Here is a 140,760-nt window from a genome sequence, read left to right as displayed (position 1 = left end):
TCAGCTGTTTACAGCGAGGTTGTTTTCCTCCTGGACCATATGGACGATCAAGATAAGGCCTCTATTGCCCTTCAGATTGTCAAGATAGCTGAGACCAAACTGGCTGTCGTTGTGACTGTTCTGCTAGAAAAACTTCAGCAGGATGAGGTAGGGCAGTTTCATCAAATCACATCTGTTTTCCATGTTTCCACTCCAAATTCTGTTTGACTTCATGGAAGTAATTCAATACAGAACTTGGCTCAGCCCACCTTCAGTGTAATCAGTATTTACCCTTCTGTCTTCATGCAAAACTCATCATGCAAAATTCTGTTACAGATCAGGATGATATAATAAAGAGACACTCAGAGGAGCACTGTCCTTTTGTACACACTGGAGTACATGGGCTGTAGATTATAAAAGTGCACTGTAGGGGTATCTATAATCTCTTATAGCAGTAGTTTGTCCTCCTTTAGCATCTTCATCCAAAAACCTCAAAGCACTTACCTACTTACGCATGAATTAGGTTTTACAGCACCTTTGGGAGAGTGATAAACATCCCCATTTACTGATGGGCTGTGTCATGGGGAATTAAATAACTTGCTCAACACCACATAGTGAGTTAGTAGAAGAATGGTGAATAAAACCCATGTGAACTGACTCTCTGCTCTAAACCCAAGACAACACTTCTTAATTATAATGACATATGATTGGGATATAGCTCTGAAGGGTTCTTAAATAATCCAAACCCCTTTTTCTTTTATTAATACTCGCATCCAGCAAAGTCCATTTCTCTATTAAGGGTCAACACAGAAGGCATTTTAGTTTCAAGTACCAGGAAGCCAAGACAAGCAGTTCATTTCTGGCTCGCTTGAATAGTGTGGGGCGCTTGTATTCATAAGTTATCAATTATGATTTTCAATTAAAAATCCTCCTTACATTTAAAAATGAATGGAAAGAGGCAGAGCCTCTCCCCACTAGAGCAGTAATAATAGCAGTTTGCAGCAGCATCCTTTAAAAGCACAACCACTGGAATGTGTAGCCAACCATTGGCTTTGAACATTCCAAAGTGCTTTATGACCTTAGCAGGCAGTTCACACCTTCAGCTGCCTGAATTCAGAGTTATAGACTCACAGGAGACAGATGTGAAAGGCTTGTTGGATCATCCAATTTCCCAGCAGTGCCTTTTTCATTTTTTTGGGCCAAACCAATTTTAAAAGCTCCTAGTGACTGGGTTTCCACCACTTTCCAATGAAGACGATGTAATAACCTGATAGATGTCTTATAGCTGGGGCATTTTTCCTGATGTTAAAGTCTAAATTTTATGTCTCTGATACTGCCCCCTGCTGTGCAATGTACGTGCTGCAGGGTAAGAAACACTGCCTCCTAAGCATCCTCACTCCACAGTGCATGCTATGCAGCAAGGAGGTGGTGGCTGGCTGGAGTAGGCAGTCACGGTTGTGCTGACTCTGTGGAGGAGAGCTGACCTGATCTGAGCCCAGGGGAGTCCAGTTGTTTTCCCACTGTGATGTGATACGATTTATTTTAGATCCAAGAGAAACCAGGACACTCCAGGGATACTTAACCACTTTCTTATTTATTGCAAGCTTTAAGCAGTTATGACAGTTGTTTAAGTTTTACAAGCCTTAAAAACAATTACTACACAATTTAAACCTTAAATGCCATACATTCTAAAGCAATAAGATAGTGCAAAGCAATGCAAAAGCAATTAATAAAAGAGCTACTATAATACAATAAGAAAGACTAGTTCACTTACACTTCACCCGTATGCTACCTACAGTAGCAGGCAGGAGGCCAGGGTTCCTTTTCTTCCCATGCATTGGAACACCATGCACTGGATCACCGGTGTGAAGGGCCTATTTACTTCTAGTTACATCGAGCAGTACCTGTGGGTCAATCCTGCTCATTCCCTCCCACGGATTGTTCTTACTAAGCCCATTTTATAGCAAAGCGAGACTTGGTTGTTCTAATAATATTTACCAATTGATTACGTATTGTGTAGGATATGGAACATGCCCAATACCCTATCTGGAGTACATCCTGTCACTCAGGATGTTGCTGCTATGTGCATAGTTGACAGCTGTATGGCTGCATCTGTAATTTGTGGTTATCAGAAACAGAAGTACCTGTACAAGATTGCTTGCCATGTGTTCTTGACATAGTCTCACGTACCATGCTTCATCTGCATTGTTATGCAAAACATTCCTTCCTCTCACAGCTTCTCCCATGACCTTGCCTGCATGCTTATGTGCACCAGACTTGAGACAGGCCTGGGTTTTGCTTGTTAGAGATCCGCACGTGTTAAAGGGAGACGTGGCCATTTATTGTCAAGGCAGGCTCCCCTACACCCACCCAACCTCACCCTGATGCATGAGGTCAGATCCCATAGAGGTTGCAGGTCTCTATTTAAAAGTCAGTTCTGCTGGCCTCCCTGCACTTTTTAAATTTTTCTCCTGAATTACTTCCAAGCTGTTGATCTTTTCTGGGGAATGTGGTGCCAAAAAAGTGAAATAAGCCAGAAGCAGTCACACCTCAGATGAATAATGAGAAACTGTTGTCTTCCTGCTTTATGACAAGATTCCTGTATGTAACAAACCCAACCCAGATGGCTGACTTTTTTTTTCACTGTCACTCCAGGTCACTTGTTGTTTCCCACTTTTCTCCCTCTCATTATGTCAGTTATATTGACCCCCTCTCTAGGTGCGCTAGTTTGCAGTTCTCTGAAATCAGTCTTGTTCTGCTCAGGTTTCTAATTTCTCTGTGCCCCTCTTTATTATTTCTCTGTCACAACTCATACCTTCAACTCCTCCATATTTAGTATCATCTGTGAATTTGAACTTTGATGGACCCCATAAAAGAGACCTTCAAGTGTGCTACTGTCAATGTAGAGGTAACTCCTGAGCTAATTTTCCCTAAAAGCTGCAGAAGATTTACTGCAGGAGTTGGGTATTTTATCATTGTATTTACAAATTCTGTCTGGAGTGGATAAAAAAAGGCATGATGCTAATAATAACAATAACAACAATAACAATAATAATAATAATAACAACAATAATAATAATAAACGAAATTAGATAAGGGGGCAGTGCAGGGCCCTTATTCTGATTAAAAATTTGTAAATTGCTCAGCTTCTTCTGAAATGCTGCTAGCTGGGGTGATTGTGGAGGGCATAGCAAGTTTTATACAAATGAAGACTAGGGGTTACTTGAGTGAGTATGCAGGCTGTGGAATCAGTGTGGTCTAGTGGAGAGGACTCCAGATAGTGAATCAGAAGACCTGAATTATTTTCCTGGCTATTGATCTGCTCTTTTAGCCTGGGCTAGTTGTTTCATGTTTAGATTGTAAACTCTTTTGGGCAGAAGCTTATTAGCGTAAGTGTTACTATATTGCGTTACTATATTAGCTTATAGCATTACTATATTGTCATCAAGGAAACATTTCCCCCAATTGTTCTTTTATGTTTTGTCCCCAGAAAAACAGAGTAGACATTTACTGTATCCTGGAGAAAGTATTACAGCAGGATGCCCAGGTCCTAAAGAGAAGGCTACTGAGCAAAATAATAACACTTGCCTCAAAGCACATGAGAGAGACTCAGGTAAGTTAGATTAAGGGAAGTGTTGGAGCATAAGCTTTTGTGGTCAAAGACCCACTTCGCTGCTTTTGCAGATTCAGACTAACACGGCTACCCCTCTGATACTCAGGTAAGTTAGTTTTCCCTATATGCTAATGACAGGAATGAAAGCTTAAACTAATTAAAACATTTTTTGTAAACTATATACTGAAACTCCAGGATTAATGACTGCTAGGGGCCCACAGATCCCCACACCGTCCTCCAGAAATCCCAGGTCCTAAGCAGCATGTGACTAGTTTCATCTTGTTCAAGTTACACGTGTGCTTAAGTGCTTTGTAAGGTCAGGATATTGTGACATATATCAGATGCAGAGAGGCCTACCGTTTCTTAACAAGCAAGTATTTTGTGAAGTCTCCTAGGGATTTCATTATTGATACTGATTTTGTGTGGAAGGTGCTCTGATACTATGGTGTTAAGCAGCAGGATGAAACCTTTAAACAGAATCTGAGCTGTTTCCAAAAGAAGCAGTATTTGGATTTAGGGTATAGTTTATTCAGGAAAATTCTCTGAATATCTTGAAGCTGCCCACCTCCTCTGAGGGAAAAATATCATGTCACTATGATAGCCAATCATCCACCACAAATAGCTAATAGCGAATAGTCTAAGCAGCTTGCAAACAACTGAAAGGCTGACAAGTGTTTAGGCAAACGATTCAATGATTATTTATGACTCATGATTCTGTTCTCAGAAAGTTGGGTGGAAAACAGAAATAAGAACTTGATTCATTTGAGCAGCATTGGCTGGTGTAGTTGGCTTTAATCACTTCAGTCTCTCTCTTTTTGTATTTTTTAAGGAAGCAACAAATGAACTAAAAGTGGCAGCGAGCAACACATTAGTGGCTCTGGCACGCTGCTATTTCGGTGAGGTGATGTATGAGCTTCAATGTCATCTGAATCCACTGAAGCTGTCTGACGTGTTCACTTTGATTACGCTGGGCAACCTATCATCAGCCTATCGTAGGTCAACTTCCATCTTTTGTTTCAAAGTTATTGTCTTCCATTTAAGGACAGAGGTTCACGCTCTGTACAGCTACACAGAGTGCTATTTGGGGGGCATGAGATGAACTGCTGTGGCTGGTTCCAGTTGCTAGACCATGAGCTATCCACACCAAGGTGCAAGCTCTTATGCCCCATTTGAAGTTCTTAAAGGACAGGATTGAGGAAAATCAGGTCTAGTGGAGCTCTTCTCCATTCCATTTCTCATCCCTCCCCAGTGCTCTCTCTCCTACTCTGGGAGAGGATTGGGCATCTGGCACAGCTGCACATTGGTGGAGAATGCTCCTCCTCAGGGTAAATCCCCCACTGATTTTTTACTTCTGCCTTATCATTTGTGTACGCAGCACAAAATGACCTAGGAGCCCATAGCATCCGACCCAGCGGTGTTTCTAAATGCGATAGTAAGAAGGCAGATAACAGTCAATTGTCTGTCTTCCTTTTCTTCTGGTCCTTCTTTTCAGCACTCAAGTGCATTCCTTTTGTGGGAATGACCCTGTACGGCATGAGCTCCATGCGGATGTTAGACGACGAGAGCAGGCTGATGCAACAATTTTGTGGTGGTAAGTGCCAGCACTTATTGTAGATGTCCAAAATGGATATTTAGGGGCCTTGGTACAGAGTTAAGTGACTGATCGTTTACAAACAGGCTCTGAACTGGATTGTACCAGGGGCTGAGTCCTCATGCTCCTGTGGCACTCAGTGGAGTTGAGAGTACTCCTTACTTTGCTGGAGGTGCTGAGCATTTGTAAGTTCAGGCCCTTTATGACTTGTGGCTATTTTAAAAATAAACAAAAGCTGATGCTGCCCATGTGCCAGGAAACTCCTGGGGGAGAATGTGCAGGCAACAGACTGAATTACATTTAAAAATTTCCCGTTTTCCACCCCTCCACCCATTCCTCCTCTTTAGTTGCTTAATTATCATCTCCTTTCACCCTCTTTCTCTGTCCTCTGGTCTTCTCCACTTCTCTCTTCCTTTGCTTTTTAGTTGATGCTCAAGTAAGGCCACGTCTACACTATGCAGAAGATCAATGCTGCTGCAGTTGATCACCAGGGTCCAAATTAGCAGGTCTAGTGAAGACCCACTAATTCGAACTGAGTGGGTGCTCCCGTTGGCACCGGTAGTCCTGCTTCTCATGAGGAATAACACTCCTGTCAACCTTCCACTGTGTGGACAGTCTGAAAACACGATTTAAGATACATCAACTCCAGCTACATAATTAACATAGCTGGAGTTGCGTACCTTAAGTCAACTTTCCCCTTTAGTGTAGATCAGGCCTAAGGGATTAATCCTACACCTTTGAGATAAATGGGAATTTTGCCATTAGCTTCATAGAACATAGGATTGAGCCTTAATTTTCCTTTCAAGGGCAGCGGGTGCATCTAATTTTAGGGCAAAATGCTGTCAAATCTCAGTATAGCTAATAGGAGTTAGGGGCACTGAACATCTTTCAGACAAACTGTAACCCAACAGGAAATCATACAGTTTTAGGGCTAAATAAGCAATAACTGCAGAGGACATGAATCATTCAGAAAACAGCTGGTCAAAATATTTTGGTTTTGTATTACATTTTTCATATTTTTTTCCAAGTTGATGGAATATTAAACTGAAAAAATGTCAATGACAGTTTTAATCAGGATGTGTTCAGTGTTTTTGTGCAGCTAAAAAGGTGGCTGAAATTTGTTGATTTTTGAAACATGTGAATGATCTTTGTAATTTGAAATTTTGAAAAAAACAAGAGTAAACACTTTTAATTTAATTTCAACTACCTTTACAATCAGCTCTAATTAAGAGGTAACAAGGGAGAAAAAAATATGTTTTCAAATGATGGGAATTAAAAAGAGATGGAGAGAGACAAAAGAGAAGAAAGCCTTTTGAGAAACAAGAAACGGAAAGGAGGGAAGAGAAATCATTCAAAACTGTTATTGGATTTCATCAGCTGTTCCTGAATTGGGAATGGAATTGTAATAAACTACAAGCCTGGGTGTGTCCACTGATAAAACAACGTATCCTTATTACTAGTGCATCCTTTTCATATTGCCTGTCTTTTTTCCTTCCATGCAGTTCTGGAAAAATGGTCAAGGGCAGTAAATGTATATTTTAGTAACTGGGAAAAGTGGCCATTTCCCAAAATGGGTAAATCTCAGTTCTGTGATGAAATTCTTCCCCTCTATCGTCATGTGACAAGCAAATGGACCACATGTGAAGATTTGGAGGTGAGAATTGTAGGCTTTCTAAACCTTTATGAGAAATTGTATTGTTAAATTCTCTGTGTATGGCACTCTTTGTGATGATGGAGTTCAATGGCAGGTTCTTTGGGATAGAACGGAGTATGATGTAAAACATTTAAAAAAGATTATAATGTCACAATCTCATGGAAATTCTGTCTGTACATAGTGTACATAGATTCCAGTTTTGTCACCTGACATGCAGATGAATATAGGAGAATGGGCTAAATTCATTCCTGGCAGATGTCTATTCAGTTCCAGTAGAGTTACAGCAGGAATGAGTTGGTTTAGTGTGCATACTAATCTGGGGAAATATCCCACTTGGGAAAGTTGTGAGGTGCAGTAGAATATAATTCTGAAACCAACACCATAGCTGTGTCTAGACTGGAAAAACTTGCCAGCTGTCTACACTGGCTGCTTGAATTTCCGGAAAAGCACTGACGATCTCATGTAAGATCGTCACTGCTTTTCCGGAAATACTATGCTGCTCCCGTTCAGGCAAAAGTCCTTTTCCGAAAGACTTTTGCGCAAAAGGGCCAGTGTAGACAGCACAGTAGTGTTTTCTGCAAAAAAGCCCCGATCGCGAAAATGGCAATTGGGGCTTTTTTGCGGAAAAGCGTGTCTAGATTGGCCACGGACGCTTTTCCGCAAAAAGTGCTTGCCAATCTAGACGTGCTTTTCCGAAAATGCTTTTAACGGAAAACTTTTCCGTTAAAAGCATTTTCGGAAAATCATGCCAGTGTAGACGAAGCCATGCATGAGTCTTAACTCTTTACCAGGAAATATTGAGATAGGGCTGTTTCAACAGTGGAAAAGGGAAATTGCACTCGTCAGAAGTAGAAAAGATGGGCCCATTGCATGATATTGAATGAATTTGTAGGAACATAAATTCTGTGTCTCTATGTAGCTCAAGCAGGCCATTATCAAAGCCCTTGGTACTATGATGAGCCTCCTCCTGCATAAAGAAGAGCATCAAGATAAGGTGTTCGAACAGATCCCATGGCTTCTTGAGCAATATAAAGAGGATGTTAATGTTTTTCATGTCACCAAGGTGAGATACTTATTAAAATAACTATCAATGTGTGCGCATAGGTGAACTGCACTAGCTGCTACCAGTGGCGTTTCCTGGTCTACATAGTGACTTGTTAGATAATAGATAAACACACAAGTCTTGATTTTATAGACATGGTGACCCAGGTGACAAGTTTTGTAGGTAAAAGCCTCTCATGAAAAGTATCTTCTGTTTCTGGAGATGATAAGGAGGTAAGAAACAAAACACCTTTTCCCTCCCCCCCCCCCCCCCCCGCCCCATAAGATACTCCCTCCTTGTGATTTACTGGTACATCCTATCAACTCTGTGTCTCTCTTTTAGATTATAAATAAACTCCTCAGAGCAGGGGCTGCTGTGTGTTGTCTCTGGGCAGTATTAAGTAAACTGCCAGTAGCTGAAAATTAATACTAAGAAGGCCTGAATTGCATTGCTTTAGATTCTATAACTAGATAGATATAAAATCACTGTCTATTTCATCTACCGTTGTGTACAGGGCTGTTGTAGCTGTGTTGGTTCAAGGACATTAGAGAGACAAGGTGGGTGAGATAATATAATTAAAGATATTATTTCACCCACCTTGTCTCTCTTATTTCATCTACCCTCAGTATCACATGACCAAGGTAACTCTTGTCTGCTGATAGTGAGAGGATGGAGTGAGGGCAGTTGGCTTCAGTAGTATGATTGAGCATGCTCAGTCTCTGTGAGCTGGCTCAGTACAAGCCAAGCAGCAAATCCAGGGCCACAACCCTGCTGCCCTTCCCCCCTCCCCACTTCCTCCATGGTTTACTCCCAATCTATGTTGGCTTTCTGGTCCAGAATATGTGGTTGCTTTTGGGATTGGAATGCCCGTGACTTTGAGGGAATCAATGTCTCATGGACTTGACTAAAAGTATCAAAGGACTACACAAGAGCCTAAATGTAGTAAAATATGTAGATTTCATCAGAGATATCCTGGAAGCTTCAAGCAGCAAAGAAGAAAAGTGTGTAGGTACAGGAAGGAGTTAGACTGTCATCTCATTATCAATAGCCTGGAAGAGAACATAAAATCATCATTGATAAAATTGGCAGATGAAATAAAAATTGGGGAGTGGTAAATAATGGAAAGGACAACTCACTGATTCAGAGTGATATAGATCATTTGGTAAACTGGGTGCTAACAATAAATGTGCATTTAAATATGGCTGAATGTAAATAGATGCATCTAGGAACAAAACAATGTAGGTGATACATACATGTTGAGGGATGCTTCCTGAGAAACAGTAACTCTGAAAAATATTTTGGGAAACTTGGTGAATACTCAGCTGAACATGACCTACAAATGCAATGCTGTGGCCAAAAAAGCTGAAGTGATACTGGGATGCATACATGGGGAAATCTCAAGGAGGAATACAGTGGGAAATGCAAAGTTCATTTCCACACTAGAACTGACCAACAGATATTGGTAGATACCCCTGATACCGGCTTCCTGTGAGAAGAGTGCCTTTCACACCCTGCTTGGCTTATAGCAATTCAGCAGGATGCCATTTGGGCTGCACAGAGCCTCAGCCACTTTTCAGCAGCTCATGAACCAAATATTGCAAACATATATGCAATATACAGCCGTGTGCATTAAGAATATTGTCATCCACAGCACCAGCTGGGGGAAACACCTCTGACATCTTAGCAAGGTATTGTAAGCCCCAATAGATGCAGGACTCACTGTGAATCCAGCCAAGTGCCATCTTAGTGAACACAGTAGGAAGGGGAAAACTATAGCTCCTTGATAAATAAGGTCTAAGGCTTGTGTGACTGCCCCACCTCCCTGACAAAGAAACAGGTGCCACAATACTTCAGACACAGTGGCTGCTTAGTACTCAACTTCATCACACTGGGCACCCTATTATTGGACCTGATGAAGAACACCCAATCACAGAAAGTCCAGTAATCAGAAGACTGTGAGGAAGCCTTCCAGGCCCTGTGAAAACAGCTGAACCAAGAGCTGGTCCTATCCCATCCAACTTCACAAAGCCTTCTATCCTTCAAATGGAGGTCTCGGAGGTAGGACCAGGAGTGGTACTATCTCAAGAAATAGGTGGGAAGGAGCACCAGATCCTTTATCTCAGCTGCAAGCTGTTCTCCTGAGAGACCTGCCGCCCTACTATAGCAAGGGAGGCCCTGGCCATCAAGTGGGTGATCTACACCCTGGGGGTATGTCTACACTACAAAGTTAATTCGAACTAACATCCGAATTAACTTTGATAGGTGCTACACTAGCGCTCCGCTAGTTCGAACTTAATTCGAACTAGTGGTGTGCTTAGTTCGAACTAGGTAAACCTCATTGAACGAGGACTAAGCCTAGTTCGAACTTACTAGTTCGAATTAAGGGGTGTGTAGCCCCTTAATTCAAACTAGTGGGAGGCTAGCCCTCCCCAGCTTTCCCTGGTGGCCACTCTGGCCAACACCAGGGAAACTCGTCTGCCCCCCTTCCGGCCCCGGACCTCTTAAAGGGGCACAGGCTGGCCAGCACCCAGCTAACAAACCCTGCACCTGGCACGGCTCGAGCCAGCCACCCGCTGCCACCCAGCCATCCCCCTCTTCCCGGGACCAGGCTGGCGGCTCTCGGGAGCCTGCCCAGGACCGCACCCGCCTGGTTTAGTGCGGACATCATGGACCTCGTCCACGACCTCCGCACTAGGCACAGGAAAGTGGCCGTCTAGGGCAGGAGAGCTGCCAGCCTGGCCACCTAGGAGCAGGTGTGCATGAAAATGAAGGTGGTCCACTGAGACCCCCAACCCTGAGCCCTGAGCTTACAATGGGCGTATTGGGTCATACCAAAGGTCCATCTAGCCCAGTAGCCTGTCTGCCGACAGTGGCCAACCCTAGGGATCCTGGAGGGGGTGGACCGAAGACAGTGATCAAGCCATTTGTCTCGTGCCATCCCTCTCCAGTCTTCCACAAACTTTGGGCAAGGACACCACTCCTACCCCCTGGCTAATACCACTCCATGGACCCAACTTCCATCACTTTATCTCACTTCTCTTTAAACTCTGTTCTAGTTCTAGCCGTCACAACCTCCTGCAGCAAGGAGTTCCACAGGTTGAATCTTTGCTTTGTGAAGAGCACCTTTCTGTTAGTAGTTTGAAGCCTGCTACCCATCCTTTTCCTTTGGTGTCCTCTAGTCCTTCTATTATGGGGACTAATGGAGAACTTTTCTTAATGCACCCTCTCCACCCCACTCATGCTTTTATGGACTTCTATCCTATCCCCCCTCAGTCTCCTCTTTTCTAAGCTGAGAAGTCCCAGTCTCTTTAGCCTCTCTTTATATGGGACCTGTTCCAAACCTCTGATCATTGTAGTTGCCCTCCCCTCTCCCACCCTCTCTCTTCCCCTCTCCCACCTCCTTTTCCCAGTCTCCCCGAGTTTTGTTCAATAAAGAGAGATTCTATTTTTGACCACACGTTTTCTTTGTTTTGTACATCAGGAAGGGGGGCTAGGGAAGGGTAAGTGGAAGGAGGTGACGGAGGAATGGGGTACGAGCCCCCGATGGGGAGGACTGGGCTGGCTCTGCGTGCTTCTGGGGGTGGAAGCTCTCCTGCAGCCCCCCAATTGCTCCTTCTCCCCAGATGGCAGCCTGCGGTAAGTACAGCCAGGCTGATGGCCGAGTGCTGTGATGTGCCCAGTGTGGGCACTCAGAGCACTCCAAGCCAGGACTGCTTTGCAAGAGGGGCACCTCTGAGAACTGTCTGTCCGGGGTGGGGGTCGGGTCCCTTTAAGCACAGCCCTCGGCTAGCCTGAGGCAGCAGCTCCACGCTCTAAGTCCTCATGTGATGCCCTGCCGGCACTGCTTCCGGCTATCCTTAACCCCGGTTCAGGGTCCACTTAATGTGGACATGCTAGTTCGAATTAGCAAAACGCTAATTCGAACTAGTTTTTTTAGTCTGGATGCATTAGTTCGAATTAGCTTAGTTCGAATTAGCGCTGTAGTGTAGACATACCCTGGGATATTCTGTACTGGGGAAGCCCTTTCAACTGGTCACCAACCATGCACCCCTCAGATGGATTAATAACATGAAGGACACCAGTGCCTGAATCATGAGGTAGTACTTCCCGCTCCAACCCTATGACTTCTGTATGTTACGCTGGGCCAGGGAAGGCTCATGCAAACACAGACTTCTCCCAAGTGGAAGGAGACGATGAAGAGGAAGGTCCACCAATGGACACCCTCTTAAGGGGGAGTGTTTGTGACAGAGGATACCCCCCATGCATGGTTCAGCGGGGGCTAATCATGATCTGTGGGCTATGCCCCTTCATACTTGCTGGGAATGCTCCAACTGGAACCAGGATATAAAAGGGAGCAGCTCAGTTCTGTCTAGGCTGACAGCTGAAGGGAGCAGAGGTGCATTGCAGGCTTTTGTGGAGGGACTGCCAGTGCCCTAGGATGCAGAAACCAGGCAGCCTGTGGTTCCAGTTGACCCCCCCACAACCATCCAATGCTACAGATGGAGAAGAGACCACGGAGTTACTGAGATGACCTGCTGCAGAAGAATGGTGGGAAGCAATCTATGTGAACTAAGCATTATTGAGTTGAGGTATTAGTCTTTGACTCTGCATGTTTTGGAAGAAACCCCATTGAGCTGCAAGACAAGGCCCTGGGCTGGGACCCTGTGGAGTAGGTAGAGCCTGGTGGAGAAGGGCTGGCCACTAGGCAACACTGGTTTGCCCCAAAGGGTGGTTGAGCACTAGGTTGCACGGTCGTACCTAGAAGGGCTTGGGTCATTGAGCTGAAGAGCCTCATTAAAGGGCTGCTGCACTGATCCTGACTATTAGGCAATGCTGCTCTAAGAACCAGGCCTGCTATGGTGGTTGGGGAGACTAGGTCACTTGGGCTGCCTTAGTTCTTTAACTCCTCCACAACCTGATACCATCCAAACAGGGTGGACCTACCCTGTGACAGGTGACTTACTTACAGTCTATAATATCTGCATGGGGAAATATATGTAATGACCTAGCAGAGAAAGGCATGACATGATCCAGTGGCTACAAACTGAAACAGGAGACATTCAGATGGGAAATAAGGTCTACCTTTTCAGTGGTGGGATATTAGCCATTCAAACCATTTACCAAGAGTCAAGGGGATCATTTTAAAATCAAGATTGGATTTTTTTCTGAAAGTTCTGCTTTAGGAATTATTTTGGCAATTTCTAAGGCCTGTGTCATACAGAAGGCCTGACTAGTTGATGACAATCATCCCTTTTGGCCTTGGAATCTATGAATTCCATGAACCTGCTTCAGTCATTGCATATTGCTCCTTTGTATGCCCACCTTCTAACTTTCACCCTCTGTTGTAGAGTCTGAGGCAGCTCTTGGAAGTCTCTGGTGAATATAAGATCCTTCTACCTGAAGGGAAATTTCAAGCCATCTGCAGTGCTCTGCACGACCGGGTGAGGGGAACTTGTTCTTGTATCACTTGAGCTTAAGCACAGCAGATCTGAAGCATATTAAGAATAAACACCTTTTGAATGCTAGTGAAGAGCCCGGAGACCTTCTCATGCCTTATTGGTTTCTGCTGGCTTAAGAATAAGCAGATAGTGGTCTCATTTTATTAGCTAAAATCCAGCTCAGTTTGTAAAGCAATTTTAGCATAAGCCAGTTATTAGAGGGAGTTAGAGTTAGATAGTAAAAACTGATCCCATCCAAATGGGGAGGACCTATCCTGTGACAGGGTGACTTAATTGCAGTCTATAATATCTATGTGGGGAAACATATGTAATAATCTAGCAGAGAAAGGCATAACGTGAGCCAATAACTAGAAAATGAAGCTGGACAAATTCAGACTGCAAATAAGGCCTACATTTTTATGGTGGAATAATTAACCATTTGAACCAGTTACCAAGGGTCAAGTCTTGATTCAATTAGCTCTGCTGCTAAAAACACTTTGAAAGCATGAACTTCTGTTATCCAGTGTCTCGGTCATTGTTTCTGATTCTTGTTGTGCAGTCAGTACCATTTATTTTGGCTTCAGAGCTCTATTTGGAAAGGTAGGAAGTGAGTGCTTAGAAATTAATTGAGCCTCTTCTTTTCAGTTGCTTGTTCTGATTAGTTTTCCTTTGATCACTTCTCTTCTTCCCACAGATCTGTTCTCCAACTCAGCAGCTCATCATGGAAAATCAAATGGAGCTGTGCTATTGTATCCTACTGCTAGGTAGGGGAAGAGACTCCAAATTACACAGTAGTTTCCTTGTAACTTCCTTCTTTTGTAGGTGTGGTAAGAATGAGCTTTCAGTTGTTAGTGAGGATGTGATTTCTTCCTTTGCAGCCCGTTCTTCTCCTGATGACCTCATAGCATTTCTGCACTCGCAGCTGAAGATTGAGAATGAGACTGTTCGTGTGGCAACCCTGAATCTGCTCACAGCTATTATTGGTGCTGACTGTAAGTAACACAGGAGTAACTGTGACTGCTGCGATCATCGCCATCGTGCTGGGGGTTGAGTTGGGGACATCCAGAGCTAAAAGCATGAGCTGCTATAGGTTGATCTAAAGAACCAAGGCTTTGCAGGCATGGTAGGGCTATAACATACTCATCATCTCTGCAAATGGGGCACAGAGGATCTGTAACACAGGGGCGGATATAGGGCAGGGCGAGCGGGGTGGCCGCCCCGGGTCCCGCGCTTCAAAAAGCCCCGCGCACGCGCCGTGGTGCCACCGCGCATGAGCATGGCATCACTGTGCATGCGCCGTGGCAAAGGGGGGCCCCGCGGAATTATGCTGCCCGGGGCCCCGCAAAACGGTCATCTGCCCCTGCTGCAACACATAGAGTCATATAGTCATAGATTATTAGAACTGGAAGGGACCTTGAGAGGTCATCAAGTCCAGTCCCCTGCCCTCATGGCAGGACCAAGCACTGTCTAGATCATCCCTGATAGGTGTCTATCCAATCTGCTCTTAAATATCTCCAGTGGTGGAGATTCCACAACTTCCCTGGGCAATTTTTCACAGTGTTTAACCAACCTAACAGTTGGGACGTTTTTCCTAATGTCCAACCTAAACCTCCCTTGCTGCAATTTAAGCCCATTGTTTCTTGTCCTATCATCAGAGGCCAAAGAGAACAATTTTTCTCCCTTCTCCTTGCGACACCCTTTTAGATGCATGCTCACCAGAGGGTTGGAAATTCACTAAAGGGACCCAGTGCTGCTCTAAGTTACTCCCATGTGGTCACACAGAAATCAACAGGGTTAATTAAGTGCTGAATGTAGCCTAAAATATTTTCAAGGTACAAATACAAATGTAATCTTGTGGCGGATGCATGTTAATAATAATGAGATAAAAACAAAATAGTACTCCTGACTGAATAAGTATTAGACACTCTAGAATAGATTCCGAATTCTGCTATACTGGTGGTAAACACAGACTAACTTCACTGACCTCCATTTGTCTAACTCTCTTACAATATTTCCATCAGGATAGTATGATGGTGCTATTTACAGAAGTGGAAATACTTCAGACTTAGACTGGTGTAACTGAGATCAGAGTCTGGTCCTATATTTTCCCCGCTGATTCTGTATATGAGTGAAGCTTGGTAGTACTCTTAAATAGGGCACAGGACACATTCTAATGTGGAGCATGAGTGTTTGGAACAAAGATATACTTATTGCACACTTCTCCTTATCTTTCAGTGCCTGAGACAAGAGTTAGAAAGTTTCTGATTGTGAAGGCAGTGAAATCTGCTCTCAGTGATCAGAGTGCTAAGGTAAGATTGTGTGTGGAATAGTGGTATTGCTGTTAATATCTGGGAAGTATTTCACTCAGTGGAGAGTCTGGCAACGAGACACATTTTTAGGCTGAGATTATTAATAGGGTTTCAATTAATCACAGTTAACTAAAAATTAATGCGATTAAAAATTGAAATTTATTACATATTTTTGTGGTTTTTTACATTTTCAAATATATTGATTTCAATTACAACACAATGACAAGTGTGTACTATGCACTTTATATTATTTTTATAACAAACATTTGCATTGTAAAAATGACAAAAGAAATAATATTTTTCAATTCATCTCATAGAAGTGATGTAGAGCAATCTCTTTAGCGTGAAAATGCAACTTACAAATGTAGATATTTTTTGTTAACTGTAATGAAAGAATGTAAAACTTTAGAGTCTACAAGTCCATTCAGACCTACTTCTTGTTCAGCCAGACACTAAGACAAACAAGTTTGTTTCCATTTATAGGAGAAAATGCTGCCTTTTTCCTAATTACAGTGTCACCTGAAAGTGAAAACTGGCATTTGCATGGTACTTCTGTAGCCAGTGTTGCAAGGAATTTACATAACAGATGTGTTAATCATTTGTACTTCAGCCACTATTCCAAAGAGATAAAAGAAAAAGCAAAGGACTCTCATATCCTGTCTCATATTGCATGCAGAAGAGATAATAATAACTCGTGCATAATCTCTACCCTTGCAGGTGAGGATGGCAGCTCTCCATTTTGTCCTGAAGCTGCTCAGTTCAGGAAGTGTGGAGAATTGTGCAGCAGGGGATATGGTCGCCTATGTATTCGGAGAGTTCGATGTGTCCACCAGAAATCTGGTAAGGAGAGTTCTTAACACTTAGGACTCAGTTCTGCCATTCTGGCATGCTGATTGTTCCCCTTGACTTCAGTGGGAGCTTTGGATGCTCAAGGATGCAGCTGGACTGAAGGATTAGAGCTAGAATCTGATCAGTGATATTCGTGTAAAACCAGGGTAATGCCCCTGACTTCAGTGGCATTATTTTGGATTTACACAAGTGTAACAGAGACCAGAATCTGATTCTGGATATTTATATCTGACAGTGCGACCTACATTACTTAGACCTCGGGCAAGTCAGTGAAAATTCTGACAACACAATCTTTCAGTGAAATGCTCTTGTATAAGGAAGCACATCTTTTTTATAAATAGACTCTCCAAAGAACACAATGGTGCCCAATCCTGTGGCTGCTGAAGCATACATAAACTATTAGCAAAACACTGAAGTTATGCAGCCTACATCAAGATGTCTAGAACCTGGAAAAGTTTGCTGCACACGTCATTCTCTGTTCTATGTGTACTAGTTCAAAATCTTTTCAATGGGTATTTCCAGCTATGGGCAGAGTCATGGACTCCAGACACAGAGTTCCATGATGGGATCCATGATATACATTAACTTTACAGTAAGTTGTTGAGGATCTTAGCTCTGCCTGGCCCTTTAGCTACCAAGTGGGAGCTTATGGCAGTACTCACCAACTGCCTCTTTTTCATCCTACCCATCTCAAAGAAAGTAGGAGGCAACTCTTTCTCATCAGGCCACATTTGCTCTTATTTAAACTGAAATCAGTAGAGCTGATCAATATTTAGTTTGGTGTAAGGAAGAACAGAATTTAGCCTATAGATAGACTCACATTCACTATGCACAGAATGATCAAGCTGCTTGGGGCATCAGAACAAACAGAATGGCTCCCTCTAGGTTCTGCATATTTATTTCCACTGGGCAGAGTCTGAGTGGCTCTCCTCAGAGATAAAAAGAAGAAATGTTCTTTTTTGAAAATTTTTTTGAAAAGAGTTCAGGGAACTCTTTTATAGAATCATAGAACGATAGGGCTTGAAGAGAATTCAGGAAGTCATCGAGTCCAACCCCCTGCTAAAAGCAGAACCAATTCCAACTAAATCATCTCAGCCAGGGCTTTGTCAAGCTGGGACTGAAAAACCTCTAGGGATGGAGATCTCACCACCTCCCTCAGTAACCCATTCCAGTGCTTCACCACCCTCCTCGTGAAATCGTTTTCCTAAGATCCACCCCCCCACACACAACTTGAGACCACTGCTTCTTGTTCTGTCATCTGTCACTACTGAGAACAGCCTCTCTCCATCTTCTTTGTGTCCCCTTGTGCTGGGGTTTTCCTAAGCCTGGGTTCTGACCCACCAGTTAGGTGTTTCTGTTATTCTCTTCCCTTAAGAATCTCCATCATTCGAGGTTTTTAATGCCAGGCTTGGCAAAGCCATGGCTGGAATAATTTAGTTGGGGCTGGCCCTGCTTTGAGCAGGGGGTTGGACTATATGACCTCCTGAGGTCCCTTCCATCCTTAATCCATGATTTTATGATTTGTGCACTCCTAATGCAATGGAAAAGCTCTCCTAGGTCAATATTCAGAAAGGCTTTGTAAGAAATAGACACCGATTCTACAGCCAGTGTTTTCCCACTAGCTAGTAAATGCTATGTATCTATCTCATAGCAGGGGACATTTTATGCCAGTGGTGGACTGAGATCTAGTTTTTCCAGTATAGTTAACACTACATGGACAGGAAAGAAAATCATCAGCGCAGTAACCAAATTCAAGAGGACCAGTGAGAACTGATCACCTCTCGTAAAAGGAATGAATTAGTATTGAGTTAAGCTCTGTGTATGGAAACTCATTCACCAAAGACTTCCTGCTCTTCAGACATAAACAGAATAGTTTGAAGAGCTGAGGGGAGGGGAGTTAGGTGCAACGTTGGTATGAAAATAAAGTTATAAAAGGAGCTGGGCTGGGGAGACTTCTCTGCTCTAAATAAAAAGAAATGCTCCTCTCTGTCATTTGCCACTCAGCATGGGAGAAGCTGTCCAGGAAAGAGAACACAGCACCGGACCCCAAACTGCATGCAATGTGCTAGACAGCTGCCATCAGACAGTCTACAGAAGCCCTCACATACACAGAGCCAGACTCATCTCTCATGTAACTCCTTTGGCTTTGATGGAGTTACGTACACCAGAGGTGAATCTGGTCCCTGGGACTTGTATCTACAAGGGTCTCTTTTTGGAGACATATAAATCTTTTGCTATATGGAAGTTAAATGCTTTGGAGAGGGATTTTAGTGACAATCAAACCTATTTAAAAGAAACGTTTGGGAGGGATTTTCTGGTACTAACTTTGTCCATTCTCCTGCTTTGCCAACAGCTACTAGAGACCTGGCTCAGTTCAGGGCAGGAGTGGGAGAGAGAAAGGGCCTTGCAGGCCAGTGTCTGGCTGCTAACTGCCTATCAGGAGATAGTTAATAGCACAGTGAGTATAGTTCTACTCTTCCTTGAGCTGACTTCCCAACTTCTATCAAATCTGACATTCAACGTGAATGCATGAGAAATTCTACTAGGCCTGCAGCTGGGGCCTCAAAGTGAGTAAGATCCCTCTGCTTCCATAAGAGAAAGGTTTCCATAATAGTGCTGTGACAGCACTCAGGCCAGACTGTAAGAAACAGGGCAGGCAGTTCCCCAGACTAGTGATTTTATAATTAGATTCACCAAACCAGTAAGAAAAGAGCTTCTACTCTGGTTAACAAAATACCAAACAATAGTACCCTTTAGGCATTCCAGACCTTGGTTCCCATCTAGACAACTAAGTCTAATATAATCACCAATCACAAAGGACTAGACACTTATCCTTAGGTTAATATGAATCACAGGTCTTCCCTAAATATCAGCCAATCCTTAATAACGGAATATCAGATTTGTTGTTAAAAGGAAAAAGAAGAGAGTTACAAATGGTTAAGTGATAGATATTTGTTAAAATGACTTTCACTTTTCATAGTTCAGGATCACAACCATGGTGGAATAAACGGCTGGCTTGTAAAAGTCTCTCTGGAATCATGCTAACCGGTCAACATCCAAAGCCAGTTTAGATGCAAAGGCTGTTAGTTTTTCCATGCATTTCCCAGACTATTCCAAATAATTATTTGGAAGATCTATGTCCTATGGCTTACACGTCCCCTGTTCAAAGTTTAAGCAGACTGGAGAGAGAAGATCAGTCCCATAACTTGTCTTTTATAGCTATTCTAGCCGGTTGGCAAGCCTCCTCACAGAAATTGTCGAAGCAGGATCTCTCCCTGAGAAAGAATAGGTCATGCAGATCTCCTGTCGTACTTTGTTTTGAAGTTAATTTTCTATTTCCTACGCATACACTGGTAAATGGGTGATAGTCATTCACATAAAGTAATTAGCCGATCGTAGTCTTCCATTACAACACAGATAGTTAAGCTGAAGGCAATGTACAAACTATTTCCTTGTACTATCTTATATCTTTGATCTTAAGGTTAACTGAAGACAGTTGCATATAATTAAGGCAATTAAGACATGAAAAGGAATTGGAATCTACAAGCTAATTTGGTTATGTTAAACTTCTAGCAAGATATAAATACAGACAATAATACATAACATCTACCTTTCATATCTATTACCAAAATGCATAATGTTGGTGATCGCTAGTCTAGGACTTTTCTTTGGGTACGTCTAGACTACAGGGTTTTGTCGACAGAAGTTTTGTCGACAGTATCTGTCGACAAAACTTCTGTCGACAAAGAGCGTCTAGACACATTCAGTTCTGTCGACTAAACAAGCTGCTTTGTCGACAAAACCCTGTAGTCTAGACACAACCCTACATGCAATAACACCTTCTGTCGACAGAACTCTGTCGACAGAAGGTGTTATGCCTCGTAAAATGAGGTTTACCAGCATCGACAAAACTGCTGAGTTCTGTCGACGTTATGTTGACAGAACTCAGCGGTAGTGTAGACGCAGGTATAGTTTTGTCGACAAAAGTCCACTTTTGTCGACAAAACTCAGTAGTCTAGACACACCCTTTGAAATAACATAGAAGTGACTTGTCTTGATACAATTGCAGTGCCGCTTGTTAAGTTATTGTGGTCACACATAGGTTGGCTGTGTCAGTGTCATAGATGCATTCCTATACTCTCAGGCTGTTAAAGTTGAAGCAAAATGCAGGACAATGTAGCACTTTAAAGACTAACAAGATGGTTTATTAGATGATGAGCTTTCGTGGGCCAGACCCACTTCCTGATCTGAGGACGTGGGTCTGGCCCACGAAAGCTCATCATCTACTAAACCATCTTAAAAAATAAATAAATAAATAAATAAATAAATCTTGTTAGTCTTTAAAGTGCAACATTGTCCTGCATTTGCTTCAGCTACTCCAGACTAACACAGCTACATTTCTATCGCTGTTAAAGTTGAATTTCTATTTCTATTTAATCGGATAAGAACATAAAACATGAATGGCCATTCTGGATCCCCCAGACAAATGGTTCATGTAGCCTGTCTTCTGACAGTGGTGGGTGTTATATGCATCAGAGGGAACAAACAGAACAAGGCAATTGTTGAGTGATCTCTCCCCTGTTGTCCAGTCCCAGCCCCAGGCAGTCAGAGATATAGGGACACCCATATCATGCATCTCTGATCATCTTATATGGCTCTATCAAACCCCCCTGTAAGCATCTCTTTTCTAAGATGAATGGTCCCAGTCCTTTTAACTTCTCCTTGTATGACTTGTCCCATATCCCATATCATTTTTGTTGCTTTTCTCTGAACTTTTTCCAATTATAACCTAACTTTATTTAAGTTGGAGGACTACAATTGCTTGCAATATTCAAGGTGTGGGTGTACCATGGATTTGAAACAGTGGCATGATGATATTTATCATATTATTATTCATCCCTTTTCCTAGTGGTTCCTAACATACCATTAGCATTTTTAACTGCAGCTGCATGTTGAACAGATGTTTTTAGAGGACTATCCACAATGACTCTGAGATTTTTCTTGAGTGCTACAGCTAATTTAGACCCCATCAATTTGCATGTACAACAAGGATTATGTTTTCCAATGTGCCGTACCCAGGTACAGTAATGGAGTTCACAATAAGGAAGGCAAATAATGTCCAGTATAGCCGGAGAACTTTCATTCTTCATTCTTTTAAAATTAGCCTCAGGAAACTTTTGATCAGTTTGGATCGCTGATTGGGCTGTTAGCACCATATACCTGTGCTTCACTTACGACATCGCGTCAGTGGGTGGTTGACTGTATCAACTGTCTTCTCAATATACAAGGTGAGGAGACCATGAGCAGGTGTAAGTAACTCTTCACTTTCTTTCATTGTTGTAATGACCATTTTTTCCATCTGTAATTCTTTCTGTCTTGTTAGCGACACTTATATAACAGAACGATTGGGGCCTTGTAAGTACATTGCTGGAAGAGAACTGCACAAATAATAAATAATCTGCAAATATTAGAGGGTGGACAAAATATAGCACACAGGCCAGATCTGCCCTTCTCCCCAGAATTTCTGTCTGGAGCGCTCAGCTGATTAGCAAGCATGCCAGCAGCATGTGTTCAGCTGCCCCTCTCCGACCTTGCTCCATCCTATCTGCTGCTAGTGGTGTGTGGAGGGGAGGTGAGCAGGGAGACATGCAGAAATCAGGGTGACCCTTTTGCCCCTGTCATCATCTCTGCAGAGCAGAGTTTGGGGAGAGGGACACATACAATAGTGCTGCTCCAGTCTGAAGTATGGTGAGTAACGGAGTGCCTATCTAAAGAGGCACTGTTTCTAAGATTTCTCTGGCAGCCAGCATGTCCCTCTCTCTCTCTCTCTCTCACACACACACACACACACATTGTCTCACACACACTCTCTCCCCCGCCATATGCCCATATGCCCCCGCTCTGCAGAGTGGGGTGGGGAGAGGGAGATGACAGAGCAGGACAGCTTTCCCTTAAAGAGACAGTTCATGATTTAGAAGTGAGCGAAGAGCCTGGGTTTCCTACCTAAGCTTTTGGTCAGCCCCATCTCTTTTACAATGAGAGTTCAGTGGAGGGATTCTCCTCCAAATCAGAACCTCAGATCAATCTACATGAGTTGTGCTTGACTATGAGATTAGATTTAAATACTGAGAGCAGAGTGGCTACTGAAACCAGATATACAGAGAAAGATGCTCCACACAGAATACAGTGCCTGTTTAATCCTGTATGAATCACAATGAATCACATGCCATTACCGTTAACTTTCAGACATAGGGGCTACGTCTAGACTACATCCCTTTTTCGGAGGGATAAGGGATCTTTCGGAAAAGGCTTAATTTTCCGCAAGATCAGCATCTAGACTGGCGCTTTTCTCCGGCAAAGCTCCGTGCCGAAAAAAGCTGCAGCCATTTTTATGCTAATGAAGCAGGGGAGATTTAAATCCCCGCTTCATTAGCAATTGCGATACGTCTAATTTACATCCCTTTTCCGAAAAAGGGATGTAGTCTAGACATAGCCTGACGGTAAAATTCTGACTCCGTTAAAGTCAACAAGAATTTCGTCATTGGCTTTAGTGGGGCCAAAATTTCACACACAGCTGGTAATAACATACCCCATAGATCCTCCTGTATGATTATCTATGGATCAGAGGTTCAGTTTTATTAAATGTTGCCATACTTTTTCTCCTTTTCTCTATCCTAGGTCAGTGCACTAACCTGGGGTCAGCAGAGGAGGAGCTGAGTTGTCTCCGTGAGGCACTAACAACTCCAGACCCTGAGGCTCTGTTTCAAGCATCTTCCAAAATGGCTAAGGTAACAAACACTAGGTGACTGTCCTAGTGGCTGTGCACCATTCATTTTCCCTTGTCCAGAGGACTGGAAAAGGGCAAATCTAGTGCCCATCTATAAAAAGGGAAATAAGAACAACCCAGGAAACTACAGACCAGTTAGTTTAACTTCTGTGCCTGGGAAGATAATGGAGCAAGTAATTAAGGAAATCGTCTGTAAACACTTGGAAAGTGGCAAGGTGATAGGGAACAGCCAGCCTGGATTTGTAAAGAACAAATCATGTCAAACCAATCTGATAGTTTTCTTTGATAGGCTAACGAGTCTTGTGGATAAGGGAGAAGGGGTGGATGTGGTATACCTAGACTTTAGTAAGGCATTTGATACAGTCTCGCATGATATTCTTATCAATAAACCAGGTAAAGACAACTTAGATGGGGCTACTATAAGGTGGGTGCATAACTGGCTGGATAACCATACTCAGAGAGTAGTTATTAATGGTTCACAATCCTGCTGGAAAGGCATAACAAGTGGGGTTCCACAGGGGTCTGTTTTGGAACCGGCTTTGTTCAATATCTTCATCAACGATTTAGATATTGATATAGAAAGTACGCTTATTAAGTTTGCAGATGATACCAAGCTGGGAGGGGTTGCGACTAATCTGCAGGATAGGGTCACTAATTCAAAATGACTTGGACAAATTGGAGAAATGGTCTGAGGTAAATAGGATGAAGTTTAAGACAAATGCCAAGTTCTCCACTTAGGAAGGAACAATCAGTTTCATACATACAGAATGGGAAGCGACTGTCTGGGAAGGAGTACGGCAGAAAGGGATTTAGGGGTTATAGTGGACCACAAGTTGAATATGAGTCAGCAGTGTGATGCCGTTGCAAAGAAAGCAAACATAATTCTGAGATGCATTAACGGGTGTTGTGAGCAAGACACGAGAAGTCATTCTTCCGCTCTACTCTGCGCTGGTTAGGCCTCAATTGGAGTATTGTGTTCAGTTCTGAGCACCGCATTTCAAGAAAGATGTGGAGAAATTGGAGAGGGTCCAGAGAAGAGCAACGAGAATGATGAAAGGTCTAGAGAACATGACCTATGAGGGAAGGCTGAAGGAATTAGGTTTGTTTAGTTTAGAAAAGAGAAGATCGAGGGGGAACATGAGAGCAGTTTTCAGATATCTAAAAGGGTGCCATAAGGAGGAGGGAGAAAACTTGTTCATCTTGGCCTATGGGGATAGAACAAGAAGCAATGGGCTTAAACTGCAGCAAGGGAGATTTAGGTTGGACATTAGGAAAAAGTTCCTAATTGTCAGGGTAGTCAAACACTGGAATAAATTGCCCAGGGAGGTTGTGGAATCTCCATTTCTGGAGATATTTAAGAGTAGGTTAGATAAATGTCTATCAGGGATGGTCTAGACAGTATTTGATCCTGCCATGAGGGCAGGGGATTGGACTCGATGAACTCTCAAGGTCCCTTCCAGTCCTAGTATTCTATGATTCTATGATTGTTTTATGCTTTTGTGATGTCTTTCCACACTTGGAGCGAGCTATGGGAGTGAGGCATTCATGGGTAATCAGTAACATGCTTTTCATAGGTATATGCTATGAATGCCATGTAAAAAACAAACAGATTCCAGACAGTTGCATGAACATGCCCATGCATGTGCGCGCGCACATCCATCCATCCATCCATCCATCCATCCAGGGTAAAATATGTGAGCGGGACATCAAGCTGAGAAACCAGTCTTGGCACCTTGTGTGTTTACCTGAACCTATATTTGTGTGCATGCATCTCTTTGCATATTTTTATATTTTGTGAAAAGATGTCATGTACATAATAGAATATAAACTGGAAATTTACATCCTGTTTGTCCCATACAATGTTGTGCTAACTGTACAACCTAAGATCTAACCTGATATTATTAGTGTAGAATAGAGATGTGGTAGCTAGAAAGATTACAGAGAAAATTTTAATTGCAACTGCCTTGCCAGATAGGAGCCCAATTAGCAATTTGCTGATGAATACATTATTTTCCAATACAGCTCTTAGGCCTCCTTTCTTAAAAGTACTGGAGCCGACTATCATTGCAATCTTTCCTGTTTTTGATCTGTCCACAGGTGGTTAGTAAGTACTTTCCCTCTGAACAAGCCACAGATTTTATTGAGGCCATACTGGATGGTATGCGGTCTGCTAGCCCCTCCTGTGCCACAGCAGCCGGTCTGTGGATGAAGATCATCCTGAAGGAGTGTGGAGGTGCCATGCTGGATGAGGTAAAATAGAAGCTGGAGAGGTTTTTCTGGCTAACCTGCAGGCTTTCAGGTCTTTGCCATCATTTGCAGTGAACACAAGTCTTGCTGTTTCTCCCCCTGGGATTGGAAGTTAATTCCATCTGTGTTCCTATCCTGAGTCAGGCAATGGGGGAATCAACAGCAGAAGACAGAGATAATCTAACGGTACATCTGCACTAGCTCGTTAGTTCGAGCTCGGTAGGGTAATGAGGGCAAGCGGAGTTGCAAATGAAGCCCGAGATTTAAATATCCCGGGCTTCATTTGCATGTTCCCTGGCGCCACCATTTTTAAATCCCCCTTACTCCAAACTCCGTGCCCGCGGCTACATGCGGCATGGACTAGGTAGTTCAAATTAAAGATCCTAATTCGAACTACCGTTACTCCTCATGGAATTAGGATCTTTAATTAGAACTACCTACTCCGTGCCGCGTGTAGCCGCGGGCACGGAGTTCAGATTAAGGAGGATTTTAAAATGGCAGCACCCGGGAACATGCAAATGAAGCCTGGGATATTTAAATCCTGGGCTTCATTTGCAACTCTGCTTGCCCTCATTACCCTACCTAGCTCGAACTAACGAGCTAGTGTAGCCGTACCCCAAGGGAAAAGGAAGATGCTTGATTAGTTGTCTATCTTGTTGTCACAGTTTCCAGCCATGAAAGGCTTGGAAAAATTAGACTCCGAGTAAAATGCAAAAAGAGAATATCCGGCCCCAAGAGACAAGCTAAGTGAACTACATCTTCGGGCCTCAGATAATGAGGGGTCTCTAAAAATACCCCCAAATTACTAGTTTTTACTTGCCTCTTTGCCTATGTATAGATAGATAGATAGATAGATAGATAGATAGATAGATAGATAACTTTATTATTTCTCTTTTCATTGTCCTTTCTGTTAGAATAATACATGTTTTTTTGGAAATGCAATGAGGCCTCTTTAACTTGACATAGCTTAGGGCCTCAGCATGTCTTAACCCGGTGTTGCAGCCAGGTATGGGCAGAGATATGCATAATTTTTGTGGATTAAATCTATGCAGCCATGTCTAAATACTTGTTTTTTGAAGGGAGGAATTTCTACAAGAACAGCAAATTGCTAAACGACTAAATAAAGGTTTTGGCTCTGCAGAATGAATGCAGAGAATGGAAAAGGGACATTTTTTCTGGTTTTATTCTGTCCAGGTGCCAGCTATCCTGAGGAGAATATACATTCATATGCCTACCATCAAGCAGGGTAGCTTGAGGCAGTTCCTGGTGGAGGCAGTGTCCATTCTAGCCCACCATCACCTAGAGGCAGTGATCTTCAGCCTCCTCACCAAACGTCTGCCGATGGACAGGTATATAGTGCTCCTTACAGTGTTCATTTTGGTAACCATGGATCCCACAGCTTCACTGGAAGATGTAAGGCTTCATTTAAGCCACAGACAGGTTGAGATAATTCCTAAAGGTTAATAGCTTGGGTCTTTCTGCAGAAAGGTCCAAGACCATGTCAAGGTGGGTGCAGGGAGAAATTAAGTTTCATTCTGTTTCCATTAATTAATAGTTGCTTTGGCATCCTAAAGACTTCCCTTTACTGGCATCACTGGAGTGGACTTTTGCCTCTCCAGACCCCTGAACTAACATCACCCTGGAAATTGCCAGTGACTGTTCGTTTTCTGGTAGCATGAAAGCTTCAAATCCAAATTCCTGGCTGATTAGCAAGGATAGGGCACCAGGCTTTTGGTATCAGGAAGGGTATGGCTGCTGGAATGGAGTTGTCATTCTTGGTACTTAAAGACAGGGCGGTAAGCATATCTATCATTTCATTCAAACATCCCTAGCTGAATTATCAGTCATCTGTGCTGGAATCTAAGAACATAAGAACGGCTGTAGTGGGTCAGACCAAATGTCCATCTAGCCCAGGATCCTGTCTTCAGACAGTGGCCAATGCCAGGTGCCCCATAGGGAGTGAACAGAACATGCCCATTCTGGCAAATAGAGGCCAGGGAATGCCATTTGTAAAGAGGTCATGGGCTAGCCACAAATATTTGTTCTCATAGTTGTACATCCAGTTAGTAGGAAGATCATTTTTCTTTCTTCAACTTGTCTCCCAGGCCCTAGATCTTTGGGCATCATATGCTCATGATTCCATATCTACTGAGAAGTAGGAAAACAGGAACTGTGATTAGAGCTCTGTGTCCTTTCCTTCTGAAGTCTAGCATTAATGGTTATGGTGCAGTAAGGCTAGGGTTGTGTCTATACAGCACCCTAAACTTGAAATAAGATGCACAATTTGCACTCCGCAAATTGCCTATCATATTTTGCATAGCCTATTTTGAAATGTGGCGCTTCTACACAGCACCAAATGTCGAAATAATGTGCTATTTCAAGCCATCCCTTATCCCTCATGCAACAAAGTTTATTGGGATGGCAAAATAGTGTGCCCATTATTTTGAAAAATATTTCAAAATAACGGGCTGCTTCTGTAAATGTGGGGTAGGTATTTCGGGATACCTCCAGGATCCCAAAATAGTCATGCACTGTAGAAATGTAACCTGAAATGTAACTTAACTTAGTTCTGTAACTAGAAACTCAATATGTAAAACATGAGGACCATATAAGGAGGACAGCACTCTGAACTTGCTCATCATAGGCAGGGCTTGACAAATAATACAATCTACTCATCCATGGCGTGTAGATTGTAACCTGGAAGAGCCGGGTTCGGGCGATCTGTGCATGCGCAGATCGCCGGACAGCGCGGCTGGTGAGCCCTGATCATAGTCAAGGAGAAAATGTGTTCTTTACTTGAATATGATGCATATAGTCAGAGCCACAAAAGTCTCCAGGGGTCACATATAACCTATGTTAAATTGCAGTAACACCACTGAGCTGTGGAGATCTCTGGGGACAGATCCCTTGCTCGCCCCTCAAGTCCTGAAGGTCCTAAGAGAAAGAATAAAGACTCCAACAAGCCAAGAAGGAAGCATGACCTCAGAGACAGAAACTGACCTGCATTTAGCAGCTGCTGCACCTCTCACAGTAAGTTAGACGACAGACATGTATTTCTCTGCTTTGTGACAAACATGCTGATGGAAAGCTAGATGAGTGGTATAATATTGTCATCTGGGCACTTCTTTTCTGAAGTACTGTTTCCTGGATTCCAGCTGTGCTTTCTGTGGCAGATTTAGAGTATGTGGCTGATTCACTTAATAATATCTGGCAATTAGAAAGTCTTTGAATCAGATTTCTTACAGTGCTTTGCAAATGTTTTGTGCAACTCATAACATGCCTTGATAGGTCCTACACATTTTTACAGCTATGGGACGCTAAGGCACACATGGAGTGAATTGCTCTCGGTCATTCATCAAGTTAGTGACAGGAGTGAGAATTTAGTCCAGCAGGTATCAGAAGGGGAGAGCGTGTGATAGTGTTAGGAAGAGACCTCTTCTTTTACCATGCTCTCCTTTCAGGCAACATGTGCCATCTTTGAAGTGGTGTCAGCATTGCAGTTGAGCAAAACTGTGCAGGAGCTGTTCCCGGAGTTGTTCACTGTTCTTCTGCAGCAGATCAGCCAAACCCTAGGACAAAAGATGCCTTTGCCCAGGATGAGATGCCGAAGGAGGTTATTTAGAAAAGGACAACAACTATGTGAGGGCAACCCTTGCAGGTAATTAGAAGAAAGGGAGCAAAACAAAGAGAATCCCAGTCCATTTGTGTGACACTCCCCAGGAGTTCTCAGGGTTATGAGGCACCTTACCATCACCTGCTTTTAATATGAGAAAGTCTTGTTTGTGCTTGCTATAGGTCAGTTCCCTGAAACCACCAAGCTCTGGCAATACAAACACTACTATCTAGGCCTCCTCAGGCCTCAGTCTCTTTGTCCTCTCTTTCTGACTACAGCTTAGAGAATCTCTATCAACAGATTCTCCTCTAAGAGAAGTCTCCCTGCGATTTACGTGCATCTCCAAACCAATCGGCTTTCCCCCATCTCTTAGTTTAAAAACTGCTCTACAGCCTTTTAAATGTTTAGTGCCAGTAGTCTGGTTCCACCCTGGTTTAGGTGGAGCCCATCCTTCCTGTATAGGCTCCCCCTCTCCCAAAAGTGTCCCCAGTTCTTGATAAATCCAAACCCCTCTTCCCTACACCATCGTCTCATCCACGCATTGAGACTCTGAAGCTTTGCCTGCCTACCTGGTCCTGCGCATGGAACTGGAAGCATTTCCAAGAATGCCACCATAGAGGTCCTGGATTTCAGTCTCTTTCCTAGCAACCTAAATTTGGCCTCCAGGACATCTCTCCTACCCTTCCCTATGTCATTGAGACCTACATGTACCATGACCACCGGCTCCTCCCCAGCACTACACATAAGTCTATCTAGATGCCTCTAGCATTTTGTCTCTTTTGCTCTCTGTTTCCCTCAAACACTGCTGTGGATGTCCCTTTAGGCAGATTCCTTATTCATGGGAGAATAGGTTTGTTGATTCTATAGCCCCACTCTAGCCAGGCAATCAGGTACATTTCTATCCAATTAGGCTTTCTCTGGGGAAGCTAATTAGTACTAGTAGTTACCAGAGTGCTGACCCCAAGTACAAGCTCTCAGCACCCTGTCACATCTCGCTGGACATAGGGCCCCAAAATATCCATTAGTGATCACTAATCTCTCTGTGTCCCAGCTTTTGGGGTCTGATTGTGAATTTTTTCCATATTACTGTACTGTGCTAGTGCCCATACACCTTGCAGATAGGAGAAAGTGACTGCAAAATGTTGTCCATAGCAACACTAGTAATATGAGATGTATGAGACTGAAATACCTCCTGGGAATTAAGTCCTTCCAAAAACAGTGGTCCCCAGGATACTGTCAATGGATGAACTGTCAATGAACAACAGACCTGACAAGTAACTGGGGTTTCCTGACTGCTTAGGCTGTGCCTTTCTATTGGTTACTACAGTTCTGTGCCTCTTTTCCCCCAGGCTTTCTATTGAAGCATTAGAGGCTGTGCTTCTCAAGGCTATGAATGAGAAGCTGATACGAACTCTCTGGAAGCAGAGAACTTGGATGCTTCTTGAAAATCCGCAGACTCACCACGAGGGGGTGTGTTTGCTGGTGAGGTAAGAGATCTAGGAGACAGCACTTCATCCTCAGGGATCGGCAACAAATAGAGTGACTGACAGGGAACTTTCAGGTATAGCTTTGTGCGGGGTGCCCTGGGTGAGAAACACAGAGCTTCCATGCGTAGGTTTTAGAGTTGTATGGTCATAGCAGCTAAGCTTTTGAAGTGCACAGTCTGCCCCATAAGTGGTTCCTTTTGTCTTCCAGGGTTCTGCAAAGATCTGGACTAATAACAGTGGAGATCATACAGAGCCTCCTTCCCTGGGTAAATTCCCCATCAGAAAACCAGCGAGTCACCAGCACAGCTTTCTTTGCTCAGGTATGAGCAGTTCCACCATTAGGCTGTTATCTGTTGTTTACCTTTCTCTGAGGAATTGTACAGTTCAGTTCATAGGAATTCATTTTAGATAGTAGAATGTGTCCTTTATAAGGAAATCTCATAAGGAACTTCATTACACCTTTCTTAATCATTTTCTCATTGTTATTTTTGGGGCCTATACTAGCCTAGCCTAGCTGCCTATTCTAGTTGCTGGTTAAGAGAGAGTGAGCAAGATATAGATAGGCTACGTCTACATTGGCAAGATTTTGCGCAAATAGGGTATGTCTACACTACAGCACTAATTCGAATTAACTTAATTCAAATTAGTTAATTTGAAATAAGCTAATTCAAATGAGTGCATTTAGACCTAAAAACTAATTCGAATGAGCATTTTGCTAATTCGAAATAGCATGTCCACATTGAGTGGACCCTGAACCGAAGTTAAGGCTGGCCAGAACCAGTGCCGTCAGGGCATCAGGTTAGGACTTAAGGTGTGGAGCTGCTTCCTCAGGCTAGCCGAGGGCTGTGCTTAAAAAGACCTGACCCCCACCCCGGACAGACAGTTCTCAGGATTCCCCGCTTGCATGTCTAACTCGATGGGGACATCAAAGCAGTCCTGTCTTGGAGTGCCCTGAATGCCCACACTCGGCACATTTCAGCACTCGACCATCAGCCCGGCTGCACTTGCCGCAGGCTGCCATCTGGGGGAGGTCAATCAGGGGGCTATCAGGATCCAGGAGGCCCTACAGGAAAGCTTCCACCCCGAGGAGCCCGCAGAGCCACCCCAGTCCTCCCCATCGGGGGCTCGTGCCCCATTCCTCCCTCACCTCCTTCCACTTACCCTTCCCGAGCCCCCTCTTCCTGATGTAAAAAATAAAGGACATGTGTTCAAAAATAGAAACTCTCTTTATTTAACAAAACTGGGGGCGGAGGGGATTAACCTCTGGGGGACTGGGAAAAGGAGGTGGGAGAGGGGAAGAAAGAGGGTGGGAGAGGGGAGGTGGAAACCTGGGAGGAGGGAGCTGGAAGGGGGAAGCCAGGGGAAGAAGGAGGAGGGGAAGTATCAAACTATGGTACGCCATATCTTCAGAACTGTGTACAGATGTGGTCTTCTCACCTCAAAAACGATATGGCCTTGGAAAGGGTTCAGAAAAGGGCAAGTACAATGATTAGGGGTTTGGAACAGGTCCCATATGAAGAGAGGCTAAAGAGATTGCGACTTTTCAGCTTAGAAAAGAGGAGACTGAGGGGGGATATGATAGAGGTCTATAAAATCATGAGTGGTGTGGAGAGGGTGCATAAAGAAAAGTTCTTCATTAGTTCCCATAATAGAAGGACTAGAGGACACCAAATGAAATGAATGGACATCAGGTTTAAAACTAATAAAAGAAAGTTCTTCTTCACACAAAGTTCTTCTTATAGTCAACCTGTGGAACTCCTTGCCACAGGAGGCTTTGAAGCCTAGTACTATAACAGAGTTTAAAGAGAAGTTAGATAAATTCATGGAGGTTGGGTCCGTGGAGTGCTATTAGCCAGGGGGTAGGAATGGTGTCCCTGGCCTCTGTTTGTGGAAGGCTGAAGATGGATGGCACGAGACAAATGGCTTGGTCATTGTCTTCGGTCCATCCCCTCTGGGGTACCTGGTGTTGGCCGCTGTCGGCACACAGGCTACTGGACTAGATGGACCTTTGGTCTGACCCAGTACGGCCATTCTTATGTTCTTATGTACTAAGCGCAGGGCTCAGGGTCGGGGGTCTCACTGGAACAACTTGATTTTCATGCAAATCTGCTCCTGGGTTTGGATGTGGCCTTTGGTGGCCAGGCTGGCAGCTATCCTGCCCTAGACGGCTGCATTCCTGTGCCTAGTGTGGAGGTCGTGGACGCTGGAGGCCTCCCCCCAAACCTCGATAATGTCCACGATCTCTGCACTAGACCAGGCAGGCGCCTGCCTCTTGTGGCCCTGGGCAGGCTCCTAGGAGCCGCCAGCCTGGTCCTGGGAAGAGGCGGAGGGCTGGGTGGCAGCAGGTGGCTGGCTCATGCCATGCCAGGTGCAGGGTCTGCTGGCTGGGTCCTGGCAGGCTTGCCGCTGGCACAGGCACTGTAGCCAGACCATGCCCCTTTAAGGGCTCTGGGGCTGGGAGAGGGGCAGAAAAGTTTCCCTGGTTTGGCCCAGAGTGGCCATCAGGGCAACCTGATTAGGGTTAGCCTCCAACTAGTTCGAATTAAGTGGCTACACAGCCCTTAATTTGAACTACACAATTCGAACGAGGCGTTACTCCTCGTAGAATGAGGTTTACCTAGTTCGAATTAAGCGCTCCGCTAGTTCGATTTAAATTCGAACTAGCAGTTTGTATGTATAGCCGCTATTAAAGTTCATTCGAACTAACGGCTGTTAGTTTGAATCAACTTTGTACTGTAGACATACCCATACTTTTAACGCAAGAGTTTTTGCGTTAGAATATTTGCGCAAGAGAGCGTCTACACTGGCATGTGCTGTTGCGCTAAGAGGCGCTTTTCTGCAAAATCATCCGTGCCAGAATAGACGCTCTCTTGCGAAAGAAAGCTCCGATGGCCATTTTAGCCATTGGGCTTTCTTGCACAAGAAATTAATGTGGCCTGTCTACACTGGCCTCTTGCGCAAGAACAGTTGCACAGGAGGGCTTTTTCCTGAGCGGGAGCATCATAGGTTTTGCGCAAGAAGCACTGATTTTAGACATTAGAATGTCAGTGTTCTTGTGCAAGAACTCCCCACCAGTGTAGACAGGCAGCTGCTTTTGCGCAAAATCATGCCAATGTAGATGTAGCCATAGAATTTGAATTACTAGACCTTTTCTGACAATTCCTAGGGCTAATACTGACCAACAGCTCCTGATTTTGGTCTAGCTCAGCAAATCTTCTAAATGAATCTAGTGTCCTAATACTATAAAATAAGCAACATACAAATACATTAACATCTATCTTAGATTCTCATGAATGTAGAATAATAGATTCATAGATCATTAGAACTGGAAGGGATCTTGAGAGGTCTTCGAGTCCAATCCCCAGCCATCACGGCAGGACCAAGCACAGTCTAGATCATCCCTGACAGGTGTTTGTCTAACCTGCTCTTAAATATTTCTAGTGATGCAAATTCCACAACCTCCTGAGGCAATTTATTGCAGGGTTTAACCACCCTGACAGGCAGGACGTTTTTCCTGCTGTCCAACCTAAACTTCCCCTGATGTAATTTAAGCTCATGGCTTCTTATCCTATCCTTAGAGGCCAAGGAGAACAATTTTTCTCCATCTTCCTTAAAACATCCTTTTAGAAACTTGTATTATCTGAGTACTTCAAAATGAGAATGTAGTATCTGAGTGCCTCAAAACTCTTTAAAAGTATGTATCCCTACAACACCCCTGTGAGGCAGGGAAACACTATTAGTCCCATTTTGCAAACAGGAAACTGATGCACAGAAGGCCTAAGTGACTTGCCCAACATCATCTAGGAAGTCTTTGAGGGTGCAGGAAATTGAACTGGAACCTCCTAAGTCCTAGGCTGCTGACCACTGGAGCATCCTCCCTCTCCACAGCCTTGCTATAACGTCTGTGTCATATTTCACATTTACGCTAAGTCGCTATTTTAGAGGCTCATCTGGTGGTTCTAGGAATCTGTTTGTGCCCCCAAATCTTTCTACACCCCACCTAGGAAAGGAGTCACAAACGTGGGTTTTCAAGGTCTGCCTAGAGAGGCCTCATGAAAGCTGCCAATCAGAGCCCAGCTGGCTCAGATATATGGAGCTACAGGGTTTTATTAGGTCAGTTCCTTTCAGGAAGTGGAGGGCCAAGAAAGGATGCTATTCTCTGGCCAAACCAATTCACAGGGGTTTATTTCAGGCAGCATTTTCTGAAGCTGAATTTGCAGAGAGAGAGTCCTTACGAGCCTTCAACATATAATTAGAGGGAGAAACTGAAAGTGGCCCCATAGGAAGAACCCAAGGAAAAAGTAGCAATAAACTGAAATGAAGCAATGACTCGCTGCTATTTCTAGGTTGGAACCAAGAGTAGTGGGCAGGCCCAGGTTCCCCAGTGGCATAAACCCGATGAAGGGGACAAGGCTTATGGAGAGGTTGAACAAAGAACAGAATATAAAGGGTCCAGAGTTGGGGCTGAAGACCCTAGTGAGGGCAACAGGACCTAAAAGGCATTTGTTTGGACTTTGGGACTTGGCCAGAGGGCTGAGCCATGGAAGACTCACTAAGATCGACTGGCAGGATGCACCTGGGCGAGAAAAGGACTGTGGTATCAAATGCAGTCACTGAGAGGCTTTCAAGGGATGAGCAATCCCCCATTATAGTGCCTAAAAGGAAAAAATCCATGTTTTTAACACAGTACTCATTCATATAGAATAATAAATTACAGTGTATTACGTGTCTCCTCAAATTATATTCGCTATCTTAATGAACATATTAGAGCTAATGGACATGTTGATTTTATTTCAGCTAATGACTGATCCCATACTCAGGGAGAAGAAGATCCTTAAGTCTGTGTTACATATATTAGAAGAAAGGTCACGGGACAATAACAGCATTGTCCGTCAAATGGCTGTAAGAGGCCTAGGCAATTTAGTCTATGGGGCACCTGAGAAGGTAAGATAGAATACTGAATACAATGCAGCATAACTAGAGAAACTAAAGGAAACAATTGCTCAGGATTTACAGAGGCCATGCACAATGCACTAGGCCAACTTCTGCTCTCTCATACCCCTGTAACCTCTTTGCAGTCAATACACAGCAGGTTTGTTCCCTTGGTAAGCTGGGCATAAGGAAACAATATGGACTTAATATGATCATATGTAAATGTATACTCCCAGGAATGAAGAGTGTAGGCTTTATTTCCAAGATGAGAGATTCTATTCCAGGAAACAGAGACACTAAAAAACTCAAATCATGATAGATAATCAGCTGAACGTAAGCGCCCAGTACAAAGCTGTGACCAAAAGAGCTGAGGTGATCCTCGGAGGCATAGACAGAGGGATTCTGAATAAGAATAAAGAAGTTATTTTACCTCTGCTTATGGCACTGGTGTGAGAACTGCTAGAATACTATGTCAGGATCATGCCTGCAATTCAAGAAGGATGCTGATAAATTGGAGAAGAGTCACAAGAATTTTCAAAGGGCTAGAAAATGTGCCTTTAGATTCAATGGGGGGGGGGGGGGGCGGGGAATGAAGCTAAACTAATTCAGACTGCTAGTAAGGCATACATTTTAATGGTAATTTTAATCATTGGAACCATTTACCAAGGGTTGTGGTGGGGTCTCTATCAGTAGCAACTTTAAAAACAAGATGGGCTGTTTTTCTAAAAGAGGTGCTCTAGTCAAACAGACATTATTTTGGGGAGGTTCTGTGTTGTGAAGGAGGTCAGACTGAATGATCACAATGGTCCCTTTTGGCCTTCAAATCTAAGTAATTAGAAATCTAATAGGATTACATAGGCGTAATATGGCACAGAGTTTGGCTTATTGTAGCTAGTACCTGATGTAAAATATAGCTATAGGTCACTAGGGGGGCAGATGAAATTCCCACTGCTTCATAATTGCTAAAAAAAACATATTAGAAATGTGGTTAGTGGAAAGTGTTTTTTAATGTCATACGTCTGAACAGGTGAAAAAGTACAAGAAGTTTCTTCTGGAGGCACTGATCAGGACTTTAGAAGACACTTTCAGTTCTGAAGTCGTCGAAAGCATGAAGGCACTGGCCAAAGTCCTTAAGGAGCTGAAAGGGAAGGACATAGGTTCTTCCTTCAGAGACCTCACCACACAGATCCGGAAGTACTTCGATAATGTACGTGAACAGAAGCCTTCAACCCCAGTTCAGCTGACATTGATGAGGCTCCATTTACAATGCATGATGTGTCCTCACTGGGCATTGTTCATGTCAGAATGAAGTGATTTTAGGCCTTAGGGAAGAGATGTGTTTTATGGAGGAGCAGAGAATTAAGAAAATGAGGATGCCATCCCTGCTCCTTCAGTCTCACCCTTCTGTTCATCTTTATTTCCAATGAGAATGGCAAAGGAAGTATGAATACTAGATTAGGTAGCTGCATAACAAGGAAAATGGGCATACAGGGTGTAATAGACTGTTTTGGGCCTGCTCCATACGATTTTTATGTCAGATGGTTGAAATTATTCCATTTTGCAGAGAAGTTTGAGATTTCAAATTTTGGTTTTGTTCCTATTTGGGGGACACACCCCCCAGCCCAAATTTCAAAACTCTTTGTGAAACAGTAATACTATTCTCAACCCAGCTCTACTGGGAGCCTTGCCTGAGGGCAGTCTACTGGCAGACTATGCTGGAGACAGGGAACCTGGAAACACTGGGAATTAGAGGTGCCAGGGTGCACATTTCCTGGCTCCTTGTCAGCCTGCCAGACAGGCTGTTCTGAAGGTGAGGGCCAGGAAGCCCAAGATCCCAGTCAGCCTGCTAGATGGGTCACCAAGAAGCTGACCAAGTACCCCTACTTGGCTTCTGGAAGAATTTTGTCAAAATTGAACTGTCTTCAAAGTATTTTGATGAATCAACACATTTGGCCCAAACTTGATTAATTCCAGTTCTTTTAAACTTCTGTCGTTGGAATCACTCTACCCTAATGTAGAAGAGACAGCTGTGCTAGATACATGATGTGGTTATTTCTTCGTTACCAACCTGTGTGGCTTTCTTGGCTATAGGAGGACAACACTCTTCGTGCATTGGCCTTTGTCCTGTTTGGTATCCTGGCCGGCTCTGCAAAGAGAAAATGGAAGGACTATTTTGCCAAGCAGGTTAGACAGAGCTGGGTCACGCTTCTTATGCACCTGCAAGATCCAAGCCCTGAGGTTTCAATGGTAAGAATGACAGTGACTTAATTACTAAGCAAAAAGAATCTTCCTCCTGATGCCAGGGGAGCTCTGCTATTCCTTCCCGCAGTGGAGACCTAAATTCTTCCCTCAGTTCATTGCCCTCCTTTTGAGTTAATCCCAGACAGGCTGGTCCTTAGCAGCCAGGGTTGTCTCACTGGAGTTCAGGATAGGTCATGGGTCTGATCCCAAGAGTTCATTCCTGCCTATCTCTGCACCCCACGTTCCTGCCTCCCCACAACAGAGGAAAGACCACAGCTATGCCTAGTGAAGCAGCTTTCATAGCTACATCCGTTCTGAAAAAACATTGCTGCTATCTCCAGTTTTCAGTATTATAAAATCATAGAACCATAGGTTTGGAGGAGACCTCAGGAGGTCACTGAGTCCAACCTCCTGCCCAAAACAGGACCAGCCTCAACTAAACAATCCCAGCCAGGGCTTTGTCAAGCTAGGACTTGAAAACTCTAGATTTAGAGGTTCCGTTGCCTCCCTAGGTAACCCATTCCAGTGCTTCACCACCTTCCTAGTAAAATAGTTTTTCCGAATATCCAACCTAGACCTCCCCCACTGTAACTTGAGACCATTGCTCCTCATTCAGTCATCTAGTACCACTGAGAACAGCCTCTCTCCATCCTCTTTGAAATCCCCCTTCAGGTAGTTAAAGCCTTCTATCAAAGCTCCCCTCACTCTTCTCTTCTGAAGACTAAATAATCCCAAATCCCTCAGCCTCTCCTTGTAAATCATGTGTTCCAGCCTCCTAATCATTTTTGTTGCCCTCCGTTGGACTTTCTCCAATGTATCAACATTTTTTAAGTAATGGGGTGCCCAGAATTGGATGCAATACTCCAGAAGTAGAATCCCTTTCCCCCTATTAAAGTCATGCTGGCATATTTTCTGTCTATTACTTCAGGGGAATCCCTTTTATTCTTCGGGTAGATGAGCAGTCAAGGACATGAGTTCCATTTGAATGAGCACAATACGTGTTATGGAACAATTCAATGGTGCAACCCTCTTTTTCAGGAGTGCAGAGCTACATTTCATCTCTGTGCCCCATTTTTGGGACTGAAGAGGCTCCAAACTATACTTAATGAGCATCTTAGTTGGAGAACCGAGCTGAACCCTGAGGAGCTCCAGATGGATATCTGCAGACACCTTGTGAGTGACCTATAGAATTATATGAGATTATTGACAGCATAGGCTTGTGGTGTAGAAGCAGGGGGAATGTGTGATGGGCAATGGAAGTATCTATGGGTATGTCTACGCTACAAAGTTAGTTTGAACTAACGGACGTTAGTTCGAACTAACTTTCATAGGCGCTACACTAGCGCTCCGTTAGTTTGAATTTAATTCGAACTAACGGAGCGCTTAGTTCGAACTAGGTAATCCTCATTCCACGAGGATTAAGCCTAGTTCAAACTTACTAGTTCGAATTAAGGGCTGTGTAGCCCCTTAATGCGAACTAGTGGGAGGCTAGCCCCCCCCAGGTTTCCCTGGTGGCCACTCCGGCCAACACCAGGGAAACTCGTATGCCCCCCTCCCGGCCCCGGACCCCTTAAAGGGGCACGGGATGGCTACGGTGCCCATGCCAGGTGCAAGCCTGCCAGCACCCAGCAGGCAGACCCTGCACCTGGTGCGGATCGAGCCACCCACCCGATGCCCCCCAGTCCTCCCCCTCTTCCCGGGACCAGGCTGGCGGGTCCTGGGAGCTTGCCCGGGACCGCAAAAGGCGGGCTCCCTCCTGGGCTAGTGCGGACATCGTGGACCTCGTCCACGATCTCCGCACTAGGCACAGGAAGGTCGCCGGCTAGGGCAGGAGAGCTGCCAGCCTGGCCACCCAGGAGCAGGAGTGCATGAAAATCAAGGTGGTCCACTGAGACCCCCGACCCTGAGCCCTGAGCTTACAATGGCCATCCTGGGTCAGAACAAAGGTTCATCTATCCCAGTAGCCTGTCTGCCGACAGCGGCCAACCCTAGGGACCCTGGAGGGGATGGACCGAAGCCAGTGACCAAGCCATTTGTCTCGTGCCATCCCTCTCCAGCCTTCCACAAACTTTGGGCAGGGACACCACTCCTACCCCCTGGCTAATACCACTCCATGGACCCAACCTCCATGGCTTGATCTCACTTCCCTTTAAACTCTGTTCTAGTTGTAGCCTTCACAGCCTCCTGCAGCAAGGAGTTCCACAGGTTGACTCTGTGCTTTGTGAAGAACAACTTTCTGTTACTAGTTTGAAGCCTGTTACCCATTCCTTTCCTTTGGTGTCCTCTAGTCCTTCTTTATGGGAACTAATGAAGAACTTTTCTGTATGCACCCTCTCCACCCAACTCCTGGTTTTAGAGACCTCTATCCTGTCCCCCCTCCGTCTCCTCTTTTCTAAGCTGAAAAGTCCCAGTCTCTTTAGCCTCTCTTCATATGAGACCTGTTCCCAACCCCTGATCATTTTAGTTGCCCTCCCCTCTGCCACCCTCTCTCTTCCCCTCTCCCACCCCCTTTTCCCAGTCTCCCCCAGTTTTGTTCAATAAAGACAGATTCCATTTTTGAACACAATTGTCCTTTATTTTGTACATCAAGAAGAGGGGCTAGGGAAGGGTAAGTGGAAGGAGTTGAGGGCGGAATGGGGTACGCGCCCCCGATGGGGAGGACTGGGCTGGCTCTGCGGGCTTTTGTGGTGGAAGCTCTCCTGCAGCCCCCCAATTGCCCCATCTCCCCAGATGGCAGGCTGCGGCAAGTGCAGCCGGTCTGATGGCCAAGTGCTGTGATGTGCCCAGTGTGGGCACTCCGGGCACTCCAAGCCAAGACTGCTTTGCAAGCGGGGCACCCCTGAGAACTGTCTGTCCGGCGTGGGGGTTGGGACCCTTTAAGCACAGCCCTCGGCTAGCCTGAGACAGCATCTCCACGCTCTTAGTCCTCCTCTGATGTCCTGCCGGCACTGCTTCCGGCCATCCTTAAGCCCGGTTCAGGGTCCACTTAATGTGGACATGCTAGTTCGAATTAGTAAAACGCTAATTCGAGCTAGTTTTTTAGTCTAGATCCGTTAGTTTTAATTAGCTTAGTTCGAATTAAGTAATTCGAACTAAGTTAGTTCGAATTAACGTTGTAGTGTAGACGTACCCTATTAGAGTGGGATACAGGACTGAGGGTGAGAGGAATGTAAATCTGCCATAGATTCCCACTTTCCCCACTTCTACACAGCCTCCTGTCCTTTCTTTTATTTACTTGTTTAAATTAAAAAAAAAGTCTGAGTGAGTCCAATAACTGACAGCAGTGGCAAGAGGAACACAGACTGTTTACTTGTGGTTTGTAAAGGCATGTGTTGGCAGTCAAAGGGCATTTCTAGCCAGAGAGAGCTCATGTGTCCCTGATTTTCTCTAGGCCAAAGAGAAGGCTGAGCTACTGGAGAACTTTTACAAAAGCACCATCACATACTTCTGCAGCAGCTGGGAAGAGATCCGGGCAGTTGCAGCCAAGTTAGCTGGTGAGAGAAAGTGTGCCGTGTCCCTTTTGGTATTCCCTTTGAGGTAGACAGAAAAAGTCCCTGTGTGCAGCACTGAGCTACTATTAATCTCTCCGTGCTGTGACTTCTCATGCATAAATGGAGATGTTAATGTTCTCCTACTTCTCCAGTGTGGTGTTAGGAGGAATTTGTAATTTGCAATAGAATGCTTTGAGATGGCGCAGTCATTTAGTAGCAGAGGCTGGCACACTGTCACGTAGGGTATGTTTATTCTCCGATCAAACTAGTGTGCTAAAAATAGAGTAGCTGTGGCAGGAGTAGCAGGAGGGGTTAACTATTCCAAGGATGATCCCATCCAAACCCAAAAGTCTGTTCTCAAGGTGGCTAGCTCCTCCGACTGCTTCTGTCATCTGACCTGCACTCTATTTTTAGTAGTCCGAGTTAGTGTGGACTCAAACTATAGACCTAAGCTCAGTGTTGTTGACTGTTCCTTACTGGTGCTTCATCACTGGGAGGTAGGCAGGCCACCGCCACACAGTGCCTGCTGTTGCAGGTTCCTGATTGCCTTGCCCAGGAAGCACTAGATTCCTCCCCTTTGGCCCTGTGCCATCCTTTCCTTAGCACACCCATGCAAGCCAGGCAAGCATTGTGGCCTAATTAATTTATCCATGTGAGATCCTTGCTTAGTACGCACTTATTCCTGGCCCCAGCCCTTTGTTCACACCACTAGATTAATACACTATCCTAGTATATCTCCACTAACTGACAGCAGTGGCAAGAGGAACATAGATTGTTTAAAGCAAATGAGGTTTTATGTAAACATTCTTAATTTTTTTCTCTTCAGTGTGGACGCTAAACTTTTCTAGTATTTTCTTGCCTACAGCTCACCTTAGACCCACAATAGAAGCCAAAGGGCCAATGTTATCACCTTGCACTTAACAAGAGAAGGTTTTTTATTGATGTTTATTTTACACTGCTTATTTAGGCATCATCCTGGAACATACGGACACCAAGAATATGAAATGGCTGGACATGGAACATCTGTTGACCTGTAAGTAACAAATACAGGTGAAATCCTATTCATTAGTGAGTTATAAAGAAATTTAGCTGACAAGCAAGCAGTAACTGATACCACAGGTGTGAAGTGCATCAGCCACACATCAAAGGACAGATTCAGCTTTAGTCTGCTCTGAAAGAGGTACGTCTACACTACAGCGTTAATTCAAGTTAACTTAATTCGAAATAGTTAATTTGAATTAAGCTAATTCGAATTATGCATCTATACACAAAACCTATTTCAAAATAGCATTTTGTTCTTTTGAAATAGCGCGTCCACACTGAGTGGACCCTGAACCGAAGTTCAGGCTGGCCGGAACCAGTGCTGGCAGGGCATCAGGTTAGGACATAGTGTGTGGGGCTGCTGCCTCAGGCTAACTGAGCTCCGTGCTTCACGGGACCCTACCCCCACCCCGAACAGACAGTTCTCAGGGTTCCCCGCTCGCTTGTCTACCCCGATGAGGGAGAGCAAAGCAGTCCTGTCTTGGAGTGCCCTGAGTGCCTGCACTCGGGACACCACAGCACTCGGCCACATGGAGCCAGAGCTGCCCCTGGGCACACCGGTGCGTCTCGTAGGGTTGTTGCCATCAGCCCAGCTGCACTTGCTGCAGGCTACCGTCCGGGGAGTCCATCGGGGGGCTGTCAGGATCCAGGAGGCCCTGCAGGAGAGTGTCCACCCCGAGGAGCCCTCAGAGCCACCCCGGTCCTCCCCACCGGGGGCTCGTGCCCCATTCCTCCCTCACGTCCATCTACTTACTCCTCCCTAGCCTCCCTTCCTGATGTCAAATAAAAGACATGTATGTTCAAAAATAGAAACTGGGTTTATTGAACAACAGGGTGAACCTCTGGGGAGACTGGGAAAAGGAGGTGGGAGAGAGGAATAGAGTGGGTGGGAGAGGGGAGGGTGAAACCTGGGAGGAGGAAGTTGGAAGGGAGAAGCAAAGGGAAGAAGGGGGAAGGGAAGATCAGGGCCCAAGGTTGGGGGTCTCACCGCACCAACTTGATTGTCATGCAAACCTGCTCCTGGGTTCGCATGTGGCCTTTGGTGGCCAGGCTGGCAGCTATCCTGCCATTGACGGCCGTGTTCCTCTGTCTAGTGCGGAGATCATGGATGCTGGGGCATCCCTCCCAAACCTGAATAAGGTCCATGATCTCCACCCTGGACCAGGAAGGCACCCGCCTTCTCCAGCCCCTGTCAGGCTCCTGGGTGCTGGCAGACTGCTCCTGAGGAGCAGTGGAGGGTTGGCTGCCAGTGCCTTGCTGGCTCACGTTTTGTGGCTACTGGCTCAGGGGCCCCGGTGGCCACTGCTGGCTCTTGGCTGGTAGGCTTGGATCTGGCACGGGCCAGGGTCTATCCCTTTAATGGCTCTGGGGCCAGGGGGAGAGGAGAGGAAGTTTTCCTGGTTGTGCCCAGAGTGGCCACCAGGGCTCCCTGGGAAGGGCTGGAGGCCCCCTATTTTGAATTAATTGTCTACACAGCACTTAATTTGAAATAGCTATTTCAAATTTGGTGTTACTCCTCGTAGAATGAGGTTTACCAAATTTGAATTAAGCGCTCTGCTATTTCGAATTAATTTCGAAATAGCGGTTTGCATGTATAGATGCTATTAAAGTGAATTCAAAAGAACAGCTGTTATTTTGAATTAACTTTGCGGTGTAGACGTACCTGGAGGAAACTGCAGCCAGTGTGATATAAGTCAGTGCATCTCCTGGCTACCCTGGCAATGCCTCTTCCCAACCTGTGTGATCCACTCTTTGGGCTCCATCGGCTCCCTGGGAGCCACTTTTTGCTACCCCAAACTCCACACCATCAGATTTATTTCTGTCAGGAGATGTAAAATAACTTAAAAGCAGAAGCTATTGAGTCAATGGAGCACCTTCCAATTGGATGAGTTTCTGGTAGGGTCAGGGTCTCCCCTCTCCCCCCTCCTCCATCTCAGTTTGGAGCTTGGAAGGATCCCAATGGAGGAACCTAAAGCTTTGTTTGTACAGAGAGCTTCTGGAGCTTGGTACTCACTGGTACTAAATCTCCAGCTACTGCAGGCATAGGTGACTATATGAAAAGTGAGTCATATTCTCTGTAATTCCAGCTCTCCAGGTCCTACAGAATGACCCAAGTCCCATTGTCCAGCTGGTGGCAACTCAGGTCCTAAGAGACATCTGACCTGGATGAGTGCTCGGGGAATGAAGCACAGACAAATAGAAGAAAGAGCTCCTGCTTCTGTTTCCAGCTTGCACATCATATACTTGGGTGGGAAGCTAGACTGAACGCTATATCTGCTAGCTGTCTATGGGGTAGGGGAGTAGTATAAGGGCCCTACCATCAATCAAACATTAGCCCCGCCCCCTGACCCTGGAAGTCCCCCCCCGACTCCCCGGAAGTCCCTTCTCCCTTGTCACTGGCAGTCCCGCCCCTGGAGGGTAGTACATCCGGGTCGAGAGGGACAGGTGACCGGAAGTAAAAAAGGATGTCATGTGACCCCGGTTAGGCCCGTCCCCTGTCACCGGAAGTCCCGCCCTTGGGGGTAATACATCCGGGGTAAAGAGGGGCAGGTGACCGGAAGTAAGGGGTGTCATGTGACCCCTCTAAGGACTTGCCCCTCCTCCCTCTACCAATCAGGAAGGGCTTTCCCTGTAGGAACGCCCCGCGAACCGCTTTGACCAATCGGGGGGCAGTTCCGGGAACGGATGACCCGCCCAGAAGTGGGTCGTGTGACCCCTCTAAGAACTCAACCCGCCTCCCTCCACCAATCAGGAGGAGTTTTTTCCCTGTAGGACCGCCTCGTGAACTGCTTTGACCAATCGGGGGGCAGTTCCGGGAACGGATGACCCGCCCAGAAGTGGGTCGTGTGACCCCTCTAAGAACTCACCCTGCCTCCCTCTACCAATCAGGAGGGTTTTTTTCCCTGTAGGACCGCCCCACAAATCGCTTTGACCATTCGGGGGGTGCAGTTCTGGGACCCGTTGACCAGACCGGAAGCTGGTCGTGTGACCCCTCTAAGAGCTTCCCGTGACACCCTCTGTCAATCAGAGCATAGCACTTCCCCATAAGTTCTAGCGCCACACAAAAGAGGCCATCTTGTTCCAAGATACAGCTAGGACACCGCAGCGGCACGCCCACGCTGTCTGAGCACGTTCCGCTCAAGCAGAGGCGGCAACAATACCTGCAAGAGTGGTCATGACTGTATACTGTGTGGCAAAACTCACAATAATTTTTCGCTCCGAACAACTTTTTCACATCCAGAACCCCATAGTAATGCTCATCTCCGCCAAGCGCCGCGCGCCCGGGGCCGGCGCTCCCCCCGCAAGCGCCACGCGCCCGGGGCCGGGGCCGGCGCTCCCCCCGCCAAGCGCCGCGTGCCCGAGGCCGGCACTCCCCCTGCCAAGCGCCGCGCGCCCGGGGCCGGCGCGCCCCCCCGTGCAAGCGCCACGCGCTATGTGCCCAGGGCCAGGTCAGCCCCGAGCACCTGGCGGGTGCATGCAAATGCCCCTGCGGGCGCCATAGCGCCCGTGGGCACCGTGTTGGGGACCACGGACCTACGGCAATAACAGTATTTAATAAGATTTCCAAACACAGTTCAGCACATAGGCCCTGGAGCTTGCAGTTTATACCCTCTGGAGTCCAAGTCAAACAGTCATGGTACCGCTGGGCTGGCGCATTTATGACACAACCCTCACAGTCCTCAAAAAGCTTTTCCCTAAGACAGTGACTAAGGACGGTATAAACACTAATGCGTACAATAGAGCGCATAACTTTTTTACGCTTATGATGTGGCACTGGCTCAACTAGGTCAATGCACAGCCACCTCCTGAATTCTTCATGGCCGTCATCCTAGGCGTTCTCTTCAATGCTTTGTATCGGTGTTGAGCAAAAACAAGGTGGGCCCGGTTCGTCTTCCTCGTCCGATGCAATGCTGTCCTGGGTCTGACGGTCAGCTAGAAAGGCATCGTCAAGCTGTCAAAAGATTGCCAGAAAGAAATAATGTAAGACGCTCTGGTCATTTTTTTTTTAAAGTTTACAAAATCCCGGATTCCTAACCCCATGATGCCCCAACTTCGATCTTTCATTTACCTATTTGGCTTCTTTTCCATGCGTCTTGTCCGACTCCTGGGAGCCATGGGCACCTTCTTCCTCCAGGCTATCTAGCTTGTCTGGCTGCATCGTGAGCGGTTGGGTTTCGGTGTCAGATATTGGTGTATCCATCAGCGGGTGGGTCAAAGGGCTCCCTTCAACTTCTCCTTCCTCCTCGGAACTGTCGCTGATGTAGCGCTTTCTTCTCGGCACCAAAACAAAGTTGGTGAAAGAAGCCATGTTTCCGCTCAGCGTTTGCACGCTCTCTGAAACACGCGCTCTTGGAACAAGATGGCCTCTTTTGTGTGGCGCTAGAACTTACGGGGAAGTGCTATGCTCTGATTGGCAAAGGGTGTCACGGGAAGCTCTTAGAGGGGTCACACGACCCGTCTTCGGTCTGGTCAACGGGTCCCGGAACTGCACTCCCCGGATTGGTCAAAGCGATTTGTGGGGTGGTCCTACAGGGAAAAAACCCCTCCTGATTGGTAGAGGGAGGCAGGGCGAGTTCTTAGAGGGGTCACACAACCCACTGCTGGGTGGGTCATCCGGTCCCAAAACTGCCCCCCGATTGGTCAAAGGGGTTCGCGGGGCGGTCCTACAGGGAAAAACCCCCTCCTGATTGGTGGAGGGAGGCGGGGCAAGTTCTTAGAGGGGTCACACAACCCACTGCGGGGCGGGTCATCCGGTCCCAGAACTGCCCCCCCGCTTGGTTAAAGCGGTTCGCGGGGCGGTCCTACAGGGGAAAAACCCTTCCTGATTGGTTGAGGGAGGCGGGGCGAGTCCTTAGAGGGGTCACATGACACTCCTTACTTCCGGTCACCTGCCCCTCTTGACCCCGGATGTATTACCCCCAAAGGCAGGACTTCCGGTGACAGGGGACGGGCCTAACGGGGGTCACATGACACCCGGTCAGCTGTCCCTCTTGACCCGGATGTACTACCATCCAGTGGCCGGACTTCTGGTGACAGGGGAGAAGGGAATTCTGGCGGTCAGGGGGCGGGACTTCCGGGATCAGGGGGCAGGGCTAACGTTTGATTGATGGTAGGGCCCTTATACTACTTAGGGGATTACACATGCCGGGGGAATTCACTAAGGGTGGCTTTAATTGGCATTTAAGCATCTAACTGTGGATTTTGGTGATTTCCTTTAGATATCCAGGGCCTTTAACTGTGCTTGTATTGTCCAGTCTCATAAGTTGCTGAGTGTCCTCAAACTCCCTCTGATGATATTGGGAGTTCAGAACACTCTGCCCTTCAAAGAAGGTACTCAGCAGATATCATTCGTCCTCCAAATTTAGAGGCTATGATCCTCCACCTCATAGAAAAAGTTTCCTGAATAGTTAGGTTTCTAGTCTCTCTCAGCACTTTACTCTTGCCCTCCTGGGTTCTGGGCCTATGAGGAGTCACCAGACAACAGTTAGCAAAGGAGGGTAAAAGGCTGAGGGGGTCTGGGATATCATTGTCTGTGGTTCTCAATGGGGAGAGAATCTTCCTGTGATGGCTGAATATGGGAAGGGGATCAGTGTTTTCCCCTGTTGAATTGACACTTTCTGATAATTCACTATATTAGGTAATAGGAGTTCCCCTAATCTTGTGGTGTTTCCTGTTTTGGAGATTGTTTTCCATTCCATATCCAGCAGCTTAATCCCAACCCATATTATTATATTTATTAAGGGGCATTGTACAAATGCTGATGACTCTTTAAGTTTATTTCTCAGGTGCTGGCCATGCTGTGTCTCACAAACAGTCACCTGTAAATAACCCTCCCCTGTAAATAATATAGTGTTTGTATTTACTGTGCACATGTTTCCAATTAAACTCTTTGAAGTATCTGTTTCAATTACTCAGGGGCCTGATTTCTTCTTTCAGAGTATGTCTACACTACAGCATTATTTCAAAATATCTTATTTCGAAATAGCGCGTCTACACACAAAATGCATTTTGAAATAGCGTTTTGCTATTTCGAAATAGCGCGTCCACACTGAGTGGACGGTGAATCGCATTTAAGGCCGGACAGAATCAGGTCCGGCAGGGCATCAGGTCAGGAGTTACTTTGTGTGGCTGCTGCCTGAGGCTGTCTGAGGCCTGTGCTTAAAGGCACCCCCTTGGACAGCCAGTTCTCAGGTTTCCCTGCTTGCTTGCCTACCTCCATGAGGGACAGGAAACCATTTTGTCTCTGTGTGCTCTGGTTGCCTTCACTCGGGACATCACAGCACTCTGCAACGTGAAGCCAGAGCTGCCCCTGGGCACTCTGGTGCTTTTCGTGGACGCGTTGCTGCGGACCTGTCTGAACTTTCTGCAGGCTGCCATCTGAGAGGTCCATCAGGGGGCTGTCAGTATCCAGGAGGCTCTGCGGGAGAGCTTCCATCCTGAGGAGCCCTCAGAGCCTCTCTGGTCTGCCCCACTGGGGGCTTGTGCCTCATTCCTCCCTCACGTCCTTCCACTTACCTCTCCCTAAGCCCCCTTCCTGATGTCAAATAAAATACACGTATTTTCATGAACACAAACTATCTTTATTTAACAAAACCCCGGGGGAGAGGGGGGAGAATGAAACTCTGGTGAGACTGGGGAAAGGAGGCGGGAGAGAGGAGAAGAGAGGGGGGGGAGAGGGAAGGGGGAAAACTTGGGGGGAGGAAGCAAGGGGAAGAAAGGGGAGGGGAAGGTCAAGGCTCAGGGTTGGGGGGCTCTCCAGACCAACTTGATTTTCATGCAAACTTGCTCCTGGGTTCACATGTGGCCTTTAGTGCCACGCTGGCAGCTATCCTGCCATTGACGGCCGCATTCCTCTCTCTAGTGCAGAGATCATGGACATTGGGGGCAATCCCCCCAAACCTGAATAAGGTCCATGATCTCCACCCTGGACCAGGAAGGTGCCCGCCTTCTCCAGCCCCTGTCAGGCTCCTGGGAGCTGGCAGACTGCTCCTGGCGAGTGGTGGAGGGCTGGCTGCCAGTCTTTGCTGGCTCATGTTTGGGGGCCACTGGATCAGGGGTAGTGACTGCTGGCTCTGGCCTGGCAGGCTTGGAACTGGCACAGACACTGTGGCCAGAGTCAACCCCTAAAGGCTCCGGGGAGGGAGGAAGGAGAGGAGTGATCTTGGTTGAGGCTGGAGTGGCCACCAGGGCACCCTGGGAAGTGTCAAAGTCAGACAGGACTCACAGATTTGGCAGACTGCTCTGTTTATTTCAGCAAAGCTTTGCTAAAATGCATTCAGAAAATGTGAGTACCATACAAGGTTCAAACCCCTTGATTTTATACAGTCAAAAGGCCAAGTTAACAAGATCAAAGGGTGTGGCAAAACTTCACATTATTAGTGTGGTTAAGTATCTTCATTTCAATATCAAGCACACAGCAATCTCCTGGCTATATCTCCCTGATTATCTAGAATTGCTTTCTGTCTAACACCTAATGTTTCTCTTCCTGTTAAACTCAGGCCCAAATTGGCTAGCACCTTGATCTGCATACCTACAATCAACATTAACATACTTTTCTTCTTCCTCTTAAAAGACAAACAGAATTCCTTCAACTTATTCAATTATTACAGTACAATTCATCTTTCTCCTACAGTATAATTCTTTCTACTTTCACAATCCCTCCTTTTGGTCAAGCCTCGCCTATGACCAACAATTACTGGGTTCCTTGCATTAACCGTTCTTTGTCTTTTTGTTCATTAGTGATATTTAAAAGCATCAGATTAGCACTCTGGTGAGGGGACATGTCTGTGACATGTCTTGCACAGTTTTGGATACAACAGGAGATTAACTGAAAACATACAAACATTATTAAGATTCCAAATAGGATAGTCAGGGCTTCCTGAAACAACCAGTTTCCTATGCCAGAGAAATTGGACAAGTTACTTAGCCATTTTCACAGGGAACTTGGCTCTTCGTTGGAAAGGTATGCAATCTTTTTTAAGTAGCTAGCGCGATCTATTCTATCATTGGTGTTGTCTGGTATATATACACAACATTCTTTGCCAATGAGAGCACAGGTCCCTCCTTTTGCTGCCAGCACTATATCCAATGCCTGACGGTTTTGGAGGACCACTTGTCTGATCGCTCCTGTTTCTTTGGCCAGGGCCCTTAAACTTTTTCCAGTTTCATTTTCCATGATTTTAACTACTGTTTGTAACCTCAGAAGCCTTTTTGCATGATGTATTACTCCCCCAAGTGGGTCAAAGGAACCACCAATAGCCTCTTCCCAAGTTAAAGGGCTTATGTGATTCACATACCATTGGGCATCCGACAAGTCCCTTCTTTTTCGCCTAAAATTACGGAGGCGTTCTCATGGGAAGGACTCTAACACTCGGAATTGTGGGAAGAGTTGGGCGGGATAACAGATACCTGACCAGTTAACTGGTAATGTGGTATAGGCCTTTGTTCCACAGACCCAATGATGCCCTATCAAAGCCGGGAAGGGTCGGTTGCACCCCTTTGCCATATAGGTGTCTACAAAGGAGGAGTAATATCCCCCGAAGGGCACACGGTGATTCTCCTTACGGGGAGTGGTGTTATTTGCATGGCATTAAAGATTGTACTGATGTTACAATATGCTGGAGACAACTGCTCCTCCCCAGATTCAGCCCCGTCCCATTACACACCAAACACCAGTGACCTTTTTTCTCCTCCACACTTATCCGTTTAGATACATTTATTCCCACAATTATTCCCACTGCTTCCCAAGTGTCATTACTGTTCCATGTCTTGTTAAACGGGTGAGGCCTGGGGAATTAAGTGGGATTGCCAAGACAGGAACCAGCTTGTGAGTGGGATGGAATGTGGCTGCAGACCCAGCAATTAGAGATATTAAGGGTCTGAGCGATCCATACTTGCTGGTGGATAAAAGAATTGTCATTGTCATTGTGGATTCCCCAGATCTTAAGACACCAGTGGCCGAGGAACAGGCCCCACCAGAGGCACATGTTGGAGGCAAGACCCTTTTGGTTCTGACAACCTCCACTGAGGGACCCGCAGTTACGGTTTTATGTCCACCAGGCAGCAGGCGCTAGGCTCACTACTGCTTCTTCTTGGGCCTTGCTTTTGGTCCTCATCTGCTTCAGGCAATCCTTACGCGAACGTAGGTTGTAAGGTATTGCAGGCTGTTCCTCTACGTCTTCTTCTGGAGTCAAAATTGACTCTGCATGGTCCTGAGGTGATGATTGGTCCGCTGGGGATGGTGCCTTCTTACACTGCGAAGCCTGTATCCATGCTGCGATGCCGGATAACTTAACAGCCGTCTGGGCAGTGAGCAGCACCTGATGCAGGCCCTTCCACCGGGGTTCCATGGCGTGTTTTCGTTGGTGGTGTCGTACGTAGACCCAATCACCTGTCTCGAGAGTGTGGCAGGCATCCGAGGTGGGTTCCGTCGGCCAGGCGGCTCGAACCTGTGAATGGAAGTGACTTACAGCTTGCATTAGTCCCTTGCAGTACTGAAGGAGTGTACTGTGAGTCAAGTTCAAGTCTGAGACTGGAGTAATGGTAGCCATTGTTCACATAAACAATTTCAAAAGGACTTAATTTATGTCTTTGGGATGGTAGGGACAGTGCAGCAGGTGTGTGACATGTAACACACGATCCAGGTGCTGAACAAGTTGTTCAGTAAAACGTGTACCCCGGTCACTGGACAGAGTGGCAGGAGTTTCTTTGGCAGGCATAATATGATTTAACAAACATTTGGCAACAGACAGCGAATCAGCTTTGCGACAAGGAAAGACTTCAATCCAACCCGAAAATAAGCATACCATAACCAAAATAAATTCATATAGTTGACACACAGGCATTTGTACAAAATCAAGCTGCCAATGCAAGAACAGTGCTTGGGGCAGGCCCCAGAACCCTTGAGCTACCTTTACAGGTTTGCCAACATTGTAGCTTTGGCAAGTGGTACAGGCGGCACAGTGGTGAGCTGCAAAAGAGCTGAAATGGGGGGCCCACCATTCTGCCTTAGTTACAGCAGAGATCATACCCTCCTTTCCGACATGCGAAACGCCGTGTAGCAGGGCGGCCAGAGCTGGGTAGAGCGAAAAGGGGGCCACAAAGGCACCAATAAGGGGGCGCCAAAGGGAATCAGGGTGTAGAGAGCAACCCCGGGCGACCCAGGAGTCTTTTTCTGTTTCTGAGGCAGAGTCTTGGAGCAGGGTGACTTTAGAAAGGGACTGCGGTGGTACAGAAACAGAAAGGGAACCGAGAAACGCACCTGGGGAAGGTTCTATGGCAGCATTACCCTTAGCAACATCAGTATCTGCTGTGGAGTGACCAGGGCACTTAACAATAGCTAATGCAGATGGGAGTGCATACAGGAGAGCAGCAATGTAGGGGCCATTCTTGATAGGGGTACCAGCAGAGGTAAGGAAACCCCGAGCTTGCCAGAGGGTGCCAAAGTCATGTACAACCCCAAAAGCATATCGAGAATCAGTGTAAATGGTGGCGGAGCGTCCCTCAGCCAGAAAGCAAGCGCGGGTTAGGGCAACTAGTTCAGCGACTTGTGCTGAGGTCACAGAAGGTAAAGGCGCAGCTTCTAGGGTTTCAGAGAGTGATACCACAGCGTATCCTGCGAGGAGACGACCTTGGCTATCTCTAAAGCAGGAACCGTCAGTGAATAACACAAGGTCGGAGTTAGAGAGAGGGACATCAGAAAGGTCGGGGCATGAGACGGTGACAGCAGAGACACTTGCAAGGCAGTCGTGGGGTTCACCGTCATTAGCCAGAGGAAGGAGAGTGGCAGGGTTCAACTGAGAACAGCACTTTATGGTGATATGCGAAGCCGAAAGCAGTAAAAGTGAGGCGGGCGGAGGAAAGGTGAGCTGTATTACATTGTAGCAGGAGAGTATCTATAGAGTGAGGGACCATGAGAGAAACAGGAGAGCGGAGGACAAGGGACTCAGACATTTCAATTAGGCGTGCCGCGGCAGCCACAGCACGCAGACAGGGGGGTAGACCTTGGGCAACAGGATCCAAGGTGGCAGAGAAATAAGCTACTGGACGATTTTTGCCACCATGCTCCTGAGTAAGAACCCCAAGTGCACAACCAGATTGCTCGTGGCAGAAAAGGGTAAAGGCTTACAGTAGTCAGGTAACACTAAGGTGGCTGGGAGGGCAGTGAGAAGCACTAAAGAGTCAGTTTCTGAGGCAGATAATGAAGGGGAACAGAGGAGTAGATCATTTACACATTGGACCAATGTGGACCCAGAGGGGAAGACCAGGTCAACAAGGTCTTTGGCTAATGCTTGGGAAAAGTAAGACGGGCTTTCTGTGTACCCCTTGGGAAGCATACTGCTGCTCCTTGTAAGAAAAGGCAAAAAGATACTGGGACTTAGGGTGAACCGGGACAGAAAAGAAAGCAGAACACAGATCAACATCAGTAAAATGAGTTGCATCTGGCAGGATAGAAGCCAGATTAGTTGCTGGGTTAGGGATTACAGGAAAGGTGGGTACAACAATGCAGTTAATAGCTTGAAGATCCTGAACAAACCGCCATGATTTACCATCAGCTTTTCGAACTGGGAGGAGGATAGGGGTGTTACAGGGGCTGGAACAGGGGACAATAATGCCTTGTTCCCACAGGGTGGATATGACCGGAGCTGAAACCTTTAAATCCCAAAAACCCGGTGCCACGACCCCTTCTCTGACCTTATCCCCATTCTTGGTACCCTCCCCATTCCCAGTACTGTCTGCCCTGCCCTGAATAATGCTGTATTTGCAGAGCTATCAACTTTTGTGAGGACTGCTTCTCTTTCTTTTTAGAGTGCAGTGGCAATGCTCTGCCACTGCTTGCAATTTGTCCATGGTCTTGGCCTCCCATCCAACACTTATTTGCTTTAACATACTGCTAATAGCAGATAAGAGGCTATTAACAAACGCATGCGCCAGGGCGCCCTGTCCATTTTTACCTGGTTGCTGTATCCCAAAAAACCCAAAAAAACCCAACCAACCAAACAAAAAAACCATCAGTCAGTCTGTGTGATAGTTGCCCGGGTTTTTTTTTTTTTCTTTGTTGCTGTTTACGGGGTTATAAGTAGTTTACACAGTTGCAGGAGGTCTGCTTCAGAGGGTTCATAGGCATTGCACACTAGCAAAATTTCTCTGCAAATTTGGTAGGGTTTTCCTGGGGCTTTGGAAAACCTTTTAAAATCGAGTGGAGCTCCGTGTGGGTCCAGGGTTTATAGCTTCAAGTGGGACCGGTCTGAGTCTTCTTGGAGGACGGGGTAAAGGGAAGCGCTCGGTCTGGTGGTGGGAGAGGAGGTTTCCAATAAAGCTTTTTCTTATAATTAGAATTTTTAAGGGAGGCGAGCTTCGATTCAGTTCATTTAAGATTTGCCTCGTCCCACCACTGCATGAAGCTATCTACCTCTCCTCTAGCCAATTTAGTTTTGGGAAGGCCAAGTTTGTCTTTTAAGACGTCCACTTGGTCTTTGTTCCAAGATCCTAACAGTGGCCACTGAGTTTTGGGATCCCCCCAGAGTTAATCTAGATCATTTTTCCAGAAATTTACAGGAGTCCGGACCCTTTCTAAAATATATAAACTGAGCCAGGGTCCCTTTAGGGAACTATCCCTGCTTAGACGTCTAGTTACCCATACAGGAGGACTTCATACACCAATCACACAAGGAGGAAATTCGGGTTCGTCAGAGCGGTGCCCAGTGCAACACACAAAAGAAGCCCACAGGCTACTGCCTCAATCGCCCTTGCGTTCACTCCAAGGATTTTATCCAAGGTGCGGTGCGGCTGCGATTGTGCAGATTCCAGTCACACAGACCGTGGGGACAGGAGCCCCTTGGTCGGCCAGTCCCTGGACAGGGATGGCTCCCAGACTCACTCACACCACAGGGAAGACGGATAGACACAGAGACAAGACAGTCCTCAGTCCGGACAAAATAATTACCTGACCAGAGTCCTGATGTTAGATCCCGGGATCCCTACCAGAACAGAGCAGGAACCAACAGGTTCGATGGCGTAGACTTCGCTGTGGTTGTGCACCTTTCCGTTCTGGTGGAGGACCGCTCGGGCCAAATGCCCAGGTGCCGGCTACCACGGTCATCCTGCCAGACAGTCAGGGATCACACAGCCTCAGCGAAGACGGTTGCCATCTCAGTGGGACCTCCAAATTGTCAAAGTCAGACAGGACTCACAGATTTGGCAGACTGCTCTGTTTATTTCAGCAAAGCTTTGCTAAAATGCATTCAGAAAATGTGAGTGCCATACAAGGTTCAAACCCCTTGATTTTATACAGTCAAAAGGCCAAGTTAACAAGATCAAAGGATGTGGCAAAACTTCACATTATTAGTGTGGTTAAGTATCTTCATTTCAATATTAAGCACACAGCAATCTCCTGGCTATATCTCCCTGATTATCTGGAATTGTTTCCTGTCTAACACCTAATGTTCCTTTTCCTGTTAAACTCAGGCCCAAATTGGCTAGCACCTTGATCTGCATACCTACAATCAACATTAACATACTTTTCTTCTTTCTCTTAAAAAGACAAACAGAATTCCTTCAACTTATTCAGTTATTACAGCACAATTCATCTTTTTCTTACAGTATAATTCTTTCTACTTTCACAACTTTGACCACCAGGGTCTGAAGCCCCACAGACAGGGGCCACGGATGGGGAGGGGGAGAGGCAAAGGGGGCAGTTGTCTCGGGAGCTGATGATTTAAAAGGGTCCAGGCCTCTGGGTCACTGTATCGACTATTATGGCAGCCGCCACTGCCAGAGACCCGGGCAAATGAAATCAATCCTAGAGCTCTGTCTGGTGCAAGGTGGGTGGCGCTAAGGCCTGATTGGCCCTCGCCTTGCCCCTCCTACCTTTAGCTTTGCCCCTTTGAGGGGGTCTAGAGCCTTGCCCCTTTGAGGGGGTCTTGAGCCGACCCCCTCCCATATATTACCCAGGGCCCGACAACGTCTGTCACCAGCCCCGTTGACATGAATGTGCCCCAAATCCCTCAGACCCAGTACAGTCCCCCCCTCCTTCCCCCCCCCCCCCCGGATCCTTAATTCTTCTCTTGTCATCTGATTGCTTCAAGCATTGTTACAGGCTGGGGACCGACTGGCTAAGCAGCAGTTCAGCAGAAAAGGACCTGGGGATTCCAGTGGATGAGAAGCCGGAGATGAGTCAACAGGGTGGCCTTGTAGCCAAGAAGGCTAATGGCATATTAGGGGGCATTAGGAGGAGCATTGCCTGCAGATCCAGAGAAGTGATTATTCCCCTTTATTCGGCTCTGGTGAGGCCACATCTGGAGTATTGTGTCCAGTTCTGGGCCCCCAACTACAGGAAGGATGGGGACGCATTGGAGGGGGTCCAGGGGAGCTTGACCAAAATGATTCGGGGTATGGAGCACATGACCTATGAGGAGAAACTGGGGGATTTGGGTTTGTTTAGCCTGCAGAAGCAAAGAGTGAGGGGGGATTTGATAGCAGCCTTCAACTTCCTGAAGGGAGGTTCCAAAGAGGATGGAGAGAGGCTGTTCTCAGTAGTGAGGGATGGCAGAACACGGAACAGTGGTCTCAGGTTACAGCGGGGGAGGTCTAGGTTGGATATTAAGAAAAACTATTTCCCTAGGAGGGTGGGGAAGCGCTGGGCTGGGTTCCCTAGGGAGGTGGTGGAATCTCCATCCCTAGAGGTTTTTAAGTCTCGGTTTGACAAAGCCCTGGCTGGGATGATTGAGTTGGGATTGGTCCTGCCTTGGGCAGGGGGCTGGACTTGATGACTCCTGAGGTCTTTTCCAACTCTAGGATTCTATGATTCATCCGTGCGATGTCACTGGAGACGCAGGGAGGTACACTGTGGGCGAAAGCCCCGATCTTGCTTCTGGTTTTGTACAGGCGGCCGTGAAAGTAACTTTACAGTTTCTCACAGGTACTGTCCTGTTGCAGCCCAGGTCTTTGCAGTTCTTGCTGGAGCTGCGCACCAGGGCACTTTCACCTCTGTGTTCAGGATTCAGAGTTATCTCTTTTCCCAAAGATCTTCCCTGGAGCTGTTCAGAGAGAGCTTGCTCCCTCTCGCCACAGTCTCTCTTAAGGCAACCATGTTCTTCAGAGCCTCTGGCCTGACGTGGAACGGGACGGGGGACACCACAGAAGAGGCCAAATTCGCCGGGGGAAACACTCCAAGGAAATGGATGCTAAAGAGGGTCCATTCGCCAAGACTCATGTGCAGGGCCTCTTTGATTTCAGTGTTGTCACTATAGACCAGCGCGCGCCCGTTGAGATTATGGTCCCTGAGCCTCTGTTTGTACAGCGGGACGTTTTCCTCCTTCAAGCCGATTGTGTCCATCTGGAAGAGAAGTGGGAGCACCCGTTAGTGCCGTGCATCTACTGAACAGGTCGCCAAACACGTTTTTAGGAAGGGTCCGCTATAGCTCCCGAGAGGAACCTGTCTGGGCTTGCTCAGATTCTAGCAAACAAGGCGGGCCGGCCGGCTGTGGGGCCAGGTATGGTACCCTGCACACCCCACTGCCGTGTGCTTGGATTCTGCTAGGGGCACCGCTGAGCAAGTTGGCACGGCAGGGGAAATAGCATGCTCTCTGCAGGCAAAAGCTAGCAATGCAGGGACCACTGGAGGGGTGTGTTGAAATGAAGAGGGAAGGTTTCCTGACCCTGCTTGTAGGCTGGAGGGAAGCATGCAGTCAGCCTGACGGGGGTGGAGTTGGGCCTCTCGACCTAAGGCTATATCTACACTGCGGGCCTTTGCAGGCAGAGAGTATGCTAATGAAGCACTCGTTAGCAACTTCTTGTGCTTCATTAGGGGTGTGTCTGGACTACATGCCTCCGTCGACGGAGGCATGTAGATTAGACAGATCGGCAGAGGGAAATGAAGCCGCGATTAAAATAATCGCGGCTTCATTTAAATTTAAATGGCTGCCCTGCTCTGCCGATCAGCTGTTTGTCGGCAGATCGGGGCAGGCTGGATGTTCCCCTGTCGACAGAAAACCCTTTTGTCGACCGCCCCGGTAAACCTCATCCCACGAGGCATAACGGGGCGGTCGACAAAAGGGTTTTCTGTCGACAGGGGAACGTCCAGACTGCCCCGATCTGCCGACAAACAGCTGATCGGCAGAGCAGGGCAGCCATTTAAATTTAAATGAAGCCGCGATTATTTTAATCGCGGCTTCATTTCCCTCTGCCGATCTGTCTAATCTACATGCCTCCGTCGACGGAGGCATGTAGTCTAGACACACCCTAGCATGCTCTCTGCAGGCAAAAGCTAGCAGTGTAGACATAGCCTCAGGGTTCTTGTGTGTTATTCTGGATAAGGGGTATTACACTGCAGGCCTCCAGCAAGAGTATTTATGTTTTTGCCTCTCTTCTCTCTGGAGTGCATAACAGACAGCTACGGGTCTCCCAGTCTTAAAACCGACCCAAGTCACTTCAGAGCGTAAAGGATGAACCCGGGGAGAGCCAGCCAATGGCTTCGGGGTTGGAGGAAAGAGCTCCAAGGAACCGAGTTGTTCCAAGAAGAAATGTTTTGTGCAAACCAAGAGTCAGGAGCAGCAGAAAGTGGGGGAACTAGCAGAACCCGGACTGTGGCCTTGCCCCCTACATCACCCTTTCCCCCTCATCCTCACTCTGCCCATTCCCCCTCATGTGCCCCCCTACTCCTGAGGCCTCAAACCCACACTGTGCCTTCCCCGAAAGCCCCCATCCCACACCGCCTGTTCCCCTCAACATCCTACCCCCACTAGTTCTCGCTCCTCTCCCTCCAGTTATGCACCAGTTATGTGGGACAGTTTTCTCCCAGCTCTGGGGCCCGTAGTCAGGACTGTCCCTAGGCCCATGGGAAATATGTAGCTGCATAGGGCACCGGAAAATTTGGGCACCAAATTTTTGAGTTCCCCAATGCAGCAGCCATGTGTTCTTGTATGTCTGAGGATATGCCTCTGCCGGTTCGTCTCTGGGGACGCTGTGTCCTGTCTGCTGCAGGGCTTTTCCCTTCGCCCTCCCCCACGTGCTCCTCTCAGCTGGCAGTGTAATCCACACACCTAGTGTGTGTGGTTCACTGTCCCTTCGTGTGGCAATTGGACCTCTTACAGCCAGAGATAAGAACAAGGGAGCTCTACATCCTAAGCTGGGAGCCAGCTGCCTTCATGGCTCCAGCTGTCGAGGCCTCTAGGGGTGTGTCTAAACTACATGGCTCCATCGATGGAGCCATGTAGATGAGGCTGATCGGCAGAGGGAAATGAAGCCGCGATTTAAATAATCGCGGCTTCATTTAAATTTAAATGGCTGCCGCGCTCTGCCGACCAGCTGATGATCAGCTGTTTGTCGGCAGATCGGGGCAGTGTGGACGCTCACGTCGACATGAAAGCCCTTTGTCGACCTCCCCCTGATGCCTCGTGGGATCAGGTTTACCGGGGAGGTCGACAAAGGGCTTTCACGTCGACGGGGAAGCGTCCAGACTGCCCCGATCTGCCGACAAACAGCTGATCATCAGCTGGTCGGCAGAGCGCGGCAGCCATTTAAATTTAAATGAAGCCACGATTATTTAAATCGCGGCTTCATTTCCCTCTGCCGATCAGCCTCATCTACATGGCTCCGTCGACGGAGCCATGTAGTTTAGACACACTCCTAGAGGGCCTAGGTTCAAATCTGCTACGGGGTTCAAATCAGCAGCAGCAGCAAGCTAGCAAACAGAGAGGATCTGCAACTCTGCTCTAGTTCCTGAGCCCTGCTTGGGGTAGGGAGGTAGAAGGAACGACCAGACCTCCAGCAGAAGCTGCATGAGGGGAAAAGGCCCAGGCAATCCTGCAGAAGGGCCCTCAATTATTCAGGGCCCCACGATTTGCAAAGATGGCTCTGCCTGTAGCCATCATCTGTGGGCAGCTGCTGTCACATGAATGACATGCTTCTTGCGATGAAGAGGCATGGACATTCTATCGACAGCTGGCCCTGCTCGAAGGAAGGAAACCCAAGGGTGACCCACCTCTCGGCAGACATCCTCCACCGTCATACCCAGCAGAGTGCAGGTGCTGAGCTTGTCGAATTTCTTTGTCCGTTTCAGTCTGTGGCTGCCACGTTGCAGCTCCATCTGTCTTTTCAGGGATGGGTCCAAATTGACCGTGAAGGGGAGGTAGAAGAGGGCCTCCTCCACCCGAAACCTGCCGCACAGGAAAGTGTGGAACAGCTCGGGATCCTGGTCCAGTTCCAGCAGCTTTTCCATCTGGCCTTTCAGCATGTCCAGCTCTTCCATGTACTTCTCGTAGACCTCCCACAGAGACATGTCGGGGCGGAGCGGGCTTCCATGGCAGCTGCCCATTCGGCTCCTCTGCTCCTCATCCTCGATGCACTGCAAGAGCCAGCTCAGACGGCACGGCCACTGGTTGGCAAGGAGCACCCATTCCACCACCTTCTTCGGACACACTTCATCCTTGGGGATGTTACTCGCCAGCAGCCTGATGGTGATGGTGACGGTGTTCACGATGCGCCGCATCTGCACCACGTTGTCTGTCATGAATTCCTTCAAGGCGTCATCCAGGAGGTAGTCGAAAGCATCTTGAATGAGGTCTTTGGCTCGGATACCTTTCCCGCAGCTGCCGGTTCCCAGCGCTGGGGTTCCAACCATGAGAGGTATCTGGCTGTCCTCTGCAACTGGATTCTGGGCATCGTGGTTGGCCGAATGGTAGCGAGAGATGTTGAGGAAGTCAGAGCTGGCTTCCATCTTGCCATCCTGCCGGAAGCCGACCTCTGCCTCTAGCTGCTCCTTGCGCGCGATGATATTCCTGATCAGCCTCCGCTTGGTGTCGCAGTCCATCCGAGGGACAGAGAAGGGCAGGGTGACGATGCGGTTTAAGAACTCGTAGCCGTTGTTGGCCATACCTCTCATATACTTGGAGCTTTCCACGCAGTCGACAATGATGCTGGAGTCAACAGCCAGGATGGAGATGAAAGGGGCGTCATCGTCTGAGAGGAGGATGTTCATGGCATCAAGGACGCCCACCACCTTGTCAGGGCTGCATGTATCCAAGTGGGTGATCTCCAGCACCACCCGCAGCTTCCGCCGCTGGAAGATCTCCATGTACTGCAGGAACCCAGTGATTGTCCTGACTTCGCTTTTCACGCAGCTCATGAAGCCCAGCTGTGCGCTGAGAGCCGTCTGGTTCATCTGTCTCTCCAGCTGGCTCTTCTGGGTGACGATAATGTTTCGTACCACTGTGATAGTGAGCCGTATGGCAGCTGCTGCAGAGACGCTGACAGCCGTCACCCCAATGCCTTCCACGACAGCTATGGCGTCTCCCGAGGCATCCCCGATGGGGATCCCAAACACTAGGAGGAGACCACCCACCCCAATAGCTACCATGATCAAAAGGATCACAGCCGCCCACAGCGGGAGGAAGAGGAACTTCTTGCTAACCCATTCCTGATTCCCTGGTCTTTCGATGATGCTACATTTCCTGTCTATGGTCCTGTAAATGCTCATGGGTAGGAGACCAAAGTGGCTTTCGATGCCGTCGCACAGTGTGGTAATGAGGCCTGCCCAGAGCTGGTCGCAGCCCGCGTACTCCCAGGCGCTGAAATGGATGAAGACGTGTTTCACGTTCCTTCTCCACTTCTGCTGCTCCGTCAGGACCGGGCGGTAGAAGATCATGAGTAACAGGAGCTTGAGTAGATCCCGGCCAGTGTTGTCACGCTGCATCTTCTGCGTCCGCTGAAATTCCTCCTGGTCTTTCTTCTTCGATTCGTTTTCCATGTTCTCTGAGATAAAAGAGGAAGATATGTTAGGTACCTGGCAGTGCCTTAAATCTCTCCTCCTGAAGGGTCTTCCAGCTTCACAATCCCTCCCTTCTGGGAAGCAATCAAGAATGGGTAGCTCTTGGCAAAGCCATCCTTAGGATTGATGGGATCCTACGCCATACTATTAAACTGGTGCCCATCTGCCCAACAGCAGCCCAGATGGATGTTGAATTTTTAGCGATGTGATTTTATAATCCTCATCCACACACTAATAAACAAACACATTTTAAACTAAGGTCCTGTCGACTCTCACAGTAAATTCAGCAAACATTTAGCAGAGGTTGGCAAATGCCTGTTAAATGGCTTCATTACCATGTCGTCGATGTTCTGCCAGTAGCTCGAGCAGACTTTGTCACTTGTAAATTAACTAGATCTTCTAGAACTTCTGCTGCTGGAGGAAGCAGAGCCACAGACCATGGATAGGAAGAGGCAGGTGGGTGGAGTGGACATGAAAACCCAGTGCTGCTCCAAATTTTCAGGTCCCCTATGCGATTGCATAATCGGCAAATGAGTACGGGTGGCTCTGGCTCTTTGGAGATGGTTGTCATCCACTAATCCCCATCCCCACAAGGTTCCTTCCCCGTCTTACGTTCCCCGGGGCAGTACTCACCCTTGATTTTGTGTAAGAGCAGGTTTTTGCAATGTCCCCATGGTGCATAAAACCCAGCAGTCACTGGCGTGGGCACAGTGTACAGGGCCTTCGCTAAAGCGAGGCAGTAGATATCCTCCTTGGTCTGGAACCCTGCAACGGGGATGAGGTAAAACACGAAGATTAGCCTCACCGAGCGCATCCGCAGTGGATGCTCAACAGTGTCTCCTCTAATATTTTTCGGTTCAAGGTACTAGGTACAAGGGGAGGGAGCAAACAAATGTCCGAAACCAGACAAGTTTATTTTAGGCTATAAATATTGGGGTGCCTGGCCTTACCCCCTTTGCATGGCCGAAGGGACAACAGAGACTTACTGACTGAATTGCTCCTCGTCCTGGGGCACTCATGAGTTGGTGCACGTGTAACCGCAAATCCAGGGCACTAGATCTGTGACTACACGGCTATAAACCTGGCCAAGTGCCTCTGTCACCAGACGGTGCCTGTGGTCGGTCTTTGTGCATAACAGCGAGATCTGCAGCAGGAGCAGGCTGCGTTACCTGCACTGACCACTGATAACACCAGAGCTCCAAGAACAGAAGCACTGAGCCACGCTGCTGAGGCAACCACATCACAGCTCTTAACACTAGGAGCCCGTAAGTACTCCTGTAGACCCTGCTTTCGCTGGCATTAAGCCAAACAGCGTCCACAGAGCCCCCTGGCACTCCTGCGCCCTGCTGTGCAATGCAGAGGGAGAGATGGAGAAGAGAAAGGCCCACGTGTTCCTTTGCCCTGGCCCAGGCTAGCCTATGCCACTTCCCATGGTTCTGTGGGCCAGACTTGCAGGGCGGGGAAAAGAGATGTAGAGGTCATGGTGGGTAATCAGCAGAACATGAGCTCCCATTGTGGCGTTGGGGCTTAAAAAGCTATTGTAATTCTGGGATGTATAAACAGGAAACGCTTGAGCAGGAGTAAAGAGGCTGTCTCGCTTCTGTGATGGATGGGAGGCCCACTGTTCTTTTCTGAACATCCCAGTATTCAGTGACTAAAGGGTTAAACCTAGCTAGCTAGAAAGTGTTGGCAGGGAGCCAGGAGCACCAGTGAGAAGAAAGAGTTCAGATCTGCATTAAAAGGGAATCTGTCTGCTGTTTTTCTTTGTGAGTTTAATCCTGGAGCTGTGGAAGGGGATGAGGGGGGGGGATGAATTGAACTGGGCAGGGACATCATGCCTAAAAAAAAGAATACCTGGGCCTAGAATTGGACTGGACCTTGGAAGTGTGGATACTTGAGTAGATAGAGAATGTTTATTTAGATGCGATCAGGTTATTTTTTTGTTTTGTTGTTTGGTTAAACTCCTCTGTGCTAAATCCATATCCCCTCCTCTCCCCACTATAACTTTAAACTGAATCCCAGGGATGCAATTGTCTGTGTTTTAATCTGTTCTTTTCTCAGTTGCGCTATAACTCCTAGCAGCCAAGTCAGCTTTACAAATGAATACCTTTTTGTTTTCTTAATATAATCACCTATTTTAAGGCTATGATCTGATTTTGTATCCTGGAAAGTAATAGGAGGTCTGTGTATACCTGCCTAAGACTAAGAGGACAGCTATCAGAAATTACAGTTTGTTTTCATTTTTCTTTTTTTCTTTCCAAGTGCTAAATAAAAGGGAATAATGACATCTCTGGATCTGCTGGCAATGCTCCTCCTAATGCAACCTAATATGCCATTAGCCTTCTTGGCTACAAGGGCACACTGTTGACTCATATCCAGCTTCTCATCCACTGTAACCCCCAGGTCCTTTTCTGCAGAACTACTACTTAGCTGGTTGGTCCCAGGCCTGTAACAATGCTTGGGATTCTTCTGTCCCAAGTGCAGGACTCCGCACTTGTCCTTGTTGAACCTCATCAGATTTCTTTTGGCTCTTGTGTAAAAGAGTTTGGGGTACCCTTCTGGAATACGTTCCCAAGTGACTTCTTCCTGCGTTCAAGAAGAAAAAGTTTTTTTCCACTTGGGTAGAGGCAGCAACCCTCCTAAGCTCAGGGAATCTGTGACCTTGGGGAGTTTTGAAGCAGAAGCCCATAGAGACACGGTATTTTAAGGTCTCTTTTGGGCCCACACCTTCTGCACTCCAAGTGCCAGAGTGGGGAACCGACTTAGCCTCTTTATTCGGCACTTGAACTTCTGCTGCTGGAGTTCTGTGCCCAGCTCTGGTGACCAGAATTCCAGATGGATGTTGATAAATTGGAGAGGGGTCATGTCAAGGCTGTTTCCCACTCTGGCACTCCAAGTGCAGAAGGTGGGGGCCCACAAGAGACTTTAAAATACCCTGCCACTGGAGGCTTGCGTTGGTGTTGCTGCCATCATCCAAATGCACAAACCCCTTTGAGAACCAGACAGGCGCATTTCAGAATTCCCTCCTGTGGGGTACCTTCCTTGTCCTTGACACTCCCTCCAGAGAGAGCTTGAAAACCTGTAATTTCTCCTAGAAGTATGGCTTGCTGTCTTAGGCACGTGCATACAGAACCTTCCGCCCTCTAGGATGCAGGAATCAGATCATGGTTTTAAAAATGTGACGTCTATTAACAAAACAAATACACTTGGTGAAACATTACTTAGAATCATAGAACCATAGAGCTGGAAGAGACCTCAGGAGTCATCAAGTCCAGCCCCTGCCCAAGGCAGGACCTATCCCAACTAAATCAACCCATCCAGGGCTTTGTCAAGCCAAGACTTAAAAACCTCTAGGGATGCAGATTCCACCACCTCCCTAGGGAACCCATCTCAGTGTTTCCCTACCCTCCTAGTGAAATAGTTTTTCCTAATATCCAACCTAGACCTTCCCCATTGTAACTTGAGACCATTGCTCCTTGTTCTGCCATCCGTCACTACTGTGAACAGCCTCTCTCCATCCTCTTTGGAACCTCCCTTCAGGAAGTTGAAGGCTGCTATCAAACCCCCCTCGCTCTTCTCTTCTGCAGACTAAACAAACCCAAATCCCTCAGTCTCTCCTCATAGGTCATGCGCTCCAGCCCCCTAATCATTTTGGTCGCCCTCCGCTGGACCCTCTCCAATGCGTCCACATCCTTTCTATAGTGGGGGCCCCAGAACTGGACACAATACGCCAGATGTGGCCTCACCAGAGCCGAATGAAGGGGAATAATCACTTCTCTGGATCTGCTGGCAATGCTCCTCCTAATGCACTCTAATATGCCATTAGGTTTCTTGGCTACAAGGTCACACTGTTGACTCATATCCAGCTTCTCATCCACTGTAACCCCCAGGTCCTTTTCTGCTGAACTGCTACTTAGCCAGTCGGTCCCCAGCCTGAACTATGCTCGGGATTCTTCCATCCCAAGTGCAGGACTCTGCACTTGTCCTTGTTGAACCTCATCAGATTTCTTTTGGCCCAATCCTCTAATCTGTCTAGGTCACTCTGGACCCTATCCCTGCCCTCCAGCATATCTACTGCCCTCCAGCGTATCTACTTGGTTGCTAGGTGTTACAAAGAAACTGAAAAAAGAAAGATTAAAACACAGAAAATCGCTTCCCTGGGATTCAGTTTGAAGAGTTCTAGGGTAAAGGGGGATAGTTACATGTGCTTAGCAAAAAGAAGTCCAACAAACTAAAAAAATAAAGAAAATAACCTAGTAGCGTCTGACTAAAAATTCCCTGTTCTACTCACATCTCTCTTGTTCCAAGATTTAGTCTTTCCCTAGCCAAGAAAGTCGCTGGATTCTGCTTGCCCAGGTTCCTGGCTTAATTCACATCTTCCAGGCATGATCACACAACAGGCACATCACTGCTTCCAATTCAAAACCCCAAATTCTGTTTCCATTTTCTTTCCTGGCCTCCTGTCAACTCGCTTCCTGCTTCTCTAGCATTCCTGGAGACTTTCTAGGACCTTTTGTCTATGGTTTCAACCTTTCCAGGCAAGACAGTTAGGGTTAAGTCCCAAGACTTTCAGGCAACCGTCTGCTTTTGACACGACCTGCCTGTTTCTCTTCAGCTAACTCTTGCTTACTTTGGTTCAGGCCTCAGGCCTTACACCAGGCCCATGCTTCAGGCCCATCCTTTCTAGTACAGGATGTAGCCTGGTAACAAAGCCCTGACTGTGGTATCAGGAAACCTGGGTTCTATTCCTGCCTCTCCCACAGGTTGGAGAGGTTATTCCCTGTCTGTAAAATAAGACTAATGATACTAACCTTCCCTTTTTAGACCTACACACAGCAACTAGGGATTTTTATTAACTACTCAAATATCGGTGAGCCTGGCTCGCTAGATGAACCATCCGGTTCCTCTTGGAATCATGTTAAATGCTTGATCCCCATGACCAAAGTCTCAGATACTGGGAGAAGTGACACGGGGGAATAAAAGCTGCTGTCTGAGGTAAACTACCTGGCAGGAATCCCCTGGAATGGGAGCCATCGCTACCAGGAGCCCAGGAATAACAAGACTCCAAAAGTCCAGCTGCCAGGCAGTTTGTCCATGTCCTTCAGGCCAGTGGCCCAGAATTCCAGGACATCTTTGGGCCTGGGTTTAAAAAGAGGCAGCACCGTGTGCTCAGCCCCTTTTTATCCATCCCCTTTCCCTCCATTGGCACGCAACCCTCAAATGGCCAAAGGTTTCCCTTTCCCTCCCTCCTTGGTTAAACAAGCTGGTTAAACAGCTCGAGGTGATGGAGTGATAAGCACCCACTGACAGAGTCGCTCGGGTTGCAGGGCCAGCGTAAGTCCGCTTTTAAAACTGCCGGCCATAGCTGCAGCTACGGGAGGGGACTCTAGCAAGGGCCTGGAACAAGGAACAGGGCTCCACTCCTGCATGGGATTCGGGCTTCCCCCAGGCAGATGCTCTGTTGCTGCTTTCCTGTCTCTCCCTTCTCCAGGTGGAAGGGGACGGTTAGCCAGTGTTCCCTGCAAGCTGAGCTCTTGGGCGGCCAGCCAGGAGACATTCAAATGCTGCCCAGTTTGCTAGCCGGTAGCATGTGTTTCTAGTGGTGGTGCATGTGGTGTACTGGGTGTAGACATAGATCTTGTTGTTATAGTAACTGCGTTAGGTCACTGGGGGTCAGCCCAGCTGGTTTGGGTTTTTTCTAGCTAGCTCCGTGCTATGCAATAAAATGGACACTTGCAACTACTCAAGCTCTCTGTATTTCCACTGATTTCTTCCCATGCTGTGAAACTCCACGTGACGTAACAGTGCACATCCGTGCATGCCTTGGTGCACATAACAAAATGTATTCCGCACAGGAGTGGGGGAAAAAGTAGAGGCATTATTGCCGCTAGCTCCTTACTGAAACTCAGTGAAAGGCAGGGGAAATGAGAGATCAAGATCCTGAGACTGACAGTCCCCAGGAACAACGGGGAGAGGCTAAAGTCCCAGTTCAGCCTGACTGGCAGAGCAGGGAGCCAGGAGGGAGCCAGGGTCGGCAGAGTGGGACTGAGCTAAGGAGAGAGCAGGGGCCCGCACTGAGCTGGGGAGCAGGGCTGGCCTCGGGGAGGGAGAAGGGGAGGCCGGGGTCAGGATCAGGGGCAGTGCGACTGGCCTCAGGGAGGAAGGGGGTCAGAGGCAGCATGACTGGCCTCGGGGAGGGAGAAGGGGAGGCCGGGGTAAGGATCGGGGGCAGTGCGACTGGCCTCAGGGAGGAAGGGGGGGTCAGGGGCAGCATGACTGGCCTCAGGGAGGGAGAAGGGGGGGCCAGGGTCAGGATCTGGCCCTTCCCCCCCAGAGCTGCTTCCCATCCCCTCTTCCTTCCAGCCAGTTCCTGCCCCCCCCCCCCCAGCCAGTCCCTCTTCCTCCCTCCCCCCTGCCCAGGATCAAGTGTGTCCATTTTTTGGGGGGAGGGTCTACCTCGCAACCCTACGAGTCAGACCCAGCGCAGGCACCAAGTGATGGGGACTGCCAGAACTTTGGGAACCTGAGTCTGCGGGGTGGGGGTTTGTGGCAGGTCAGGAGATGAAAGGGGAAGGCACCAAGGGTCAGGGTGTAGGTGAGAGACAAATGCCAGGGGGCCAAGTGGAGACAATGAGGAAAAGGGCAGGAGGGGAGGTGTCAGTGGGGGGGGGGGACAGGATGATGCTAGGAGAGGAGAGGGGAAGGGCTTTAGGGGCTAGAGGGGAGAAGGGGAGGTGCTGGGAGAAGGCTTGAAAGAAGGGGTGGGCATGAGGAAGGCGGAGATGGAGCAAGGCACGTGTAAAGGCACAGGGGCATGAGGGGAACGGGGGCAGAGGGTGGTGAGGGAGTGGGCAAAGGGGGAGGGGCAGTGAGGGAAGGGGGAGGCACCAAGAGGGTGCAAGGGTAAGGGAAGGTGCAGGTGCCAGGGGAGTCCGGGGGGTGAAGCAGAAGGGCAGACACCTGCAGGGGAGGGACCAGCACCAGAGGAGAGAGGCAGGACAGGTGTGTAGAGGGGGGTGTTAGGAAAGGGGATGAGGAGGGGTAGCTCACATGGTCAGAGTGGGGCTACTGGAGGAGTGGGCACAGGGGGGGAGAGAAAGGCTGCTGGAGGGGGCAGGTCTGGGGAAGGCCGAGGGCCGTGAGAAGGGCAGGAGTCAGGACAGCAGAGGTGGGTGAGGGATTGGGGGGCAGCAGGCACCAGGGGAGCTGATGGAGGAAGGGAAGGAGACAGGGCAGCAGAGGGGACAGGTAAGTGGTTCATAAGATATTTATGAATAACTTGGGTGCCACCATGGCACATCCAAACAAGCCACAAACTCAGTACTGGTGCACAACACAAAATGTATTGTGCTCATGGGAGGAAACTCTTAGAGGGAACACTTCCCCCAGCCTCTCCACCCCCCGAATTAATGTCTCACACGTTGGGTTAATGCAATTGCAGGATCGTTGCACGGGGGGGTTGGTGAGGGCCAAACTAATCCCTATTGGTAAGAGGATGGTGGGAAAAGTCCTTGGGGGGGGGGAGGTCACATGACACCTTTTATTTCTGGTCATGTGTCCATATTGCCCTGAAAGTGTTACCTCCAGAGGCGTGGCTAATGGGAGTCAGGGGGCGTGGCTAATGGGGGTCAGGGGGCGTGGCTAATGGGAGTCAGGGGGCGTGGCTAATGGGGGTCAGGGGGCGTGGCTAATGGGGGTCAAGGGGGTCAAAGAGTACATTTAAAAACATTCTTTGGGTGCACACCCTAATGAAATGTGCTGCGCACGCCTATGGGCAGAGAGCAGATCCAGTCCTGGGAGCAGGGCTGCAGCCACAGAGTTATAGACGCCGCCCAGAGAGCAGATCCGCATGCTGGGAGCAGGCCTGCAGCTGTAACCCACCCACCTGATGTGGGTCACTATCCTATGGAGTGGCACTGAGACCACGTCCAGCAAGCAATTATTACAAGGGAGCTCTTCAGCCTATGCTGAGAGGCAACTGACTTATAACTCAAGCTGTAGCAGCTCCTGCCCTAAGCTCCAACAGTCCCAGGTTCTAATCCACCTGGTGGCAGTTGCACAGCCATGGAAGCAGAGGGGCCAGGGAACCCTCTGTACAGGACTCCCCCCTCCCCCTCCACACACACACCCTTGCTTCCTGGAATCAGCCACCTAGGTGAATAAAGCTGGAAACTACATGCCTATAGCTGTGCGCCTTTGCTTTCAATTGCTATAGCCATTCTAAAGTGCCCAGATCTCACAACTAAAAAGAAGACGTCCCAATGAGCTGCTAAGCTGTGCTGCCTGCCTCGGACAAGTAGCTCCAAGAAGAGTGAGTGCTGTAACTCTGGAGCCTAATGATGGTGGTGTCCTCCAGCCATTTTCAGATTAGTACAGCTGCCTCCCTGTGAACCAGGTGCCAGCTGGCCATGGGGTCCCATAGACCTGGCTTGTGCAGCCTAACCTGATAACCAAGCAGCCCATCCATTACTAGCCAGCCGATTACCTTGGGCATGGGAGACCATCGCACTCGTAATTCCTGGGGCCTTCACGCACTGACAGGGTTTGACTCGATCGGCCAGCTAGGGAGAAAGAAATAAACAGAAGGCAGAGGAGTCACCAAGAGATCAGAAGACCAGCATGATGCCTTATAGGCCGTTCAGCTGTGAAGAGTCACCAAGACAGGGCAGGTGATGCTAACCTGAGTTAGTCCATTAGCTGCGGCTAGGCTGGGCCACGAGAGGAGAGACAGGCAGTAAATCTGCAGCTGTCAGACCATAAGGAGGACACGGAGGTTTCCAAACCAGCTTAGAGAACAGGGCTGGGTAAGATGCAACCCACCTAACACTGTGATCTGGCCACTTTGTGTTTAGATCCTGCTGCCCATGCCGCCGAATTCTAAGTGGTGACTCAGGCAGCAGGATCCAATTTTAAATGATTCACGGCTCATGGTTACAGCAGGGGCAGGAGCCACGAGCCCTTTAAAAAGCTGGAGCCACGCTGGACAGCTGCCAGTAGTGGCAAAGCTGTGAGCTCTTTTCTGTGCTTTTAATTGAAAGCCTCAGCCACGGAGAACTCTGAGGGTGGGCTAGTCCACAACACCGCCCCTTCTGCCTCAGGCTCCGCCCCTTCTGTGGGTGGAGCCGGCCTATGACCCCATACCAAAATCCATTAAGTGGCCCCCTTCTGAAAATTATCGCCCAGCCCTGTCACAGAATCATAGAAAAGTCTGAGTGGAAGGGACCATGATAGGTCCAGTGTTTCGCAAACTTTTTTTATAATGTACCCCCTTTAAAAAAAAATTTGTAAGTACCCCCAGTACCTACAGTTTTCAGACACACACAATTTTTTTCTACCGTTGCAACACATTTGTTTAAACAACTGCATCGTAGCCGGGCGGGCGATGGCATTTTTGGGTGTAAAAGGTACAAAAAGAATAAAGCGCTGTCAAACTGAAAACTAAAATTCAGTTTTCTCCAAATTTCAGTTGTGTTGACGTGTCCCCCAGACATCTCTTGAGTACCTTTAAGGGGACTCGTACCACTGGTCGAGAAGGACTGATCTAGTCCACCCCTGCACCGAGACAGGACCAAGCATGTTTGTCTCACCTCTTGGCTCCTAGGACACGGCTTGAACTAACGCACTTGGAAAGACATTATCGTATATACGCCCAAAGTGCTTCGTCTCAGTGTATTACCATAAAATCTAACTGACCAAACTCTGACCTTTCATTTCCCTGTCACTTGGCCAGCCACAGCCTCACAAGCCTTCGGCATCGATCTCAAAGCCTTCGTCACGCTTTTACACACCTGTGCTGACACGCTTGTGAGCCAGGCACACTTGTGCGACACGTCCCAAAGCACTTGCTCCAGGGCATTACATCGCACTTGCCTGCCTTTGATGGACAGGGAAAGGGAGACCTGAAAGGCCTCTCCAAGGTCACCAGCGCGAGAGTGAGCGCAGAATTGAGGAGCAAGGGTCTAACACACAACTCTGTGCCTTAGTCACTAGGTGGCATTAGATTAGAACCCGGGAGTTCTTACACCCAACCCCCTGCCCCCTCCACTAGGCCATGCTGCTGGCCTCCCGCCTCTCCCCCAGGGCTTGGAGACAGACGGGAGGCTGGAGCCAGCCTGCGCAGAAGGGGCTGTAACGCTTACAGCTCGTTCATGACACTGCCCCTGCGCAGCCCCTCTCAGATCCACACTCGGAACCCACAAGAAACACCCCAAGAGCGGAGATGAAACCGCCACTCACCTGCAGCCCAGCTTCCAGGAAGGGCAAAGCAAAAGCGGAGCTCGCGGATTCCAGCCCAGCCTGGCACCTGCTTCCTGAACTTTGGCCCCTTTCCTCCAAGATAGCAGGAGGCTGCTCTGGGCCTTTTGTGCCCACGACGGGGCAGAAAAGCAAACTCAGCTGTTGGTTCCATCTTGCGGGCAGAGCCCCGGCAGACAGTGGCAGGCGGGGGTATCGACTGACCCTCCAACCCAGGATATTCCCCCCACACCTGGATTCGCTTCCTAGTCATCCCCATCTCCCTGCACGATCCTTGTTTCTCATCCCGCCGGTCCGAGAAATTGTCAAAGCAGGTTGATCCCGACCTTGCCAAGGGCTTAGGTTACATCACAAGGCTTTGCCGCCACAGCTGGCTTGGCTTGGGTGTGTGGCAAAAGCCCCCCCCCCCCCGCCCCTCCCCGCTGGCACAGCTATTCTGGCAAAGCCGCCAGGGCAAATGGCAACTCTGCCGAAAAGCATCTGCTGGCTTTAAGCTCCCTGCGAGCTGTTCTCATCGCTCAGCCATCACCACCACTGCCCTGCCTCTGTCCTGCTCCTCATCCCCGCCCCCACTCCTATCCCCTGCTCTCCTCCATCTCCTCCCCCTTCCCTTCTCCTGCCCCTCCCCATTTCCACCTGCCCTGCCCATCCCCGTCCTCTCCCTCCCCCCGTCTGTCCCCCTCTTATGTGAGGGCTTTGCTGGAAACGCCCCCCCCCCCCAAGCCAGGGAGATCTCCCCTCCGGGAACAATTCAGCCCCCCCCATCTCGCTCCCTCCACTCCACAGTATTTCCTCCATTCCCCACAGTTGAAAATTGAGCTCCCCCATCCCCTCAGGTGACAGTCGGGCTCCCCCATACGCAGCTGCCTAGGTAGGCACCTCCGCAGCCAGAGCCTGCCCCTGGCGCCCACGTCCCCTCCCCGACTGCCTGTCCCAGGCGACCACCTGAACCTGCGTCCCCCATTCCCTCAGATCACAGCTCCCTCCCTGACCCTGCACCCCCCGACACCCCTCCCCCAGGCCAGACTCCTCTCTGGCACCCGCACCCCCTCCCCCAAACCCTCTGCTCCCCCTTCACCCAGGTCACAGCTCCCTCCCTGACCCTGCACCCCCCCGACACCCCTCCCCCAGGCCAGACTCCTCTCTGGCACCCGCACCCCCTCCCCCAAACCTTCTGCTCCCCCTTCACCCAGGTCACAGCTCCCTCCCTGACCCTGCACCCCTCTAGAGCCCCTCCCCCAGGCCAGAGTCCTCTCCTGCACCCATACCCCCTCCTGGACCCTGCACCCCTATCCACCGCCCCAGATCATACCCCCCCCCTGCACCCAGGCTCCACCCCTAAGCTCCCTTCTGCACCCAACCACCCCGTCCCAGAACCCAAAGCCCTCGGTAGAAATGTGGCCCTTGATCAGTTGCCAAAATGGCCCCCCCATTACAAATTATTGACCAAGCCTGATCCAAATGTTTTTTGAAACATTGTTTAATGAGAATGTAAATACAATTCAATACAATTGGGAGGGTTGGGGGGAGGGGGACGCAGCTGCTGGCTCCTCAGCTCTTGCTGCTCTCACTGGGTGTCTTCCTGCTGCAAGGGAAGCAGAATCCGTCACATTCATCCCTGGGGACTCAGGGGAACTGGCCCCCCAGCATTTCCACCCTCCTCCCCCTGCTCTCTGGTCACCCCCCGTCAGGCCCGCAGGGTGAGCTCCTGACTCCCCCCCCCCCAGAGCTCCTGACACCTCGGCCCCCTCCCGCCTCCTAGGACAGTTTCTGTGTTCAGAGCCTCCCCCACCCCCAGGGACGCTCGCAGGGGCAGGAGGGATTCTGCCAGCAGGGACGTGGGGTGGGGGCAGCCTGAGGAAAGGGGCGGGGGACTCCCTGAGGGGATGGGAAGGAGACCCTGGTCCTGCCCCACTCTCCTGATCTGCTCCGGCTGCTCACCATGTATTCCAGGAGCTGATGGGCCTGCCCATGCAGGGCGTGGGCCAGGACCAGCCCGGCCTGGCTGGGGCGCCGCAGGGGGGAGCGGGCAGCGAGCAGAGCCTTGTCCAAAAAGCAGTTCTCCTGCTCTGCTGTGAAGAGCTGCCCAAAGACCTGGAATCAAGAGCACAGGAGGTTTCAGCTGACGGCCCAGAGCCCGGCCCCAACTCCTGGGGCTAAAACAGCTTCCTCCTCCCCCAAACTCCCTTCCAGACCCTGCACCCAGACGCTCTCCTCACCCGGCACCCCAACCCCTGCCCCAGGTCACAGCTTCCTCCTGCCCCCAAGACCCTCCTACCCCCACGAGGGCCCCAGCCAGCCCCACCCCCGAGCCCTGCCCTGCCCTGGCAGCGCGTCCTTACCTCTCCCACCCTCACGCTGTTGCTGTGAGCCAGGACCCATCTTTCTTTGTAGTAGTGTCTGCACCACAGGTCCTCTGCCTGGTGGATGTTGAGGCCTGCAAGAGACACAACAGGGTCATTCTGCTGGCAGGTCTGAGCCCTTCCCCTCCCACGGGTCCCTGCAGGCATCCCTGGGCAAATGGAGGGGCACAGGGGGCAGAAGGGGAACACAGAGGGACACATCCCCCCTTGGGCCAGTCTGGGGGAAAAGGGCTGGGTCCCCTCCCCCCGCCGCCGGCACCCTCAGGGTGTCCCTGGGGCCCAGGTCCCGGCTGGGTTCCTTACCCCTGTGGTGCAGGAGGAGTTGATACAGGCTGTGCACCCCCTCCCGGGCCAGCCGGCTGACGTCTTCGGATGGGTCCGAAATAAAAAGGCCCAGCTGGGCCACGTGGTGACCCATCCTCGGCCAGTCGGCGGAGTTCTGAGGGGAGAGAAGAGGGGGGGTCCCTCAGCATCCTGGGGCTGCACGTCCCATGCAAACGGCCGCCGAGGCGGGTCTGAGCTCGGGGGACGGACAGAGACACCTCCCGGGGCGGGGCGGGGCCGGCCTTGCGAGGAGACAACCCTGAGCAATGGCCCCGACTGAAGGGTCACTCCGGGGGTGGAACAAGGGGATCCACTGACGGCCACTCCCCAGTCCCCAGGCCCAGTCCCTCAAGAGCCCCCCTGAAGGGCCCAGGGTCGCCCCTCCCCGGGGAAAGGAGAACGCGGCCCATTCCCGGCCCATTCCCGGCCCTGCCTCTGCCTCCCGGGGACGCTCCCAGCCCCGCGCCCTGCAGCCCTAGACCCCCCGGCTCCGAGGTCACTTACGTCAAACCCCGGGAGGGTGGTGGCGACTCCCAGCAGGGCCGTGGTGCTGCCAAGGGCCCTGGCTCGCTCCTGGGGCAGGCGGGACTCCAGCGACGGGCTCAGGTGCTGGGGGGGAAAGAGGCAGGTCAGGACCCGTAGGGAGGTGCCGGTTCTGGGCAGAGCCTGGGGCTCCTCTCGGACTGTGCCCCCCCCAGCCACTGACACTGCTCCTCTCTCGGCCCCCCGAGGAAGCAGGGACAATGGCCCCGTCCCCCCCACGGGGCTCACCTCCATTATGAGCTGGAGCCGGGCGGTGTCTGGGGACTCGGCGAGGAGGCTCGCCAGTAGGGCCTGGAGGTCGTAGGGAAGGGCCCGGATGAACTGCTGCAAGACAAGGGGGAGCCCTGGGTCAGAGGGGGGTTGGGGAATCCAGGCCACCCGCTGGCTCCGGGGTGCAGCCTTGAGCAGGGTCTGAGCCGCCTCGCAGAGCAGGGAGGAGCCCAGGCTGGGCATGGAAGGGACGGGCCCCCCGGGAGAGCAACGGGAACCCTGGAGGGAAGGATCCAAACCTGCAGCTTCTTCCCTCCCTCTGCCACCCGCCCCCCCCCCTCCTCTCTGGAGCTCCAGCCCAGTCCGGGAGCAGGGCCCGGAGGGACGTACCTGAGTGTGGATGGGCTCCTGCTGCCAGTCCCCAGACACTGTCTGTCCCACGGCCGCCGTCAGCAGGGGGCTCAGGAGCTGGGCCCGCAGGGGAGGCTGCAAGGTGCTGGCAGGAGAGAGGGGCAGAGACTGTTAATTCAGCAGCAGGAGACAGAGACTTTCCCACTCCCTGGCCAGGGGATCTGCTCTGGGGGGAGTCGGCGGGGGGGGGGGGTCGGTACCTGAGGCTGCAGGCGGCGTTGAGGCAGTCGGCCAAGACCAGCGGGGGGGCGAGTCCTCCATGATCTCCTGGGAGACCCAAGGAGACAAAGGGGCGTGTGAGGCTGGGCCCCCAAGAGACGCTCACACGGCCAGCGCCCCCACCCAGCAGGATCCAACCCCACTGCCTCCCGCTGCCCTGTAGCCCCCCTGCCCGGCACAGGGCCCCTCCCAGCACCCCCCTCCCAAACCAGGACCAGCTCAATCCTTGTCCCCAGGCCGTCTCCTGCCCCTCCCTGCCCTGGTGACCAGCCTCTGAACCTCCTCATCCCTGCTCCCCAGGCGCATCCCCAGCAGCCTGCTCGGCTCCCTTCCAGCCCCCCATGGCCCGGGGAGACCCCTCCCTGTCCCGAATCCCCCTTCCTGTCCGGCACCCCAGACCTGCCCCATTTCTGTGTCCCTCCCTCCTCCAGCATCCCCACCCACCCTCCCCATGTCCACCTCCAGCCCTCCTGGCTCCACCCATCCCGTTTCCAGCACCCCCACCCGCCGCCATGGCCCAGGCAGACCCCTGTCCACCCCACGTATCCCCTTCCCTCCTCCCGGCTGCCGCGACTCGCTTACAACGATCCTGGCCATCATGGTGTCCTTGCAGCAGCGCGGCGCCAGGGTGTCCTCGCCCCTTTGGAGGGCGGCGAGGCAGGCGAGGGGGATGGCCAAGAGGAACCGCTGCAGGGCGGCTGGGCTCTGCACCCCAGAGAGAGTCTGTGAGCCTGGGGCCTGCCTGCCCCCCACGGACAGCTGCAGGGCTCAGGTCTCCCAGGAGTGGAGGTGGGAGCTGCAGGTTGTCCAAGCACCCACACTCCCCCCCCAACTGCTGCCTCAGGCTTGTGGGGGCCCAGCTGGTGCATGACAAGAGCCCCCAGCTTGGGGGGACCAGGTCATGCAGGAAAAGGGGCCCCAGGGGGATCCCCAGGGACAAGCCCCTCCCGGAGGGGGGGGGGGACGTGCTGGGAAGGGGCCGGACAATCTCGGGTCCCCCCCGTGTGGAGAAGGTTCCTACCGTGTCCCGGGTGTGGAGCTGCTCTTCGATGTCGTAGATGGCCCCTTCCTCCACCCGGGAGTCCACCCGCTCCTGGCAGAGCTCCGCCGAGGCGCAGGGGGGCTCTGTGCGGGAGGGAAGGGACCAGGGTGACTCCAGCGGCCAGCAGGGGTCACGCGCCCCCATGTCAGGGACCCAGGGCAGGTTGGGCCCCACACGCCCCTCGCAGGGACCCATCCCCCTGCCACCCTCACATCTGCCAACGCCCTCAGCAGAGCCCCACCAGGAAGAAGAGAGCCAAGCAGCCCCCGCCCCCATCCATTGCCCTGGCTGCGGGGCAGACACTGGGGCTGCCCCTCCCCGCCCCTCCCCCGGGTACTGGGTGAGCCCCTGGGCCCAGCGTGTTCACGGCCCCTCACCTGGGTCTGAGCGGCTGCGCGAGGTGGCCCGGCTGCAGCTGGAGGCCCAGGCGCTGCTGCTGACGGACCTGGACCCACAGCTGCAGGGGCTGGTGCGGGGAGCGACGGGCTGGGGGCTCCCGGAGACTGGCAGGTCCCCGGGGGCCGGGCAGGGCGATGCCCCCTGGTGGTAATGGGGGCTGGGCTCCCGGGGCAGGTGTTTCTCTCCACAGAGGAGGCCCCGGAGCCACCCTACCCGGCTCCCCCGCTGGGCTGGGTCCCGCCTGCCCAGCCGCCTCTGGAGCCAGGTCCGGGGGGGCCTGGCCGGTGGGCGAGTCGCCCCGAGCTGGTGGGATCCAGCTTCCCCGCCCGCGGGGACGGAGAAGCTGCTCCCCACCGGCCCTGGGGCCATCTTCAGGGCTTTCTTGAACCACAGCCGAAAACGTTTGGCCATGCTGCAAATGAGGGGAGCAAAGGGGAGCTTGGGGCGCAGCCTGCAGAGCGAAATCCAGGGGTTCCAGCTCCCCAGAGCGACTGCCCCCAGCCCCCAAATGGCCCCTTGCTTATCGGTTCGGTCTTGCACAGGCACTGCAAGGACCTGAGGGTATGTCTACACTACCCCGCTAGTTCGAACTAGGAGGGTAATGTAGGCATACCGCACTTGCAAATGAAGCCCGGGATTTGAATTTCCCGGGCTTCATTTGCATAAGCGGGGAGCCGCCATTTTTAAAACCCCGCTCGTTCGAACCCCGTGCAGCGCGGCTACACGGGGCACGAACTAGGTAGTTTGAACTAGGCTTCCTAGTTCAAACTACCGTTACTCCTCATTCCACGAGTCTCCTGCCCATCAACAGCCCCTTCTTGGCCAATCAGGGGAGAATCTAAGGTGTGGGGGGTGGAGCGTTCTCCCCAAAGACACCGGCATAGACTTGTTCCAGCCCCACCTCCCCAGTCCCCACAATGGGGGCTGCATCCCCCACCCCACGGCTCCTGCAAACCACCCCCCGTCCTTCAGCTAGTCTGTTGGGTCCCAAGCTGGGGGAGGCAGCAAGGGAAGGTCACAGAGGAGGCAAGAACAGAGCAGAAATGTGGGGGGATGGAGGAAAAGGGAAACCAACCAGGAGAAAGCCCCAGTGGCGCTAAGGACGCAGCCCAGGTGAGGAATCACCTTCTGGCCCTTGACCGAGGGCTGGGCCTGCCTGGAACCCAGCCGGCCCCGGGCGGGATCCAACCCCTGGGGGCTCTTACCTTCGTCACAAAGGTGTCGGGATGTGGAACTCACAGAACACGAACGAACCGTGAGGAGGAGACGCACCAGAGCTAAAGCAACCGGGGGTCTCCAAAGTCCCCTGGACCCGCCCCCCGCTTTTATCAGCCTGAGATGTGGGTCCCTCTGTGAGGTCACCACCTCCCCACCTGCCCTTTGCCTTATATGCTGAGGGCTGCCCAAAGCCCCTGTGAGGTCACCGCCCCCCCCCCACCCTGCCAGGCAAATGTCCTGCCTCTGGCCACCCCCCTGGGAAGTTTGAGCCATTACTAGGGGTCCCTCCCCCTCCCTCATAGGCTGCTCCCTGCCCTACACTGCAGGCTTCTTGCACGAGAGCTGTTTCACGCCGGAGTTCTTGCGCAAAAGGTCTCGTGCAAGAGTGCCTCCACCCTGCCATGGGCTTTTGCACATGAGCGTCCATGGCAGTGTGAACGCTCTCTTGTGCAAGAAAGCTCTGATGGTCATTTTAGCCATAAAAGTGTCTTGCTCAAGAAGCCCCTGGTGCCCGTCCACGCTGCCTTCTTGCACAACAGCTCTTGCACAAAGGGGGCTTAGTCATCGTCGGGAGAGGAATAACTCCTGTGCAAGGAGCCCTGTTCTCTGATGCTTTACTGCAAATTTACTTCTGCAAGAACACACGTAGAGTGTAGACGCGCCACAAGTTTTTTCGCAAGAACACGCAAAAACAAGCCATGTGGATGTTTTCTTTTTAGGCAAAAGCCCCTTTTTGCACAAGATCGGTCGGCCTTTTTGCAGGCATAGGGATCTTGTGGGAAAAGGGGGTTTTTTGCACAAAAAGTAAACATCCACACGGCTTGGTTTTGCGCACAAACCCCGAGCACAAAAACGGATCGGCAGAAAATATGCAAATGACATTGCGTGTCATAGAGTCCCTCGTTAGCATATTTGTTGCCAAAAAAACTCGTTGTGTAGACGTAGCCTAGGAGAGAAGCGATCTCAGACACAAAGCCCTTCAGTAAGAGGGCATAGCCCTGGGGCGTGGTAGGAGACGTACGGCAGACATGGGAGGTCACTCTCCTAGCTATTTGGCACGGAGGAGGCCTCAGCTGGAGCACTGTGTCCAGATCTCAGGGCCATGCTTTAGGAGAGAGAGTCCAGAGGGGAACTATGAAAAGGGATTAGGGACGTTAGATATTCACTGAGTAGTCAATTAACCTCATGATTTCTTATCGGTTACTTGACTTTTCGATAGTCCCCAGGGGCCAGCTGTCTCAGTCCTGGCTCGCGCTGGGTCCGGGACCTACCCCCTCTGCGGCTCTGCATTTACAGTGTGTTAGGAGCCAGGCAGGCAGGCAGCCTCGCTCAGTTCCAGTTTGCACCAGGTCCAGAAGCTCAGACCCAGCCCCCAGGCAAGGGCTGCTGCCAGCTTGTGCTGCTGCCTCTGATACAGAGTGCCAGGAGGGAACTGGTCTAAAAAGCACCTCCCCTTGCGACCTGGCTGCCTGTCATCCCACGCTGCTGCCTCCGTTTTTGGCGAGAGAGAGCCGCCTGTCTTGAGACACCGGTGGGGAGTCGGATTTTCAAAAGGCAGGTCTCTGTCCTTTGTGAGCCTTCCAAAGCGCTTCGGTGGGGGGAGGGGGCAGGAAGGCGGACGACACTCAGGAATTGTAGCACCCAAATCCACGGAGTGTTTCGCCAGCACCTCCTGCAACAGAGCCCAATCCCTGACAGGCTTTTAGGCAAGATAGATCATTTGAAAAAATGACAGACACAGGGTTTTCCGTCACCGCTCTCCCTTTCTTTTATTTCCCTGGGCTAACTGGCTTGTTCCTCTTTGGCTAAGGATGGAAGGGTATGTCTACACTACAATGTTAGTTCGAACTAACGGACGTTAGTTCGAACTAACATTCATAGCCGCTACACTAGCGCTCCGCTAGTTCGAATTTGAATCGAACTAGCGGAGCGCTTAGTTCGAACTAGGAAAACCTCATTTTACGAGGCTTAAGCCTAGTTCGAACTTACTAGTTCGAATTAAGGGCTGTGTAGCCCCTTAATTCGAACGAGTGGGAGGCTAGCCCTCCCCAGGTTTCCCTGGTGGCCACTCTGGCCAACACCAGGGAAACTCTATGCCCCCCTCCCGGCCCCGGACCCCTTAAAGGGGCACGGGCTGGCTACGGTGCCCGTGCCAGGTGCAAGCCTGCTAGCACCCAGCCAGCAGACCCTGCACCTGGCACGGCACAGAGCCACCCACCCGATGTCCCCCAGCCCACCCCCTCTTCCCGGGACCAGGCTGGCGGCTCCCGGAAGCTTGCCCGGGACCGCAAGAGGCGGGTACATTCCTGGGCTAGTGCGGACATCGTGGACCTCGTCCACGATCTCCGCACTAGGCACAGGAAAGTGGCCGTCTAGGGCAGGAGAGCTGCCAGCCTGGCCACCCAGGAGCAGGTTTGCATGAAAATCAAGGGGGTCCACTGAGACCCCCGACCCTGAGCCCTGAGCTTACAATGGCCGTCCTGGGTCAGACCAAAGGTCCATCTAGCCCAGTAGTCTGTCTGCCGACAGCGGCCAACCCTAGGGACCGTGGAGGGGATGGACCAAAGACAGTGACCAAGCCATTTGTCTCGTGCCATCCCTCTCCAGCCTTGCACAAACTTTGGGCAGGGACACCACTCCTACCCCCTGGCTAAGACTACTCCATGGACCCAACCTCCATGACTTGATCTCCCTTCCCTTTAAACTCTGTTCTAGTTGTAGCCTTCACAGCCTCCTGCAGCAAGGAGTTCCACCGGTTAACTATTTGCTTTGTCAAGAAGAACAACTTTCTCTTACTAGTTTCAAGCCTGCTACCCAGTCCTTTCCTTTGGTGTCCTCTAGTCCTTCTTTATGGGAACTCAGGAAGAACTTTTCTGAATGCACCCTCTCCACCCAACCCCTGCTTTTAGAGACCTCTATCCTGTCCCCCCTCCGTCTCCTCTTTTCTAAGCTGAACAGTCCCAGTCTCTGTAGCCTCTCTTCATCCGGGACCTGTTCCCAACCCCTTATCATGTTAGTTGCCCTCCCCTCTCCCAGCCTTAATCTTCCCCTCTCCCACCTCCTTTTCCCAGTCTCCCCCAGTTTTGTTCAATAAAGACAGAGTCAATGTTGGAAGAAACGTTATCTTTATTTTGTACATCAATAAGAAGGGGGGCTAGGGAAGGGTAAGTGGAAGGAGGTGAGGGAGGAATGGGGTACAAGCCCCCGATGGGGAGGACTGGGCTGGCTCTGCAGGCTTCTGGGGGTGGAAGCTCTCCTGCAGCCCCCCGATTACCCCCTCTCCCCAGATGGCAGCCTGTGGCAAGTGCAGCCGGGCTGATGGCTGAGTGGTGTGATGTGCCCAGTGTGGGTACTCTGGGCACTCCAAGCCAGGACTGGTTTTCAAGCGGGGCACCCCTTAGAACTGTCTGTCCGGGGTGGGGGTCGGGACCCTTTAAGCGCAGCCCTCGGCTAGCCTGAGACTGCATCTCCACGCTCTAAGTCCTCCTCTGATGCCCTGCTGGCACTGCTTCCGGCCATCCTTAAGCCCTGTTCAGAGTCCACTCAATGTGGACTTGCTAGTTCGAATTAGCAAAACTAGTTTTTAGTTCTAGACGCGTTAGTTCGAATTAGCTTAGTTCGAACTAGCGCTGTAGTGTAGACATACCCGAAGAGAGGAGCCAGCAGGGGTAGAATGAATTGTGTACCAGGTCCTGGAAACAAGAGCATCTCCTCCAGATCACCCATCCACACCTGAACTGTTTAAAAGCTTGGCTGCCAATAAAGACACCTTAGCTCAGCAAATGCCAAGCCAGGCACCTGTGTTTGGACACGAGGGGTGCACAGGGATGTGAGAACCAGGAAGGCTGATCTGTGGATTCACCCCCAACCGTCCCAGTACAAGACAGACGCTTGCGCCAACCAGCAGGGGTCACTGCTCCTCCGGTTTGGCTTGGACAAAGGTGCCCATCTGTTTGGTGTTCGCGTCTCGGAGCTGCGCCAGCTGCCTCTGGCCACGGCGGAGCAGATACTCGATGTGCATCACGTCGGCCCGGGGGATGCTGGAGTTCTTCCGGAACTCAGCCTGGATGTGAGGCAGGAATCCCGGCTTCTCCCGGCCAGTGCGCAGGAACTGCCTGTATAGGCTCAGGACGTGCTTCTGCAGCTTGCTATGCCGGGCCATGGTGCGCCTGGGGAGCCCTCCCAGGCCACGGGGGGGCCAGCGCCACGAGGCAGGGGCTGGAAGTGAACAGAGGCGGAGATGTTAGAGCAGCATCTCATTCCCAGACGCGCCTGTGCAGGCATTTCCATGCACTTTTCACCCCCACCTGCTAGGGTTACCAGATGGTTTAAAAAAAATACCGAACAGCAGGGGCCAGGGGGGGGGGCGGGACTGGCTTGAAGAGAGGGGGTGGGGGGGAACCGGCCGCCGGGAAGCAGGGCTGGCTGGGAGGGGGCTGGAGGGAGCGGGGCTGGCCGGGGGGCAACCAGCCGTCGGGAAGCGGGTCTAGTTGGGTTGAGGACCAAGAGGTGGGGGAACCGGCCGGCAGCGCTGCAGAGATGTACCAGAGCCTGGGTCGGATTCATCTTTGGTGGGCCCTGGCTCCTAGACCATAGACACACTCCCCCCCCCCACCCCCCCGGAGGCCCTAGGGAAAATGGCACCCCGGCCCTGTGGACATGGTGCCCTCTCTGTTTCCCTTGGCCCCGTAGGCACTAAGCTCCACTCCTGCCGCCCAACTACTACAAGGCCCGACGGATTTCTCTGTGGCCCCCGACCCAAAAAAGGATCCCCCCAGCCCTGTGTTAGGGGATACGAGGGAGTCTGGCTGGGACGTAAGTGCAAATAACTCTGCTCTTAGCAGCTCTGAACCGATGGGCTCTGCCCTGTGCCCCAACCAAGAACCCTAACATAAGAACGGCAGTACTGGGTAGCCTGTCTGCTGACAGTGGCCAGCACCAGGTGCCCCAAAGAGGGTTGACCAAAGACAATGATCAAGCGATTTGTCTCCTGCCATCCTTCTCCAGCCTTCCACAAACAGAGGCCAGGGACACTATTTCTATCTCCTGGCTAATGGCCTTTTATGGACCTAACCTCCGTGAAATTATCTAGCTTCTCTTTAAATCCTGTTATAGTTCTAGCCTTCACAGTCTCCTCTGGCAAGGAGTTCCACAGGTTGACTACACCCTGTGTGAAGAAGAACTTTCTTTTATTAGTTTTAAACCTGCTACCCATTAACTTCATTTGGTGTCCTCTAGTTCTTCTATTATGGGAACTAATAAATCACTTTTCTTGATTCACCCTCTCCATACCACTCATGTTTTTATAGACCTCTATCATATCCCCCCTCAATCTCCTCTTTTCTAAACTGAAAAGTCCCATCGCTTTAACCTCTCTTCATATGGGACCCGTTTCAAACCCCTAATCATGTTAGTTGCCCTTTTCTGAACCCTTTCCAAGGCCAAAATATCTGTTTTGAGGTGAGGAGACCACATCTGTACACAGTATTCCAGATGTGGGTGTCCCATAGTTTTATACAGGGGCACCCTGAGTTACCAACCCACATGGCAGTGCCCATTAAAAACCCACCAGGACTTACCCAGCGTTTATATGCAGAGGTCCCGCACCAGCGGCAGTCTGCACTGGACAGGAAACCATCCGCCCAGCACACGCGGGAAATCACAGGAACCCAGCCTGGACGGTCCGATGCCCCAGCCCTGACAGAAGAAAATCAAGGTGTGCTTGAAGTGCCACGCCCACCATCCCTTGGTCCTCTGGGGCATTCGGCACATCCTGCTGGGTGAAAGGGCCGGTCACAGCTCCAGGGTCTGTCACACTTCAGGGCCTTTGCCAGCTCCTATTCACCGGGGTCAGGCAGATAATCGCCCCGAGCTTTCCCAGCACTTTTCAGCATCAGCTCTCAAAGGGGGGCAGCGTGACCCCCATGGGAGCAGGGGAATGTAAAAGAAGGAATGGGGCGGGGCAGGGGACGCAGCCAATGGCTTCTCCTAATGCAGTGGTCCCCAACCATTTGAGGTTGCCGGGCGCCAAGGGGCGTGGCCGTTTGCCCGCAGGGCGCCCTGGCGCGGGGCCCCCCATTGTGCACCTGGGGGCGGGGACCCCCCATAGCCACATTCCCAGGGCCGCCCCCCCCCCCACAAGCACCGCACACCCAGGGCCGGGCCCCCCGCCAAGCACCGCGCGCCCGGGACCGGCGCTCTCCCCCCAAGCACCGTGTGCCCGGGGCCGGCGCACCCTGCAAGCGCCACGCGCCCGGGACCGGCGCTAGCACTGGCACTCTCCCCCCCGCAAGCACCGCGCGCCCGGGGCCGGCGCTCTCCAAGCGCTGTGCGCCCAGGGCTGGCGCACCCTGCCAGTGCCGCGCACCCGGAGCCTGCGCTCCCCCCATGCACCACATGGCCATAGCGCGGGCAGCCAATCTGCGGTGCCCCCGGGGCCGGCGCTCACCGTGCACCATGCGCCCGGGGCCAGCTCCGGCACCGCACATGCGCCACGTGCCCGGGGCCAGGCCAGCCCTGAGCACTTGGCGGGCGCATACAAATGCGGGCACCGTGTTGGGGACCACTGTCCTAATGTTAGCAGTGGGGACACCAAGTTTGGAAGTGAATGGTTAACCAGTAAGCCGGTTATGGTTAACCAGAGGGGGCTGGAGCAGCCCTCCACCAGCCATAGGCAGAGGGCACTCTGGCACACCACGGGTAGGGTTGCTCAGCAGTCACAGCAGTGTGCCACGGGGGTAGGTGTGGGGGCTGCTCCAAGCCCATCTTTAACACGTCCTACGTGTCCCATTTAATCGGTTAACTGGTTCAACGTATTGTTTAACTGGTTAGCTAATTAAATGAGATTTTACATCCCTGGCACCAAGGTGGCTAAAAGTAGGGTTGAATTGGGACTAGAAATTCCAGGATTTTGACTTTTTTTCCTGATCACACACAGTTCTGCAAATAAATTCACGTTTTGTTTAGATTTTGACTTTTTTTAAATGTAGTACGGTGGATTACGGAAGATAAACTTTAAAGAGACCAAACAAAGAGTCATTTCAGGAATGGAAAACTACATTTTAATCTTCTGAAATGGTGGAGTTTTCCCCTTCCAAACAAAAGGTCACTAAAATCAGCATTTTCCAATGGAAAAACATCCCCTCAGAAAACTTCCTTCCAGCTCTAGTTAAAACGGCCGTATTTTGAAGTGTATAATCAACCTCTGGAACTCACTGCAAAAGGATATTAATGATGGTGAAGGAAAGGGGAGGGAATCATAGAATCATAGAGCTGGAAGAGACCTCAGAAGGTCATCAAATCCAGCCCCCTGCTCTAGGCAGGACCAATCCCAACTAAATCAACCCGGCCAGGGCTTTGTCAAGCTGAGACTTAAACACCCGCTGTGTACAGCCTGTCTGATCCCTTCTGGGGAAGCATGGGTGGGAAGAAAGAATTAGACAGGGTTAGACAAACCCGTAGGTCTTGGTTGACTTTGTCCTGCTTCAGGGCAGGGCGCTAAACTTGGGGACTACTCTAGTCAGACCAACATTTCAATCAATCTTCTCAAGAAACAGGCAAAAAAAAAACCCCAACCCAAACCAGGGAGAAACACGTTCCTTGGTTTGTAAACACAGACACAGAGAACAGCTCCTTCCGTTAGGGGGGGTGGGAATAAAGAAAATAATCCCTCGCCCCCTCCCCTTCCTATTTGGTCCTAAAGGATGAAGATTTGTGCAGGCTGCGGGGGCAGGACTGATATTCAGGGAATGGGGAGCATGGGGGAGAAGGGGGCAGCTTGCTTACAATCCAGGGGCAACCCCGTGTCTCGGGGCTGGCCCAGCACAGGCAGGATTTCTGCAGCGCAGGGGGACACGAGGTGAAACAAGCAGCGACTCGGCCGATTGGGGCTTGTTATTGTAGGGTCGCATTGAAGCAGACACTGGCACCAGCGTCGCCTCCAAGAGCGAGGGGAGTGCGCGGCCTGGTAACCCCGGACGGACCCGGACCTGGACCCCCCTGCGCTGGGGGGCCAGGAGTCACCGCCCCCCGCCCCTCACCTCCGCCTCCTGCCTGCTCGCAGCTCCCGGGCCCGCGGCAGCAGCTGTGCCAGCCGGCTCCGAATGTTGAAACACCAGCAACATTAGCCCTCGCTTCCCATTGGCTGGAGGGCCCCAGGGGCGGGCGCAGGAAAGGGGAAGCTCCGCCCTTCGAGGGCCACGTGGGCCGGCAGTGGAAGTTGCAAGTCAGCTGGAGGAGAGAGGGGCCCGGCCTGCGCACGTGGCTTTCACCGCAGCGCTCACCTGCCCTCACGCCCCACGCTCCTGCTTTTCCCTCCCTGCGTTGTTCGACCCAACCCTCACCCAGGCATCCACCCAGTTCACCCCGATTCTCACCCCTTTTTAAACTTGTTCCTAAGAAACCCCGATCGGTTCCTGGGAAATTCCCAACAACTCTTATCAGTGGTGCCTGTTACATACCAGCTGGGTTTTCCCTGTGATATTTACATACCCACTGCCTCCTTTTTTCGCCCCTCCCATTTTTTCCTCCCCTGTTCATTTTGGTTCTGAACATACAACACTCCAGTCGTCTGAAGAAGTGGGCTATGCCCAGGAAAGCTCATGATCCCATTGACACGGTTTGTTAATCTTTAAGGTGACTATATGTTGTGTTTTAAGTTTTTCCTGTTACAGACTCACTCAGCTACCCCTCTGAAACTCGTGGGCTCTGTCTACACTGCAGGCTTCTTGCACAAGAACTGTTTTGCAGAAGAGTTCTTGTGCAAAAGGTCTTCCATACGAGCGCGTCCACACTGCCATGTGCTTTTGCAGAAGAGATGTGCTTTTGCACAAGAGCATCCATGGCAGTGTCGACACTCTCTTGCACAAGAAAGCTCTGATGGCCATTTTAGCCGTAGGGGTTTTTTGCGCAAGAAATTCATGTTGCCTGTCTACACTGCCGCCTTCTGGAAGAGCTCTTGTGCAAGAGGGCTTATTCCTCGTGGGGAGAGGAATAACTCTTCCGGAAGAAGCCCTGTTTGCTGATGCTGTACTGTAATACTTGTGCAAAAACACGCACGCAGTGTAGACACTCTGCAAGTTTTTGCGCAAGAACAGCTGTTCTTGTGCAAAAAGCCTGCAGTGTAGACATAGCCTTAGAGGGGCAACCCCAACAGTCATTACTAACAAGGAGTCCTGTGGCACCTTGAAGATTTATTTGGGCATCAGCTGTTGCGGAGGAAAAGCAGGTCCAAGTGTTTTTTACCCCTGGAAGCGGATGCCCAAATACACGTGTTAGTCTTTAAGGTGCCCCAGGGTGCCTCTGTTTAAACAAGTGGAAGAGAAGGGCCTGTGTGCACCTCATAGGATGCCAGGCTAGACTGAAGATCACAATGGCCCTCTCTGGCCTGGAAGTTAATGAATGGTTGCATCTGGCCAGGCTGCCTCTCTTTATGCTTGCATTAACTAACTGGGTTATTTGCAGGTGTTGTACTCAGTCCAGCTGTGTCGGAGCGCCTGCTGCTGGAGGAGAACGCAAAAGTTCTGTTACCTGGTTTGTAAGTCTGGAGCCTTCTCTACTGCATGAGGTACAAGCCACCTGGCTCTTCGCTAAAGTTGCAGAGCCGAGTCACTATCGCTGGATGTGGTCTCCGTGCCCAGAGTCCCCAGAGACCACAAACCAGATAAGATTCGAAATCGCCCAAGCAGATTTTTTGCGTAACAACATGCAATAATAGTTGCCAGCGAACAGACTCAGCGCTGCGCCGCTACACTTTATGGAAGCCGTGGCAATGTCCTAACACCCACTGAGCACCATCCAGTGCCCCCACACAGTCAGCTGGTGAACACCATTTGAGGTGAACTTTTATACATTCCTGATGTATCAGGTTGCTACCCCCTGTTACCTGGTTACCGTCCCTTACCTTGCAGAAGGGGGCTTACTTCCTAGTCTTCATACTGTCAACTTACTATCTGTTATGCTGTCAACTTTGACCTGGTCCTGAACATAGGTCGGTATGTACTTTATTTGTGGGAGGTAAATGGTACCAAGATGTTCCTTAGGACAATCTACAGAACTACAGACCGGTCAGCCTCACCTCACTCCCCGGAAAAATCAGGGAGGGGATCCTCAAGGAATCCATTTTGAAGCACTTAGAATAAGGAAAGGGATCAGGAGCAGTCAGCATGGATTCACCAAGGGCAAGTCATGCTTGACCAACCTGATTGCTTTCTATGACGAGGTAACTGGCTCTGTGGACATGGGGAATTCAGTGGATGTGATATACCTGGACTTATTCTTGCCAGCAAGTTAAGGAAGTATGGATTGGATTAATGGACTGTAAGATGGATAGAAATCGGGCTAGACTGTTGGGCTCAATGGGTAGTGATCAACAGCTCGATGTCGGACTGGCGATCAGTTTCAAGCAGAGTACCTCAAAGACCGGTTCAACGGTCGGTTTTGTTCAACATCTTTATTAATGACTGGATGAGGGGATGGATTGCACCCTCAGCAAGTTTGCCTATGTCACTAAGCTAGGGGGAAAGGTAGATACATTGGACGGTAGGGTATATGGTGCAGAGTGTCCAAGACATATTGGAGGATTGGGCCAAAAGAAATCTGATGAGGTTCAACAAGGACAAGTGCAGAGTCCTGCACTTGAATGGAAGAATCCCAAGAATTGTTATAGGCTGGGACCGACTGGCTAAGTAGCAGTTCTGCAGAAAAGGACCTGGGGGTTACAGTGGATGAGAAGCTGGATATGAGTCAACAGTGTGCCCTTGTAGCCAAGAAGGCTAATGGCATATTAGGGTGCATTAGGAGGAACATTGCCAGCAGATCTAGGGAAGTGATTATTCCCCTTTATTGGGATGTGGTGAGGCCACGTCTGGAGTATTGTGTCCAGTTCTGGGCCCCCCACTACAGGAAGGATGTGGACGCATTGGAGAGGGTCCAGTGGAGGGCAACAAAAATTATTAGGAGGCTGGAGCACATGACTTAGGAGAGGCTGAGGGAGTTGGGCTTGTTTAGTCTGCAGAAGAATGACGGGGGATTTGATAGCAGCCTTTAACTATCTGAAGGGAGGTTCCAAAGAGGATGGAGAGAGGCTGTTCACAGTGGTGACGATGGCAGAACGAGGAGTGATGGTCTCAAGGTGCAGTGGGGGAGGTGTAGGTTGGATATTAGGAAAAACTCTTTCCCTAAGAGAATGGGGAAGCACTGGAATGGGCTAACTAGGGAGATGGTGGAATCTCCATCCCTAGAGGTTTTTAAGTCCTGGTTTGACACAGACCTGGTTGGGATGATTGAGTTGGGATTGGTCTTGCTTTTGGGCAGGGGGCTGCACTCGATGACTCCTGAGGTCTCTTCCAGCCCTGGGATTCTATGATTCTAAGGCAAGGGACTTCTTTTATTTGAGAGCCCCAATTCCTTCAACAGCAGTATAGGTCTAATCCATGGAGCTCCTGAAGAGCAGCTCTGCATCCCTTTCTATGGCAGCCCAACTGTCCTTGGAACTGGTCAGACCAGTGTAACATCCCCCTGTGTAGGCATAATGAGCTAACGTGTCCTTCACTCCCATGCACCAACTTTGCCACTTATCAACTATGTTTTTAATTTGTTCGAAGGGAAAGCTGAATGAAGCCAAAATTAATGAGTGTTTTAACTTGTAACAAAATACAGGACTGTGTAGCACTTTAAAGACTAACAAGATGATTTATTAGATGATGAGCTTTCGTGGGCCAGACCCACTTCCTCAGATCCACTATTTGATCTGAGGAAGTGGGTCTGGCCCACGAAAGCTCATCATCTAATAAACCATCTTGTTAGTCTTTAAAGTGCTACATAGTCCTGTATTTCGTTTCAGCTACACCAGACTAACACGGCTACATTTCTATCACTGTTCTAACTTGTGTTTCTGTTCCCAGGAAATGTTGAAACGGTAGATTCCTAGGGACTGTCAAGTAGAAAGATTGACCCAAATTAGTTACTTGTTTACTTTCTTTGGCTCCACTGGAATCTTACAACAGGGATTAACTAGCTCCATTCATATCTATAATTAACACAAACAAAATCTATGTTTAGTGACAGGTAAGGTTTCCTGAGCACATGTCTAACAATCCAGACATTTAAAATCAGAAGTTAGTGGAAGGAGGCTGAAAAAGGTGAGGCTTTCGAGAGAAAAATTGCCCGAGAAAGGGTTATTTTGAACTCCAATTTACTCTGTATCAACCCATTTTTCCATTAAACCAACCTAAAGTACTATAAATAGGACTCAAAGTTTATGTCCTATGTTTTAGTTTTTGTCATAAACACCACAAGAAAAAAATATAAAGCAAATGGGAAAAAAGGGAGGATGCGAGTTATGAAAAAGCAAACAGTTGATAGGAGAAGCTAAAATTGGGGGAAAAAAATCTATAACCAGTAACATAAAGGATAATTAGGAAATGTTTAAATATATCGGGAACAAAAGAAATCAGAGGAATGGTAAAGATCCATTACTGTATAAGGCTGGTCAAATTGCCAATCATGATGAAAAAAAGAAACTTCAGCAACCTGCTTGGAATTTAATGCGTTGAACTACACACAAGCCATAAAGATTGGATGTCTTTCTAAAACATATGTGGTAGCTCAACCGAGGGATGTTAAATTGCGCTTAATCAGCTAATCCAGTAGTTGGTGGAATTTCCATCGACTACTCAATTAGTCAATAAGGGTATGTCTACATTAGCTCGTTAATTTGAGCTAGGTAGGCAAAGCAGGCAACCGGAGTTGTAAATGAAGCCCGGGATTTAAATAGCCCAGGCTTTATTTGCATGTTCCCGTCCGGTCGCCATTTTGAAATTCCACTAGCCGCGCAGCTATAGAATGAGATGTAACAGTTAATTCGAACTAAGGACTTAGTTCGAGTTACCGTTTCATTGCCACATGTAGCTGGCAGGAAGGGACCTTGAGAGGTCGAGTCCAGTCCCCTGCCCTCATGGCAGGACCCAGTACTGTCTAGACGAGTGTTTCTTAAACTTTTTAAGACCGAGGAACACCAAACAATTTTTTTTTAATGAGGATTTTTTGTTGACTCCTGAGTTCTCTTCCAGCTCTAGGATTCTATGATTCAGCCGTGCGATGTCACTGGAGTCGCAGGGAGGTACACTGTGGGCGAAAGCCCCGATCTTGCTTCTGGTTTTGTACAGGCGGCCGTGAAAGTAACTTTACAGTTTCTCACAGGTACTGTCCTGTTGCAGCCCAGGTCTTTGCAGTTCTTGCTGGAGCTGCGCACCAGGGCACTTTCACCTCTGTGTTCAGGATTCAGAGTTATCTCTTTTCCCAAAGATCTTCCCTGGAGCTGTTCAGAGAGAGCTTGCTCCCTCTCGCCACAGTCTCTCTTAAGGCAACCATGTTCTTCAGAGCCTCTGGCCTGACGTGGAACGGGACGGGGGACACCACAGAAGAGGCCAAATTCGCCGGGGGAAACACTCCAAGGAAATGGATGCTAAAGAGGGTCCATTCGCCAAGACTCATGTGCAGGGCCTCTTTGATTTCAGTGTTGTCACTGTAGACCAGCGCGCGCCCGTTGAGATTATGGTCCCTGAGCCTCTGTTTGTACAGCGGGACGTTTTCCTCCTTCAAGCCGATTGTGTCCATCTGGAAGAGAAGTGGGAGCACCCGTTAGTGCCATGCATCTACTGAACATGTCGCCAAACACGTTTTTAGGAAGGGTCCGCTATAGCTCCCGAGAGGAACCTGTCTGGGCTTGCTCAGATTCTAGCAAACAAGGCGGGCCGGCCGGCTGTGGGGCCAGGTATGGTACCCTGCACACCCCACTGCCGTGTGCTTGGATTCTGCTAGGGGCACCGCTGAGCAAGTTGGCACGGCAGGGGAAATAGCATGCTCTCTGCAGGCAAAAGCTAGCAATGCAGGGACCACTGGAGGGGTGTGTTGAAATGAAGAGGGAAGGTTTCCTGACCCTGCTTGTAGGCTGGAGGGAAGCATGCAGTCAGCCTGACGGGGGTGGAGTTGGGCCTCTCGACCTAAGGCTATATCTACACTGCGGGCCTTTGCAGGCAGAGAGTATGCTAATGAAGCACTCGTTAGCAACTTCTTGGCACTCATTAGCATGCTCTCTGCAGGCAAAAGCTAGCAGTGTAGACATAGCCTCAGGGTTCTTGTGTGTTATTCTGGATAAGGGGTATTACGCTGCAGGCCTCCAGCAAGAGTATTTATGTTTTTGCCTCTCTTCTCTCTGGAGTGCATAACAGACAGCTACGGGTCTCCCAGTCTTAAAACCGACCCAAGTCACTTCAGAGCGTAAAGGATGAACCCGGGGAGAGCCAGCCAATGGCTTCGGGGTTGGAGGAAAGAGCTCCAAGGAACCGAGTTGTTCCAAGAAGAAATGTTTTGTGCAAACCAAGAGTCAGGAGCAGCAGAAAGTGGGGGAACTAGCAGAACCCGTACTGTGGCCTTGCCCCCTACATCACCCTTTCCCCCTCATCCTCACTCTGCCCATTCCCCCTCATGTGCCCCCCTACTCCTGAGGCCTCAAACCCACACTGTGCCTTCCCCGAAAGCCCCCATCCCACACCGCCTGTTCCCCTCAACATCCTACCCCCACTAGTTCTCGCTCCTCTCCCTCCAGTTATGCACCAGTTATGTGGGACAGTTTTCTCCCAGCTCTGGGGCACGTAGTCAGGGCTGTCCCTAGGCCCATGGGAAATATGTAGCTGCATAGGGCACCGGAAAATTTGGACACCAAATTTTTGAGTTCCCCAATGCAGCAGCCATGTGTTCTTGTATGTCTGAGGATATGCCTCTGCCGGTTCGTCTCTGGGGACGCTGTGTCCTGTCTGCTGCAGGGCTTTTCCCTTCGCCCTCCCCCACGTGCTCCTCTCAGCTGGCAGTGTAATCCACACGCCTAGTGTGTGTGGTTCACTGTCCCTTCGTGTGGCAATTGGACCTCTTACAGCCAGAGATAAGAACAAGGGAGCTCTACATCCTAAGCTGGGAGTCAGCTGCCTTCATGGCTCCAGCTGTCGAGGCCTCTAGGGGTGTGTCTAAACTACATGGCTCCATCGATGGAGCCATGTAGATGAGGCTGATCGGCAGAGGGAAATGAAGCCGCGATTTAAATAATCGCCGCTTCATTTAAATTTAAATGGCTGCCGCGCTCTGCCGACCAACTGATGATCAGCTGTTTGTCGGCAGATCGGGGCAGTGTGGACGCTCCCGTCGACATGAAAGCCCTTTGTCGACCTCCCCCTGATGCCTCGTGGGATGAGGTTTACCGGGGAGGTCGACAAAGGGCTTTCACGTCGACGGGGAAGCGTCCAGACTGCCCCGATCTGCCGACAAACAGCTGATCATCAGCTGGTCGGCAGAGCGCGGCAGCCATTTAAATTTAAATGAAGCCACGATTATTTAAATCGCAGCTTCATTTCCCTCTGCCAATCAGCCTCATCTACATGGCTCCGTCGACGGAGCCATGTAGTTTAGACACACTCCTAGAGGGCCTAGGTTCAAATCTGCTACGGGGTTCAAATCAGCAGCAGCAGCAAGCTAGCAAGCAGAGAGGATCTGCAACTCTGCTCTAGTTCCTGAGCCCTGCTTGGGGTAGGGAGGTAGAAGGAACGACCAGACCTCCAGCAGAAGCTGCATGAGGGGAAAAGGCCCAGGCAATCCTGCAGAAGGGCCCTCAATTATTCAGGGCCCCACGATTTGCAAAGATGGCTCTGCCTGTAGCCATCATCTGTGGGCAGCTGCTGTCACATGAATGACATGCTTCTTGCGATGAAGAGGCATGGACATTCTATCGACAGCTGGCCCTGCTCGAAGGAAGGAAACCCAAGGGTGACCCACCTCTCGGCAGACATCCTCCACCGTCATACCCAGCAGAGTGCAGGCGCTGAGCTTGTCGAATTTCTTTGTCCGTTTCAGTCTGTGGCTGCCACGTTGCAGCTCCATCTGTCTTTTCAGGGATGGGTCCAAATTGACCGTGAAGGGGAGGTAGAAGAGGGCCTCCTCCACCCGAAACCTGCCGCACAGGAAAGTGTGGAACAGCTCGGGATCCTGGTCCAGTTCCAGCAGCTTTTCCATCTGGCCTTTCAGCATGTCCAGCTCTTCCATGTACTTCTCGTAGACCTCCCACAGAGACATGTCGGGGCGGAGCGGGCTTCCATGGCAGCTGCCCATTCGACTCCTCTGCTCCTCATCCTCGATGCACTGCAAGAGCCAGCTCAGACGGCACGGCCACTGGTTGGCAAGGAGCACCCATTCCACCACCTTCTTCGGACACACTTCATCCTTGGGGATGTTACTCGCCAGCAGCCTGATGGTGATGGTGACGGTGTTCACGATGCGCCGCATCTGCACCACGTTGTCTGTCATGAATTCCTTCAAGGCGTCATCCAGGAGGTAGTCGAAAGCATCTTGAATGAGGTCTTTGGCTCGGATACCTTTCCCGCAGCTGCCGGTTCCCAGCGCTGGGGTTCCAACCATGAGAGGTATCTGGCTGTCCTCTGCAACTGGATTCTGGGCATCGTGGTTGGCCGAATGGTAGCGAGAGATGTTGAGGAAGTCAGAGCTGGCTTCCATCTTGCCATCCTGCCGGAAGCCGACCTCTGCCTCTAGCTGCTCCTTGCGCGCGATGATATTCCTGATCAGCCTCCGCTTGGTGTCGCAGTCCATCCGAGGGACAGAGAAGGGCAGGGTGACGATGCGGTTTAAGAACTCGTAGCCGTTGTTGGCCATACCTCTCATATACTTGGAGCTTTCCACGCAGTCGACAATGATGCTGGAGTCAACAGCCAGGATGGAGATGAAAGGGGCGTCATCGTCTGAGAGGAGGATGTTCATGGCATCAAGGACGCCCACCACCTTGTCAGGGCTGCATGTATCCAAGTGGGTGATCTCCAGCACCACCCGCAGCTTCCGCCGCTGGAAGATCTCCATGTACTGCAGGAACCCAGGGTATGTCTACACTAGAAAGTTAGTTCGAACTAACGGACGTTAGTTCGAACTAACTTTCCTAGGCGCTACACTAGCGGTCCGTTAGTTCGAACTTAATTCGAACTAACGGAGCGCTTAGTTCGAACTAGGTAAACCTCATTTTACGAGGACTAACGCCTAGTTCGAACTAGCTAGTTCGAACTAAGGGCTGTGTAGCCCTTTAGTTCGAACTAGTGGGAGGCTAAGGCTTCCCAGGTTTCCCTGGTGGCCACTCTGGCCAACACCAGGGAAACTCTATTGCCCCCCTCCCGGCCCCGGAGCCCTTAAAGGGCCACGGGCTGGCTACTCACTTTGTGCCAGTTGCAAGGCTGCAAGCACCCGTGCCTGCACAGCCTGCACCTGCCACAGGATGAGCCAGCCATCCGAGGGTTCCCAGCCCTCCACTGCTCCCCACGACCAGCCTGGCGGCTCCCGGGAGCCTGCCCGGGGGCGCAAAAGGCGGGCGCCCGCCTGGTCAAGTGCGGAGATCGTGGACCTCATCGAGGTTTGGGGGGAAGCCTCCAATGTCCACGATCTCCGCACTAGCCACCGGAACGCGGCCGTCTATGGACGCATGGCTGCCAGTCTGGCCGCCAGGGGCCACCAGCGCAGCCGGGAGCAGGTGCGCTGCAAAATTAAGGACTTGCGGCAGTCCTACTCCCGGGCCTGCCTGCCAGGGGCTGACCCGGAGGCCTGCCCCCACTTCCATGCCCTGGACCGCATCCTGGGGCCTCATGCCGTCCCTGCCCCCCGGGACGTGATTGACCCCGGGGCAGAGGGACCGCTCCTGGACACCGAGGAGGAGGAAGAGGGCTCTGAGAGCCAGGAGCCTGCCGCCAGCCTTCCCAGGACCCGGGACCCCCGAGGCACCCCACAGAGCCGCTCGCCTGCATCATCAGAGGCCGGGGAGGCGTCCACCTGTGAGTACCCTCGTGTTCCCCTTATGTGTACGGGGGGCTGGGGCGAGAGGGAGCCCCGGGACCGTGCGCCTGGGCCTTGCCCACCACGGAGCAGCAGCTGGGGATCCTGCAGGGGCCCTGGCCTTGCAGAGGGGAGCTGGGTTTCACACACCTGGGCCCCTGGGGTCATTGACCGCTGGTCTTCTTGCACCACAGCTGCAGCACCGGGGCCTGCAGGGCGCACCACACCGCCTGCAGCAGCCGCCCGCGCCCGGGCAAGCAGGTCAGCCAGGAACCAGGAGGACTACCAGAGGCGGCATCTCCGGTTCCTGGACCGACAGCTCCGTCTCCAGGACCACTGGGTCCAGGAGGACCTCAGGCTGCGCCAGAGGAGTCTGGAGGCCCTGGAGGAGCAGGGCCGTGCCCTGCGAGGCCACCTCCAGAGCCTGCTGGACCGCTTCCCGTTTCCTCCTCCCCCTGCTCCCCCTCTTGCTCCCCCTCTTGCTCCCCCTGCTCCCCCTCTTTCTCCCCCTCTTGCTCCCCCTGCTCCCCCTGCTCCTCCTGCTTCCGCTCCTGCTTCCTCCACACCCCCTGTCCTCTCTGCCCCCCCCTCCACAACCATTCCCCACCGACGCCCCCGGACCCGCAGTGTGGCGAGACGGGAGAGGCAGCCGGACTCCCACCCCTGAGCTTTCCTTTCCCTTCCTCCCTTCCCTCCCCTCCCCTTCCAGCTCCCTCGTCCCAGGTTTCCCCCTCCCTTCTCCCACCTTCATTCCTCCCTCCCCCACCCCAGTTCTGTGAAATAAACAGACGTTTTTGTTGGAAAAACAGGTGTCTTTATTTGACAGTAGGTAGGGAGGGGAAAGGGGAAGGGGGGGGTAGGGTGGAAGAAGGCCCCGGTGGGGCATGCAGGGAGAGGTCAGTCCTCCTCCTCCTCCACCTGGAAGCTCTCCCGCAGGGCTTCCCGGATCCGGATGGCCCCCCGCTGGGCTTCCCGGACGGCGGCGGTGCGGGGCTGACCTTAGTGTCCAGCCATGCGGTCAGCCTCAGCCATCCAGGCTGGCAGGAAAGCCTCCCCCTTCCGCTCACACAAATTGTGGAGCACACAACATGCCGCCACCACGGGAGGGATGTTGTGCTCGGCCAGGTCCAGACGGGTGAGGAGGCATCGAAAGCGGGCTTTCAGTCGCCCGAAGGCCCCCTCCACCACGATGCGGGCCCTGCTCAGCCTGTTATTGAAGGCCTGGCGGGAGGGATTGAGGTGCCCCGTGTAGGGCTTCATGAGCCACGGCTGCAGTGGGTAGGCGGCATCCCCCACCAGGCAGACGGGCATGTCCACGTCCCCGACCCTGATGTGGCGGTCGGGGAAGAAGGTCCCGTCCTGCAGCCGCTGGCACACGGAGGAGTTCCGGTACACCCGTGCGTCGTGTGCTTTGCCGGACCAGCCCACATTTATGTCCGTGAACTGTCCCCGGTGGTCACACACGGCCTGCAGGATGACGGAGAAGTACCCCTTGCGGTTCACGTACCGGGACGCCTGGTGTTCCGGGGCACGGATGGGGATGTGCGTCCCGTCGATGGCCCCCCCGCAGTTGGGGAAGCCGAGGGCGCCGAATCCCCGGATGACGGCATCCGGGTCGGCGAGGCGGACCACCCTGCGGAGCAGCACCCGGTTGATGGCCTTGACCACCTGCGGAGAGAGACACAGCAAAGCGTCAATCAGTGGGGCGCCCGGGTGGCTGGGAGCGTGCGTGCCCTGGCAGTGCCCCGGGCCCCACTCCCGGAAGCAACCCCCCTGGTGGCGTGTAGTACGGCCGGGACAGCCCGACCCCTCCGGTGCGGGGCGCTTTCGCCTCCTCCCGCCCCCCCCTTTGTCCCTGGGGCGGCCCATCCCCTCCTCGCAGCCCCCCTCCCCCCCGGCTCGGTGGCCGACGAGCGCCGTACCTGCATGAGCACTGCTCCGACAGTGGATTTCCCCACGCCGAACTGGTTCCCGACGGATCGGTAGCTGTCCGGCGTGGAGAGCTTCCAGAGGGCGATGGCCACCCGCTTCTGGAGGGGGATGGCGGGCCTCATGCGAGTGTCCCTTCGGCTATGTCTAGACTGCAGGCTTCTTTCGAAAGAGCCTCTTTCGAAAGCATCTTTCGAAAGAGGCTCTTTCGAAAGAGCGCGTCTAGACTACAATGCGCGGATCGAAAGATCGATCCGCTATTTCGAAAAAGAGCGTCCAGACTGCCGGACGCTCTTTCGAAATTGAAAGCCACCCGGAACTGCTTCTGCCAGGGCATGGGGGCAGCATTTCCTTCCGGGTGCTGCCTGCCTGCCCTTTGCAGAGACGCGTGGTGAGAGGGACACTCCTGAACACCCGTTGCTCTGCTCCTGCAGCTGCCTTTGCTGTCCCTTGAGGAATTTTGCAAGGCATTGCAGTGCTTGTTTGGAGTGCTCAGCTTCCTGGGACACCCCAGCAGCTTTTTTCTTTTGAGGTTTTTCTGCTTGCAGACCCTTATTTGTGGCATGGAGCCAGAGCTGCCCCTGGGCAGGCGATGGCCCCACACCACCATACTGCAGCTGTTGCTGCATCTTCGTGAGACAATCATGAGGCTCCTTCCCGAGCTGGACCCAGACCAGAGGGACGAGGGGTTCCCCCGTCCAGCAGCCACACTGCCCTTGCCTCCGAACTTTTTCGTGGACAGGCGTGTTTGGAGGTTTGACACCAGCTCTGAATGGTGGGACCGGCTCGTGATGGAGATCTGGGATGACCAAGACTGGCTACGGAACTTCCGCATGAGAAAGACCACTTTCCAGGAGCTCTGTACCTGGCTCGCCCCTGCTCTGCAACGGCAAGACACCCACCTGCGGCCCGCCATCCCCCTGGAAAAGAGGGTCGCCATTGCCCTCTGGAAGCTGGCAACCCCCGACAGCTACCGCTCCGTGGGACACCAATTTGGCGTGGGGAGATCTACTGTCGGGGCCGTCTTGATGGAGGTAAGTCAATGTCTGGGGACAGTCACAGTTTGGGGTGGGGGGAAGGGAGACTGTCAGGAAGGGCCAAGTGGAGTGGGAGTGGGAGTGGGAGGGAGCTCCTCCACTCACCCTGAATTGTGGGGGGGGGGGTTCTGAGGAGGGGATTCCCGGGCTGTTTGAGAGGGAAGGTGGGCGGTGGGTTCTCCTCCTAAGACATAAGGCACCCCTTCTAACACTTTGTTGTCTGTCTCGTTCTGCAGGTGGTGAGGGCCATCAATTCGGAGCTGCTCAACAGGCTCATCTGTCTACCGGATCTGGACAGCGTCATGGCCGGCTTTGCTGCCCTCGGCTTCCCCAATTGCGGAGGAGCGCTCGATGGGACACACATTGCCATCCGTGCACCGCCCCATCGAGCAGCCCAATTCATCAATCGAAAGGGCTACTTTTCTATGGTCCTCCAGGCCCTGGTCGACCATCGTGGACAGTTTTCAGACATTTGTGTTGGGTGGTCAGGGCGGGCACACGATGCCCGCATCTTCAGAAACTCGTACCTGTACCGGAGGCTTCAGGCAGGAACACTTTTCCCCCATCGCCAGTTTGCGGTTGGGGATGTGCACATGCCGGTGTGCATAGTGGCCGATGCCGCCTATCCCCTGATGCCGTGGCTGATGAAGCCCTACACCGGCCACCTGGATGTGAGCAAGGAGCAGTTTAATGCTCGCCTTAACCGGGCTCGCAACCAGGTGGAATGTGCGTTTGGACGTTTAAAGGGCAGATTCCGGTGCTTGCTCACACGCCTCGACATGGGGGAGACCAACATCCCCGAGGTGGTGGCCGCGTGTTGCGTCCTCCATAACCTCGTGGAGAGGAAAGGGGAGGCCTTCCTACCAGGGTGGGGGAGAGCTGCTGATGGCCAGGAGAGGCTCTTTGCCCAGCCCCGGACAGCTGCCATCCGCCAGGCTCACCGGTCTGCAGTTGGCATCCGGGAGGCCCTCCGGGAGCAATTCTCCAGTGGAGGCCACTGAGTGCACTGAGGGGCTTCTGCCTGGGGACTGGGCCCTGGCCCCCAATAGAAGCTTCCCTCCACAACCCATCTCCTGACCCAGTTTGGACACATCACTTACACCAGGGTGTGTTTCAAAATAAAATGTTCTCTTTACTTATTTAAAATTTTGTACATATTATCCAACAATGTGGCAAAAGAACAAAAATTTTTTTCATTTTTGTTGTTGCCAAACTATATACAATAAACAAACAGTTCCTTTAACCCTTTGTGTGTGCTTAATAAGTGGGGTGATGGGGGTCATTGAAACCTGGAGGGGGGAAGGGGACTGGAAACCTGGAGGGGGGAAGGGGATCAGGTTGAACGGGGCTTGGCAGATTTCCCTTTCCTGCCTGGGCCTCGTGTTTGGGGTGCTCCCCGGCTACGGGATCGGGTGATGTACCTGTCGGTTGGCTGGCTGCTGGGGGGCTCTTGGGACGTGGAAGCCTGGGGGAGAGGAGGGCCAGGGGGAGAGAGGGGCTGGGGAGCTGGGGGGGCTGGGGGAGAGGGAGGTCCAAGGGGGGAAAGGGCTGCTGTTGTGGAAGGGGGGTTTGGTGGGGTGGGGTCATGGGGTGCTGGAGGAGCAGGACCTGGCACAGCAGCAGGCAAGCCGCTGACCTCCCTCAGGGTGGCGTACAGCACCGTGCGCTGCAGGACCAGCTCATTCATGAGCCGATCACGCCACCGCTCCTCTGCCTCCGCCCTCCGTAGCAGGATGGCATTCTGCTCCTGCACAGCCTCGACGTGCTGCCGGAGGATGTCGGCGTAGACACGCCTGTGTCTGCGGCTCCCATGTCTCTGAGGTGGAGATGGAGATGGAGGTGGGGCTGGGGTGCTGCGGCCCTCTTCCACGGCTGGTCCGGCTGTGGAGGAAAAGAAGAAGACACAATCAGTCCTATAAACTGGACTCTGTAGCACTTACAATACTAACAGGATGGTTTATTAGGGGATGAGCTTTCCAGGGCCAGACCCACTTCTTCAGATCAGAGTGACACGGCTACATTTCTATCACAATCAGTCATGTGTGCAACAGCTGTCCAAAAGGGCATGCCCTCTCCCTTGAGACAGGGGAAGCACACATTCTGAAGGTCACACTGTGTGTGTGTGTGTGTGTGTGTGTGTGACCTGGGCATCAGCCTGAGCATGACAGGTTTCCCTTGTGCATCACCCACTGTGCACCCACCCACCTACCTCCCCCCCCCCGGGTGTGACACAACCTCACTGTACTCACCTGCTGCTTCCTCTCCCGCGCCAGATGACGCCTGGGAGGCCTCAGAGGTCTGGGTCACTGGCTCCAGGGTGAGGGTTGCCGTCTCCTCGGTGTCCTCCTCCTCTGGGCCCATGTCCCCGTCTCCAGAGTGCTGTAGCTCCCGCTCTGGAGCGTCCACCACCGGGTCTGCCAGTCCGGACTGCACGAACCTTCGTGGTGTGCGTGCTTCTGCACTGCCACCCAGGATCTGGTCCAGCTCTGGGTAGTAGGGGCAGTAGTGGGGGGCTGCCCCAGACCGGGAGCTCTCCTCCCTGGCTTTGGCGTAGCCCTGCCGCAGCTCCTTCACTTTGGAGCGCACCTGGTCCTGGGTGCGGGGGTAGTGGCCCTTCTGGGCCAGGGCTTCAGCCATGCGGCCATAAATGTCGGCATTTCGCCGCCGGCTTTTGAGGGCCTGTAAGGCCTCCTCCTCTCCCCACAGCTCCAGCAGGCTCTTGATCTCTGCGCCGGACCAGGATGGTGCCCGGCGCTTGGAGCCCTTGTCTGGGTCCCCAGAAGGCTCGGAGGAAGGGCCAGGACGCTCTTGGGGCTGTGACATGCTGCAGCAAGGTCGCCGTGTGCTCTGGCTCCTTGTCTGCAACAAGTGGCTGTGAGGGTGCGCCTGTCCCTTTAAGGAATGGCTGCAGCCAGGAACCACAGACGTGCAACCCATGGCCCAGATTGTCCACCAGGGCTTGTTCCTGGAGGCCAATTCTTTCGAAAGAAAGGGCTCCCCCCGTCCAGACTCACGTTCTTTCGATGGATCTCCCTCGAAAAAGGCGTTCTTCCTCGTGAAACGAGGTTTACCGCCGTCGAAAGAAAAGCCGCGTTCTTTCGATTTAATTTCGAAAGAACGCGGCTTGAGTCTGGACGCAGGGGAAGTTCTTTCGAAAAAAGGGTACTTTTTTCGAAAGAACCCCTGAGTGTGGACACGGCCTTCTTTGCAGGGCAGGGGCGAGCCACTCGCAGAGTTCCAGGAAGGTGTCCCTCCTCATCCTAAAGTTCTGGGTCCACTGTCGGTCGTCCCAGCGCTCCAGGACGATGTGGTCCCACCAGTCGCTGCTGGTGTCCAGACGCCAGATGCGGCGGGGCACGCCGGTGCCGGGGCGCCGCCGCGGCTCCTCCACGGCCCCCAGGGCGGCCAGGCGGAGAGGCAGGGGGCTGACGTTCCCCAGGTGGTGCCAGGCAGCCTCGAGCCATTGCTGGCAGGCTTGCAGCAGCAAGTCCAGAAAGTGCACCAGAAGGTGCAGGGCGAGCCGTGGCTCCATGTTGCCACCTGCGGCGGTCCCCCCCGAAGGGAAGCACCGACACAGACGGGCACAGAGACCGACGCTTTGCTGTCCCTCGGCGAGGTTGGCAAGCAAGCAGGAAAAGCTGAGAACCGGCTGTCCAGGGGGGTCCCTTTAAGCACGAGCCTCAGATAGCCTCAGACAGCAGCCACACAAAGCAACTGCTGACCTGATGCCCTGCCAGAACCGGTTTCAGCTGCCCTTAAATGCCCCCCTGCGTCCAATCAGTGTGGACGCGCTAGTTCGAACTAGCAAAACGCTAGTTCGAACTAGTTTTTAGTTCTAGATGCGCTAGTTCGAACTAGCTTAGTTCGAATTAACTAATTCGAACTAAGTTAGTTCGAACTAGCGCTGTAGTGTAGACGTACCCCCAGTGATTGTCCTGACTTCGCTTTTCATGCAGCTCATGAAGCCCAGCTGTGCGCTGAGAGCCGTCTGGTTCATCTGTCTCTCCAGCTGGCTCTTCTGGGTGACGATAATGTTTTGTACCACTGTGATGGTGAGCCGTATGGCAGCTGCTGCAGAGACGCTGACAGCCGTCACCCCAATGCCTTCCACGACAGCTATGGCGTCTCCCGAGGCATCCCCGATGGGGATCCCAAACACTAGGAGGAGACCACCCACCCCAATAGCTACCATGATCAAAAGGATCACAGCCGCCCACAGCGGGAGGAAGAGGAACTTCTTGCTAACCCATTCCTGATCCCCTGGTCTTTCGATGATGCTACATTTCCTGTCTATGGTCCTGTAAATGCTCATGGGTAGGAGACCAAAGTGGCTTTCGATGCCGTCGCACAGTGTGGTAATGAGGCCTGCCCAGAGCTGGTCGCAGCCCGCGTACTCCCAGGCGCTGAAATGGATGAAGACGTGTTTCACGTTCCTTCTCCACTTCTGCTGCTCCGTCAGGACCGGCCGGTAGAAGATCATGAGTAACAGGAGCTTGAGTAGATCCCGGCCAGTGTTGTCACGCTGCATCTTCTGCGTCCGCTGAAATTCCTCCTGGTCTTTCTTCTTCGATTCGTTTTCCATGTTCTCTGAGATAAAAGAGGAAGATATGTTAGGTACCTGGCAGTGCCTTAAATCTCTCCTCCTGAAGGGTCTTCCAGCTTCACAATCCCTCCCTTCTGGGAAGCAATCAAGAATGGGTAGCTCTTGGCAAAGCCATCCTTAGGATTGATGGGATCCTACACCGTTCTATTAAACTGGTGCCCATCTGCCCAACAGCAGCCCAGATGGATGTTGAATTTTTAGCGATGTGATTTTATAATCCTCATCCACACACTAATAAACAAACACATTTTAAACTAAGGTCCTGTCGACTCTCACAGTAAATTCAGCAAACATTTAGCAGAGGTTGGCAAATGCCTGTTAAATGGCTTCATTACTATGTCGTCGATGTTCTGCCAGTAGCTCGAGCAGACTTTGTCACTTGTAAATTAACTAGATCTTCTAGAACTTCTGCTGCTGGAGGAAGCAGAGCCACAGACCATGGATAGGAAGAGGCAGGTGGGTGGAGTGGACATGAAAACCCAGTGCTGCTCCAAATTTTCAGGTCCCCTATGCGATTGCATAATCGGCAAATGAGTACGGGTGGCTCTGGCTCTTTGGAGATGGTTGTCATCCACTAATCCTCATCCCCACAAGGTTCCTTCCCCGTCTTACGTTCCCCGGGGCAGTACTCACCCTTGATTTTGTGTAAGAGCAGGTTTTTGCAATGTCCCCATGGTGCATAAAACCCAGCAGTCACTGGCGTGGGCACAGTGTACAGGGCCTTCGCTAAAGCGAGGCAGTAGATATCCTCCTTGGTCTGGAACCCTGCAACGGGGATGAGGTAAAACACGAAGATTAGCCTCACCGAGCGCATCCGCAGTGGATGCTCAACAGTGTCTCCTCTAATATTTTTCGGTTCAAGGTACTAGGTACAAGGGGAGGGAGCAAACAAATGTCCGAAACCAGACAAGTTTATTTTAGGCTATAAATATTGGGGTGCCTGGCCTTACCCCCTTTGCATGGCCGAAGGGACAACAGAGACTTACTGACTGACTTGCTTCTCGTCCTGGGGCACTTGAGTTGGTGCACGCGTAACCGCAAATCCAGGGCACTAGATCTGTGACTACACGGCTATAAACCTGGCCAAGTGCCTCTGTCACCAGACGGTGCCTGTGGTCGGTCTTTGTGCATAACAGCGAGATCTGCAGCAGGAGCAGGCTGCGTTACCTGCACTGACCACTGATAACACCAGAGCTCCAAGAACAGAAGCACTGAGCCACGCTGCTGAGGCAACCACATCACAGCTCTTAACACTAGGAGCCCGTAAGTACTCCTGTAGACCCTGCTTTCGCTGGCATTAAGCCAAACAGCGTCCACAGAGCCCCCTGGCACTCCTGCGCCCTGCTGTGCAATGCAGAGGGAGAGATGGAGAAGAGAAAGGCCCACGTGTTCCTTTGCCCTGGCCCAGGCTAGCCTATGCCACTTCCCATGGTTCTGTGGGCCAGACTTGCAGGGCGGGGAAAAGAGATGTAGAGGTCATGGTGGGTAATCAGCAGAACATGAGCTCCCATTGTGGCGTTGGGGCTTAAAAAGCTATTGTAATTCTGGGATGTATAAACAGGAAACGCTTGAGCAGGAGTAAAGAGGTTGTCTCGCTTCTGTGATGGATGGGAGGCCCACTGTTCTTTTCTGAACATCCCAGTATTCAGTGACTAAAGGGTTAAACCTAGCTAGCTAGAAAGTGTTGGCAGGGAGCCAGGAGCACCAGTGAGAAGAAAGAGTTCAGATCTGCATTAAAAGGGAATCTGTCTGCTGTTTTTCTTTGTGAGTTTAATCCTGGAGCTGTGGAAGGGGATGAGGGGGGGGATGAATTGAACTGGGCAGGGACATCATGCCTAAAAAAAAGAATACCTGGGCCTAGAATTGGACTGGACCTTGGAAGTGTGGCTACTTGAGTAGATAGAGAATGTTTATTTAGATGCGATCAGGTTATTTTTTTGTTTTGTTGTTTGGTTAAACTCCTCTGTGCTAAATCCATATCCCCTCCTCTCCCCACTATAACTTTAAACTGAATCCCAGGGATGCAATTGTCTGTGTTTTAATCTGTTCTTTTCTCAGTTGCGCTATAACTCCTAGCAGCCAAGTCAGCTTTACAAATGAATACCTTTTTGTTTTCTTAATATAATCACCTATTTTAAGGCTATGATCTGATTTTGTATCCTGGAAAGTAATAGGAGGTCTGTGTATACCTGCCTAAGACTAAGAGGACAGCTATCAGAAATTACAGTTTGTTTTCATTTTTCTTTTTTTCTTTCCAAGTGCTAAATAAAAGGGAATAATGACATCTCTGGATCTGCTGGCAATGCTCCTCCTAATGCAACCTAATATGCCATTAGCCTTCTTGGCTACAAGGGCACACTGTTGACTCATCTCCAGCTTCTCATCCACTGTAACCCCCAGGTCCTTTTCTGCAGAACTACTACTTAGCTGGTTGGTCCCAGGCCTGTAACAATGCTTGGGATTCTTCTGTCCCAAGTGCAGGACTCCGCACTTGTCCTTGTTGAACCTCATCAGATTTCTTTTGGCTCTTGTGTAAAAGAGTTTGGGGTACCCTTCTGGAATACGTTCCCAAGTGACTTCTTCCTGCGTTCAAGAAGAAAAAGTTTTTTTCCACTTGGGTAGAGGCAGCAACCCTCCTAAGCTCAGGGAATCTGTGACCTTGGGGAGTTTTGAAGCAGAAGCCCATAGAGACACGGTATTTTAAGGTCTCTTTTGGGCCCACACCTTCTGCACTCCAAGTGCCAGAGTGGGGAACCGACTTAGCCTCTTTATTCGGCACTTGAACTTCTGCTGCTGGAGTTCTGTGCCCAGCTCTGGTGACCAGAATTCCAGATGGATGTTGATAAATTGGAGAGGGGTCATGTCAAGGCTGTTTCCCACTCTGGCACTCCAAGTGCAGAAGGTGGGGGCCCACAAGAGACTTTAAAATACCCTGCCACTGGAGGCTTGTGTTGGTGTTGCTGCCATCATCCAAATGCACAAACCCCTTTGAGAACCAGACAGGCGCATTTCAGAATTCCCTCCTGTGGGGTACCTTCCTTGTCCTTGACACTCCCTCCAGAGAGAGCTTGAAAACCTGTAATTTCTCCTAGAAGTATGGCTTGCTGTCTTAGGCACGTGCATACAGAACCTTCCGCCCTCTAGGATGCAGGAATCAGATCATGGTTTTAAAAATGTGACGTCTATTAACAAAACAAATACACTTGGTGAAACATTACTTAGAATCATAGAACCATAGAGCTGGAAGAGACCTCAGGAGTCATCAAGTCCAGCCTCTGCCCAAGGCAGGACCTATCCCAACTAAATCAACCCATCCAGGGCTTTGTCAAGCCAAGACTTAAAAACCTCTAGGGATGCAGATTCCACCACCTCCCTAGGGAACCCATCTCAGTGTTTCCCTACCCTCCTAGTGAAATAGTTTTTCCTAATATCCAACCTAGACCTTCCCCATTGTAACTTGAGACCATTGCTCCTTGTTCTGCCATCCGTCACTACTGAGAACAGCCTCTCTCCATCCTCTTTGGAACCTCCCTTCAGGAAGTTGAAGGCTGCTATCAAACCCCCCTCGCTCTTCTCTTCTGCAGACTAAACAAACCCAAATCCCTCAGTCTCTCCTCATAGGTCATGCGCTCCAGCCCCCTAATCATTTTGGTCGCCCTCCGCTGGACCCTCTCCAATGCGTCCACATCCTTTCTATAGTGGGGGCCCCAGAACTGGACACAATACGCCAGATGTGGCCTCACCAGAGCCGAATGAAGGGGAATAATCACTTCTCTGGATCTGCTGGCAATGCTCCTCCTAATGCACCCTAATATGCCATTAGGTTTCTTGGCTACAAGGTCACACTGTTGACTCATATCCAGCTTCTCATCCACTGTAACCCCCAGGTCCTTTTCTGCTGAACTGCTACTTAGCCAGTCGGTCCCCAGCCTGTAACTATGCTCGGGATTCTTCCATCCCAAGTGCAGGACTCTGCACTTGTCCTTGTTGAACCTCATCAGATTTCTTTTGGCCCAATCCTCTAATCTGTCTAGGTCACTCTGGACCCTATCCCTGCCCTCCAGCATATCTACTGCCCTCCAGCGTATCTACTTGGTTGCTAGGTGTTACAAAGAAACTGAAAAAAGAAAGATTAAAACACAGAAAATCGCTTCCCTGGGATTCAGTTTGAAGAGTTCTAGGGTAAAGGGGGATAGTTACATGTGCTTAGCAAAAAGAAGTCCAACAAACTAAAAAAATAAAGAAAATAACCTAGTAGCGTCTGACTAAAAATTCCCTGTTCTACTCACATCTCTCTTGTTCCAAGATTTAGTCTTTCCCTAGCCAAGAAAGTCGCTGGATTCTGCTTGCCCAGGTTCCTGGCTTAATTCACATCTTCCAGGCATGATCACACAACAGGCACATCACTGCTTCCAATTCAAAACCCCAAATTCTGTTTCCATTTTCTTTCCTGGCCTCCTGTCAACTCACTTCCTGCTTCTCTAGCATTCCTGGAGACTTTCTAGGACCTTTTGTCTATGGTTTCAACCTTTCCAGGCAAGACAGTTAGGGTTAAGTCCCAAGACTTTCAGGCAACCGTCTGCTTTTGACACGACCTGCCTGTTTCTCTTCAGCTAACTCTTGCTTACTTTGGTTCAGGCCTCAGGCCTTACACCAGGCCCATGCTTCAGGCCCATCCTTTCTAGTACAGGATGTAGCCTGGTAACAAAGCCCTGACTGTGGTATCAGGAAACCTGGGTTCTATTCCTGCTTCTCCCACAGGTTGGAGAGGTTATTCCCTGTCTGTAAAATAAGACTAATGATACTAACCTTCCCTTTTTAGACCTACACACAGCAACTAGGGATTTTTATTAACTACTCAAATATCGGTGAGCCTGGCTCGCTAGATGAACCATCCGGTTCCTCTTGGAATCATGTTAAATGCTTGATCCCCATGACCAAAGTCTCAGATACTGGGAGAAGTGACACGGGGGAATAAAAGCTGCTGTCTGAGGTAAACTACCTGGCAGGAATCCCCTGGAATGGGAGCCATCGCTACCAGGAGCCCAGGAATAACAAGACTCCAAAAGTCCAGCTGCCAGGCAGTTTGACCATCTCCTTCAGGCCAGTGGCCCAGAATTCCAGGACATCTTTGGGCCTGGGTTTAAAAAGAGGCAGTACCATGTGCTCAGCCCCTTTTTATCCATCCCCTTTCCCTCCATTGGCACGCAACCCTCAAATGGCCAAAGGTTTCCCTTTCCCTCCCTCCTTGGTTAAACAAGCTGGTTAAACAGCTCGAGGTGATGGAGTGATAAGCACCCACTGACAGAGTCGCTCGGGTTGCAGGGCCAGCGTAAGTCCGCTTTTAAAACTGCCGGCCATAGCTGCAGCTACGGGAGGGGACTCTAGCAAGGGCCTGGAACAAGGAACAGGGCTCCACTCCTGTATGGGATTCGGGCTTCCCCCAGGCAGATGCTCTGTTGCTGCTTTCCTGTCTCTCCCTTCTCCAGGTGGAAGGGGACGGTTAGCCAGTGTTCCCTGCAAGCTGAGCTCTTGGGCGGCCAGCCAGGAGACATTCAAATGCTGCCCAGTTTGCTAGCCGGTAGCATGTGTTTCTAGTGGTGGTGCATGTGGTGTACTGGGTGTAGACATAGATCTTGTTGTTATAGTAACTGCGTTAGGTCACTGGGGGTCAGCCCAGCTGGTTTGGGTTTTTTCTAGCTAGCTCCGTGCTATGCAATAAAATGGACACTTGCAACTACTCAAGCTCTCTGTATTTCCACTGATTTCTTCCCATGCTGTGAAACTCCACGTGACGTAACAGTGCACATCCGTGCATGCCTTGGTGCACATAACAAAATGTATTCCGCACAGGAGTGGGGGAAAAAGTAGAGGCATTATAGCTGCTAGCTCCTTACTGAAACTCAGTGAAAGGCAGGGGAAATGAGAGATCAAGATCCTGAGACTGACAGTCCCCAGGAACAACGGGGAGAGGCTAAAGTCCCAGTTCAGCCTGACTGGCAGAGCAGGGAGCCAGGAGGGAGCCAGGGTCGGCAGAGTGGGACTGAGCTAAGGAGAGAGCAGGGGCCCGCACTGAGCTGGGGAGCAGGGCTGGCCTCGGGGAGGGAGAAGGGGAGGCCGGGGTCAGGATCGGGGGCAGTGCGACTGGCCTCAGGGAGGAAGGGGGGGTCAGGGGCAGCATGACTGGCCTCGGGGAGGGAGAAGGGGGGGCCAGGGTCAGGATCTGGCCCCTCCCCCCCAGAGCTGCTTCCCATCCCCTCTTCCTTCCAGCCAGTTCCTGCCCCCCCCCCCCCCCAGCCAGTCCCTCTTCCTCCCTCCCCCCTGCCCAGGATCAAGTGTGTCCGTTTTTTTGGGGGAGGGTCTACCTGGCAACCCTACGAGTCAGACCCGGCGCAGGCACCAAGTGATGGGGACTGCCAGAACTTTGGGAACCTGAGTCTGCGGGTGGGGGTTTGTGGCAGGTCAGGAGATGAAAGGGGAAGGCACTAAGGGACAGGGTGTAGGAGACAGACAAATGCCAGGGGGCCAAGTGGAGACAATGAGGAAAAGGGCAGAAGGGTAGGTGTCAGTGGGGGGGGGGGGGGCAGGATGATGCTAGGAGAGGAGAGGGGAAGGGCTTTGGGGGCTAGAGGGGAGAAGGGGAGGTGCTGGGAAAAGGCTTGAAAGAAGGGGTGGGCATGAGGAAGGCGGGGATGGAGCAAGGCACGTGTAAAGGCACAGGGGCATGAGGGGAACGGGGGCAGAGGGTGGTGTGGGAGTGGGCAAAGTGGGCAGGGGTAGTGAGGGATGGGGGAGGCACCAAGAGGGTGCAAGGGTAAGGGAAGGTGCAGGTGCCAGGGGAGTCCGGGCGGTGAAGCAGAAGGGCAGACACCTGCAGGGGAGGGACCAGCACCAGAGGAGAGAGGCAGGACAGGTGTGTAGAGGGGGGTGTTAGGAAAGGGGAGGAGGAGGGGTAGCTCACATGGTCAGAGTGGGGCTACTGGAGGAGTGGGCACAGGGGGAGAGAGAAAGGCTGCTGGAGGGGGCAGGTCTCGGGAAGGCCGAGGGCAGTGAGAAGGGCAGGAGTCAGGGCAGCAGAGGTGGGTGAGGGATTGGGGGGCAGCAGGCACCAGGGGAGCTGATGGAGGAAGGGAAGGAGACAGGGCAGCAGAGGGGACAGGTAAGTGGTTCATAAGATATTTATGAATAACTTGGGTGCCACACTGACACATCCAAACAAGCCACAAACTCAGTACTGGTGCACAACACAAAATGTATTGTGCTCATGGGAGGAAACTCTTAGAGGGAACACTTCCCCCAGCCTCCCCACCCCCCGAGTTAATGTCACACACGTTGGGTTAATGCAATTGCAGGATCGTTGCACCGGGGGGGTTGGTGAGGGCCAAACTAATCCCTATTGGTAAAAGGATGGTGGGAAAAGTCCTTGGGGGGGGAGGTCACATGACACCTTTTATTTCTGGTCATGTGTCCATATTGCCCTGAAAGTCTTACCTCCAGAGGCGTGGCTAATGGGGGTCAGGGGCGTGGCTAATGGGGGTCAGGGGGGTCAAAGAGTACATTTAAAAACATTCTTTGGGTGCACACCCTAATGAAATGTGCTGCGCACGCCTATGGGCAGAGAGCAGATCCAGTCCTGGGAGCAGGGCTGCAGCCACAGAGTTATAGACGCCGCCCAGAGAGCAGATCCGCATGCTGGGAGCAGGCCTGCAGCTGTAACCCACACACCTGATGTGGGTCACTATCCTATGGAGTGGCACTGAGACCACTTCCAGCAAGCAATTATTACAAGGGAGCTCTTCAGCTTATGCTGAGAGACAACTGACTTATAACTCAAGCTGTAGCAGCTCCTGCCCTAAGCTCCAAAAGTCCCAGGTTCTAATTCACCTGGTGGCAGTTGCACAGCCATGGAAGCAGAGGGGCCAGGGAACCCTCTGTACAGGACTTCCCCCCCCCCCCCCACACACACACACACACCCTTGCTTCCTGGAATCAGCCACCTAGGTGAATAAAGCTGGAAACCCCCATGCCTATAGCTATGCGCCTTTGCTAAATAGCTAGAGCCATTCTAAAGTGCCCAGATCTCACAACTAAAAAGAAGACGTCCCAATGAGCTGTTAAGCTGTGCTGCCTGCCACAGACAAGTAGCTCCAAGAAGAGCGAGTGCTGTAACTCTGGAGCCTAATGATGGTGGTGTCCTCCAGCCATTTCAGATTAGTACAGCTGCCTCCCTGTGAACCAGGTGCGAGCTGGCCATGGGGTCCCATAGACCTGGCTTGTGCAGCCTCACCTGATAACTAAGCAGCCCATCCATTACTAGCCAGCTGATTACTTTGGACATGGGAGACCATTGCACTTGTAATTCCTGGGGCCTTCATGCACTGACAGGGTTTGACTCAATCGGCCAGCTAGGGAGAAAGAAATAAACAGAAGGCAGAGGAGTCACCAAGAGATCAGAAGACCAGCACGGTGCCTTATAGGCCGTTCAGCTGTGAAGAGTCACCAAGACAGGGCAGGTGATGCTAACCTGAGTTAGTCCATTAACTGCGGCTAGGCTGGGCCACAAGAGGAGAGACAGGCAGTAAATCTGCAGCTGTCAGACCATAAGGAGGACACGGAGGATTCGAAACCAGCTCAGAGAACAGGGCTGGGTAAGATGCAACCCACCTAACACTGTGATCTGGCCACTTTGTGTTTAGATCCTGCTGCCCATGCCGCCGAATTCTAAGTGGGGACTCAGGCAGCAGGATCCAATTTTAAATGATTCACGGCTCAGGGTTACAGCAGGGGCGAGAGCCATGAGCCCTTTAAAAAGCTGTAGCCACGCTGGACAGCTGCCAGTAGTGGCAAAGCTGTGAGCTCTTTTCTGTGCTTTTAATTGAAAGCCTCAGCCACGGAGAACTCTGAGGGTGGGCTAGTCCACAACACCGCCCTTTCTGCCTCAGGCTCCGCCCCTTCTGTGGGTGGAGCCGGCCTATGACCCCATACCAAAATCCATTAAGTGGCCCCCTTCTGAAAATTATCACCCAGCCCTGTCACAGAATCATAGAAAAGTCTGAGTGGAAGGGACCATGATAGCTCCAGTGTTTCGCAAACTTTTTTTATAATGTACCCCCTTTAAAAAAAAATGTGTAAGTACCCCCAGTACCTACAGTTTTCAGACACACACAATTTTTTTGAACCGTTGCAACACATTTGTTTAAACAACTGAATCGTAGCCGGGCGGGCGATGGCATTTTTGGGTGTAAAAGGTACAAAAAGAATAAAGCGCTGTCAAACTGAAAACAAAAATTCAGTTTTCGCCAAATTTCAGTTGTGTTGACGTGTCCCCCAGACATCTCTTGAGTACCTTTAAGGGGACTCGTACCACTGGTCGAGAAGCACTGATCTAGTCCACCCCTGCACCGAGACAGGACCAAGCATGGTTGTCTCACCTCTTGGCTCCTAGGACACGGCTTGAACTAACGCACTTGGAAAGACATTATCGTATATACGCCCAAAGTGCTTCGTCTCAGTGTATTACCATAAAATCTAACTGTCCAAACTCCGACCTTTCATTTCCCTGTCACTTGGCCAGCCACAGCCTCACAAGCCTTCGGCATCGATCTCAAAGCCCTTGTCACGCTTTTACACAGCTGTGCTGACACGCTTGTGAGCCAGGCACACTTGTGCGACACGTCCCAAAGCACTTGCTCCAGGGCATTACATCGAACTTGCCTGCCTTTGATGGACAGGGAAAGGGAGACCTGAAAGGCCTCTCCAAGGTCACCAGCGCGAGAGTGAGCGCAGAATTGCGGAGCAAGGGTCTAACACACAACTCTGTGCCTTAGTCACTAGGTGGCATTAGATTAGAACCCGGGAGTTCTTACGCCCAACCCCTGCCCCCTCCACTAGGCCATGCTGCTGGCCTCCCGCCTCTCCCCCTGGGCTTGGAGACAGACGGGAGGCTGGAGCCAGCCTGCGCAGAAGGGGCTGTAACGCTTACAGCACGTTCATGACACTGCCCCTGCGCAGCCGCTCTCAGATCCACACTCGGAACCCACGAGAAACACCCCAAGAGCGGAGATGAAACCGCCACTCACCTGCAGCCCAGCTTCCAGGAAGGGCAAAGCAAAAGCGGCGCTCGCGGATTCCAGCCCAGCCTGGCACCTGCTTCCTGAACTTTGGCCCCTTTCCTCCAAGATAGCAGGAGGCTGCTCTGGGCCTTTTGTGCCCACGACGGGGCAGAAAAGCAAACTCAGCTGTTGGTTCCATCTTGCGGGCAGAGCCCCGGCAGACAGTGGCAGGTGGGGGTATCGACTGACCCTCCAACCCAGGATATTCCCCCCACACCTGGATTCGCTTCCTAGTCATCCCCATCTCCCTGCACGATCCTTGTTTCTCAACCCGCCGGTCCGAGAAATTGTCAGAGCAGGTTGATCCCGACCTTGCCAAGGGCTTAGGTTACATCACAAGGCTTTGCCGCCACAGCTGGCTTGGCTTGGGTGTGTGGCAAAAGCCCCCCCCCCCCGCTGGCACAGCTATTCTGGCAAAGCCGCCAGCCATCACCACCACTGCCCTGCCTCTGTCCTGCTCCTCATCCCCGCCCCCACTCCTATCCCCTGCTCTCCTCCATCTCCTCCCCCTTCCCTTCTCCTGCCCCTCCCCATTTCCACCTGCCCTGCCCATCCCCGTCCTCTCCCTCCCCCCCATCTGTCCCCCTCTTATGTGAGGGCTTTGCTGGAAACGCCCCCCCCCCCCCCCCAAGCCAGGGAGATCTCCCCTCCTGGAACAATTCAGCCCCCCCCATCTCGCTCCCTCCACTCCACAGTATTTCCTCCATTCCCCACAGTTGAAAATTGAGCTCCCCCATCCCCTCAGGTGACAGTCGGGCTCCCCCATACGCAGCTGCCTAGGTAGGCACCTCCGCAGCCAGAGCCTGCCCCTGGCGCCCACGTCCCCTCCCCGACTGCCTGTCCCAGGCGACCACCTTAACCTGCGTCCCCCATTCCCTCAGATCACAGCTCCCTCCCTGACCCTGCACCCCCCGACACCCCTCCCCCAGGCCAGACTCCTCTCTGGCACCCGCACCCCCTCCCCCAAACCCTCTGCTCCCCCTTCACCCAGGTCACAGCTCCCTCCCTGACCCTGCACCCCCCCGACACCCCTCCCCCAGGCCAGACTCCTCTCTGGCACCCACACCCCCTCCCCCAAACCTTCTGCTCCCCCTTCACCGAGGTCACAGCTCCTTCCCTGACCCTGCACCCCTCTAGAGCCCCTCCCCCAGGCCAGAGTCCTCTCCTGCGCCCATACCCCCTCCTGGACCCTGCACCCCTATCCACCGCCCCAGATCATACCCCCTCCCCTGCACCCAGGCTCCACCCCTAAGCTCCCTTCTGCACCCAACCGCCCCGTCCCAGACCCCAAACCCCTCGGTAGAAATGTGGCCCTTGATCAGTTGCCAAAATGGCCCCCCCATTACAAATTATTGACCAAGCCTGATCCAAATGTTTTTTGAAACATTGATTAATGAGAATGTAAATACAATTCAATACAATTGGGAGCGTTGGGGGGAGGGGGACGCAGCTGCTGGCTCCTCAGCTCTTGCTGCTCTCACTGGGTGTCTTCCTGCTGCAAGGGAAGCAGAATCCGTCACATTCATCCCTGGGGACTCAGGGGAACTGGCCCCCCAGCATTTCCACCCTCCTCCCCCTGCTCTCTGGTCACCCCCGTCAGGCCCGCAGGGTGAGCTCCTGACCCCCCCCCCCCCCCAGAGCTCCAGACACCTCGGCCCCCTCCCGCCTCCTAGGACAGTTTCTGTGTTCAGAGCCTCCCCCACCCCCAGGGACGCTCGCAGGGGCAGGAGGGATTCTGCCAGCAGGGACGTGGGGTGGGGGCAGCCTGAGGAAAGGGGCGGGGGACTCCCTGAGGGGATGGGAAGGAGACCCTGGCCCTGCCCCACTCTCCTGATCTGCTCCGGCTGCTCACCATGTATTCCAGGAGCTGATGGGCCTGCCCATGCAGGGCGTGGGCCAGGACCAGCCCGGCCTGGCTGGGGCGCCGCAGGGGGGAGCGGGCAGCGAGCAGAGCCTTGTCCAAAAAGCAATTCTCCTGCTCTGGTGTAAAGAGCTGCCCAAAGACCTGAAATCAAGAGCACAGGAGGTTTCAGCTGACGGCCCAGAGCCCGGCCCCAACTCCTGGGGCTAAAACAGCTTCCTCCTCCCCCAAACTCCCTTCCAGACCCTGCACCCAGACGCTCTCCTCACCCGGCACCCCAACCCCTGCCCCAGGTCACAGCTTCCTCCTGCCCCCAAGACCCTCCTACCCCCACGAGGGCCCCAGCCAGCCCCATCCCCGAGCCCTGGCCTGCCCTGGCAGCGCGTCCTTACCTCTCCCACCCTCACGCTGTTGCTGTGAGCCAGGACCCATCTTTCTTTGTAGTAGTGCCTGCACCACAGGTCCTCTGCCTGGTGGATGTTGAGGCCTGCAAGAGACACAACAGGGTGATTCTGCTGGCAGGTCTGAGCCCTTCCCCTCCCACGGGTCCCTGCAGGCATCCCTGGGCAAATGGAGGGGCACAGGGGGCAGAAGGGGAACACAGAGGGACGCATCCCCCCTTGGGCCAGTCTGGGGGAAAAGGGCTGGGTCCCCTCCCCCCGCCGCCGGCACCCTCAGGGTGTCCCTGGGGCCCAGGTCCCGGCTGGGTTCCTTACCCCTGTGGTGCAGGAGGAGTTGATACAGGCTGTGCACCCCCTCCCGGGCCAGCCGGCTGACGTCTTCGGATGGGTCCGAAATAAAAAGGCCCAGCTGGGCCACGTGGTGACCCATCCTCGGCCAGTCGGCGGAGTTCTGAGGGGAGAGAAGAGGGGGGGTCCCTCAGCATCCTGGGGCTGCACGTCCCATGCAAACGGCCGCCGAGGCGGGTCTGAGCTCGGGGGACGGACAGAGACACCTCCCGGGGCGGGGCGGGGCCGGCCTTGCGAGGAGACAACCCTGAGCAATGGCCCCGACTGAAGGGTCACTCCGGGGGTGGAACAAGGGGATCCACTGACGGCCACTCCCCAGTCCCCAGGCCCAGTCCCTCAAGAGCCCCCCTGAAGGGCCCAGGGTCGCCCCTCCCCGGGGAAAGGAGAACGCGGCCCATTCCCGGCCCATTCCCGGCCCTGCCTCTGCCTCCCGGGGACGCTCCCAGCCCCGCGCCCTGCAGCCCCAGACCCCCCGGCTCCGAGGTCACTTACGTCAAACCCCGGGAGGGTGGTGGCGACTCCCAGCAGGGCCGTGGTGCTGCCAAGGGCCCTGGCTCGCTCCTGGGGCAGGCGGGACTCCAGCCACGGGCTCAGGTGCTGGGGGGGAAAGAGGCAGGTCAGGACCCGTAGGGAGGTGCCGGTTCTGGGCAGAGCTTGGGGCTCCTCTCGGACTGTGCCCCCCCCAGCCACTGACACTGCTCCTCTCTCGGCCCCCCCCGAGGAAGCAGGGACAATGGCCCCGTCCCCCCCACGGGGCTCACCTCCATTATGAGCTGCAGCCGGGCGGTGTCTGGGGACTCGGCGAGGAGGCTCGCCAGTAGGGCCTGGAGGTCGTAGGGAAGGGCCCGGATGAACTGCTGCAAGACAAGGGGGAGCCCTGGGTCAGAGGGGGGTTGGGGGATCCAGGCCACCCGCTGGCTCCGGGGTGCAGCCTTGAGCAGGGTCTGAGCCGCCTCGCAGAGCAGGGAGGAGCCCAGGCTGGGCGTGGAAGGGACGGGCCCCCCGGGAGAGCAACGGGAACCCTGGAGGGAAGGATCCAAACCTGCAGCTTCTTCCCGCCCTCTGCCCCCCCCCCTCCTCTCTGGAGCTCCAGCCCAGCCCGGGAGCAGGGCCCGGAGGGACGTACCTGAGTGTGGATGGGCTCCTGCTGCCAGTCCCCAGACACTGTCTGTCCCACGGCCGCCGTCAGCAGGGGGCTCAGGAGCTGGGCCCGCAGGGGAGGCTGCAAGGTGCTGGCAGGAGAGAGGGGCAGAGTCTGTTAATTCAGCAGCAGGAGACAGAGACTTTCCCACTCCCTGGCCAGGGGATCTGCTCTGGGGGAGTCGGCGGGGGGGGGGGGTCGGTACCTGAGGCTGCAGGCGGCGTTGAGGCAGTCGGCCAAGACCAGCGGGGGGGGCGAGTCCTCCATGATCTCCTGGGAGACCCAAGGAGACAAAGGGGCGTGTGAGGCTGGGCCCCCAAGAGACGCTCACGCGGCCAGCGCCCCCACCCAGCAGGATCCAACCCCACTGCCTCCCGCTGCCCTGTAGCCCCCCTGCCCGACACAGGGCCCCTCCCAGCACCCCCCTCCCAAACCGGGACCAGCTCAATCCTTGTCCCCAGGCCGTCTCCTGCCCCTCCCTGCCCTGGTGACCAGCCTCTGAACCTCCTCATCCCTGCTCCCCAGGCGCATCCCCAGCAGCCCGCTCGGCTCCCTTCCAGCCCCCCATGGCCCGGGGAGACCCCTCCCTGTCCCGAATCCCCCTTCCTGTCCGGCACCCCAGACCTGCCCCATTTCTGTGTCCCTCCCTCCTCCAGCATCCCCACCCACCTTCCCCATGTCCACCTCCAGCCCTCCTGGCTCCACCCATCCCGTTTCCAGCACCCCCACCCGCCGCCATGGCCCAGGCAGACCCCTGTCCACCCCACGTATCCCCTCCCCTCCTCCCGGCTGCCGCGACTCGCTTACAACGATCCTGGCCATCATGGTGTCCTTGCAGCAGCGCGGCGCCAGGGTGTCCTCGCCCCTTTGGAGGGCGGCGAGGCAGGCGAGGGGGATGGCCAAGAGGAACCGCTGCAGGGCGGCTGGGCTCTGCACCCCAGAGAGAGTCTGTGAGCCTGGGGCCTGCCTGCCCCCCACGGACAGCTGCAGGGCTCAGGCCTCCCAGGAGTGGAGGTGGGAGCTGCTGGTTGTCCAAGCACCCACACTCCCCCCCCAACTGCTGCCTCAGGCTTGTGGGGGCCCAGCTGGTGCATGACAAGAGCCCCCAGCTTGGGGGGTCCAGGTCATGCAGGAGAAGGGGCCCCAGGGGGATCCCCAGGGACAAGCCCCTCCCGGAGGGGGGGGGACGTGCTGGGAAGGGGCCGGACAATCTCGGGTCCCCCCAGTGTGGAGAAGGTTCCTACCGTGTCCCGGGTGTGGAGCTGCTCTTCGATGTCGTAGAAGGCCCCTTCCTCCACCCGGGAGTCCACCCGCTCCTGGCAGAGCTCCGCCGAGGCGCAGGGGGGCTCTGTGCGGGAGGGAAGGGACCAGGGTGACTCCAGCGGCCAGCAGGGGTCACGCGCCCCCATGTCAGGGACCCAGGGCAGGTTGGGCCCCACACGCCCCTCGCAGGGACCCATCCCCATGCCACCCTCACATCTGCCAACGCCCTCAGCAGAGCCCCACCAGGAACAAGAGAGCCAAGCAGCCCCCCCCCCATCCATTGCCCTGGCTGCGGGGCAGACACTGGGGCTGCCCCTCTCCGCCCCCCCCCCCGGGTACTGGGTGAGCCCCTGGGCCCAGCGTGTTCACGGCCCCTCACCTGGGTCTGAGCGGCTGCAGGAGGTGGCCCGGCTGCAGCTGGAGGCCCAGGCGCTGCTGCTGACGGACCTGGACCCACAGCTGCAGGGGCTGGTGCGGGGAGCGACGGGCTGGGGGCTCCCGGAGACTGGCAGGTCCCCGGGGGCCGGGCAGGGCGATGCCCCCTGGTGGTAATGGGGGCTGGGCTCCCGGGGCAGGTGTTTCTCTCCACAGAGGAGGCCCCGGAGCCACCCTACCCGGCTCCCCCACTGGGCTGGGTCCCGCCTGCCCAGCCGCCTCTGGAGCCAGGTCCGGGGGGGCCTGGCCGGTGGGCGAGTCGCCCCGAGCTGGTGGGATCCAGCTTCCCCGCCCGCGGGGACGGAGAAGCTGCTCCCCACCGGCCCTGGGGCCATCTTCAGGGCTTTCTTGAACCACAGCCGCAAACGTTTGGCCATGCTGCAAATGAGGGGAGCAAAGGGAGCTTGGGGCGCAGCCTGCAGAGCGAAATCCAGGGGTTCCAGCTCCCCAGAGCGACTGCCCCCAGCCCCCAAATGGCCCCTTGCTTATCGGTTCGGTCTTGCACAGGCACTGCAAGGACCTGAGGGTATGTCTACACTACCCCGCTAGTTCGAACTAGGAGGGTAATGTAGGCATACCGCACTTGCAAATGAAGCCCGGGATTTGAATTTCCCGGGCTTCATTTGCATAAGCGGGGAGCCGCCATTTTTAAAACCCCGCTCGTTCGAACCCCGTGCAGCGCGGCTACACGGGGCACGAACTAGGTAGTTCGAACTAGGCTTCCTAGTTCAAACTACCGTTACTCCTCATTCCACGAGTCTCCTGCCCATCAACAGCCCCTTCTTGGCCAATCAGGGGAGAATCTAAGGTGTGGGGGGTGGAGCGTTCTCCCCAAAGACACCGGCATAGACTTGTTCCAGCCCCACCTCCCCAGTCCCCACAATGGGGGCTGCATCCCCCACCCCACGGCTCCTGCAAACCACCCCCCGTCCTTCAGCTAGTCTGTTGGGTCCCAAGCTGGGGGAGGCAGCAAGGGAAGGTCACAGAGGAGGCAAGAACAGAGCAGAAATGTGGGGGGATGGAGGAAAAGGGAAACCAACCAGGAGAAAGCCCCAGTGGCGCTAAGGACGCAGCCCAGGTGAGGAATCACCTTCTGGCCCTTGACCGAGGGCTGGGCCTGCCTGGAACCCAGCCGGCCCCGGGCGGGATCCAACCCCTGGGGGCTCTTACCTTCGTCACAAAGGTGTCGGGATGTGGAACTCACAGAACGCGAAGGAACCGTGAGGAGGAGACGCACCAGAGCTAAAGCAACCGGGGGTCTCCAAAGTCCCCTGGGCCCGCCCCCCGCTTTTATCAGCCTGAGATGTGGGTCCCTCTGTGAGGTCACCACCTCCCCACCTGCCCTTTGCCTTATATGCTGAGGGCTGCCCAAAGCCCCTGTGAGGTCACCGCCCCCCCCTCACCCTGCCAGGCAAATGTCCTGCCTCTGGCCACCCCCCTGGGAAGTTTGAGCCATTACTAGGGGTCCCTCCCCCTCCCTCATAGGCTGCTCCCTGCCCTACACTGCAGGCTTCTTGCACGAGAGCTGTTTCACGCCGGAGTTCTTGCGCAAAAGGTCTCGTGCAAGAGTGCCTCCACCCTGCCATAGGCTTTTGCACAAGAGCGTCCATGGCAGTGTGAACGCTCTCTTGTGCAAGAAAGCTCTGATGGTCATTTTAGCCATAAAAGTGTCTTGCTCAAGAAGCCCCTGGTGCCCGTCCACGCTGCCTTCTTGCACAACAGCTCTTGCACAAAGGGGGCTTAGTCATCGTGGGGAGAGGAATAACTCCTGTGCAAGGAGCCCTGTTCTCTGATGCTTTACTGCAAATTTACTTCTGCAAGAACACACGTAGAGTGTAGACGCGCCACAAGTTTTTTCGCAAGAACACGCAAAAACAAGCCATGTGGATGTTTTCTTTTTCGGCAAAAGCCCCTTTTTGCACAAGATCGGTCGGCCTTTTTGCAGGCATAGGGATCTTGTGGGAAAAGGGGGTTTTTTGCACAAAAAGTAAACATCCACATGGCTTGGTTTTGCGCACAAACCCCGAGCACAAAAACGGATCGGCAGAAAATATGCAAATGACATTGCGTGTCATAGAGTCCCTCGTTAGCATATTTGTTGCCAAAAAAACTCGTTGTGTAGACGCAGCCTAGGAGAGAAGCGATCTCAGACACAAAGCCCTTCAGTAAGAGGGCATAGCCCTGGGGCGTGGTAGGAGACGTACGGCAGACATGGGAGGTCACTCTCCTAGCTATTTGGCACGGAGGAGGCCTCAGCTGGAGCACTGTGTCCAGATCTCAGGGCCATGCTTTAGGAGAGAGAGTCCAGAGGGGAACTATGAAAAGGGATTAGGGACGTTAGATATTCACTGAGTAGTCAGCTCAGGACGTGCTTCTGCAGCTTGCTATGCCGGGCCATGGTGTGCCTGGGGGGCCCTCCCAGGCCACGGGGGGCCAGCGCCACGAGGCAGGGGCTGGAAGTGAACAGAGGCGGAGATGTTAGAGCAGCATCTCATTCCCAGACGCGCCTGTGCGGGCAGTTCTGTGCCCTTTTCACCCCCACCTGCTAGGGTTACCAGATGGTTTAAAAAAAATACCGAACAGCAGGGGCCGGGGGGGGTGGGGGGCGGGACTGGCTGGAAGAGAGGGGGTGGGGGGGAACCGGCCGCCGGGAAGCAGGGCTGGCTGGGAGGGGGCTGGAGGGAGCGGGGCTGGCCGGGGGGCAACCAGCCGTCGGGAAGCGGGTCTAGTTGGGTTGAGGACCAAGAGGTGGGGGAACCGGCCGGCAGCGCTGCAGAGATGTACCAGAGCCTGGGTCGGATTCATCTTTGGTGGGCCCTGGCTCCTAGACCATAGACACACTCCCCCCCCTCCGCCCCCCCGGAGGCCCTAGGGAAAATGGCACCCCGGCCCTGTGGACAAGGTGCCCTCTCTGTTTCCCTTGGCCCCGTAGGCACTAAGCTCCACTCCTGCCGCCCAACTCCTACAAGGCCCGATGGATTTCTCTGTGGCCCCCGACCCAAAAAAGGATCCCCCCAGCCCTGTGTTAGGGGATACGAGGGAGTCTGGCTGGGACGTAAGTGCAAATAACTCTGCTCTTAGCAGCTCTGAACCGATGGGCTCTGCCCTGTGCCCCACCCAAGAACCCTAACATAAGAACGGCAGTACTGGGTAGCCTGTCTGCTGACAGTGGCCAGCACCAGGTGCCCCAAAGAGGGTTGACCAAAGACAATGATCAAGCGATTTGTCTCCTGCCATCCTTCTCCAGCCTTCCACAAACAGAGGCCAGGGACACTATTTCTATCTCCTGGCTAATGGCCTTTTATGGACCTAACCTCCGTGAAATTATCTAGCTTCTCTTTAAATCCTGTTATAGTCCTAGCCTTCACAGTCTCCTCTGGCAAGGAGTTCCACAGGTTGACTACACCCTGTGTGAAGAAGAACTTTCTTTTATTAGTTTTAAACCTGCTACCCATTAACTTCATTTGGTGTCCTCTAGTTCTTCTATTATGGGAACTAATAAATCACTTTTCTTTATTCACCCTTTCCACACCACTCATGGTTTTATAGACCTCTATCATATCCCCCCTCAGTCTCCTCTTTTCTAAACTGAAAAGTCCCATCGCTTTAACCTCTCCTCATATGGGACTCGTTCCAAACCCCTAATCATGTTAGTTGCCCTTTTCTGAACCCTTTCCAAGGCCAAAATATCTTTTTTGAGGTGAGGAGACCACAGCTGTACACAGTATTCAAGATGTGGGCGTACCATAGTTTTATACAGGGGCACCCTGAGTTACCAAACCACATGACACTGCCCATTAAAAACCCACCAGGACTTACCCAGCATTTATATGCAGAGGTCCCGCACCAGCAGCAATCTGCACTGGACAGGAAACCATCCGCCCAGCACGCGCGGGAAATCACAGGAACCCAGCCTGGACGGTCCGATGCCCCAGCCCTGACAGAAGAAAATCAAGGTGTGCTTGAAGTGCCACGCCCACCATCCCTTGGTCCTCTGGGGCATTCGGCACATCCTGCTGGGTGAAAGGGCCGGTCACAGCTCCAGGGTCTGTCACACTTCAGGGCCTTTGCCAGCTCCTATTCACCGGGGTCAGGCAGATAATCGCCCCGAGCTTTCCCAGCACTTTTCAGCATCAGCTCTCAAAGGGGGGCAGCGTGACCCCCATGGGAGCAGGGGAATGTAAAAGAAGGAATGGGGCAGGGCGGGGCAGGCAGCCAACGGCTTCTCCTAATGCAGTGGTCCCCAACCATTTGAGGTTTCCCGGCGCCAAGGGGTGTGGCCGTTTGCCCGCAGGGCGCCCTGGCGCGGGGACCCCCATTGTGCACCTGGGGGCGGGGACCCCCCCATAGCCACATTGCCGGGCGGGGCCCCCCCATAGCCACATTCCCATGGCCGCCCCCCCCCCCACAAGCACCGCACGCCCAGGGCCGGGCCCCCCGCCAAGCGCCGCGCGCCCGGGACCGGCGATCTCCCCCCAAGCACCGCGCGCCCGGGGCCGGCGCACCCTGCAAGCGCCACGCGCCCGGGGCCTGCGCTCCCCCCATGCACTACGTGGCCAAAGCGCGGCAGCCAATCTGCGGCGCCCCCGGGGCCGGCGCTCACTGTGCACCATGCGCCCGGGGCCAGCTCCGGCACCGCACATGCGCCACGTGCCTGGGGCCAGGCCAGCCCTGAGCAATTGGCGGGTGCATACAAATGCGGGCACCGTGTTGGGGACCACTGTCCTAATGTTAGCAGTGGGGACACCAAGTTCGGAAGTGAATGGTTAACCAGTAAGCCGGTTATGGTTAACCAGAGGGGGCTGGAGCAGCCCTCCACCAGCCATAGGCAGAGGGCACTCTGGCACACCACGGGTAGGGTTGCTCAGCAGTCACAGCAGTGTGCCACGGGGGTAGGTGTTGGGGCTGCTCCAAGTCCATCTTTAACACGTTCTACGTGTCCCATTTAATCGGTTAACTGGTTCAACATATTGTTTAACTGGTTTTAGCTAATTAAATGAGATTTTACATCCCTGGCACCAAGGTGGCTAAAAGTAGGGTTGAACTGGGACTAGAAATTCCAGGATTTTGACTTTTTTTTCTGATCTCACACAGTTCTGCAAATAAATTCACATTTTGTTTAGATTTTAACTATTTTTAAATGTATTACGGTGGATTACGGAAGATAAACTTTAAAGAGACCAAACGAAGAGTCATTTCAGGAATGGAAAACTACATTTTAATGTTCTGAAATGGTGGAGTTTTCCTCTTCCAAACAAAAGGTCACTAAAATCAGTGTTTTCCAATGGAAAAACACCCCCTCTGAAAACTTCCTTCCAGCTCTAGTTAAAACGGCCGTATTTTGAAGTGTATAATCAACCTCTGGAACTCACTGCAAAAGGATATTAATGATGGCGAAGGAAAGGGGAGGGAATCATAGAATCATAGAGCTGGAAGAGACCTCAGAAGGTCATCAAATCCAGCCCCCTGCTCTAGGCAGGACCAATCCCAACTAAATCAACCCGGCCAGGGCTTTGTCAAGCTTAGACTTAAACACCCGCTGTGTACAGCCTGTCTGATCCCTTCTGGGGAAGCATGGGTGGGAAGAAAGAATTAGACAGGGTTAGACAAACCCGTAGGTCTTGGTTGACTTCGTCCTGCTTCAGGGCAGGGCGCTAAACTTGGGGACTGCTCTAGTCAGACCAACATTTCAATCAATCTTGTCAAGAAACAGGCAAAAAAAAAACCCCAACCCAAACCAGGGAGAAACACGTTCCTTGGTTTGTAAACACAGACACAGAGAACAGCTCCTTCCGCTGTGGGGGTGGGAATAAAGAAAATAATCCCTCGCCCCCTCCCCTTCCTATTTGGTCCTAAAGGATGAAGATTTGTGCAGGCTGCGGGGGCAGGACTGATACTCAGGGAATGGAGAGCATGGGGGAGAAGGGGGCAGCTTGCTTACAATCCAGGGGCAACCCCGTGTCTCGGGGCTGGCCCAGCAGAGGCGGGATTTCTGCAGCGCAGGGGGACACGAGGTGAAACAAGCAGCGACTCGGCCGATTGGGGCTTGTTATTGTAGGGTCGCATTGAAGCAGACACTGGCACCAGCGTCGCCTCCAAGAGCGAGGGGAGTGCGCGGCCTGGTAACCCCGGACGGACCCGGACCTGGACCCCCCTGCGCTGGGGGGCCAGGAGTCACCGCCCCCCGCCCCTCACCTCCGCCTCCTGCCTGCTCGCAGCTCCCGGGCCCGCGGCAGCAGCTGTGCCAGCCGGCTCCGAATGTTGAAACACCAGCAACATTAGCCCTCGCTTCCCATTGGCTGGAGGGCCCCAGGGGCGGGCGCAGGAAAGGGGAAGCTCCGCCCTTCGAGGGCCACGTGGGCCGGCAGTGGAAGTTGCAAGTCAGCTGGAGGAGAGAGGGGCCCGGCCCGGCCTGCGCACGTGGCTTTCACCGCAGCGCTCACCTGCCCTCACGCCCCACGCTCCTGCTTTTCCCTCCCTGCGTTGTTCGACCCAACCCTCACCCAGGCATCCACCCAGTTCACCCCGATTCTCACCCCTTTTTAAACTTGTTCCTAAGAAACCCCGATCGGTTCCTGGGAAATTCCCAACAACTCTTATCAGTGGTGCCTGTTACATACCAGCTGGGTTTTCCCTGTGATATTTACATACCCCCTGCCTCCTTTTTTCGCCCCTCCCATTTTTTCCTCCCCTGTTCATTTTGGTTCTGGACATACAACACTCCAGTCGTCTGAAGAAGTGGGCTATGCCCAGGAAAGCTCATGATCCCATTGACACGGTTTGTTAATCTTTAAGGTGACTATATGTTGTGTTTTAAGTTTTTCCTGTTACAGACTCACTCAGCTACCCCTCTGAAACTCGTGGGCTCTGTCTACACTGCAGGCTTCTTGCACAAGAACTGTTTTGCAGAAGAGTTCTTGTGCAAAAGGTCTTCCATACGAGCGCGTCCACACTGCCATGTGCTTTTGCAGAAGAGATGTGCTTTTGCACAAGAGCATCCATGGCAGTGTCGACACTCTCTTGCACAAGAAAGCTCTGATGGCCATTTTAGCCGTAGGGGTTTTTTGCGCAAGAAATTCATGTTGCCTGTCTACACTGCCGCCTTCTGGAAGAGCTCTTGTGCAAGAGGGCTTATTCCTCGTGGGGAGAGGAATAACTCTTCCGGAAGAAGCCCTGTTTGCTGATGCTGTACTGTAATACTTGTGCAAAAACACGCACGCAGTGTAGACACTCTGCAAGTTTTTGCGCAAGAACAGCTGTTCTTGTGCAAAAAGCCTGCAGTGTAGACATAGCCTTAGAGGGGCAACCCCAATAGTCAGTACTAACAAGGAGTCCTGTGGCACCTTGAAGATTTATTTGGGCATCAGCTGTAGCGGAGGAAAAGCAGGTGCAAGTGTTTTTTACCCCTGGAAGCGGATGCCCAAATACACGTGTTAGTCTTTAAGGTGCCCCAGGGTGCCTCTGTTTAAACAAGTGGAAGAGAAGGGCCTGTGTGCACCTCATAGGATGCCAGGCTAGACTGAAGATCACAATGGCCCTCTCTGGCCTGGAAGTTAATGAATGGTTGCATCTGGCCAGGCTGCCTCTCTTTATGCTTGCATTAACTAACTGGGTTATTTGCAGGTGTTGTACTCAGTCCAGCTGTGTCGGAGCGCCTGCTGCTGGAGGAGAACGCAAAAGTTCTGTTACCTGGTTTGTAAGTCTGGAGCCTTCTCTACTGCATGAGGTACAAGCCACCTGGCTCTTCGCTAAAGTTGCAGAGCCGAGTCACTATCGCTGGATGTGGTCTCCGTGCCCAGAGTCCCCAGAGACCACAAACCAGATAAGATTCGAAATCGCCCAAGCAGATTTTTTGCGTAACAACATGCAATAATAGTTGCCAGCGAACAGACTCAGCGCTGCGCCGCTACACTTTATGGAAGCCGTGGCAATGTCCTAACACCCACTGAGCACCATCCAGTGCCCCCACACAGTCAGCTGGTGAACACCATTTGAGGTGAACTTTTATACATTCCTGATGTATCAGGTTGCTACCCCCTGTTACCTGGTTACCGTCCCTTACCTTGCAGAAGGGGGCTTACTTCCTAGTCTTCATACTGTCAACTTACTATCTGTTATGCTGTCAACTTTGACCTGGTCCTGAACATAGGTCGGTATGTACTTTATTTGTGGGAGGTAAATGGTACCAAGATGTTCCTTAGGACAATCCACAGAACTACAGACCGGTCAGCCTTACCTCACTCCCCGGAAAAATCATGGAGGGGATCCTCAAGGAATCCATTTTGAAGCACTTAGAATAAGGAAAGGGATCAGGAGCAGTCAGCATGGATTCACCAAGGGCAAGTCATGCTTGACGAACCTGATTGCTTTCTATGACGAGGTAACTGGCTCTGTGGACATGGGGAATTCAGTGGATGTGATATACCTGGACTTATTCTTGCCAGCAAGTTAAGGAAGTATGGATTGGATTAATGGACTGTAAGATGGATAGAAATTGGGCTAGACTGTTGGGCTCAATGGGTAGTGATCAACAGCTCGATGTTGGACTGGCGGTCAGTTTCAAGCAGAGTACCTCAAAGACCGGTTCTACGGTCGGTTTTGTTCAACATCTTTATTAATGACTGGATGAGGGGATGGATTGCACCCTCAGCAAGTTTGCCTATGTCACTAAGCTAGGGGGAAAGGTAGATACATTGGACGGTAGGGTATATGGTGCAGAGTGTCCAAGACATATTGGAGGATTGGGCCAAAAGAAATCTGATGAGGTTCAACAAGGACAAGTGCAGAGTCCTGCACTTGAATGGAAGAATCCCAAGAATTGTTATAGGCTGGGACCGACTGGCTAAGTAGCAGTTCTGCAGAAAAGGACCTGGGGGTTACAGTGGATGAGAAGCTGGATATGAGTCAACAGTGTGCCCTTGTAGCCAAGAAGGCTAATGGCATATTAGGGTGCATTAGGAGGAACATTGCCAGCAGATCTAGGGAAGTGATTATTCCCCTTTATTGGGATGTGGTGAGGCCACGTCTGGAGTATTGTGTCCAGTTCTGGGCCCCCCACTACAGGAAGGATGTGGACGCATTGGAGAGGGTCCAGTGGAGGGCAACAAAAATTATTAGGAGGCTGGAGCACATGACTTAGGAGAGGCTGAGGGAGTTGGGCTTGTTTAGTCTGCAGAAGAATGACGGGGGATTTGATAGCAGCCTTTAACTATCTGAAGGGAGGTTCCAAAGAGGATGGAGAGAGGCTGTTCACAGTGGTGACGATGGCAGAACGAGGAGTGATGGTCTCAAGGTGCAGTGGGGGAGGTGTAGGTTGGATATTAGGAAAAACTCTTTCCCTAAGAGAATGGGGAAGCACTGGAATGGGCTAACTAGGGAGATGGTGGAATCTCCATCCCTAGAGGTTTTTAAGTCCTGGTTTGACACAGACCTGGTTGGGATGATTGAGTTGGGATTGGTCCTGCTTTTGGGCAGGGGGCTGCACTCGATGACTCCTGAGGTCTCTTCCAGCCCTGGGATTCTATGATTCTAAGGCAAGGGACTTCTTTTATTTGAGAGCCCCAATTCCTTCAACAGCAGTATAGGTCTAATCCATGGAGCTCCTGAAGAGCAGCTCTGCATCCCTTTCTACGGCAGCCCAACTGTCCTTGGAACTGGTCAGACCAGTGTGACATCCCCCTGTGTAGGCATAATGAGCTAACGTGTCCTTCACTCCCATGCACCAACTTTGCCACTTATCAACTATGTTTTTAATTTGTTCGAAGGGAAAGCTGAATGAAGCCAAAATTAATGAGTGTTTTAACTTGTAACAAAATACAGGACTGTGTAGCGCTTTAAAGACTAACAAGATGATTTATTAGATGATGAGCTTTCGTGGGCCAGACCCACTTCCTCAGATCCACTATTTGATCTGAGGAAGTGGGTCTGGCCCACGAAAGCTCATCATCTAATAAACCATCTTGTTAGTCTTTAAAGTGCTACATAGTCCTGTATTTCGTTTCAGCTACACCAGACTAACACGGCTACATTTCTATCACTGTTCTAACTTGTGTTTCTGTTCCCAGGAAATGTTGAAACGGTAGATTCCTAGGGACTGTCAAGTAGAAAGATTGACCCAAAGTAGTTACTTGTTTACTTTCTTTGGCTCCACTGGAATCTTACAACAGGGATTAACTAGCTCCATTCATATCTATAATTAACACAAACAAAATCTATGTTTAGTGACAGGTAAGGTTTCCTGAGCACATGTCTAACAATCCAGACATTTAAAATCAGAAGTTAGTGGAAGGAGGCTGAAAAAGGTGAGGCTTTCGAGAGAAAAATTGCCCGAGAAAGGGTTATTTTGAACTCCAATTTACTCTGTATCAACCCATTTTTCCATTAAACCAACCTAAAGTACTATAAATAGGACTCAAAGTTTATGTCCTATGTTTTAGTTTTTGTCATAAACACCACAAGAAAAAAATATAAAGCAAATGGGAAAAAAGGGAGGATGCGAGTTATGAAAAAGCAAACAGTTGATAGGAGAAGCTAAAATTGGGGGAAAAAATCTATAACCAGTAACATAAAGGATAATTAGGAAATGTTTAAATATATCGGGAACAAAAGAAATCAGAGGAATGGTAAAGATCCATTACTGTATAAGGCTGGTCAAATTGCCAATCATGATGAAAAAAAGAAACTTCAGCAACCTGCTTGGAATTTAATGCGTTGAACTACACACAAGCCATAAAGATTGGATGTCTTTCTAAAACATATGTGGTAGCTCAACCGAGGGATGTTAAATTGCGCTTAATCAGCTAATCCAGTAGTTGGTGGAATTTCCATCGACTACTCAATTAGTCAATAAGGGTATGTCTACATTAGCTCGTTAATTTGAGCTAGGTAGGCAAAGCAGGCAACCGGAGTTGTAAATGAAGCCCGGGATTTAAATAGCCCAGGCTTTATTTGCATGTTCCCGTCCGGTCGCCATTTTGAAATTCCACTAGCCGCGCAGCTATAGAATGAGATGTAACAGTTAATTCGAACTAAGGACTTAGTTCGAGTTACCGTTTCATTGCCACATGTAGCTGGCAGGAAGGGACCTCGAGAGGTCGAGTCCAGTCCCCTGCCCTCATGGCAGGACCCAGTACTGTCTAGACGAGTGTTTCTTAAACTTTTTAAGACCGAGGAACACCAAACAATTTTTTTTTAATGAGGATTTTTTGTTGACTCCTGAGGTCTCTTCCATTTATAGGATTCTATAAATGTGCTTGGTACCTGTGCCTGGACCTTTATGCTTGATCTGGCTTATACTATTTCTCTTTCCTGCCTGCGGTTCCACTGAGCAAAAGTCTTGCTTCCTAGATTTCAGGCCTGTTGCTGTTTTTATGTTACCGGCCTTTATTCGGGCATGCTGATTTTATGTTACCAACCCGCAACTTACTACAGAGGCAACTGAGTCCCAAAAAGGAGGAGCAGCTTGTTCAAAAACACAGCAAGCCAGTGGCAGCGCTAGGAATAGGACCCGTATGTCCCAACTCCCTGTCCCCTGCTGTACTAACCAGACCAAAATACTTTGACCACCAGGGTCTGAAGCCCCACAGACAGGGGCCACGGATGGGGAGGGGGAGAGGCAAAGGGGGCAGTTGTCTCGGGAGCTGATGATTTAAAAGGGTCCAGGCCTCTGGGTCACTGTATCGACTATTATGGCAGCCGCCACTGCCAGAGACCCGGGCAAATGAAATCAATCCTAGAGCTCTGTCTGGTGCAAGGTGGGTGGCGCTAAGGCCTGAATGGCCCTCGCCTTGCCCCTCCTACCTTTAGCTTTGCCCCTTTGAGGGGGTCTAGAGCCTTGCCCCTTTGAGGGGGTCTTGAGCCGACCCCCTCCCATACATTACCCAGGGCCCGACAACGTCTGTCACCAGCCCCGTTGACATGAACGTGCCCCAAATCCCTCAGACCCAGTACAGTCCCCCCCTCCTCACCCCCCCGGATCCTTAATTCTTCTCTTGTCATCTGATTGCTTCAAGCATTGTTACAGGCTGGGGACCGACTGGCTAAGCAGCAGTTCAGCAGAAAAGGACCTGGGGATTACAGTGGATGAGAAGCCGGAGATGAGTCAACAGGGTGGCCTTGTAGCCAAGAAGGCTAATGGCATATTAGGGGGCATTAGGAGGAGCATTGCCTGCAGATCCAGAGAAGTGATTATTCCCCTTTATTCGGCTCTGGTGAGGCCACATCTGGAGTATTGTGTCCAGTTCTGGGCCCCCAACTACAGGAAGGATGGGGACGCATTGGAGGGGGTCCAGGGGAGCTTGACCAAAATGATTCGGGGTATGGAGCACATGACCTATGAGGAGAAACTGGGGGATTTGGGTTTGTTTAGCCTGCAGAAGCAAAGAGTGAGGGGGGATTTGATAGCAGCCTTCAACTTCCTGAAGGGAGGTTCCAAAGAGGATGGAGAGAGGCTGTTCTCAGTAGTGAGGGATGGCAGAACACGGAACAGTGGTCTCAGGTTACAGCGGGGGAGGTCTAGGTTGGATATTAAGAAAAACTATTTCCCTAGGAGGGTGGGGAAGCACTGGGCTGGGTTCCCTAGGGAGGTGGTGGAATCTCCATCCCTAGAGGTGTTTAAGTCTCCGTTTGACAAAGCCCTGGCTGGGATGATTGAGTTGGGATTGGTCCTGCCTTGGGCAGAGGGCTGGACTTGATGACTCCTGAGGTCTTTTCCAACTCTAGGATTCTATGATTCATCCGTGCGATGTCACTGGAGACGCAGGGAGGTACATTGTGGGCGAAAGCCCTGATCTTGCTTCTGGTTTTGTACAGGCAGCCGTGAAAGTAACTTTACAGTTTCTCACAGGTACTGTCCTATTGCAGCCCAGGTCTTTGCAGTTCTTGCTGGAGCTGCGCACCAGGGCACTTTCACCTCTGTGTTCAGGATTCAGAGTTATCTCTTTTCCCAAAGATCTTCCCTGGAGCTGTTCAGAGAGAGCTTGCTCCCTCTCGCCACAGTCTCTCTTAAGGCAACCATGTTCTTCAGAGCCTCTGGCCTGATGTGGAACGGGACGGGGGACACCACAGAAGAGGCCAAATTCGCCGGGGGAAACACTCCAAGGAAATGGATGCTAAAGAGGGTCCATTCGCCAAGACTCATGTGCAGGGCCTCTTTGATTTCAGTGTTGTCACTGTAGACCAGCGCGCGCCCGTTGAGATTATGGTCCCTGAGCCTCTGTTTGTACAGCGGGACGTTTTCCTCCTTCAAGCCGATTGTGTCCATCTGGAAGAGAAGTGGGAGCACCCGTTAGTGCCGTGCATCTACTGAACATGTCGCCAAACACGTTTTTAGGAAGGGTCCGCTATAGCTCCCGAGAGGAACCTGTCTGGGCTTGCTCAGATTCTAGCAAACAAGGCGGGCCGGCCGGCTGTGGGGCCAGGTATGGTACCCGGCACACCCCACTGCCGTGTGCTTGGATTCTGCTAAGGGCACCGCTGAGCAAGTTGGCACGGCAGGGGAAATAGCATGCTCTCTGCAGGCAAAAGCTAGCAATGCAGGGACCACTGGAGGGGTGTGTTGAAACGAAGAGGGAAGGTTTCCTGACCCTGCTTGTAGGCTGGAGGGAAGCATGCAGTCAGCCTGACGGGGGTGGAGTTGGGCCTCTCGACCTAAGGCTATATCTACACTGCGGGCCTTTGCAGGCAGAAAGTATGCTAATGAAGCACTCGTTAGCAACTTCTTGTGCTTCATTAGGGGTGTGTCTAGACTACATGCCTCCGTCGACGGAGGCATGTAGATTAGACAGATCGGCAGAGGGAAATGAAGCCGCGATTAAAATAATCGCGGCTTCATTTAAATTTAAATGGCTGCCCTGCTCTGCCGATCAGCTGTTTGTCGGCAGATCGGGGCAGTCTGGACGTTCCCCTGTCGACAGAAAACCCTTTTGTCGACCGTCCCGGTAAACCTCATCCCACGAGGCATAACGGGGCGGTCGACAAAAGGGTTTTCTGTCGAAAGGGGAACGTCCAGACTGCCCCGATCTGCCGACAAACAGCTGATCGGCAGAGCGGGGCAGCCATTTAAATTTAAATGAAGCCGCGATTATTTTAATCGCGGCTTCGTTTCCCTCTGCCGATCTGTCTAATCTACATGCCTCCGTCGACGGAGGCATGTAGTCTAGACACACCCTAGCATGCTCTCTGCAGGCAAAAGCTAGCAGTGTAGACATAGCCTCAGGGTTCTTGTGTGTTATTCTGGATAAGGGGTATTACGCTGCAGGCCTCCAGCAAGAGTATTTATGTTTTTGCCTTTCTTCTCTCTGGAGTGCATAACAGACAGCTACGGGTCTCCCAGTCTTAAAACTGACCAAGTCACTTCAGAGTGTAAAGGATGAACCCGGGGAGAGCCAGCCAATGGCTTCGGGGTTGGAGGAAAGAGCTGCAAGGAACCGAGTTGTTCCAAGAAGAAATTTTTTGTGCAAACCAAGAGTCAGGAGCAGCAGAAAGTGGGGGAACTAGCAGAACCCGGACTGTGGCCTTGCCCCCTACATCACCCTTTCCCCCTCATCCTCATTCTGCCCATTCCCCCTCATGTGCCCCCCTACTCCTGAGGCCTCAAACCCACACTGTGCCTTCCCCGAAAGCCCCCATCCCACACCGCCTGTTCCCCTCAACATCCTACCCCCACTAGTTCTCGCTCCTTTCCCTCCAGTTATGCACCAGTTATGTGGGACAGTTTTCTCCCAGCTCTGGGGCCCGTAGTCAGGGCTGTCCCTAGGCCCATGGGAAATATGTAGCTGCATAGGGCACCGGAAAATTTGGGCACCAAATTTTTGAGTTCCCCAAAGCAGCAGCCATGTGTTCTTGTATGTCTGAGGATATGCCTCTGCCGGTTCGTCTCTGGGGACGCTCTGTCCTGTCTGCTGCAGGGCTTTTCCCTTCGCCCTCCCCCACGTGCTCCTCTCAGCTGGCAGTGTAATCCACACGCCTAGTGTGTGTGGTTCACTGTCCCTTCGTGTGGCAATTGGACCTCTTACAGCCAGAGATAAGAACAAGGGAGCTCTACATCCTAAGCTGGGAGCCAGCTGCCTTCATGGCTCCAGCTGTCGAGGCCTCTAGGGGTGTGTCTAAACTACATGGCTCCATCGATGGAGCCATGTAGATGAGGCTGATCGGCAGAGGGAAATGAAGCCGCGATTTAAATAATCGCGGCTTCATTTAAATTTAAATGGCTGCCGCGCTCTGCCGACCAGCTGATGATCAGCTGTTTGTCGGCAGATCGGGGCAGTGTGCACGCTCCCGTCGACATGAAAGCCCTTTGTCGACCTCCCCCTGATGCCTCGTGGGATGAGGTTTACCGGGGAGGTCGACAAAGGGCTTTCACGTCGACGGGGAAGCGTCCAGACTGCCCCGATCTGCCGACAAACAGCTGATCATCAGCTGGTCGGCAGAGCGCGGCAGCCATTTAAATTTAAATGAAGCCCCGATTATTTAAATCGCAGCTTCATTTCCCTCTGCCAATCAGCCTCATCTACATGGCTCCGTCGACGGAGCCATGTAGTTTAGACACACTCCTAGAGGGCCTAGGTTCAAATCTGCTACGGGGTTCAAATCAGCAGCAGCAGCAAGCTAGCAAGCAGAGAGGATCTGCAACTCAGCTCTAGTTCCTGAGCCCTGCTTGGGGTAGGGAGGTAGTAGGAACGACCAGACCTCCAGCAGAAGCTGCATGAGGGGAAAAGGCCCAGGCAATCCTGCAGAAGGGCCCTCAATTATTCAGGGCCCCACGATTTGCAAAGATGGCTCTGCCTGTAGCCATCATCTGTGGGCAGCTGCTGTCACATGAATGACATGCTTCTTGCGATGAAGAGGCATGGACATTCTATCGACAGCTGGCCCTGCTCGAAGGAAGGAAACCCAAGGGTGACCCACCTCTCGGCAGACATCCTCCACCGTCATACCCAGCAGAGTGCAGGCGCTGAGCTTGTCGAATTTCTTTGTCCGTTTCAGTCTGTGGCTGCCACGTTGCAGCTCCATCTGTCTTTTCAGGGATGGGTCCAAATTGACCGTGAAGGGGAGGTAGAAGAGGGCCTCCTCCACCCGAAACCTGCCGCACAGGAAAGTGTGGAACAGCTCGGGATCCTGGTCCAGTTCCAGCAGCTTTTCCATCTGGCCTTTCAGCATGTCCAGCTCTTCCATGTACTTCTCGTAGACCTCCCACAGAGACATGTCGGGGCGGAGCGGGCTTCCATGGCAGCTGCCCATTCGGCTCCTCTGCTCCTCATCCTCCATGCACTGCAAGAGCCAGCTCAGACGGCACGGCCACTGGTTGGCAAGGAGCACCCATTCCACCACCTTCTTCGGACACACTTCATCCTTGGGGATGTTACTCGCCAGCAGCCTGATGGTGATGGTGACGGTGTTCACGATGCGCCGCATCTGCACCACGTTGTCTGTCATGAATTCCTTCAAGGCGTCATCCAGGAGGTAGTCGAAAGCATCTTGAATGAGGTCTTTGGCTCGGATACCTTTCCCGCAGCTGCCGGTTCCCAGCGCTGGGGTTCCAACCATGAGAGGTATCTGGCTGTCCTCTGCAACTGGATTCTGGGCATCGTGGTTGGCCGAATGGTAGCGAGAGATGTTGAGGAAGTCAGAGCTGGCTTCCATCTTGCCATCCTGCCGGAAGCCGACCACTGCCTCTAGCTGTTCCTTGCGCGCGATGATATTCCTGATCAGCCTCCGCTTGGTGTCGCAGTCCATCCGAGGGACAGAGAAGGGCAGGGTGACGATGCGGTTTAAGAACTCGTAGCCGTTGTTGGCCATACCTCTCATATACTTGGAGCTTTCCACGCAGTCGACAATGATACTGGAGTCAACAGCCAGGATGGAGATGAAAGGGGCGTCATCGTCTGAGAGGAGAATGTTCATGGCATCAAGGACGCCCACCACCTTGTCAGGGCTGCATGTATCCAAGTGGGTGATCTCCAGCACCACCCGCAGCTTCCGCCGCTGGAAGATCTCCATGTACTGCAGGAACCCAGTGATTGTCCTGACTTCGCTTTTCACGCAGCTCATGAAGCCCAGCTGTGCGCTGAGAGCCGTCTGGTTCATCTGTCTCTCCAGCTGGCTCTTCTGGGTGACGATAATGTTTCGTACCACTGTGATAGTGAGCCGTATGGCAGCTGCTGCAGAGACGCTGACAGCCGTCACCCCAATGCCTTCCACGACAGCTATGGCGTCTCCCGAGGCATCCCCGATGGGGATCCCAAACACTAGGAGGAGACCACCCACCCCAATAGCTACCATGATCAAAAGGATCACAGCCACCCACAGCGGGAGGAAGAGGAACTTCTTGCTAACCCATTCCTGATCCCCTGGTCTTTCGATGATGCTACATTTCCTGTCTATGGTCCTGTAAATGCTCATGGGTAGGAGACCAAAGTGGCTTTCGATGCCGTCGCACAGTGTGGTAATGAGGCCTGCCCAGAGCTGGTCGCAGCCCGCGTACTCCCAGGCGCTGAAATGGATGAAGACGTGTTTCACGTTCCTTCTCCACTTCTGCTGCTCCGTCAGGACCGGGCGGTAGAAGATCATGAGTAACAGGAGCTTGAGTAGATCCCGGCCAGTGTTGTCACGCTGCAACTTCTGTGTCCGCTGAAATTCCTCCTGGTCTTTCTTCTTCGATTCGTTTTCCATGTTCTCTGAGATAAAAGAGGAAGATATGTTAGGTACCTGGCAGTGCCTTAAATCTCTCCTCCTGAAGGGTCTTCCAGCTTCACAATCCCTCCCTTCTGGGAAGCAATCAAGAATGGGTAGCTCTTGGCAAAGCCATCCTTAGGATTGATGGGATCCTACGCCGTACTATTAAACTGGTGCCCATCTGCCCAACAGCAGCCCAGATGGATGTTGAATTTTTAGCGATGTGATTTTATAATCCTCATCCACACACTAATAAACAAACACATTTTAAACTAAGGTCCTGTCGACTCTCACAGTAAATTCAGCAAACATTTAGCAGAGGTTGGCAAATGCCTGTTAAATGGCTTCATTACCATGTCGTTGATGTTCTGCCAGTAGCTCGAGCAGACTTTGTCACTTGTAAATTAACTACATCTTCTAGAACTTCTGCTGCTGGAGGAAGCAGAGCCACAGACCATGGATAGGAAGAGGCAGGTGGGTGGAGTGGACATGAAAACCCAGTGCTGCTCCAAATTTTCAGGTCCCCTATGCGATTGCATAATCGGCAAATGAGTACGGGTGGCTCTGGCTCTTTGGAGATGGTTGTCATCCACTAATCCCCATCCCCACAAGGTTCCTTCCCCGTCTTACGTTCCCCGGGGCAGTACTCACCCTTGATTTTGTGTAAGAGCAGGTTTTTGCAATGTCCCCATGGTGCATAAAACCCAGCAGTCACTGGCGTGGGCACAGTGTACAGGGCCTTCGCTAAAGCGAGGCAGTAGATATCCTCCTTGGTCTGGAACCCTGCAACGGGGATGAGGTAAAACACGAAGATTAGCCTCACCGAGCGCATCCGCAGTGGATGCTCAACAGTGTCTCCTCTAATATTTTTCGGTTCAAGGTACTAGGTACAAGGGGAGGGAGCAAACAAATGTCCGAAACCAGACAAGTTTATTTTAGGCTATAAATATTGGGGTGCCTGGCCTTACCCCCTTTGCATGGCCGAAGGGACAACAGAGACTTACTGACTGAATTGCTCCTCGTCCTGGAGCACTTGAGTTGGTGCACACGTAACCGCAAATCCAGGGCACTAGATCTGTGACTACACGGCTATAAACCTGGCCAAGTGCCTCTGTCACCAGACGGTGCCTGTGGTCGGTCTTTGTGCATAACAGCGAGATCTGCAGCAGGAGCAGGCTGCGTTACCTGCACTGACCACTGATAACACCAGAGCTCCAAGAACAGAAGCACTGAGCCACGCTGCTGAGGCAACCACATCACAGCTCTTAACACTAGGAGCCCGTAAGTACTCCTGTAGACCCTGCTTTCGCTGGCATTAAGCCAAACAGCGTCCACAGAGCCCCCTGGCACTCCTGCGCCCTGCTGTCCAATGCAGAGGGAGAGATGGAGAAGAGAAAGGCCCACGTGTTCCTTTGCCCTGGCCCAGGCTAGCCTATGCCACTTCCCATGGTTCTGTGGGCCAGACTTGCAGGGCGGGGAAAAGAGATGTAGAGGTCATGGTGGGTAATCAGCAGAACATGAGCTCCCATTGTGGCGTTGGGTCTTAAAAAGCTATTGTAATTCTGGGATGTATAAACAGGAAACGCTTGAGCAGGAGTAAAGAGGCTGTTTCGCTTCTGTGATGGATGGGAGGCCCACTGTTCTTTTCTGAACATCCCAGTATTCAGTGACTAAAGGGTTAAACCTAGCTAGCTAGAAAATGTTGGCAGGGAGTTCAGATCTGCATTAAAAGGGAATCTGTCTGCTGTTTTTCTTTGTGAGTTTAATCCTGGAGCTGCGGAAGGGGATGAGGGGGGGGATGAATTGAACTGGGCAGGGACATCATGCCTAAAAAAAAGAATACCTGGGCCTAGAATTGGACTGGACCTTGGAAGTGTGGATCCTTGAGTAGATAGAGAATGTTTATTTAGATGCGATCAGGTTATTTTTTTGTTTTGTTGTTTGGTTAAACTCCTCTGTGCTAAATCCATATCCCCTCCTCTCCCCACTATAACTTTAAACTGAATCCCAGGGATGCAATTGTCTGTGTTTTAATCTGTTCTTTTCTCAGTTGCGCTATAACTCCTAGCAGCCAAGTCAGCTTTACAAATGAATACCTTTTTGTTTTCTTAATATAATCACCTATTTTAAGGCTATGATCTGATTTTGTATCCTGGAAAGTAATAGGAGGTCTGTGTATACCTGGCTAAGACTAAGAGGACAGCTATCAGAAATTACAGTTTGTTTTCATTTTTCTTTTTTTCTTTCCAAGTGCTAAATAAAAGGGAATAATGACATCTCTGGATCTGCTGGCAATGCTCCTCCTAATGCAACCTAATATGCCATTAGCCTTCTTGGCTACAAGGGCACACTGTTGACTCATATCCAGCTTCTCATCCACTGTAACCCCCAGGTCCTTTTCTGCAGAACTACTACTTAGCTGGTTGGTCCCAGGCCTGTAACAATGCTTGGGATTCTTCTGTCCCAAGTGCAGGACTCCGCACTTGTCCTTGTTGAACCTCATCAGATTTCTTTTGGCTCTTGTGTAAAAGAGTTTGGGGTACCCTTCTGGAATACGTTCCCAAGTGACTTCTTCCTGCGTTCAAGAAGAAAAAGTTTTTTTCCACTTGGGTAGAGGCAGCAACCCTCCTAAGCTCAGGGAATCTGTGACCTTGGGGAGTTTTGAAGCAGAAGCCCATAGAGACACGGTATTTTAAGGTCTCTTTTGGGCCCACACCTTCTGCACTCCAAGTGCCAGAGTGGGGAACCGACTTAGCCTCTTTATTCGGCACTTGAACTTCTGCTGCTGGAGTTCTGTGCCCAGCTCTGGTGACCAGAATTCCAGATGGATGTTGATAAATTGGAGAGGGGTCATGTCAAGGCTGTTTCCCACTCTGGCACTCCAAGTGCAGAAGGTGGGGGCCCACAAGAGACTTTAAAATACCCTGCCACTGGAGGCTTGTGTTGGGTTGCTGCCATCATCCAAATGCACAAACCCCTTTGAGAACCAGACAGGCGCATTTCAGAATTCCCTCCTGT

At 51.5% G+C, this 140,760-nt stretch overlaps 4 protein-coding genes and 2 long non-coding RNA genes across 8 annotated transcripts in view; 2 read left to right on the top strand and 4 right to left on the bottom strand.

The window, feature by feature from the left end:
• The window catches only part of LOC149523190 (maestro heat-like repeat-containing protein family member 2A), a 24,828-nt gene extending 3,036 nt beyond the window's left edge, over positions 1-21,792 (top strand). The window contains exons 2-14 of the mRNA XM_089770388.1: positions 5-147; positions 3,470-3,592; positions 4,422-4,584; positions 5,085-5,183; positions 6,686-6,837; positions 7,757-7,900; positions 13,228-13,320; positions 14,012-14,081; positions 14,196-14,309; positions 15,553-15,626; positions 16,344-16,466; positions 18,829-18,933; positions 21,640-21,792. Coding sequence (XP_089626514.1) covers positions 5-147; positions 3,470-3,592; positions 4,422-4,584; positions 5,085-5,183; positions 6,686-6,837; positions 7,757-7,900; positions 13,228-13,320; positions 14,012-14,081; positions 14,196-14,309; positions 15,553-15,626; positions 16,344-16,466; positions 18,829-18,933; positions 21,640-21,792 — 1,556 coding nt within the window. The remainder of the gene's footprint in view (positions 1-4; positions 148-3,469; positions 3,593-4,421; positions 4,585-5,084; positions 5,184-6,685; positions 6,838-7,756; positions 7,901-13,227; positions 13,321-14,011; positions 14,082-14,195; positions 14,310-15,552; positions 15,627-16,343; positions 16,467-18,828; positions 18,934-21,639) is intronic.
• A 13,617-nt stretch (positions 21,793-35,409) lies between these two features.
• LOC142823322 (protein maestro-like) lies at positions 35,410-42,314 on the top strand. The gene is made up of 6 exons (XM_089770387.1): positions 35,410-35,553; positions 36,569-36,748; positions 37,633-37,788; positions 38,821-38,955; positions 41,174-41,276; positions 42,241-42,314. The coding sequence occupies exons 1-6, from the start codon at positions 35,410-35,412 to the stop codon at positions 42,312-42,314; spliced, it is 792 nt and encodes a 263-aa protein (XP_089626513.1).
• Positions 42,315-73,798: 31,484 nt separating this feature from the next.
• LOC149523186 (maestro heat-like repeat-containing protein family member 7) lies at positions 73,799-126,363 on the bottom strand. Of its 3 annotated transcripts, XM_089769967.1 has the most exons (12): positions 126,265-126,363; positions 123,889-124,006; positions 119,616-119,719; positions 119,179-119,301; positions 118,577-118,644; positions 118,357-118,462; positions 117,992-118,087; positions 117,723-117,827; positions 117,198-117,333; positions 116,874-116,968; positions 74,278-74,430; positions 73,799-73,921 (listed from the first exon to the last, which is right to left on the bottom strand). In XM_089769967.1, the coding sequence occupies exons 2-12, from the start codon at positions 123,893-123,895 to the stop codon at positions 73,904-73,906; spliced, it is 1,011 nt and encodes a 336-aa protein (XP_089626093.1). In that variant the 5' UTR covers positions 123,896-124,006; positions 126,265-126,363; the 3' UTR covers positions 73,799-73,903. The 3 variants fall into 3 exon arrangements, with proteins under 3 accessions (XP_089626093.1, XP_089626091.1, XP_089626092.1); XM_089769965.1 differs by lacking the exons at positions 73,799-73,921; positions 74,278-74,430; positions 123,889-124,006; positions 126,265-126,363 and adding exons at positions 116,011-116,115; positions 116,473-116,625; positions 120,014-120,429; XM_089769966.1 differs by lacking the exons at positions 73,799-73,921; positions 74,278-74,430; positions 123,889-124,006; positions 126,265-126,363 and adding exons at positions 116,026-116,112; positions 116,473-116,625; positions 120,014-120,429.
• LOC149523189 (uncharacterized) lies at positions 76,892-78,276 on the bottom strand. Its single transcript, XR_016347255.1, has 3 exons — positions 77,826-78,276; positions 77,428-77,531; positions 76,892-77,111 (listed from the first exon to the last, which is right to left on the bottom strand). It is a non-coding gene; the product is annotated as an uncharacterized LOC149523189 (long non-coding RNA).
• Positions 82,394-87,222, bottom strand: LOC149523188 (uncharacterized). The gene is made up of 3 exons (XR_016347115.1): positions 87,105-87,222; positions 84,645-84,762; positions 82,394-83,283 (listed from the first exon to the last, which is right to left on the bottom strand). It is a non-coding gene; the product is annotated as an uncharacterized LOC149523188 (long non-coding RNA).
• On the bottom strand, positions 101,189-102,728 carry LOC149523187 (uncharacterized). The gene is made up of 2 exons (XM_089770369.1): positions 102,155-102,728; positions 101,189-101,786 (listed from the first exon to the last, which is right to left on the bottom strand). The coding sequence occupies exons 1-2, from the start codon at positions 102,726-102,728 to the stop codon at positions 101,239-101,241; spliced, it is 1,122 nt and encodes a 373-aa protein (XP_089626495.1). The 3' UTR covers positions 101,189-101,238.
• Positions 126,364-140,760: the final 14,397 nt, after the last annotated feature.

This window comes from Pelodiscus sinensis, chromosome 18 (genome assembly GCF_052426305.1).
Source record: "Pelodiscus sinensis isolate ZL-2025 chromosome 18, ASM5242630v1, whole genome shotgun sequence".
Lineage (NCBI taxonomy): Eukaryota > Metazoa > Chordata > Testudines > Trionychidae > Pelodiscus > Pelodiscus sinensis.
This window is presented reverse-complemented; position numbering and strand designations above follow the sequence as displayed.

Excerpts from the sequence above, each read along its gene's own strand:
- LOC142823322 (XM_089770387.1), top strand. The coding sequence starts at position 35,410 with ATGACTGATCCCATACTCAGGGAGAAGAAGATCCTTAAGTCTGTGTTA. Across the intron at positions 38,956-41,173 it reads TGGATATCTGCAGACACCTT|GCCAAAGAGAAGGCTGAGCT; the intron begins GTGAGTGACCTA and ends GATTTTCTCTAG. Across the intron at positions 41,277-42,240 it reads AGTTGCAGCCAAGTTAGCTG|GCATCATCCTGGAACATACG; the intron begins GTGAGAGAAAGT and ends CTGCTTATTTAG.
- LOC149523187 (XM_089770369.1), bottom strand. The coding sequence starts at position 102,728 with ATGTCACAGCCCCAAGAGCGTCCTGGCCCTTCCTCCGAGCCTTCTGGG. Across the intron at positions 101,787-102,154 it reads CGCGGGAGAGGAAGCAGCAG|CCGGACCAGCCGTGGAAGAG; the intron begins GTGAGTACAGTG and ends TTTCCTCCACAG.
- LOC149523186 (XM_089769965.1), bottom strand. The coding sequence starts at position 120,404 with ATGGCCCCAGGGCCGGTGGGGAGCAGCTTCTCCGTCCCCGCGGGCGGG. Across the intron at positions 119,302-119,615 it reads AGCTCCACACCCGGGACACG|AGCCCAGCCGCCCTGCAGCG; the intron begins GTAGGAACCTTC and ends TCTGGGGTGCAG. Across the intron at positions 116,626-116,873 it reads ACAGCGTGAGGGTGGGAGAG|GTCTTTGGGCAGCTCTTTAC; the intron begins GTAAGGACGCGC and ends TCTTGATTTCAG.